This window comes from Pogona vitticeps, chromosome 2 (assembly GCF_051106095.1).
Source record: "Pogona vitticeps strain Pit_001003342236 chromosome 2, PviZW2.1, whole genome shotgun sequence".
NCBI classification, from domain to species: Eukaryota; Metazoa; Chordata; class Lepidosauria; order Squamata; family Agamidae; genus Pogona; species Pogona vitticeps.
In genome coordinates, this window is record NC_135784.1 from 20,766,060 (window position 1) to 20,907,679 (window position 141,620).

General features: G+C 44.4%; 7 protein-coding genes and 2 long non-coding RNA genes across 13 annotated transcripts in view; 4 read left to right on the forward strand and 5 right to left on the reverse strand.

The window, feature by feature from the left end:
* Positions 1 to 4,098: 4,098 nt before the first annotated feature.
* LOC110069838 (uncharacterized) lies at positions 4,099 to 47,990 on the reverse strand. Its single transcript, XM_078388304.1, has 10 exons — positions 47,796 to 47,990; positions 44,316 to 45,614; positions 39,967 to 40,099; positions 38,118 to 38,185; positions 36,406 to 36,532; positions 33,173 to 33,271; positions 32,229 to 32,360; positions 29,421 to 30,394; positions 27,885 to 27,898; positions 4,099 to 5,611 (listed from the first exon to the last, which is right to left on the reverse strand). The coding sequence occupies exons 2-10, from the start codon at positions 45,093 to 45,095 to the stop codon at positions 4,558 to 4,560; spliced, it is 3,381 nt and encodes a 1,126-aa protein (XP_078244430.1). The 5' UTR covers positions 45,096 to 45,614; positions 47,796 to 47,990; the 3' UTR covers positions 4,099 to 4,557.
* LOC110069836 (zinc finger and SCAN domain-containing protein 23) lies at positions 5,763 to 16,150 on the reverse strand. The gene is made up of 7 exons (XM_078388292.1): positions 16,122 to 16,150; positions 13,473 to 14,086; positions 10,488 to 10,608; positions 9,392 to 9,456; positions 7,484 to 7,610; positions 6,253 to 6,326; positions 5,763 to 5,879 (listed from the first exon to the last, which is right to left on the reverse strand). Exons 2-7 carry the CDS (start codon positions 13,878 to 13,880, stop codon positions 5,871 to 5,873), a joined length of 804 nt encoding a protein of 267 aa, XP_078244418.1. The 5' UTR covers positions 13,881 to 14,086; positions 16,122 to 16,150; the 3' UTR covers positions 5,763 to 5,870.
* On the forward strand, positions 20,452 to 29,307 carry LOC144587494 (uncharacterized). Its single transcript, XR_013542649.1, has 2 exons — positions 20,452 to 20,493; positions 22,171 to 29,307. It is a non-coding gene; the product is annotated as an uncharacterized LOC144587494 (long non-coding RNA).
* A 4,015-nt stretch (positions 47,991 to 52,005) lies between the features above and the next one.
* Positions 52,006 to 73,529, reverse strand: LOC110069830 (uncharacterized). Its single transcript, XM_072988379.2, has 10 exons — positions 73,388 to 73,529; positions 70,762 to 70,888; positions 69,325 to 69,438; positions 67,138 to 67,967; positions 62,878 to 62,960; positions 61,503 to 61,575; positions 59,219 to 59,348; positions 58,954 to 59,058; positions 56,726 to 58,038; positions 52,006 to 52,297 (listed from the first exon to the last, which is right to left on the reverse strand). The coding sequence occupies exons 1-10, from the start codon at positions 73,445 to 73,447 to the stop codon at positions 52,262 to 52,264; spliced, it is 2,871 nt and encodes a 956-aa protein (XP_072844480.2). The 5' UTR covers positions 73,448 to 73,529; the 3' UTR covers positions 52,006 to 52,261.
* A 2,747-nt stretch (positions 73,530 to 76,276) lies between these two features.
* LOC110069828 (uncharacterized) lies at positions 76,277 to 80,639 on the forward strand. 3 transcript variants are annotated; one of them, XM_020777395.3, is made up of 2 exons: positions 76,277 to 76,391; positions 78,091 to 80,639. In XM_020777395.3, exons 1-2 carry the CDS (start codon positions 76,337 to 76,339, stop codon positions 79,137 to 79,139), a joined length of 1,104 nt encoding a protein of 367 aa, XP_020633054.3. In that variant the 5' UTR covers positions 76,277 to 76,336; the 3' UTR covers positions 79,140 to 80,639. The 3 variants fall into 3 exon arrangements, with proteins under 3 accessions (XP_020633054.3, XP_078244415.1, XP_072844504.2); XM_078388289.1 differs by having other exon boundaries at positions 76,294 to 76,391; positions 78,094 to 80,639; XM_072988403.2 differs by having other exon boundaries at positions 76,303 to 76,499.
* A 473-nt stretch (positions 80,640 to 81,112) lies between these two features.
* On the forward strand, positions 81,113 to 97,788 carry LOC110069829 (uncharacterized). Its single transcript, XM_020777396.3, has 4 exons — positions 81,113 to 83,471; positions 86,362 to 87,429; positions 90,550 to 90,676; positions 92,068 to 97,788. The coding sequence occupies exons 2-4, from the start codon at positions 86,629 to 86,631 to the stop codon at positions 93,042 to 93,044; spliced, it is 1,905 nt and encodes a 634-aa protein (XP_020633055.3). The 5' UTR covers positions 81,113 to 83,471; positions 86,362 to 86,628; the 3' UTR covers positions 93,045 to 97,788.
* A 5,891-nt stretch (positions 97,789 to 103,679) lies between these two features.
* LOC110069832 (uncharacterized) lies at positions 103,680 to 127,197 on the reverse strand. Its single transcript, XM_078388303.1, has 5 exons — positions 127,018 to 127,197; positions 123,493 to 124,631; positions 120,946 to 121,057; positions 119,504 to 120,172; positions 103,680 to 105,317 (listed from the first exon to the last, which is right to left on the reverse strand). The coding sequence occupies exons 2-5, from the start codon at positions 124,378 to 124,380 to the stop codon at positions 104,287 to 104,289; spliced, it is 2,700 nt and encodes an 899-aa protein (XP_078244429.1). The 5' UTR covers positions 124,381 to 124,631; positions 127,018 to 127,197; the 3' UTR covers positions 103,680 to 104,286.
* On the forward strand, positions 109,039 to 121,074 carry LOC144587493 (uncharacterized). The gene is made up of 3 exons (XR_013542648.1): positions 109,039 to 110,726; positions 111,461 to 111,529; positions 118,223 to 121,074. It is a non-coding gene; the product is annotated as an uncharacterized LOC144587493 (long non-coding RNA).
* Positions 127,198 to 130,023: 2,826 nt separating the features above from the next.
* The window catches only part of LOC144587488 (uncharacterized), an 11,753-nt gene continuing 156 nt past the window's right edge, over positions 130,024 to 141,620 (reverse strand). Inside the window, exons 2-5 of one of the 3 annotated variants that reach the window (XM_078388280.1) lie at positions 141,321 to 141,442; positions 138,301 to 139,331; positions 136,581 to 136,707; positions 130,024 to 132,989 (exon numbers count right to left, since the gene is read on the reverse strand). In XM_078388280.1, the coding sequence (XP_078244406.1) occupies positions 132,007 to 132,989; positions 136,581 to 136,707; positions 138,301 to 139,026 (1,836 nt within the window). In that variant the 5' untranslated portion in view covers positions 139,027 to 139,331; positions 141,321 to 141,442 and the 3' untranslated portion in view covers positions 130,024 to 132,006. Of the gene's footprint in view, positions 132,990 to 136,580; positions 136,708 to 138,300; positions 139,332 to 141,320; positions 141,443 to 141,485; positions 141,510 to 141,620 lie in introns of those variants that run through there. The other 2 variants (XM_078388282.1, XM_078388281.1) reach the window with 2 other exon arrangements.

The window sequence follows — 141,620 nt, forward strand, 5'->3', positions numbered from 1 at the left end:
ACTGAGGACATTGTGTGGAAAAGGTCACACTCCTGCTCAAGCCTTGTAGCAACTGACACTCAAAGGCATATTTTACTTCTTGGCCAGGCGGTTTCAGAAATTTCATTTCCCACCCTCACTCCGTTGCAAACAAATAAATGGTTGTTGCTAAAAGAAATTAAGTCTCCTTATCTGGATATTCCTCCTGTAATTTGAGGAGAAATTAACATGTTAGGCTTTCTGTAAAAAAATTCAGATTCTGTTGTGGCGGGTCAGGATTTGATACCTCGCAAGACGGCCACCCTCGGACACAGTTGGTCAAAATTTATTTATTTATTTATTTATTCATTTATTCATTCATTCATTCATTCATTCATTCATTTATTCATTCATTCATTCATTCATTTATATCCCACCCATCTGGTATATTTATACCACTCTGAGCGGCTAACAACATATACTGTATACATTAATCCATAAACATCAGCATGTTCCATTCCCCCCCCCCAAAAAAAATAAATGTCCAGAAGACCACTCGCTCCTTTGAACCCAATCTTCTGCTTCAAAAGGGGAACCATTTTCCTGAAAGGCAAGCCCTCCTCCAAATTAACACAGAAGAAATACACACACCGCCAAACACACAAGCCTCCCCTGGAGATCCCGATGCTGTTCTCACAATCTCCACCAACACAACTTCAGACACCCCTCACCAGCTTTTCTCCTTCTCTCATTATCTGGGCCAACAGATTGCTATCCTTTTCCGTCCGTTTGGGAAGGATGGGAGGCAGACAAAAGAGCATCAATCTAAAGGAATCTCTCGGCCATGAAGGGTCTGGAGGGTGTTCTGCTCTATGAATGGGACCAGACACCATTTGGGAGAAATGTCACAGTTGTCCTGGACGACACGAGGTCCTGAGCCGCTCCTAGCAAAGCAGGATTGGTGTGAAAGTTGAAACCACCCACCACCCAGCACCAGAAGCCAAGAGGCGGCAGCTGGCACCCCAAGACCAGCTCAGGAAGAGAGGCCATTGAGCTGCCAAGGGATCGAAACGGAGAGCGTTAGATTGCCCACCTCATTCATCCTGGCCTCTGTAATGCATCTCCCAGACAAAAAAGAAGGTCACCAGAAGGACCCTGTGAGACACACAGAGCAGCCTCCTTCCTCTTCATGTTCCCAAGCAACTGAGATTCAGAGGCATCCTGGAGCACCTCTTTTCCTCTGGGTCTGTGATAGAAACCCAAAGGTTCAGTATCTCTCTTTCACAAAAGGCTGAAATCCAGTTGCTCTTCTCAAGTACAGGAAGACCCTATGAAGCAACGGGGTTTACATGTTGATTGCTCTTTCCTTACACCTACTCTAGTGGAGACTAGCCATTGGATTTAGGCCATAATTTGGACTCCCCCCCCTCCCCGCAGAAAATCACTCTTCAGTGATGGAACTGGGTCCTATTTGGGCCTGTTCTTGAACAACAAAGGGAAAATGGCCATAAAAGACCAAGACCAGAGGAAGCGAGTTGGTTCTCATGGCGCTCAGATGAGAAGTCGATAGCTTTGGGTGAGAACTCTCGGAATTATAGCAACCTGCATATTACGTCTTTAAGAGGTTTGGATGGGAGGGGCTTTGAATGAATGTCAACCACATCACAGCAGCCGATTGTACCCTCTCTGAACTGTGGTTTTAGGCATCTAGTTCAACTCCCCACTGTGCCTCTTCAACAGCGGCTGGACTCCGTGATCCATAGGATCCTTCGCAGTTATAAGATTCTAAGATCAGATTCCTTTTCCTGCCTTTTATAACTCAGTCGAAATTCTGTGTCAGTTAGGCTCTGTCAGTGTTCTGTGAGTCTGACAGTAATGGAATCAGCAGTTAAGAGTCTATCAAGTAATTAACTAATTGAACTTGAACTATGTAACAATGCGTTTTGATGGTTCTTCTGATATATAGGAAGGTAAAGGTAAAGGTTCCCCTTGACAATTTTTGTCCAGTCGTGTTCGACTCTAGGGGGCGATGCTCATCCCCGTTTCCAAGCCACAGAGCCAGCGTTTGTCTGAAGACAATCTTCCGTGGTCACATGGCCAGTGTGACTTAGACACTGAACGCTGTTACCTTCCCACCGAAGTGGTCCCTATTTATTTACTCGTATTTACATGCTTTGGACGCTAGGTTGGCGGGAGCTGGGACAAGTGACGGGCGCTCACTCTGTTGCGTGGATTCGATCTTACGACTGCTTGGTCTTTTGACCCTGCAGCACAGGCTTCTGCGGTTTAGCCCGCAGCACCACCACGTCCCTGATATATAGGAAGACTTGTGAGTAAAACTGAGGCACCATTGCCAGTTGGGGTAAAACTGACTAACAATAAGGGGGTGGTATATAGAGATGGGCATGTTCAGGGCTTCCCTTTTGCCAAAGCAGACTGAAGGTTTTTTTCCTTGTCAGTTTGTTTGCTTCGGCATGCTGGGGTAGCCCACCCACCCCATTCCTTCTGCCCCGTCACCTCAGCCTATCTGCTGCCGCTGCCTGGGTGCCCTGAGCCCCAGGTGCCCTCCTCAAAGGCATCAGCCCCCGGCAGGAAAGCTGGGCCTCTAGCCTGTGCCATGCTCAAGAGACAGGGCCCTGACTTCCCTCTGCCAGGAACCAGGTGGCTGCCTCTGTGCATGTGCCCACTGGCCAGCTCATTGCCAGGGAAGCCCCAGCCCCAGGCTTTCCTGGCAACCAGCTAGCTGGCAAACTCATGGGCAGAGGCTGCATCCTCCGGCTTTGCTGCTGCCCTTGCCTCTCCGGACCACCCAGGGAGCCTGAAGTTTGGTGGCAGCAGCGGATACTCCAGGCCACGGGTGTGTGTGTGCGTGCAGAAATGAGTCCAAACCACCACAAACCACAAAAACCATCCATTTTCTGGCCGGTTACTGCAGGAAGCAACACTTTGTCATGAGTTCCTGCACGGGAGGATTGTTTTAGTAATTTTATAAGATTGCAAGGCTCCGTTTAAAAAAAACAACGAACAAAGGCAAGGTGATGGGAATCTTGATTCCTGTCAGCATTTCTTTATCCTGTCATGCAAAGACACCCAACTGTTGGCGTCAAGTGTCCTGGAGTCACCAGTAAAAAACACAGAAAGGATTGGATAGATTTTTCTTGCCTCCCTCACAACATTTGTGTGAAGTCCAGCATGGCAAGAAAAAAAAGGTTGGGTTCTCTGAGGACGGTGGGCCTGAGACTTGTTTGCCCAACCTGCCATGGCCATTGGCAGAATTCTGGACATAAAGGCCAACCAGGGGTTACACGTAGACGGGTTCGGCACACCCAATCCCAGGCCCCTCCATTGCTCACCTTCACTGGGTCGTCCTCTCCAGCCGACCCCCTAATATTCTCTTCTAAAGCATCAATTTTCAACAGGGGTTATATGGCCCTCGTTGGGGGTGGCTGGGACTGCCACATTTGAAGGGGAGGCACAGCCTAGAAACAATTCTTCACCCACCTTATAAGGACCTTTACATTACTTCTACAACCTTGATTCAGCCTATATTTCTTTCATGTTGTGTTTATGGTTGTTGAGAACGGCAGCTCTAAAGGGCTGGACAGTGTCATCATGTCGTGGCCCCCACACCTTTCCCCATAGGTCCTCTTGCCACACATCACACCTATTTCTCCCTGTACCTCATATATCAGCCTTTTAGGCCAAAAACGGGTATGCATGGGGGGGTCCAGAGATAATCTTCTCTATAAAAAAGTGGTATTATTAAGAGACCCACCTTGTGTCCCACTTAGCACTTAGTGGAAAGGAGAAGTGGGTGTTTGGGGTTTTTGGAGAGAGTGGGAAAAGGGAAGGGAAGGGTCTGAAAATATGGGAATTTGGGTGAACGATGACAAAAGAAAGTGGTTGTGACAAGATAAATGACATTGCTTGATGGTTTAAAGAAAATAATCTGAAGGAAATTACAGTAGGCAGCAACAGGACTAACGAGGTAGGGCTGCTCTCTCACTTGAAGGAATGTTTCCTACAAAGAGTTTTTTTTTTAAAAAGATATCCTGCCTATAAACTTAACAAGTGAAGAGCAACATCGTACATTTGAGAAAATGAGCCATATAACCAGATCTAGAAGGCCGGCCCTTCAGAAAGGATAGAAAAATGGGTTTTAATCATGGAAATTGGACATTTCATTAAAAAAAATTCCTTCCCCAAATAGAAGAGAGAAAAAAACATGGAGTAAAGCATAAAATGAAAAGCAAAAAAAGGTATCCTAGCAAAATGTGACACCACTCAGACGCTGAGAAACAACATCCACACAAAGGGGGAAGACTCTTTGGATTTCTCAAGATCTCCTGCTTCCTTTTTCATCCTTTATTTTCCCCCTCCTTGTCTCTTTCAGTGCTAGATTAGTAACAGACTTAGCAGGGGGCAAAAAAACCCCCTCACAAATGCTCCCACTGTTTTCAGAGAAATGCCTCCCATTTCTGTTCCTTTTCTGATCGGAGGAAGACATGGAACATGAAAACGTTACCAAGAGTGGCCATGTTTCACCCCTCATTGTTTTGAGTCTTTCTCTCATTTCAGAGTTCAAGCAAATCATTTCCCTCACATAAGACAACCTTCATTTGTAAACTGTGAACAACTGTGGCTTTTCTGGTGCAGAGCGAGGTTATCCCTTCGACTGAAGTTCCTTCCGCACTCTGAACATTTATACGGTTTCTCCCCTGTGTGGGTCCTTTGGTGATTAGCAAGAGTACTGTTGTGTCTGAAACTTTTTCCACACTCTGAGCATTTATACGCTTTCTCCCCTGTGTGGGTTCTTAAATGGTTAGTAAGGGTACTGTTGTGTCTGAAAGTCTTTCCACACTCTGAGCATTTAAATGGCTTCTCTCCTGTGTGTGTTCTCTGATGGGAAGCAAGGTTACCCCTCTGCCTGAAACTTTTCCCACACTCTGAACATGTATATGGCTTCAGTCCTGTGTGAGTTCGCTGATGGGCAGACAGGCTACCTCTCTGGGTAAAGCTCTTTCCACACTCTGAGCATTTGTAGGGTTTCTCTCCTGAGTGGGTTCTTTGATGGTTCGCAAGGTGGTTGCTCTCCCTGAAGTGCTTTCCACACTCCAAGCAAGTAAACGGTTTCTCTTTTGTATGGGTGCTTTGATGGGCAGCGAGGTTGCCCCTCTGGCTAAAGCTCTTTCCACATTTGAGGCATTTATAGGGTTTCTCTCCCGTGTGGGTTCTTTGATGGACAGCAAGAGTACTGCTGTGCAAAAAGGTCTTCCCGCACTCTGAGCATTTGTATGGTTTGTCTCCTATGTGCCTGCTTTGATGGAGAACAAGGTTTTCCCTCTGACTGAAATTCTTTCCAAATTCTGAGTATTTATGTAGTTTCTCTTCTCTGTGTGTTCTTTGATGGCTACTAAGGTTACTGTTGTGTGTGAACTTCTTTCCACACACGGCGCATTTATAGGGTTTCTCACCTGTGTGGATGCTTTGATGGGTAGCAAGGTTATCCCTTCGCCTGAAGCTTTTTCCACATTTTGAACATTTGTAAGGTTTCTCTCCTGTGTGGGTGCTCCGATGGGTAGCTAGGTTACCCCGCTGGCTGAAGCTCTTGCCACACTCTGAGCATTTATATGGTTTCTCCCCTGTGTGGGTTCTTTGATGCACAATGACATGTACCCTACACCTGAAGTCTTTCCCACACTCTGAGCATTTAAATGTTTTTTTTGCTTCACGTGTTCTTCCAGGTATGCTAACATTTGCTGTCCAAGTTACATTATTTGCCCATTGAGGGAATGTTACTCTTTCCTTCCTGGTGTGTCGTTCGTCCGGCAGTGGAACATCAGGACAGGCTGTTCTTTGGGTACTGATAGATTTCTCCCTCCACTGGTCATGGTCTTCCATGTCCCTCTTTCTCACACAACCTGCAGGAATAAAGATAGAAACATGGTCCAGAACGAAGGGATCCTCAATTCAGAGAACACCCCAGTTTGGATGAAGACACAGAAGAGGCCAGTGAGGCGAATGGCCATTGTCAGCTTGGCCACTTGGATTGTAAGTTTAGAGTGGATCCCCCTCCCCTGCAAAGAAGCTATTATGCACTTCTGTGAGCAGGAAAGGAGTTAAAACAAACAAACGAAACTGCAGCTATCTTTGAATACAGTGGTGCCTCGCAAGACGATGTTAATTCATTCCGCGAAAATCGCTGTTTTACGAAAACATCATCTTGGGAAATGAAAAAGCCCATTGAAATGCATTGAAACTGGTTCAATGCATTCCAATGGGCTGGAAACTCACCGTCCAGCGATCCAGTGTCCAAGATCCTCCATAGGGGTGGCCATTTTCGCTGCCTGTAAAGCAGGGAATCCGTCCTGAAAACACAGCAGGGAGCCATTTTGCACAGCGGGCGGACATTTTAGAACCGCTGATCAGCTGTTTCAGAAATATCGTTTAGCGAAAAATCGGTTCCCGAAGCAGGGAACCTATTATCATGAAGCGAGTTTTCCCCATAGGAACATCATTTTGTGATTGCAAAAACTTTATCGTCAAGCGGTTTCATCGTTTAACGAGACAATCGTTAAGTGAGGCACCACTGTACTACTGTCTACTCTTCTCTATTGTTTTAATGATGGATTATTTCTCATATTGATCTTATGAGTATGGCCCTATCCCTTTTATCCTTCCGAAAAAAAGCTAAAGTGGTCTTTTAGATACATTTCTTAAAACTAGGGCACTCTTGAGGTTCTTGGCACTGATGAGGAAGAAAAAAAAACCTGAAGTAAAAATAAAACTATTTAATAAAATATTTCCCAACATTGAACCCCAAGGGGGTTGACAAACTGTTTTCTGGAGGGTCACTCATCACCTTACACATGTTGTAGTCCTTGTCAAACAATGTATTCCTTGACTTTTCGGAGCCGGATATCAAAGTTCGTGTGTATTTGTGTGAATGAGGAAAGGGCCATTTGGGGAAGAAAGAAGCCTCTACTTTCTGAGAAAGGATGATTTTACCTAGTTAAAAATGCTTTTTATGTAAACGTGGCAGGGGGGGTATCTCAGGTTACTTGGCTATTATCAAAGAGGGGGTCATGATTTGAAAAAAGTTCGGAACCACTGACTAAGGGTGCAATTTTAGAAACAAATGCTCTTTCTAGATTAATATATGCTCTGACGCATCTTAACCTTGGAGTCTCCGTGAAGAGTCATAAGGAGTGGCAGGAGACTATGCTAGGGGCAATCATGGTTGAGGTGAACCAAAGGCCAAGTCACAGATAACAAGACTCTTGGTTGATATATATGTTCAACTAGGCCTTTTCGTCCATAACATTTTCCTCCAATTGTTTAGATATAAATATATCTGCATTATATCCTAAACTTCTAATACCAGGAAATGTTGCTTTCTCACAATGCCACATAGAGGATCCTTTACCCAGCATGGCCCATGTTCAAGACTTCGTTGGTGTAGAAAAATGGCAGCAGCCATTCCTGTTTCGAGGGTCTCCCAAACAAGTCAGGGAGGGAGCCTTACCCAGAGAGGCCAGATCCTTAGAAATCTCCTCCATGACTTCCTGCTGCAGAGCTCTTTGGTCTGGATCCAACAGAGTCCACTCCTCCTCCGTGAAGTGCACAGCCACCTCCTCAAACATCTTGAGATTCTGAAATTAGAAGGTCTTGTTATTACCAGAGGAGATGGTTTCCAGTGATGTTGACAGGTCTTGTGCTCTGAGTCCTGAGTTCGAGTCTTGGGTCTCAAGGCCCAAGTCTGAGTCTCAAATCCTTTTGCCCGCCCCCTGCTATCACTACCCCTTTCCCTCTGCTACCACGCCTTACTCCACCATTGCCCCCACTAACTGATCTCTGCCACTGGGCCTCTCTATCTGCTCCTGTGGCAGCCACCCTCCTCAGAGGCAGCAGGGAAACTGGGCCTGCTGTCTCTGAGGAGTGGATCACGCCCGCCCTGTCCCTCCCACCCCAAGAAACCTAGCATTAAGGCATTTCCCTTTTCTCATTATCTATTCCCATAAAACCACCAAGACTGTAAATCTATCACAAAAATCTTATGACGTAAAATCCACACTTTGAAAGCCGTGTACTACCCTCCCCGTCATCAAAAGCATATGGAAAATGTATGGAAACTGAATCAAGAACAAGGAACTAGGAGTGTGTGTGTGTGTGTGTGTGTGTATGTGTGTGGGGAAATCCTATGAGGAAATGTAATATTGGAACATTTTGCTTTATTTTAGAAGACAACTAAGGAGGAGGGATAAGACAGAGGTGAATACAATTAGGCATGCTGTGAGAAAATTGGATAGGAGGGGGAAAATCCTTTCTCTTAATAATTGTTATAATTGAAGGCCATCAAATAAATTCTGTCTTATGGCGACCATTTTCAGAGTTTTCTAGCTAGAGTACTGTACTCAGAAGTGGTTTCCCCTGCCCTTCCTCTAGAGGGAGCCCTGGGACTGTGCAGCTTGCCCAAGGCCACCCAGGCTGGCTTTTCTCCTGGGAGGTACAGTGGGGGCGGGGGATTGAACTCCCAGCCTCTGGCACCGTAGCCAGAGAGAGTACCTAACACACATCCCATCTCATATGAGAATCCAAAACCATAATAAAAAAAGGGGATCAACATGTTTGAGGCATTAAGAGACAGAGGGAATGGAGTTGAACAGAGTCACATGGCTAAGCCAGCTGCATCAGGATTCCTCGTTCTCCCCTTTGTCTGTTTTCCAGAAACAGCCCTTGCAACCAGCTGCCATGGAAGAAACACGAGGAAGCCAGAGGACGCTGCACAAGCTGCAACACTTCATTTCTGTGCTGCTCCTCTCCCTTTGAAATGTTTCTAGTTTCTCTACAAGCACGACGGGAACTCAAGAACAGGTCAGTTGAGCTTGCTTTTTTCCTCCTCCGTCTCCATCACTTTTCCTTTTGTGCTGTGTCGCTTAGAAGGTAAGCTAGAAGGCCAGGACTCTCCCACTGGAGCTCACAAGAGAGGCCTGTAAATTTCTGAGAGCCTTGGTAGTAAAAAAAATGCATAAACAGAGCACATAATTAAACTATAAAATGAACTGCCACAACTTATGCTTTCCTCCACCAATATCAATGGAATGAAAAGAAGAGAGAAAAATCACAGAATAGAAGGCTACCTGTGACTAATACGCACAGGAAGGTTATCCAGCTATATCTCTAGGCAACAGGAGTTTGGATACCAGTTGCTGAGGAGGAATAAAAGGAGAGGATTCAATGCTCTCCTGTTCTGCTTTTGAGTTCCCTAGAGGCATCCGGCTGGCCACTGTAGAAGACACTACATCAGACAAGATGGGCCGTTGGACAGATCCAGTAAGTCTCGCTTTATTCGTATTTTGGAACTGGGACATCCAGACGACATCTTCCCATTCCCACCATTCCCAGCACTTCTCTCCGATTCGTCTTCTCCTACCTGATCGGGCTTAGCTGAATCCATTTCCATAGTGAAAGCTGAAGACCCACAGCTTGTTCCACCACCTAAGAGGCCGAACAGAGGAGAAAGGGTAGAGACTTTGTTTTCAAAACATAATTAGGCAAATGCATTCCCTGGACCAGGGAGCAACCAGGCAGAAATTTTCTAGGCCCACATTTCCTGCACTGAAGGGTCAATCAGACAACCGTATAGCTCCTTATTTGGTCTGCTTTTGGTGTGGTGTGGTTCTCCCTCTTTTCCAGCAATTACATTTGCTGTTCCTGCTCCATTCTAGCAGAGCACAAGGGCTGCAGTTTATTTGGTGCAGCTGATTATCCTATTCTGAAATCTGTGTGGTTGCTTCATTCTCACCCTTGTTAGAGCTGTGGGTGGCATTACCTTTGGTGACAAACCTGTGACATGTGCAGTTGTTTGTGACAGTAGAAAAGAAGGCAGAAAAACCCCTTACTCTATTTTTCTCTTCTCACAATGTTTAATATTCTCCTGAGTGACACAGTGTTTTTTCAAATATCAGGGAATATCCATGCTAAGCTGATGTATTGCTGTAGCACTATTCCACTTACTATACTGAACTCAAAAAAGAAAGAAGTAGCTGCAGCTTATGGAAAGACAGCTGCAACAAAAGAAGGAGAAAGGGTTAGAGAAAGGGATGTCAATAACTGAAAGGGAGACAAACTATAACAATTTGAAGTGCTGACTGGATCTTTCTTATGGGAGAAGAAACGTCTCCCATGTGAATGTAATAATTACTCAAGTGCGAGACGAAATACATCATACTAAAGGCAAGATATGACCCAGATTGCTTCAAATTCCCCTATCTAGCTGGTGTTTGGAGCAAGTGTCTTAGAAAGCAGCCCCTCCAAACCTATTTCCAAAAATCAGGCAGTGAAGTAATTGGTGAAGATAGAAATGTCTCTATCATGCTTTCCCATACAATTCAATGTGCAGCGGGGCTCAGATTCCTCTGCTCTATGTAACACACCCTTCATCTCCCAACCAGGCCCAAATCAAGTGAGAAAAGAGCCAAGAAGGTCAAGCCTACTCAAGAAACATAGAGATCAGAAAAATCCCTTACCTGGCAAGGCAGCAGCTCCATCATTTTCCTGCACAACCTGCCTCAACTCTATCTGCTCTCTAAGGTCCTTTGTGCCTTTCTCTGCCTGGTGGAACACAGCAGTTCTTTTGCCTAACACGGCCTGCATCGGAAAGAAGACGGAAGAGAGAAGAGAGGGAAAGAGGCAAAAAGGAAGGAATGCATGCAGACTGTTTTGAATTGTTTTAACTGTTTTAGTTTATAATGTTTAATGGAGTAGACTCTGTCTAAAAGGGCAGGATAGAAATCTAATAAATAAATTAAAAATAAATAAATTCAGTGAAAGAATCAGACCAGCAACCTATCTGCTTCTGAGCCCAAATCAAGGCAGAAACCCTCAGCTGGCTGGGATCTGATCATCTGGCAGAGCACCTCTTCCCATAATCTCTCCTCTCCACCCTGACTCTGGAATACCCTCTTTCTGCAAATACACCTAGTACTGACTATAGTATCATAGAATCATAGAAAAGTGAAATTGGAAGGGCCCACAAGGCCATCAAGTCCAGCCCCCTGCTCAGTGCAGGAATACAATCAAAGCAGATCTGCTAGGTGATTATCTAAGTTTTTCTTGAATGCCTCCAGTGTTGGAGCCCTCACTTACTCCTGAGTTCACTGGCTCCACTGTCGTACTGTTCTAACAGTTAGGAAGTTTTTCCTCATATTCAACCGAAATCTGGCTTCCTTTAACTTGAGCTCATTATTGCATGTCCTGCACTCTGGGATGACCAAGAACAGATCTTGTCCTCCCTCTGTATGACAGCCTTTGAAATATTTGAAAAGTGTTATCATATCACCCCATCAGTCTTTTTTCAAGGCCCAATTCTTTCAGCCTTTCTTCATAAGGCTTGGTTTCCAACTCCCTGATCATCCTTGTCGCCCTCCTTTGAACGTGTTTCAATTTGTTAGCATCCTTCTTGACGTGTGGAGTCCAGAACTGGACATAATACTCAAAGTGAGGCCTAACCAGTGCTGAATAGAGGGGGACTAGAACCTCATGGGATTTGGAAACTATACTTCTGTTAATGCTGCCTAAAATAGCATTAGCCTTTTTTGTAGCCACCTCACACTGTTGGCTCATATTTGGCTTGTTCCAAGATCCTTCTTGCTCGTAGTTTTGCTGAGCCAGGTATCCCCCATCTTGTAACTGTGCAATTGGTTTATTTTTCCGACGTGCAGTACTTTACACTTTTCCCTGTTGAATTTCATTCTGTTGCTTTTGGCCCAGTGCTCCATCCTATCAAGGTCATTTTGAATTTTCTTTCTATCTTGGAAGTGGTCCCCAACCGTTTTAACACCTCGGACCAGTTGGGGAAGGTGGGGCACCCCCCACACTCACGTGTAAGTGCAAAGGAACGGGGCCCCTCACGCAGGCACGTGCACACTCACGTGCATGTGCGAAGGGGCTGTGTGGGGGATGGAGTGCATGTGGGGTGGGTGGGAGATCTGTTTCCTTGGCCCAGTCCAACCCAGACAATGGACCAGCACCGGGCCCCCATGGACCTGGGGTTGGGGACCCCTGTTATAGGGTATTAGCTATTCTGCCCAATTTGGTATCATCTGTAAATCTGACAAACATTCCCTGCACTCCCTCATTCAATTCATTAATAAAGATATTGAAGAACACCGTACCCAGGACTGAGCCTTGGGGTACCCCACTTGTAGCCTCCTCCCAATAAGAGAAGGACCCATTAATCATCACCCTCTGAGTATGATTCCGTAGCCAACTGTGTACCCACCCGATACTTGATCTAACCAGCCTACACATAGTTAGCTTGCTAATCAAGATACAGTGGTGCCTCGCTTAATGACGATAATCCATTCCAGGAAAATCGCTGTTAAGCGAAAACATCGTAAAGCGAAATAAAAAAACCCATTGAAACGCATTGAAATCTGTTCAATCCGTTCCAATGGGGTAAAAACTCACCGTCCAGTGAAGATCCTCCATACGGCGGCCATTTTCGCTGCCTGTATAGTGAGGAATCCATTCCTAAGCACAGTGGGGAGCCATTTTAAACACCCGGCGACCATTTTGAAAACCCAACAATCAGCTGTTTATGATAATCGTAAAGCAAAAATGGGTTCCAGAAGCAGGGAACCGATCATTGCTAAGCGAAATTCCCCCATTTAGACCATTTGTAAAGCAGATTCATCATAATGTGGGGCAATCGTTAAGCGAGGCACCACTGTATCATGGGGCACTTTGTCAAAAGCTTTGCTGAAGTCCAGATATACTACGTCTACAGCATTTCCTGTCTGCCAGGGAGGTGACCTGAACAAAAAACAAGATCAAAGTTTGACAGGATTTCTTCTTGACAAATCTGTGTTGGCTTCTAGTAGAGATGGGGGTGTTCGAATACGAATATCCCGCCACATGTGGCATTAACGAGGGTCCGGCCCCATGGAGTCGGACGGTCCATTCACCGATCCGCCGTGGACGCAGATGGCGTGATTCTACCAATGGCTCCGCAGCACACGATCCGCTCACCACTCCTGGCAGGAGGCGGGAGGACAAGCCTCGCTGCAAGGTCGAAGAGTGGCGAGTGGATTGCGCGCTGCGGAGCCATTGGTAGAATCGCGCCGTCCACGTCTGATCAGTGAGTGGACCATCCAGCCCCATTGGTCTAGACCCTCGTTAACACCACCTCTGCAGGGATATTTGTATTCCCCATCTCTAGCTTCTAGTTGTTACTGCATTGTTTTCTAGGTGGTTGCACAATGACCGCATTACGATCTGTTCCAAAAATTTGCCTGGGATTGATGTCAGGCTGACTGGCCTATAGTTCCCAGGTTCTTAAATTTTTTGAAGATAGGGACAACATTGGCCCTCCTCCAGTCCTCTGGCACCTCCCCCGTTTCCCATGATTTTGAGAAAAGGGACGGAGACTCCTGTCCGAGGACAACCAAGCAGCTAGTGATAACATTAGCCATTTTCTGACCTTTTGAATGCTGAAGGGGAAATGCGCTCACCTGCTCCACTTCCTTTCCTTTCTCCTCTGCTTGACTCAGGAGAAAACCTTCGGCCAGGGCCACCGCCTGGGAACTGGTCTCCGCCCCACATTCCTGGACCCAGCTCTGCATCTTTGGGGGCAGGACCGTCAAGAACTGCTCCAGGATCACCAGGTCCAGGATCTGAGTCTTTGTACAGCAGGCTGGCTTCAGCCACTGAGAGCAAAGGTGGTGCAGTCGGCTACAGACGTCCCGGGGCCCTTTGCCATCCTGGTAACAGAACCTCCTAAAGCATCGGCGCCGTACATCCCAGCTGCCAGGGTCTGTGGCTGGATTCTTCTGGACTGGTGCTTCTCCCCTATTTCCAGGCTTAGCGGCCTCTGGACGTCCTCTTTCTGCTTCAGGTCCAGCTGAAGGTTGTCCTTCCATCTTTGTTCTACCTGCCACCTTCTGCTTCTTTGACGGGACTCCAAGTACCCCCTCGCTTTGTTTCAAAAGGCAAGGACAGAGCTATGGTCGGGTGGAGGAACGACATCAGGCAGATGCCCCCCAACCCCTTCTGTCTACATTCATTTTGGATGTTGGGCAAAAAAGACCTCCACGCACAACAGAGAATAGAAAGTTCTGTCTTCTTCCTACAAGAAAGAGAAGGGACTATTAAGGTGGAGGGGGCACCAAGGAGAGGTGGGTGGAAAGCAGTCAAAACACCTAGTTCTACCCGTGTCACTCGTGCGAGTCAGGAGGTGAGGCTTGAAGAGCCTGACGCTGAGGGAGGCCCAGAAAGAAAAAGCAAGAAACTGGGCCTTCTCAGCGGTGGCTTCTTGCCTCTTGAACAATCTGCCTCTGGAGATTCACACGGCTCCCTCGCTGGGTACTTTTAAAAATCAATTACAAACGTGGATGTTTAGGCAGGCCTTCCCCCAAGTTAATTCCTGATTTTCTCACCTCTTCTCTCTATTTGATTTATGTTGTATACTCTCCATCTTGCAGAATTGTTTAATTGTGTAATAGTTTTTTCTTATATTTGTTTTGTATTTTATGTTGTAAGCCGCCTAGAGCGGGGTATTAAATAAATAAATAAATAAATAAATAAATAAATAAATAAATAAATAAATAAATAAATAAATAAATAAATAAATAAATAAATAAATAAATCAAACAAACAAACAAACAAACAAACAAACAAACAAAGCACTGCACAAACCTTAATGACCCCACAATATTCTATTATTTTCTCCTCTCATTCCCATCGTTCCTTCTGCCCTCAAGAGACTCTCTTATCATTTCTGCCTTTGGTGGAGGGGAAGTCGTCTTAATACATTCAGCTACAGATCACAAACTCACCCATTAGCAAGGAACAATTCTGACTTTATAGGCATTTCCAGAAAGCAAGTTCTCAGAAGGATTTTCCCCATGGCTTTCTTCCAGAGTCACCCTGGGGACGGTGCAGCTTGCCCAAGGCGACCCAGCCTGGCTCTACACAGGCAAGGAGGCACAGAAGGGGATCGAACTCCTAACGTCTGGCTCAGTTATGTATCTGGCTAGGGATGGGGGGGGGGGGAACAGGGCAAGCGGCTTTTTCCTCATCCAGCCCCTTCCTTGTTCTTTTATTGCTTTGCAAAGGGAAAGAGGTATGAACCAATTCCTTCAAATTCTGAGGCAAGAGTCTTGAGCAACGTCCCACAAACTGGTGATGCGATCCAATCTGCATTGTATTCCCCCTTTGAATGTAACCTCACCTCTGGAATTATCTCCAAGGTGGTGAATGTATCAACTGCCTGTGCTGTTTTTTTTTAATACTGTATATATACATGGAAAAGAAACCACCCCAAGCTCCCATTTGAAAGAAGCCAGTTTTCATTTGGGGAGTGGGGCTTGTCTTTTCAAAAAATAAATCTTCACGATCATCCTCTTAGAACAGCAGAGCTGAAAAGGGACCCTAAGAATCCTAAAGTCCAGCCCCTGTCAAGGAAATTCAGTGGGGAATTCGAACTCCAAACCTCTGGCTCTGCAGCCAGAGGTCTAAATCAAGGAAGGATCAAACTTCATTGCACACACTCTTCCCACCCCAACCAAGCCTTGGGGTGACTCTAGAGAAGACCTAAGAACAGCAAATTACCCGTGCAGCCCCCACAGCTGGGTCTGCAGACCATTCCTCCCACCCCCCTGACCTCCTGCGGTTAGACCACTGGTTCTTAACCTTAGGTTACTCAGGAGTTTTGGACTGCAACTCCCAGAAGCCTTCACCACCAGCTGTCCTGACTGGGGTTTCTGGGAGTTGCAGTTCAAAAGCATCCAAGTAACAAAGGTTAAGAACCACTGGGTTAGACCACAAGACAGGAACATATAGATCCGGCTGCAGGATCAAGACCCTTACCTCCCCCTGCCTGATTTGGGGGGGGCATCTGAATCCTTTGGAAAGGACTACCATACAATTTGGGGATTCTGGGGTTCCAGTATGGATTTGGGGCATTCTGTCTCACACCACCCCGTGGTGCCTGATTTTTGTTCTGTTTTTTTCCCCCTCTCAGTTTGCCAGAAAGAAAAAAGAAAGTAGACCTTCATGCAGGAGCCTGGACCCCATGCTAGCCATGGGCAGGAAAGAGGTTACATCCTGGATTCTCTTTATTTACAACTAGCCTCCTCCCCTTGCATATCCCTCCCGCTCACCTCCTTTCTTGTCTCCAGGACCCTTTAAGAGTCCCTGACAGGAGGGAGGGGCGGCTGATCTGGGCAACCTAATGCAGACATTGCAGCACCACTCTGAGAAGTTTGTCTCTCTGATTTTAACCCTGAGATGGCTTCTCACTTTCTTGCCTCACTAAAAAGAGTGAAAGAAACCTCTTGTCTCAAAATCTGGGCAGGAGATTCAAGCCACGGGTCTGTCAGGCTGTTCAGGAGCATCACTGTTGTCATTATGTGTCCTTTCTTCCTACTTTTAGTGATGACCTGATGACTTCATGTCCTCCGAATGGTACTGCCTTTAAAAGCCCGGCTCAGGTCTTGCAAAGGTCCTATTGCAAAGAGTCTCGCTCAGCTCTTGTACCATCAACAGCCACTCAGATCCTGCTAGTGGTGTAGTGGAGGATTTTTAAAGTGATTAGGCTTCTCACCCCCTTCATGGATTGCTGCCTTGTTTTGGCGAAGGGGTTGAGTAATTCAGAGAAGCTATAGGCTATGCCGTACAGGGACACCCAAGACAGAAAGGTTATAGTGGAGAGTTCTGACTAAATGTGATCCACCTGGAGCAGGAACTGGCAGGCCACTTCAGTATATTTGCTAACAAAACCCCATTAACAGAAACAAAAGGCTAAAAGATATGATGCTGGAAAATGAGCCCCCCTCAGGTTGGAAGGCATCCACCATGCTACTGAGGAAGAACGGAGGACAAGTACAAGTAGCTCCAGAGCTAATGGAGTGGTTGGGCCAAAGCCGAAAGGATGCTTAGCTGTGGACGTGCCTGGAAGTGAAAGGAAAGTCCGATGCTGCAAAGAAAAATACTGCATAGGAACCTGGAATGTAAGATCTATGAACCTTGGTAAGCTGGAGGTGGTCAAACAGGAGATGGGAAGAATAAACATTGACATCCTGGGTGTCAGTGAACTAGAATAGATGGGAATGGGTGAATTCAATTCAGATGATTATCGTATCTACTATTGTGGGCAAGAGGCCCGTAGAAGAAATAGAGTAACCCTCATAGTCAGCAAAAGAGTGGGAAAAGCTGTACTGGGATACAATCTCAAAAATAATAGAATGATTTCAATACACAATTCAAGGCAATCCAAGTTTATGCACCAACCATGGATGTTGAAGAGGTTGAAATTGACCAATTCTATGAAGATTTACAACACCTTCTTGTTCCATGATTGCTCCTCAGTGGGCTTCCTGCTGTCAATTATATAGTTTTCTGTTGTGTTTTGCCTTAGCCGCCTTCTTCTTCTTCTTTTCCATGACAAAGTCTTACCTCAAAGGAAATGGCTCCCATTTTTCCCCATCTGTACAGAGAATAAGCTGGTCATCACAAACACTCTTTTCCAACAGCACAATACATGGAAATCACCAGATGGGCAATATCGAAATCAGATTGATTATATTCTCTGCAGCCAAAGATGGAGAAGCTCTATACAGTCAGCAAAAACAAGACCTGGAGGTGACTGTGGCTCTGATCATTCAGCAAGGTTAGACTGAAGAAAGTAGGAAAAACCACTGGGCCACTCAGGTATAATCTAAACCAAATCCCTTATGAATACACAGTGGAAGTAAAGAACAGATTTAAGGAACTAGATTTGGTGGACAGAGTGCCTGAAGAACTTTGGATAGAGGCTCGTAACATTGTCCAAGAGGCAGCAACAAAAACCATCCCAAAGAAAAGGAAATGCAAGAAAGCAAAGTGGCTGTCCAATGAGGCCTTAGAAATAGCAGAGAGGAGAAGGGAAGCTAAATGCAAGGGAGATAGGGAAAGTTACAGAAAATTGAATGCAGACTTCCAAAGAATAGCAAGGAGAGACAAGAGGGCCTTCTTAAATGAACAATGCAAAGAAATAGAGGAAAATAACAGAAAAGGAAAAACCAGAGATCTGTTCAGGAAAATTGGAGATATTAGAGGAACATTTTGTGCAAGAGGAGGTGGCAAGAATACACAGAGGAATTATATCAGAAAGATGTGGATATCCCATACAACCCGGACAATGTAGTTGCTGACCTTGAGCCAGACATCCTGGAGAGTGAAGTCAAGTGGGCCTTAGAAAGCCTGGCTAACAACAAGGCCAGTGGAGGTGATGGCATTCCAGTTGAACTATTTAAAATCTTAAAAGATGATGCTGTTAAGATGCTACATTCAATATGCCAGCAAGTTTGGAAAACCCAACAGTGGCCAGAGGATTGGAAAAGATCAGTCTACATCCCAATCCCAAAGAAAGGCAGTGCCAAAGAATGCTCCAACTACCGCACAATTGCACTCATTTCACACGCTAGCAAGGTTATGCTCAAAATCCTGCAAGGTAGGCTTCAGCAGTATGTGGACCGAGAACTTCCAGAAGTACAAGCTGGATTCCGAAGAGGCAGAGGAACTAGAGACCAAATTGCTAACTTGCGCTGGATTATGGAGAAAGCCAGAGAGTTCCAGAAAGATATCTACTTCTGCTTCATTGACTATGCAAAAGCCTTTGACTGTGTGGACCACAGCAAACTATGGCAAGTTCTTAAAGAAATGGGAGAGCCTGACCACCTTATCTACCTCCTGAGAAACCTATATGTGGGACAGGAAGCAACAGTTAGAACTGGTCATGGAACAACTGATTGGTTCAAAATTGGGAAAGGAGTACGGCAAGGCTGTATATTGTCCCCCAGTTTATTTAACTTATATGCAGAATACATCATGCGGAAGGCTGGACTGGATGAATCCCAAGCCGGAATTAAGATTGCCGGAAGAAATATCAACAACCTCAGATATGCAGATGATACCACTCTGATGGGGGAGAGCCGGCGAGCGAGGAGCACTGCTGGCCCTTTTCCCTGATCCGCAGCTTAGCGATGCCTGAGAGTGGAACTCGCTCCCAGCCTGTCCTCGAAGAGTGCCCCCAACAGCGCCGCCAATAGCGCTGCCGCCGCCTCTTCCAGGAAAGCATCTCCGTGGCTCTCTTTCTCTGTCAGCACCCCCAGCGCTAGCCTGGCCAGCGGCTGCCTCAGCACCCAGCAATGCTTCCTCCTCCTCCTCTTCATCCTGCATCAGCCATCTCGGCTCTGGAGGCTGCCTGGGCTCGCCTCGCAAAGTTTGCTCCTCTCTCGTGGTGGGGGTAGCTGCTGCTGCTGAGTGCACCTTTTTTTGAAGGGGGTCCTCAGAGGAAGGATGCCAGACCTCTGTATGTGTTTGTGTGTTTTTGTGCATGCGGGCGCACCTACAAGCACCTGTGGGGGCCCCGCCCCATTCTGTTTAATTTTGCAGGCACCGATGGGGGCTTTTCTCCTTTGGCAAGGCGATTCTGTGAGGGTTTTTTAAAAAAATTATGTCATGCCCTCCTCCCCTCTTGCTTGGCGGTTGCTAGCACTCCCCTTCTCTGTTTCTTCGTCCTGCTGCTGCTGCTGGTGGTGGTAGTGAAGAAGAAGCTGGAGGGGGCCGTGGCTGGCGACGAGGGCTCGTGCGCCCCTCCTCCTCCTCCTCCTCCTCCTCGGCTTCCTCCTCCTCCTCCTCGGAGCCCCAGCCGGGCTAAAGAAACTCCTGGGCACCTTCCTTGGGCTCTTGCTCCGCTTGGGGGAAAATCTGATGCAGCCCAGCCTCGCCCAGACTCTGCCTCTAGCAGCCCCCAGGTGAATTGAATTTGAGACCCCTGAACTAGATCAAGTCAAAGTGTGTTGGGGCAGAATTAACCCAGTCTAATCAATCTGCACTCTGGCTTCATTTCAAGGTGCAGACATAGATGTTGTTTTGTGTGCATCCCACAAACGCTGTTTCAACATGTGTTCCAAGTAGAACACACCAACTGCACAATAATAGGGTCACAATTAACAACAACCAGATCTGCTAGAGGAGGCAGCTAATTCTTTGAAAACAACCATTTTCTCTCCTCTGAATCATAGGAAAGGAAAATGGGTCCAAGCCCGTTTCCCACAGCTTATAATCAAGAGTCATGGCTTCTCGCTGCTTTCTCTGGTTGGTGCTTCTTAAATTAAAAGAAAGAGGAGGGAACAAGGATGTTAATTGCTAGTACTGAATTGAATTCGAGAAGAAATGGGGAGAAAACAGTTGGGCGATATGTGGGCAAGGAAGCCCCAGGGCCCTCCCCTCAAAACCCTGAGGTCCCATCCTCTAAAATCCAAATCTTAATTGGTGCAAAGGATGTTTCCTGAGGGCCTCTTTTAGAGAGACCTAGATGCCCACATCTCACGTCTCGTCCTATCGAAGGGTTAAGAGCACAGAGTCGGGATTCCTAGATCGGAAATGGGAACGAGGCATGTCTTCCGTTCCAAATGCTCCCTCTCTAAAAGAAGTGCCTCCCTGTGCCTCTTTTTAATTCCTCCGGAGGGAAACGGGGCTTCTGTTCTTGTAAGGGTCGCCTGGCCTGCCTTTTATTCCTGGAATCTGGAAAGCCTCTCTCTCTCTCTTCCTCCGAAGTTGTCCCTGGGGGGTGAAGGCGGGTCCCTCCGGGGGGGGGGGGGGTGTCGGGAGGGGAAGGGTGAAGGGATCTGGGGCACTGGAGGAGGAGGGACAGGGCTGGAGAAAGAGACCCCCAAGTTTATTTTCTTGTTCCTCTTCTAATGTGATTTATACTGCTTCTGAGAGTGATCCTGTCACTCTTATGTCATTAACATCCTGATAGTCCCATCCTGTGTTAATGCTGCAGTTGTTCCTTTTTCTGTGGACTGAATCCTCACCTGGTCATAACTGACCACCATGGGGAAGACATTGTAGGAAGGCACCAGTGTCTTAAAAAAACCCTGGATTTTGAGCCATGAACGGTCACCCTGAAAAGCCACGAAAGTTCACCCTGACACAGATTTGTTTGTCTCAAAAGTGCTACAATATTTTGCCCTCCTTGTTAGGGATTTCCCCCCTTTTAACTCTGGATGGGGACACCAACACCATAAAGCATTTGGTTGATAATGTAAAAGTCGTGTTGGCTATCTTGGGCCACTTCTCAGGCAGTGTCCCTGGCCGAAGGCTTCCCCTTGAGCAGTGGTTCTTAACCCTTTTGAAAGAAACGCCCCCTTGAGCCATTAGGAAGTTATCATCGCCCCCCTCCCCACTGTGATATCTTTCTTATTCATTCATTCATTCATTTATGACACTTACATCCAATGACCCCTGAAAACAAAATTCAATTCCAAGAAAATGAAATGCCCCCAAAAAGTAACATTTAATGATTTAGTTGCAAGCGAATTTTAAGATGCAAAAAGAAATATAAAAAGGGCCTAAACAAACCACAATGCAGGCACTAAAAATTTCAAGACGAAAACTCTGAAACTAAATTAAGATTGGAGGAAAATAAATATTCATGCACACTGTAAAAAGGCTGCAGCCATCTTAACAGGTTTGGCTTGCTCCAGCGCCCCCCTACTGCCCCCTTCTGGTCCAGTGCCCCCACGCCGCCCCTTTTCGTTCTACCGACCCCCTGAAAAATGAAATCGCCCCCTGGGGGGCATTATCGCCCACGTTAAGAACCACTGCCCTTGAGTCAGGCAGAGGATCAATAACAGGAATGGCAGCAGGTAAAAGCTATTCATCTCAGGGGCCTAGCGTCTGCTGCCTATTTCGCTGCCCTCTCTTCCCTGCTGTTCTGTTGAAATTTGCTGCCCTCATCCCTGTTACTTTTGAAAGCAAGGTGTGTGTGGGGGGCAGTGTGCACCTTGCTTTATGGCAGAATCATAGTTCCAGATCTGAGTCTCCTTTAAAATGAGGTGTATACCCCCCCACAGTGTGCCTAGTCTTCTAATGACGTCTTTGATCTATTATTGTCCCTGTTACAGCTGTAGTGACCCCTCTCTGTGGGCTCAGGGGAGCAATCCCCTTCCCCTTGACTTTGCCTGCTGGCTAACATGAGATAAGAAATCCTACCACTTCCTGCCCGTTGCGCGCATTTTTCTTGTGCAAAACTGAGTATTATGTCTCATACCAACCGGAACCCAAACCTCAAGATGATTGCTTTTGTCATTTGTTTTCTGTTCCTTTTCATAACATGTGTTGGATCTTTATTCGTTTTTCAAATCCAAAATTTATCTGCAGAGATTCAGTCTGGCTTTTCCAGTAGCAGGGAAGGTTCCATCCCTAATCAGACAGAGCCTCCTGCAATGGGAGATGATGAAGAGGCCACTTTGATTGGTAAGGATTAATGGTGGGAGTGTGTGTGTGTGTGTGTGTGTGTGTGTGTGTTACCCTATGTCAAGCGAAAGGAGGGGTGGGTTGAAATCCAGTACTTTGTTGCAATTAGAGTAGGCTCATTGACTCAGTGGAGCTTGCGTAGATGTTGGCTCACCAAATTCCTACTGATTCAGTAGACCATCTCTAGTGACTTCTTGCTAGATTCCAGCCTCTTATCTCTTTTGTTTCACAGACTCTTTTGAGAACAGACATTGCAGCCTTTCCCTCACCTCAAAACTGTATTTTTATTTTCACTTGTCCAAGACCTTGTGCCTAGAAACCAGCCCTTTGATATCTGACCAGGAGGCCAAATGTCAAAAAGAAGCCTTTTCCTACAAACAACATAAAAAAACCTCTGAAATACCGATTCAGGAGATGAGAGATCCAGAGGCTCATCAGTATTTCACTTGGTCTCTTTTAATTCTGTTTGCTTGTTTCTTTATACTCTCAACAACAATCTTGTGAGGTAGGTCAGCCTAAAAGGAAGTGGATGAGTTCATGACTCAGGGTACCAGAATAGACTTCCCCAGCTCCCTACCTCTTGAATTAACCCAGACGTTCTGACTTTTTTTCCTTCTTTTTGGCATGCATTTTTGAGAAACTCTCACACCTCTCCACCTCTCCTGCACTACCATTCAACCCACTTTTTAAAAAATTTAATTAGATAAAGTAAAATAAATTAGAAAAAATATAATTTCAAATAGATGAGAAAGACAAGAACATACTGAAATATGAAATTAAAAATAAGGTGAAATATTTTCCTTGTCACCAAATATAATAAAAATGTAGTTCATCATAAGGAATAATAATAACAATTGCATGTCCACAAGTTGCTTCTGACTTACAGAGACTTTTCCCACATATATATGTATGTATATATGAAAAGAAAATAATGCTGGGGAGGTTATAGGAACAGAGGAAGACCTAATGTAAGATGGACTGACATGATAGAGGAAGCCACAGCCTTGATTTTGCAAGACCTGAGCAGAGCCATTAAAGATTAGGATCTTTTGAAGGTCATTAGTTGATAAGATTACCATAAATCAGAAATGACGATGGCACATAATAGCCAATGCAAGCATGGGTCAAATAATAATAATCATAATGTACCATTGAGTCAATTCTGATGTGTGTTTACACTTTTCAAGGTTTTCTAGGTAGAAAATACACAGAAGTGGTTTCCCATTCTCAGGTGTCCCAGGATTGTGCAGCTTGCCCAAGGCCACACAGGCCGGCTCTACTTGCAAGAGATTCAGGGAGATATTGAACTCGCCTAAAGAACAGTAGGAACAAAATGAAAAGGATCGTCCTACTCAAATCCATCAAGGCTATATATTGTCCCCCTGCTTATTTAACTTATATGCAGAATACATCATGCGGAAGGCTGGACTGGAGGAATCCCAAAACGGAATTAAGATTGCCGGAAGAAATATCAACAACCTCAGATATGCAGATGATACCACTCTGATGGCAGAAAGTGAGGAGGAATTAAGGAACCTTGTAATGAAGGTGAAAGAGGAGAGCTCAAAAAATGGTCTGAAGCTCAACATCAAAAAAACTAAGATCATGGCCACTGGTCCCATCACCTCCTGGCAAATAGAAGGGGAAGATATGGAGGCAGTGACAGATTTTACTTTCTTGGGCTCCATGATCACTGCAGATGGAGACAGCAGCCACGAAATTAAAAGACGCCTTCTTCTTGGGAGGAAAGCGATGACAAACCTCGACAGCATCTTAAAAAGCAGAGACATCACCTTGCCAACAAAAGTCCGAATAGTCAAAGCTATGGTTTTTCCTGTAGTGATGTACGGAAGTGAGAGCTAGACCATAAAGAAGGCTGACTGCCAAAGAATTGATGCTTTTGAATTGTGGTGCTGGAGGAGACTTGAGAGTCCCCTGGACTGCAACGGGAAGAAACCTATCCATTCTAAAGGAAATCAACCTTGAGTGCTCACTGGAAGGACAGATCCTGAAGCTGAGGCTCCAATACTTTGGCCATCTCATGAGAAGAAAAGACTCCTTGGAAAAAACCCTGATGTTAGGAAAGTGTGAGGGCAAGAGGAGAAGGGGACGCTAGAGGACAGAGATGGTTGGACAGTGTCATTGAAGCGACCAACATGAATTTGGCCAAACTCCGGGAGGCAGTGGAAGACAGGAGGGCCTGGTGTGCTCTGGTCCATGGGGTCACGAAGAGTCGGACACGACTAAACGACAAGAACAACCCAAATCCATTGAGACAGAACCCAGGTTATGAGCAGAGACTGAACTGCAGTACAACCACCATGTCACTGGGCTCATCAGATCTACTTCCAGTCATCCAGACCAGTGGTTCTCAGACTTGGGGCTCCAGCTGTTCTTGAACTGCTAGCTATGCTGGCCAGGATTTCTAGCCATTGCTGCTCAAGAACATCTAGGAACCCAAGCTTGGGGATCACTGACAACATCAGGACTAGAAAACATATTTCTCTTTTAATTTAAAAAAAACTTAATCGTATATCCGGTGAAGAGGAGGGGAATGCACCTGTCACAATATTCAGTGCTAGACAATATCATAGAGTTTAGATCATTTATTGGAGGAAATGGCAAAAGCCTGAAGTGATGGATCAAGTAACATTTGTCACACACACACACAAACACCAGGCAAGGCAGAGCACAGTTTTACTTCATGACCGTGTTACTCATCACAGCTTCCCACAGTTGGGTACGAGGGCGCAGGGGGTTGGTGACAGCTAGTCCCTTGGAAATTTTGGGTTTTTTTAAACTTTTTTTTTCCTACAAAGGGGGCATCTCATCCCCAGCAACCTCTGTTGAGACGACAAGTCAAAACCGCTAATCACATCTACTGAGAAACATCTAAGGTGAAATCAAGAGAGACAGTTTTCCCTTTAAATTAGACAGATAGCTCACTGCACACATAACAAGGCAAAGGGTGGAAAGAGAGCAGCTCCCTCTGACGGCAGAGACATACAGGACTCCACTGTAAAAAGAGACAACATCTGGGGCAGAATTGGTCAGTTCACAAGAGCAGGACCGGTGACTCCCTGGTAGGAGGCTTTCCCAAGGGAACGACCTGCTCCCATCAAGACCAGCCCTGTCCTTCGGCAAGGTGAGGCAGCTATCTCAACAGCTATTTGTTCTTGTTGATATTTTGATTGTCAGAAAGGGAGAACAAGTACTTTTATTTCTTTTTTTAAAAAATACTCAGGTGAGAGAAAAACAGCTTGTCTATAGCCTTGAACGGTGACTGATGAATGAGGAAAGGAGGGGTTTATGGCCACCATTTGGGGTTCTGCCCCAGGTGGCAAAATATCTCCAGCCACCTGTGTGGCACAAGGATACTACGTACAGTGGTGCCTCGCATTATGACTGCCCCGCATTACGACAAAACCGCATTACGATGACATTTTTGTGATTGCTTTTGCGATCACAAAATGCTGATCTAAATGGGCTTGTTTCACTTTGCGATGATCGGTTCCCTGCTTCAGGAACCAATTCTTTGCAAAACGACAATTTTTCTACAGCTGATCGGCGGTTTCAAAATGGCCGCCGGGTAAATAAAATGGCTCCCCACTGTTTTCTGGGACGGATTCCTTGCAAGACAGGCACCGAAAATGGCCGCCCTATGGAGGATCTTCGCTGGACAGTGAGTTTCCAGCCCATTGGAATGCATTGAAAGGGTTTCAATGCGTTTCAATGGGCTTTTTATTTTTGCATTACAGCGGTGCCTCGCTTAACGAGCGCACGTATAACGACGAAATTGCATAGCGATGCGGTTTCCGCGATCGCTAATGTGATCGCTTACCGATGGCCCCAATGGGCGAAACTCGCAGAGCAAAGGTCGGTAAGCGTTTCGCTTACCGACCTTCGCTTTGCGACCCGCGGATCAGCTGTTCGGCGGGTCCAAAATGGCTACTGGAACAGCCAAAATGGGGGAGGGCACGAAAATGGCTGCCGGCTATAGGAAGACTTCGCTAAACGGTGAGTTTCCAATGGCTTTTTACTTTCTGTTTAACAAAGTTTTCACATAGCGAAGGTTAATCCGGAACGGATTAACCTCGCTATGCGAGGCACCACTGTACAATGTTTTCGTTCTACAGCGATTTCGCTGGAATGAATTAACGTCGTAATGCGAGGCACCACTGTATGTGGCTGTTCTATTTCCTTGGGACACCCTGGTAATCATTTACTTGTTCTTTCCTCTTCATTTGTTGTTTTTAAAAAGCAAAGTTTACCTAACCTGAATGTATCCCAAAGCGTATCGCCTGGCAACTTAATGACAGCACCCTCTTGGCTGATCATTCCACTCAGAAGCATCACAGGCCTGCTTCTGACATGAATCAAACACGGCAGCATCAGCAGTGAGATTCTGCAGTGAACTAAAGGCTCCCATTTAGGCCAGCCCTATCATTAGTGTAAAATGAGGGCAACACATGGTGGAAACACACACTGAAAGTCGACATAGTTGCTATCAAACTCCCCAGGGCCTGTGATCAGCACACACCCTTGTCGGACTTTCTGCTTCCCCACCATCATCCGAGAGAAAAGGAGCGATGTTGGTGCCTCCTCTTTTGTTCCGGAGATGTTTTCTAATTAGGAGAACCCTTTTTGAGCTTTGTACCTAATCTGGAAAGATCGGACTGACTGCACGTGGCCTACTTGGGTTCAACAAATGCCTCACCAAAAAAAGAGGAAAAAAAAGCAGAAGGAAGGAAGAGGAGGCTTTGGCTGCATAGGATCCAGTAGCTGAATCGAGAAATTCAGGGGACAAAGGAAAGGAAAGAGAAGAAGAGAAGGGAAGTTGTCTTCTTATCCCCATTGGTGGCCATTCTCAAAAATATAACTGCAAGTGCAGTAAAAAGCAGTTATAGATACATCTATACAGTGGTGCCTCGCTTTACGATTGCCCTATTTTATGACGAAACCGCATTATGATGATCTTTATGCAATCGCAATTGTGATCCCAAAACGATGGTCTAAATGGTTTTTTTTCGCTTTGCGATGATCGGTTCCCTGCTTCGGGAACCGATTCTTCACAAAACAACGATTTTAAAACAGCTGATCAGTGGTTTCAAAATGGCCACTGGGTAAACAAAATGGCTCCACGCTGTTTTCTGGGATGGATTCCTTGCAAGACAGGCAGCGAAAATGGCTGCCCTGTGGAGGATCTTCGCTGGACGGTGAGTTTTGACCCCATTGGAACGCATTGAAGGGATTTCAATGCGTTTAAATGTTTTTTTTGCTTTATGATGTTTTTGCTTAATGGCGATTTTCCTGGAACAGATTATCGTCGTTAAGCGAGGCACCACTGTGTTTTTAAAAGATACTACTTTAGCAGGCATTGGATTCTGAGGCAACCTTGTAAACAAATTCATAAAAAATTACTTGCCTGTAAAATTTACTCATTCACAAGGTGCTAGAAGAGGCGAGATGGACGGTTTAATGCCTTTTCCAGGAGTTTGCTGAATTTCTGTCCTGGGTTCAGGGGACAGGATTCCCCTTTCTCTAGCAGCCCCCTGGATGACAATACACTGCCCTTCCCTCATCCACTAGCTTGCTTGCTTACTGCATGGCTTTGTCACCTCTGGTGACCAGGCTCCTGTTCAAGGGAGGGTGGAAGATGTCGTTAAAACAGGCCTGAGAAGATAAGTAAAAAATGGCCACTCACTCCAAGCACTTTGCATTTTAAGGTCTAAAGTGAGAGCAAGCAAGGTGTGCCACTCTGAATTTTGCTAGACTGCAACTCCCATCGTTCCTCAGCCGTACCTATGCTGCCAAGGATTGATGGAGCCTAGTTGGCATGTGGAATGGCACCCACAAGAAAAGGATAGCTTTTGTGAGGATTACAGAGCCCAAAAGTAAGGGCTGGTTCCCTAGACAGGGGTCTTCCCCCCACCCCACCCCCAGGATATCTAATACTGCATCGAAACCTGCTTGTGTTTTTCAGGTGGCTTTTATCACCTATCTATTAGTATTCTCTGCTTGCTCACAAAACAACTTCTGGCTTTTTGAGACATGATGGCAGCACTACCTGGCAGTCACTATGGAACATACTATTGCTGTGTATTGCAATGTCACCATGAAAATGGGTGCAAAACCAGCAGGTAAAAGCAGCAGGAAAAGTACGGGAGGGAGCAGAAGTGAGGAATGGCTTCAGCTGCTGGAGCAGAAGATCAAATTGGACTGGAGGGGTGAGGGAAAGGAAACAGAAGTTCAATCTAAAGTGACATTGAGCTTCCAAATCTCAGTAGACCAGTAAGTCGCATTCTTGCAAACAATTTTCACTTGATACCTTGTCTCTTGAACAGATAAATGCTTTGATACACAACCCCTAGTAACAGTTTCCAAGATTTGTAATCTTTCCAAAACATCGACACAAACAGAGCATCCCAAATGGCTTAAGATACGCCAGAGGCACTGAGAAGATATTCAGAAGTCACAGACACTGGTAGTTATTTGCGAAATATGTATGCAACCCAGCACTACAAACAAAGAACAATTTATGGAATATTTTACATATATTTTCAAGGTGGGAAAGTAGTGGTACTATTACTGCAAGATTTGGGGGCAGACATCCTGGGTCCTGCTTAGGGGAATTACCCTGAAAGGCCCTCCAAAAACAGAAGAGTTGGGGTGATGATGTGAGATGATTCAGTCAAGCTGGTGAAATTACTTATGTGCCCCACTGAGGAATAGGCTCTGTCTCCCCTTGCCCTCTACCAGCTCAAACAACATAAGTTAAATGATTTCCTGTCGTGTGGGAATTATTTAACAGGCTCTAATAGCTGCAAAACTGGATCTAATTAGATTTCAACGGACAGGCCACAAAATAGTCTCATAATCAATCAAAGTTTCAAAAGACAAAGGTGATCTTTTATGCTCTACTTCCAAAGTATCTGGCTGGCCCCTGTCGGTGTGATCCAGTCCGACTCTTCCCCTGTTGCTAACATCAATATCCTTACATTTGGTAACATCCGTCCCACAATAAACATTCACACTGGATCAAGCCTTGTGTGGGTTTTCTGATGGCGTATAAGCTTATCCTTCCTTGGAAAGGTTTTCCTACACTCAGGGCATTCATATGGTTTCGATTCGACGTGGGTTCCCTGATGCCTGACCAGCGTTTCCTTCTGGAAGAAGCTTTTCCCACAATGGGAACATGAAAAACGCTTCTCCCCGGTGTGGATTCTCTGGTGGCGGATCAACTGGGCGCTCTGGCAGAAACTTTTCCTACACTCGGGGCACTCGTAGGGCTTCTCTCCCGTGTGCATTCTCACATGGATGTCGAGATACGATTTCCTGCTGAAGTTCTTCCCACACTGAAGGCATTCGTAAGGTTTCTCCCCAGTGTGCATTCTCTGGTGTCGGATGAGTTGTCCCCTTTGACAGAAACATTTCCCACACTGGGGGCATGCGTAGGGTTTCTCTCCGGTGTGGATTCTCTGGTGGCGGATCAGCTGCCCGCTTTGACAAAAGCTTTTCCCACACTGCAGACATTCGTACGGCTTTTCCCCTGTGTGAATTCTCTGGTGTGTGACGAGCGAAGACTTGTTGCTGAAGCTTTTGGCACAGTGAAGGCATTCGTACGGCTTCTCGCCAGTGTGGATTCTCTGGTGCGTAATAAGATGGGACCGGGTGCTGAAGTGTTTCCCACACTGAAGGCACTCGTAAGGTCTCTCCCCTAAGTGGATTCTCTGGTGCGCAAGCAGGTTCTCCCTCTGGCAGAAGCTTTTCCCACACTCCAGACACTCGTAGGGTCTCTCTGCCGTGTGAATCATCTGATGCACGATAAGTCCTGACTGATGCTCAAACGTCTGTCCACACTTGCGGCACATGTGTCGTTCCTCTCCCATGCGAACAATGCCGATGTTATTGGCCACCACGCTTTCTACTTTCTGAATGGAGATGCCCCACATGTTCACCGTGTGCTGCCACGGTGGCCCGTCACTCTCGTACTTCTGATCAAAAGGTTCAGACTTTGTAGAAACAATTCCATCGGAATCTCCCTGTAAGGTAGCATCAGCTTCTGCTGGCACAGAGGAAGCTTCCTGATAAATCGGACCTACCTCCTTCTCGCTGGCTGCGTTATCACCTGAAGGGGGAAGATATGAGGAATCACACGGAGGAATCACTCCAGATGTCAGAGGGAAAGGGAAATCCTGTAGGTCACAAGATCCACCATGAAGGCAAAATGAGGAGGCGGCATTTTCACTGGACAATATGGGTTTCATCACTTCAGACTAGACACAGTGGTTCCCGACCTTGGATCCCAACATGGTCTTGGACTAAAGCTCCCAGAAGCCTTCACCACCAGCTGTGCTGGCCAGGATTTCTGGGAATTGTAGTCCAAGAACATCTGGGCACCCAAGGATAACCACGGGACTACTGTAGATGATTTGTTTATTCATTTCAGTTACATCCCGTCCCAAAGGAGAGAACTTCAGTTAGGGAATTCTCTGTTTCCAGTCCTCACGCCAAATGCACCATTGTTTACCTAGGCAAAACAATGTCACGGTTACAGAAAAGGGAGGCATTGTTAGGCTTGGGAGAACCCTGACATTTTCTGAAGGATAAAATAGGAAAGTATCCCATGACATGGAGTGTCTACAGCCCAACGTAGACGGAGTACTACGGCCGATCGTATCGGGAGAATGGAAAAGCTGAGGAGGGATGTATGCAAAGGGAATGGAATTGAAAAAAATTCCAGACAAGGACCAAATTGTTGCGAACAGGAAGCAAACAGGAAATCAAGGCCAAGCTTTGATTTGTGTCCAAGTCAGCAATGAATACACCCGTGTAGTCAACTTCACCAATTTCTAGGACCCATGGACTTTCCCTGGATCTGCTGGGGATCCATCCTTCCCCTTCCGCTGGTGCCAAGAAGTGCAGAAAACTGAAACCTAAAGCAGTCCAAAGTCACTTAATTTTTTTTTTAAAAAAGAAAACCACTAAGTGGCCTGTTCTGGTCAAAACAAGATGTGGGCGAGAGGGGCGTGCACCTTGTTTCATAGGGGCTCCTTATTTCCTGGAGTGCAGGTCTCTTGGTTTCACCCTTTTTTTTCCTTTGCCCTGCCTGGGAATGGCGCAGGCCTCTGGGGGCCAAAAGAAAGGCGTGGGGATGCACATGGAGCCTTCTAGGTATGCACTGCTTCCCTAGTCCACACCAGCTGTGTGCAAATTTCAGAGACTGGGAATCACAATCGCGTACCCCTAGATCTTAAGAAAGCCAGATCTGCCATGCTCTCACCCTGCTTAAATAGTTTTCTTTTTAAAAACTGGGGTTTTAAACAAAACAAAAAAAAATGGGGGCATCCCTTGTGCTCTCTAGCTTCAGTGTTTTGTCAAAAACAATCTGGGGTACCGTGGGGGCCCCAAGATGTAGCAAAATGCCCCCCAACTCTAAGGGGACATGAAGAGACACCATGATTTTAAAAAAAAAGTGATAGGATGCTGGTGCCCACATCTGTCTCCCAGGGTGCTGTAAAAGCAAAATGTGTGGCTTATATACCAACCCATAGCACTTAAAGCACTCTCTGGGCCATTCAGAATTTTAATTATGTAGGCTACATATTTCTCCCACCTCCAGCAAACGCCACTCAATTTACCAACCTCAGAAGGACGGAGTCAACCTCAAGCCAGCTACCTGAGCCCAGGATTAAATTCAGGTTGTGAACAGAGTCTTCACTGCAGTTCTGCAGTTCAACCACTCTGTCATGAGGCTCTTCCTAACCTGGGACTGAGGAAATGCCAAATCAACAAATTACATACACAGCCTGCAAGCTGCATTTTGTCCATCATGGTAGATAGCTGGTTTATGGATCTTGCTAAACCTGTTTGAAGATGCTGGGCATTGAACCTGGAATTTTCTTGTGTACAAAGGGAACATTTAACCCATCAAGCTCCAGCTGCCCTTTGTAATAACTCACTCTGTTGATCCTGAGCTTTCAAGACGATCCCTTCCTGAGATCTCTCTAGAGGAATCTCTGGTTTTCCACCCAGTCCAATGACTTCCTTCTGTGGGAGGTTTTCTTCTTTGATTTCATTCATAGCTGCAACATCTGTTGGGATACAGAGAAATTAGGAAACCAGGAAGATGGGTCTCTGTTCCAGCAAAGGGTGGGAAGAATCTCAGAAAACAGAAAGAGGCTAGTGAAAATGAAAGAATGTGTGAAAAGCAATGCATCTCCACAGTTACCTTCATGGAGCCTTGTAGTGCAGTGGTTAAACTGCAATACTGCAGCCAAAACTCTGCTCATTATCGAAGTTCAGTCCCAGGTAGTTGGCTCAAAGTTCACTCAGCTTTCCTTCCAAGGTTGCGAAACTGACTACCCAGTTTGTTGGGGTGGTGGGCAATGTGTAGCTTGAATAATTAATTTGCAAACTGCCCACAAAGTGTTATAAATGTTATGGGGTGGTATTAACAACACAGTTAGTTTTCCTGTGAACACCCCAGTGCCTCTGTCTGCAATCATTATACTATGGCTGAGTATCAATGGAGACCTTGTGGCCCACAAGATTTGGCCAAATTCTGTGGACTTCTTTGCTTCATACCGCTTCTAATTTATTGTACTACTTATTCTGATGAAGAGTTATGTAGTACTCAAAGGCTTACACGCTTTTGTCAAATTATAGCTGGTTCTAATAAATGCATTGCTCACCTTTGGATGTGGGCTAGATCAGTATTTCTAGGCTGCCTTTTGCAAAACCCTTTCTAAGTGGATGTACAATTAAAGACATGAAAATGGAAGCTCATTAGTCTTCACTTTGGCCATGGACATGGAGAAATGAAGTTTGGATAAACCAACAGCCCTTCCAGGAGATTCTAAATTGCTCGGACCCTGACAGTGTCAAAACACAGATTAGCGGCTACCTGTGTTTTTCTCCTTTTCTATTCCTTCAGGGTCCAGGAAGAATGACTCTTCTCCTCCTTCCACCCAGGAGATAAGATTTGGTTTGGACACGAAAAGTCCTGTAGAAAAGAGAAAGAGAGACAGAGGTGAGGAGCGATTTGTGCTACTGTGGTGTTTGCCCTTGTGGCCCCTGCTTGTCTTTCCCTCACAAAGGCTCACATTGCATTTTCTTCTTGCTGCCACCAATGGATTACTTCAATCCACAATATAAATGACGTTTGTGAACAGAAACAGAGCTTATTTATTGGAGTGAAGCAGATTGAATAATAACAGAAGTTTTTCAGATACACATTACACATAAGCAAATCATCACCAGTCCTCTCATACATGTCGGGATCTGCAAGATGAGAGGAAGTAGGGATCTTGCAGATGAAGCCTCAAGGCAGGGATCTTTCTCCTCGACCAGCAAGGAGAAAGGAAAGAGAGACAGGACACTCAAGTGTGGTTTGCAGGACGGGATCCGGATGAACAGAACAGTCTGCCGTGGCAGTTGTTCAGAGGAAATCTTTTCTCCTCCTTTTCCGCGCCCCCTTTATTATTGTACTCTACTACCTTTGCACTAGTTAATCAATACAGAGGTAACTAATTTCTTGAATATACAACAGAATAACCAGAGTGCTGGTAAACAGAGACAAGTAATTTCCTTGAATACAAAGGCATCAGTAAACAGAGTGGTTGGTAAACAGACAGACTGGTAAACAGACAGTTAATAGTAAACAGACAGAGATAACTCCAAATACACAGACAATGTAAACATTCCTGAGGTAGACACTTTAACTACATTACCCAGAGACAATAGACAGCAGGTTAATGATCATCCTTATTGGAAACTGACCTGTGCCCAAAACAATTTCTGCTATACACATTGTAAAAGCATACAATTTCCCCACAGATACATACATTTTTTCTCTTGCTATATCATTACCACCTTCACTACCTACACTATTTTCCTAACCAGCTGTCTCTCTCAGTATCTGTTCCACCCCTCTCTGATTAATCAGCCCTGTCTGACTCCTCCTTCTCCTGCCAAGCCTCATGTAGCTGCTGACTCCACCTCTCCAGCCCGCTCATAGGTTCATGCAAATCAGCTCATGAATACGAATAGCATGAGTGACGTGGGTCGTGGGCGATCATCACAGCTACCTTTGAAGTTCAAAGAAAGGACAAGCAGCTAGATGCTAATCCTGTTTGTTTTACTGGCTTCTATTAACAGCAGTGTGGGAACGTGGTGGCGCTGCGGGCTAAACCGCAGAAGCCTGTTCTGCAGGGTCAGAAGACCAAGCAGTCGTAAGATCGAATCCACGCGATGGAGTGAGCGCCCGTTGCTTGTCCCAGCTCCCGCCAACCTAGCGGTTTGAAAGCATGCAAATGCAAGTAGATAAATAGGGACCACTTCGGTGGGAAGGTAACAGCGTTCCGTGTCTAAGTCGCACTGACCATGTGACCATGGAAGATTGTTTTTGGACAAACGCTGGCTCTATAGCTTGGAAACGGGGATGACCCCCTAGAGTCGAACACGACTGGACAAATATTGTCAAGGGGAACCTTCACCTTTACCTTTATTAACAGCAGTCATGCAAGCAATGGGCTCTTTTACTATCTGCCTATGGTGTGCTGGAGACACCTCTGGTGGTACAGTCATGTGATGGGTTGTGTGAATGGCCACACAATCAAGAACCCGGAAAATGTGAGGAGCACTTCCATGAATGCCCTTACAGCCATGGAAAACCTCCATCAGATTTTGGCCCAAGGCTAGCAAATTTATCTGATTGCTTCAGTATGCTGAGGGGTTTGTTTTGGCTTTTATTCTCATCATCATTTTAGAACTGCAGAGCTGGAAAAGGACCCTATGGATCATCAAGTCCAGCCCCGGTCAAGGAGGCCCAGCGGGGAATTGAACTCCCAACCTCTGGTTCTGCAGGCAGAGCCCTAAACCACTAAGATATCCAGTGGTTCCCTCGATCTAGCAGGTTTTTGTGGAGGAGGATGGGATGAAGTACTGTACAGTATCCTGGAAGGGCCTGGCTGGCTGGCTGGCTGGCTAACTGGTGCCAGGAACTAAAGCATGGTGAATTACACAATTCCATAACACATCTGTGAAAGAGAAATAGGAAAGAGAGAAAAAGATGAGAGTGAGCCATCCCCTCAAATAGAAGCGTCGAAGAAAGAGGGAGAGAGAAAGGAAAAAGGGAGGATTGGTTGTAAAAGAGAATGAAGGGGAACAATTAAGGGAGAAAGAAGTAAAGGTAGAAGTCTGTTTAGTGGAGGAAGGAAAAGGGAAAGAAGAAGAGGAGGAATTAACTCTACCAGTGTGGGAGGAAGATATAAAAGATCAAGGGGGGAAGGAGAGAGTTCAGTGTATGGCAGACAGAGAAAGAAAGATGAAAGAACGGAAAGAGAGAGAAAGGGGGAAGAACTTAGATATGGAAGAATGTGCGGGCTATTAGAAGACTTTCCCAATTTAAAGGTGGGAGGACTAAGTATTACAGGACCCAGATCAAAAGGAAAAGAAGGTGACTGCGACAGAAATTCAAGAATGGACGCTGGCGGTCTTCCCTCAGGGGCAAAGTCATTGGAGGGTCATCAGATCCAATTCGACCTTCAATCAGCCGCCTTGGGAGGGAGACTGGGCCAGGCATCCTTGTTGCGGCATGGTATATGCGGTGAGGAGCGCTCCTCTGAGGAAGCCCACGGCCAAAGAACGGTTTGGACCAGCCCCTCAATAAACTCTCCTAAGTTGCAGTTTGAGTTTTTACCTTCTCCCTATGAACAATTGCCGGACCTTAGCTGCTTTGATCCTGTTGAAGTTATTGCTGAATCACCGAATGTTAGTATGAATAAATCTGTTAACCATTCAAACGGATCTCCGTGGTTATTTCCCGCCAAAAAAGAGGACCTGCCTCAGTCTCCTAACGAACTCAATCACAACATCCCACTTGTAGGGAAAAAAACGGGGAATAAAATGTAGATGCTGTCCTTAACAGGAAATAAGGCCTGCCTCTCTCATTTCAGGATGGTTAAAATACATGAGCTGAGAAGTATTACCTTTGCAGACTACATCTCCCACCATGCAGCCAGCCACCATGGGGAGTTGGAATCCCCCCCCCACAAAAAAAGTTAACCTTTCCCAGCTCTAACCACTCCCCTCTTGCCTTTATGACTTCCAGGCAATTGCAGGCAACAGGATCCTTACCCAGAGTAGCCATGTGCCCAAAATTCTCCAGCATGACCTCCTTGTACAAAGCTCTTTGGTCAGGACCCAGCAGGGCCCACTCGCCCGCTCGGAAATACACAGCCACCTCCTCAAAGGCCACTGGCTCCTGGAAGAAGGAAGAACGGTCATAATCATTCTTCAGTGTCTTTGCTGTCCAAAAAAAAAAAAAAAGAAAGAGAATCTTCCAGGTTCTTGCTCGCCAGGCAAAACTAGAAGGATCTTCCACTTCCAACAGGGGTCAAGGGATTTCTGCGGGGGGGGGGTGAGAACAATTTTCGGCTACCCTGGACTGCCAGAAAAAGGGGGTCCTAGATCATATCAACCCTGAATTCTCTCCAGAGGCAAAAAAAGGACAAAACCGAGGCTGTTCTACTTTCAGCACCTCCTGAGAAGGCAGGATTCTCAAGGAAAAGACCATCATGCTGGGAAAACTGGGAAACAGCAGGAAAGGAGGAAGGCCAAACACGAGATGGATGGACTCCCTAAAGGAAGCCATCAACCTGAGTTTTCAAGAGCTGAGCAGGACTGTTGAAGACAGGACATTTTTTGGAAATCACTCATTTGTGGGGTGGCTATAAGTCAGAGGCAACTGGACAGCACATAACAATGAGAACAAAAGCAAGCTGTGTGGGATAGAGAGGATGTCCCTCTGTAATTAATCCAACTTGCTGGACTTTGGCCATGAATGGGGAGTATGTGAGCCTCCAGATGTGGGTGGACAATAGGATTTGTAGTCCCAAACGATCTGTCTAAACCCAGTATCGAACTGGCTCTCAAACTGGTCAGGATTTTGTTCTTTTGGTGAACAGGGAGTTAAATTTTAATACTGTAATGGAAGTGCAGAGTCAAGAATGTAAAGTAAAAGCCAACCTAATGACTAACAGCATACAGGTGTAACAAGCTGATGTAATGCCTGATTGTTAAGCAAGACCAGCTGTAAATGGTGAAACGTGATTGGTTGTTCTGGGTATAAATGTAACAGAGACAGAACAGGCCTTTGCCACTCAGCAGTAAGTCTGGTGGTCATTTGCTTCTATGTCATTATTGCTCTGAATGTTGTTATGCCAAATATATCTTGCCTTGTACATATATGTTTAGCCATATCTAATATACTATATTATAACCACTAAGAACTCTCTCATGATGTTTTCTCCCCACATCTAAATCTCTTACTTTGCTGTATAACTGGGAAGAATGGAAGCCATCTGATAAGAGGCTCTGTAGAATTACAATGGATCCTTGACTTACAGATGGCTCGACTTACAGACTTTTCAAGTTACAGACTTCTCTGGCCGCAAAATTTAGATTCAACTTGCAGCCAGAAAATCAACCTACAGACCATAATAAAACCCAAAATGGAACAAAAACGGAACAAAAAGGCTGGTTACGGATTAATCGATTTTCAATGCATTGTAGGTTAATGGAGACTCGACCTACAGACTTTTCGACCTGCAGCCACCGTTCCAATACAGATTAATTCCGTAAGTAGAGGGTCCACTGTAGTGTCCTTAGCTTTCAAGTCTTGTCTTTTAAACAGAGTGCTCTTGCCAAGCTTCACATTCAACCGGACTCTAAGAAGTTTTTTTGAGGCCAGAGCCTCATTAAGCCTCTGGAGTTTTGGCCCCACGCCAACAAAACTATCCCATCCCTTATTCCTCTGAGAAGCCCCTGCTCTGGTTCTCCGCCCTTACCTGTGTCGGTTCCAGAGCGCCAAGAAGAGGAGATGACCCGTAAGGCATAGAAAGAGTCATCCCAGCACCTACAAAGCAGGATGAAACAAAAGGGAAAATGTGAGAAGTCAGTTATATACAGTGGTGCCCCACTTGACGACAATAATCCGACCCGTTAAAATCGCTGTTGAGCGATATTGTCGTTAAGCAAAAGAAGAAACCCATTGAAATGCATTGAAAACTGGCTCCAGCGTTCCAATGGGCGAAATACCTCATTGTCCAGTGAAGATCTTCCATAGGGGAAGCCATTTTCGGTCGCTGTCTTCTGGAAATAGGTCCAGAAAACAGCGGCCGGCCGTTTTGAAAACCTGATGATCAGCTGTTTTTGATCATCGTAATGCAAAGAATCGGTTCCCAAAGCAGGGAACTGATCATCGTAAAGTGGATTTTCCCCATTCAATCATTGTTTTGCGATCGCAATAGCAATCACAAAAACCTCATTGTGAAGTGATTTCATCGTGAAGAGGGGTAATCGTCAAGCGAGGCACCACTGTACGGTTGTATATACAGTTGTATTGAAAATATTTTTGTCCAGATTCCAAGGAGCGGGCGGGAGTGGGTTTGGCCATCAGATGTCATTTTTTTCACAGCAACTCTGTGAGGTCGGGGGACAGTGGCTCGGCTGAGAACTTCCTCTCTGAACAGGAAGCTAAGACGCAGCTAGGCACTGGCGAAGCTTCAAGACTTTCCCAGCTAAGGCCTTTTTCCCAGGCGAGCCATATTTAGGTGCCTATCGATGTGGACCCGTCAGGAGGAACTCCCAGAATGGAGAATTATGGAGAGTCCAAGAAATTCAGAAAACTCCATACCTCGTGATCAAGACAGCCTCTCCTCTTCTACTATGTAAGACAGTAGTTCCCAACCTTGGATCCCCAGAGGTTCTTGGACTACAAATCCCAGAAATCCTGACCAGCAGTGCTAGTGGTGAAGGCACCTGAGAGTTTTAGTCCAAGAACATCTGGGGACCCAGGACTGGGAACCACTGGTGTAAGGCATCATGCATATAAATGGTCCTTAATAATTCTAAATGTGTGTCTGTTGTGTGTGTGTATACGCACACATATTTAGAATGTATATATATGCATAATATATGCATGACATTCACGTATCGTGATGAATGACTGCATAATAAATGAAACAGAATAGGCACAGAGACATAGCACCAGAGCTGGGGGGGGGATCACTTTTTTAGACTATTAACTCCCCAAATTCCCTGGTCACTGGGAATTCTAGTCCCGATTCTATCCCTTTCCAAAACATGAACGTTTTCTAAGGTCTGGATATTAGAAATATAGTCTAAGTAAGGGGATGACAGTATATCCTCTTTGCTTTTTTTAATGTGAAGGAAGAATATGAATTAAAACCAAGAAGGAAAAGAAATAAGGGAAGACGGAAGAAAGAAGAGATGTGATAGGAACAACACAGGCTACCTTAATGATAAGCGTAAGAGCTGCAGAATTGGAAGGGACCCTCTGGATCATTGAGTCCAGCCCCTTCCAAGGAGGCCCAGTGGGGAATTCGAACTCCCAACCCCACCCCACCCCCGGCCATGCAGCCAGAGACATAAGCCACTGAGCAATCCAGCAGTTCTTGAAGGAGGACATACACAGAATGGAAATTGCCCTCAGACAAGAAGTGGACAAATAATACTGTACTGCCTTCTGAGTGGCCAACATATCCCATCAGCTTTGGTCAGCACTGCCTTTGAAGGATTATGGGAACTGTGGTCCAAAACCATCCCAGAGAATCAGAGTTGCTCCACCTCCCCCATTCTCCCAAACTTCTATCCCGAGGCAACTCAAGCTCTTACCGATCAAGCTGGGATCCTCATGGTCTATTTCCTCTTCCTTCACCCCTCGGCCCGGCTGTCCTTGTTCGAGGGCCAGGAAAGGGGACCCGAATCCCCCCTGCTTTTCCTCCTCAGATGGGAACACCGGCAGGACCTGGAGCAACAGAGACAGACACACACCACCCCACACACCCCCTTGGTCAGGAGGGCTAGAGTGGCCACTTTGAAAGATGCTGTTCTACTGCAACTCCCATCAATCTTTCCTGTTCGTGATGGTGGTGAAGGCTGATGGGAGGTGCAATCCCACACTGTCTGGAGGCCCACTGAATTAGTGGGGGTTTAGTGAGCCAACTCCTCCAAGTGTTCCATTGATTCGAACGGGCCTACTCTAGCTACAATGTATTGTGCTAAAGTATGTGCCAAGTAGAGGAGGCCCATTTGAATCAATGGAACATAAGGAAGAAGTTGACTCATCACATCACCATTGATGAAGTGGACCTCCTCTAGGGTAGGGTTGCCAGATACATGTGTATGAAAAGGAGAAAAAGCCAGATATTTTGAAGTTTTTTAGTCTTGCCTGCCGGACAGAGGACATGATTCTGAAAAGTAGGACATGTTCTCCTTTTGCCGGACGTCTGGCAACCCTACTATAGGGTGACTCGCTATGCTAAGCACCAGGATTTGGGCTACTGTTGTTGTTGTGTGTTGTTATGTTGCCTTCAACTCATGGTGATCCTAATAAAGTTTTCAAGGCATGTGAGATGTCCGTATTGTGGTTTATCATTGTCATGGCCTGTTGAACTGCAATGACCAAGCAGAGATCTGAGCCCAGATTTTCTGAGTCTCAGTTCAATGGTGGATCCACTAAACCAGTGGTTCTTAACTTTTTTGAAAGAAACGTCCCCCTTGAGCCATTGAGGAAGTTATCATCGCACCATGGGGAGGGGGCCAATGATAACTTCCTCAATGGCTCCAGGGGGTGTTTCTTTCCACCTTCACCCTCTCCCCACCCGGGGGCTTCAGCCCCACCTCAGGATGAGGAGCCCACTGTGACTAAGCAAAGGCTAGGCATGGGCCGAGAAGGGAAGGAGGGAGGCCGCTAGACCGGCCAACTCCCATCCTCGCCCCCCTTGGGCGTTTGGATCCTGGGGGTCAGTGTCTCAGGGAGGGAGGTGGGTGTCCCGCTGTGAGGGATGCTTCTCCATCCCCCCCCAGCCTCTGGATCACTTCACACCGATGCACCCATGAGGAGGACAAGGCTGTGCCCTTCGTCCGGCGGCCCCTTGACACACAGGAAAGAGACGCCGTCGTTGCCGCCCAAGGGTCGCAGCGTGAAGGTGCCCTCACCGCCCTGGAGGCTCAGTGCCACGCGGCCGGCCTTTCCCTCCGTCCCCTCCTCATCCGGGTCCAAGACAGAATTGTGGGCCACGTAGTCCCCTGGTGGCAGCGGCGCTCCATCACCCCCCCTATCGCTCCCTTCTGTTCCTTCACCCCCACATCGCCCCTTTTGGTTCCATCGCCCCCAGAGAAATGAAATCGCCCCCTGGGGAGCAATATCACCCAGGTTAAGAACCACTGTACTAAACCACACAAGCTGTCACCAGAATTAATTGCTGCATTGAATCATCTGCTTGAGCCCATTGTTGCGTGTTGTGCACTCTGGGATGATGGAGAACAGATCTTGCCCCTCCTCTGTATGACGGCCTTTCAAGTTTTATCCTGTCACCCCTTAGCCTTCTTTTCTCAAGGCTAAACATGCCCAGTTCATTCAGTCTTTCCTCAGAGGGCTTGGTTTCCAACTGCCTGATCATCCTTGTCACCCTCCTCTGAACTTGTTCCAATTTGTCAGCATCCTTCTTGAAGTGTGGTGTCCCAGAACTGGAGACAGTACTCAAGGTGAGGCCTAACCAGTACTGAATAGAGGGGGACTAGCACCTTGCGGGATTTGGAAACTTTACTTCTGTTAATGCAGCCTTTTTTGTAGCCACATCACACTGTTGGCTCATATTGAGCTTGTGATCTACGACACTTCCAAGATCCTTCTCGCTTGCAGTATTGGTTCCGACAATAACTTTTGATTACTAAAGAATCTGACGAGCATCTTCTGAGGAAGACTCAAAAATAATTTATTTCAACTCATAGGAAACGGCTACTAGAACATCCCTGATAAACTCTCTAATGACACATATATTATGATGGAATCTATTCCACAATCAAATCGCTGATAGCATGTTCTTTTCATGTTTAATCTAGATCCTTTTCTTGTAATTTGAATCCACTGGTTCAAGTCCTACGATCTGGAGCAACAAGAAACAAATTTGTTCACTATTTACGCTCAAATATATAGAAACAGTTATTGTATCACCTCTCATCTGTCTGTTCTCCAGAATAAACTGGCAATGTTCACCTTCACTGCATTTAAATGTCTAGCAAAACCACTGAAACAATCTGTCAGGTTCTTTCATTTTTATTTTCGTTTTCTCATTTTTAAAAATATATATAGTAGTACCTCGGTTTACAAATGCCTTGGTTCACATAATTTTGGGTTTACGAACGGAAATCCATTGAAAATAATGCCTCAGTTTACGTTTTCCTCCCCGCAGTACAAAGGAGGTTTTCCCAGGCTATAACCTCCATTGTGCCTGGAGGTTTATAGCGCCACCCCCATTCCTATGGCAAACATAGGAAAATTCATAATGGATTTTTCGCATTATGTAACGTCCTGGAAAATGCATTAAATTCATAAACTGAGGCACGCCTGTATGTAACATAATACGGCACAATATTGGCCACTTTGTATGCTTCATGTCTGAAACGAGATAGATGTTGTTGGAAATCCAAAAGTTAGTCACAACTGGAACAGCCCCAGTGAATTAAAGACATTTCTGTAGGCACCAAATCCCTGTTGATTCAATGGGCCTACTTTAGCTGCAGCTTAGGGTGTAATCAAATAGGGAGAAGACTCCCTGTGAAGCAACTTTTCCCAGAATAATCATGCACATACTTTTTCAGCCATCTGATCACACCCTTATTACAGTACAGTACAGTACTGGATTTCAGCCACTGTGTTGTTTGTTAGTGGAATTTAAACGGCTGTTGTGTATACAGTGGTGCCTCGCTTAACAGCTGTCAAACCTATTCAATGCATTCCAATGGGGGGGGAATTCACCAAAAATTAACGAAGAGTCAGGACAAAGCCAAATTAATTCTGCAAAGGTTTTACAAGGTGCACTAACGATTCCAACCACTTAAAACAGGTTGCAAACATTTTAAGACACTTTAAAAATAGCGAAAACAGACCTGTCAAAACCATTGAAATGCATTGAAACCTATTCAATGCATTTCAATGGGAGGGAAATGGACCAAAAATTAACGAAGAGTCAGAACAAAGCCAAATTAAGTTTGCAAAGGTTTTACAAGGTGCACTAACGATTCCAAGCATTTAAAACAGTTTTTGAACATTTTAAGACACTTTTAAATTAGCGAAAATGGACATCGTTAAGCGAAACAGGGGACCCAAAATGCAATCGCTATGTGAAGCATGGTCCCGAAATCGCTAAGCAAAAATCGCCCATAGAGAACATCATTAAACGATGCGGAAAATTCCTCAAAAAACCCATCGCTAAGCGAATACATCGTTAAACGAAGCAATCGCTAAGCGAGGCACCACTGTACTTATTAGAACATTATTGATAATTACCTGTTCCGCTTGTAACCACCTAAAGCCTGACATTTTATCTATTTTGCATATTTCTTGAACAAACTCTTTCCAATCTAATGCACACATAGATGGAACAGATCCTACCTCTCCTCTGTATGATACCACTGTTCAAATATTTTGAAAGAGGAGGGGCAGCATCTGTTCTTGATCATCTCAGGGTGCAGGGCACATAAGAACAGCTTAAGCGACAGCAAACCAGATTTAGGTTTTATATCAGGAAAAACGTCTTAACTGTTAGAGCAGTACAACAATGGAACCAGTCACCTCGAGAGGTGGTGAGCGCTCCAATGCTAGCGGCATTCAAGAGAAAAAGTGGACAGACATCTGTCAAATCTGCTTTCATTTGGATTGAGCAGGGGGGGTGGGATCCAATGGTCAGTGCAGGCCCCTTCCAACTCATTTATTGCAATTTTAAAAAAAATATGCAGTAGTACCTCGGTTTACGAACGCCTCAATTCATGTAATTTTCGCTTTACGAACGGAAATCCATTGAAAATAATAAATTCTGTGAGCTCTGCCTTGGAGTACTGTATGTGCGTCATCTCATCTACAGACAGGCTTATCCAAATGTAAGGCAGGAGTAGTTAAAATATGTAAATACATGTTGGTGGTCCCTTGAGACCATCCTTTAACTGTCTGTTCAGCTCACCTGCTGTTTCCACTCCTTGGGCTCCTCTTGGCTCAGCAGGAAGTCCTCAGCCAGGGCCACGGCTTGAGCACAGGTTTTGGGACCCCCTTCCTCGACCCAGCTCTGCATGTCCGGGGGCAGGACAGTCAAAAACTGCTCCAGAATCAGCATCTCAAGGATCTGTTCCTTGGTGCATTTTTCTGGCTTTAGCCACCGCCGGCAGAGCTCCCCAAGCCGGAGGCACACGTTTCGGGGGCCCTCCATCTCCCGGTAACGAAAATCTCGGAAGCGCTTACGCTGGATCTCAGCACTAATGCCGTCTTCACCGAGAACATATTCCTTTGTCGTCTGGTGACTGCCTCCATTTTCATCCTTTGGACTCTTATAAGCCTTGAGGGCTTCTCCCGAGGAAATCAAAATGGCTCCTTCAGCTCTCGGGCACCGGCTGGTTTCGGTGCCCTCTGGGAAGGAGACCTGAGAGAATTCACTGATGTTTTCATCAACTTGCTGCCATTTTGGATCTTTCCATGCCAAAGGACAAGTCAAAAATTCCTGCCTCTGGACCTTCCGATGTTGGCTGAAACCATCCTTGTGTTCCTGCTTAATCTGTAAAGCTGGTGTCCAGTTTGAAGACTCAACAAAATGGCAGCTCTTTCTTTCTCCTCCATCTTCTGTTCTCCACTCTGCATCCACAAGGCTGGATGGTTCTTCTTCCGTCTTCATCCTCACAGAGAAATCATAAGTAAAGAAAGGTTGGAAATCGAGGTCTAAGACTTTGAGGGCACTTCCTTCCCCAGACATGGTTTCACCTCCACATTTACTTTTAGTCTCTCAACCAGAAATGCCGCAAGGGGAACGGTGTCGAGCTTCTTAGCCTTCTTGAATTATGTCTCCATTCAATGAATTTTAATGCGTTTAGAAATTGTTCATAAATAATATGACATTTTAACATTGATAATGTCTTGAATTTTTAATCGTACTGAGGTTTTCACTGTACCGTAAGAGCCGCCTTGTGTCCCAGTTTCTCAGAGAAAGGCGAAAGAGAAAAATAAATAAATCCAAATAGAAAATAATAATCGGAGAATTGCAGAGCTGGAAGGGACCCTACGGCTCATCAAGTCCAGCCTCTGCCTGAGAGGCACAGTGGGGAATCGAACTCCCAACCTCTGGATCCACAGTCAGAGAACCTAAGCCACTCAGCTATAATAAGCTGATGTCATTGAGAAAGGTGGTGAGACGACTGTTCGGAGGGAGCACAGATCGTGGCAACGGGGAGCATCAATGTTTGCTGACTTCGTAACCCATAAGAAAGGCTTCTCCCTAAGAAAAGAAGGTAGAAACAGAGGAAGTTAAAACCGGCGAGGCATCTTCTCAGCCCCCCAAAGCAATATCTGATTATGCAAGGGTTGACAATGTGCTGTTTTCGGAAGCCCAGCTCTGAACCCACCCACCCTGTAGCATTTCTCCCCATGCCAGAAAGAAAAGTCCAGCATTGCCTTGGGGGCGGGAGTGTTGGAGGTAAAAAAAATATATCTGTAGGCCTGTCAATGTTTGTTATCCTTCACAAATACAACTTAAGAACAGGTGGTCTCTTAATTCCCCTTTCAAAGTACTAAATTTTTCCCTGTCCCTTGCTGTAAAAGGCAGGAAAGATCAATCTATGTGGAAAACCAAAAGGGAGGTGTCTGCTGATCCCAAAAAGAATACCCACATCATTTCTCAGGGTATTTCTGAGGTTTTTACCCACCCACCCTCCAAATAATAATAATAATCTGAGATCTGCAGAGCCGGGTGGGACCCTATAGTATAGATCATCAAGTCCAGACCCTGTCAAGGAGGCACTGCTGGGAATAGAACTCTCAGCCTCCGGCCCTGCAGCCAGAGATCTAACCCCCTGAACTATCCCATTGTTGCTCCTTATGTAGTCCCATAGGGCACACCTGTCCCCCAAATACATAGAAATCTCACTTAATACATCAGTTCAATCTGCCCAGTTGTTGACACCAAGATGCAAAATTATGCGAGTTGTAAATAGGATGCCAATTAAAAAAAAATCAGAATCCTGGTCCAGTACCTTTAACAGTAGTTGAAGTTGCAGATATTTGATGACAGCATTTGCTATAAACAAAGTGGCAAGACTGATCTGGCACCTTCTCTTTCTCTTCAAGACTTTGTATAACAAATCATAAAATAAAAGGTGCATCTACCTCCGCATTCTGGCAAGCCAAATTTCTCTTATTTATTTATTTATTACATTTTCCTCATGCTTTTTTCCTCCATGGAGCGCAGTTCTCCAACAAGCCTATGAGCAGGATCGGGAAAGTAATATTTCTCCTTATTTTTGTTTCCCAAGAGACTGCACTCAGAGGCAGACTGCATCTGAATATGGAGGCTCCTTTATGAAATCGTCATTATTGATCTCTACTGAAGACTTTCCTTTTGTGCAGAAGACACCCCCCCCATCTCATACGTAATTGTGCTGCTTATATGCTGCCCCATTGCACTTAAAGCACTCTCTCGGCAGTTTACAAATTAATTGTGCAGGTTAACCTCTGCCCCTCCTGCAAACTGGGTACTCAATTTACCAACCTCAGGATGATGGAAGGCTGAGTTAACTTTGAGTTAGCTATGTGAGCCCATCCGGATCAAATTCAGATCATGAGCAGAGCCTTGACTGCACTACTGCAGTTTAATCACTTCTCTCGAAGGCTCCAGCACATACTGTATCACCATATCTCAGCACCAGTTCTGACAGTATGAATATGTAGATACTTCTGATTATACTCTGCTTTAGGGTATAATCAGTATCAGTTTAACCTTGAACTGGGCAGATACTTCCGGACACCACTGCCTGACTTTGGTCCAATCACATTCAGCCTGGCCTACCTCATTGGGTTGTTGTGAGATAAAGTGGGGAGAAAGAGAGGCATGTACACTGCAAGAATAAAAATATAATTTAAAATTTAAACTAAGCAATCCATAGTATTACCTCCTCTGCGCAACACTATAAGGACAGGAACCAATCCACCGCCTCCCACTGTATTTGGCAACCCCATCGTCTGTCACTCGGACACTGATAAGAAACAACACTAGGTTGCCAACGATCTCCTCCCTCTCTGCTCCTGTGCTTCCAGCTGGAGTCTTGACACTCAGAAACAGATATTTTTAAAGGATATATATCTTGAACTTCTTTTCGGTATCAACTTCTGTATCAGGCAGGTGTTTTTCCAAAGCCAGCCCAACCAAACCAGATCAATAACTCTTAATTAAGTTTTCTACTGCTTATGGGCGAAACTTTCCAAAGATCCATCATCCTTCCAGAGATCTCAGGCTTCTTGCAAAGGCAAAGCTCCCCTCTTTCTTGAATGGGGAGAAACCTCCCCTTTGTCCAAACCCCGCCGCCTCCCACCACAATCATCATCATCATCATCATCATCATCATCATCATCATCATCATCATCATCATCATCATCATCATCGCCCCCTTCATTTGCAACTCACCCCCATGTCTTGTAAAGGACAGATCCTTCTCCTGAACGTCGGGTGAAAACAAAACAAGCAGCCCCCCCTCACCTGTCCGTAAAGGGGGCGGAGGGAATAATAATAATAATAAAAATAATGATAATACAGGAAGGTCCTCTCTCTTTTTCCATCCCTCCCGCTTCCAAGCTTCAGGGGCCTTTCTAGGAATCTCGACGCCATCGATATTAACCCTTTCCAAAGAGAGGAAAACATTCAATATGTGCGTGAGCCGACGTATAGCGACCCTAGCAGGGCTTTCGAGGTAAATGAGAAATTTAAGAAGTAGTTAGACCAATTCCATTCCCCCAGGGAATTTCCATGGCCCAGGGAGGATTCGAACCCAGATCTCCTGAATCCTAGTCAGTCACTCTATTTAGTTACACCACACTGGGAATCTGACTAGACTCTAGAAAACCTTTTTTTAAGGAGAGTAGAAATTTGCTGGACAGTGTTTAGAAAAGGAAGATTATGATTATAATTGTATTTATTTATTTTTACCACAGGACTGCACAATTTATCAAAAGGTTAAGCTCTTTAGACTGCTTTTGACCAGAAACGGGTTACCCCAATAGCATTATCTCAGCCATTTGCTGGATCTTCTCCACACGTGGTGGGGCATAAATTGCATGCACATAAATTCTGCATGGCTGGATTGCTGAGTGGTCTAAGTCTCTGGCTGTGGAGTCAATTCCCCAGTGTGACTTTTGGAAGAAAAGCCAGCCTGGGTGGTCTTGGGCAAGCTGCACAGTCCCAGAAATACCCCCAGAAGAAGGGAATAGGCAAACCACTTCCGAGTATTCTTGACCTGGAAAACTTCGAAATGGGTTGTCGTAAATCTGGACACTTGGTGGCAAATAATTGTCCTGGCTGCATCGCTCAGTGGTTTAGTTAAATGGCTGAAGAGCCAGAGGTTGGGAGTTCGATTCCCCATTGTGCCTCTTATGCCAGCCTGGGTGGCCTTGGGCCAGCTGCCCGGTCGCAGAAATACCCCCAGAAGAAATGAATGGTCAACCACATCTGAATACTTTCTACCTGAAAAATCCTGAAAAGGGTCACCGTAAATCGGAATTGACTTGCCAGCATATGATGATGATTATTAACTGCTGCGTTGATTTAATTTCTCCAGTCACAGAAAATTTGTCCTGTATCCAAGTAGTCCCATTTTACTTAATTATTCTTTGTTATTTCTACCTCCTGATTATGGTTACAGGTAGCCATAAAATGGGTTCAAGTAGCTGGCTCAAGGCTGTCTGAGCCCTGCATCCTTCTAAGGACAGTAAACTGAGTAAGTACTCAGCTTGATTTGGGGGGGGGGGGGCAATGTGCAGCCTGCACATTAGATTGGAAGCCAGCCAGAGAGAGATTAAGCACTATGGCAGCACACTTTGCTTTGCTTATGAGTTTGATTCATGGCAAAGATTTGAACAACACCATGAAGGCGAACAGATTTCTGGTGTGTACCGTGTTTTATGATTTATATTTATAATTGTAAACATATATACAATATAGTGGTGCCTTGCAAGATGATTACCTCGCAAAACGGTTAATCCGCAAGACGATGGGTTTTTGCGATTGATATAGCGCTTCGCAAAATGGTTTTCCCTATGGGTGATTTTTGATAGACAATGCTTCTGTCCGTGCGTCGCAAGACGGGATGGGGTTTTTTTGGGACCGTTTTTCACAAGACGACAATTTTGACAGCTGGGTCGGCAACTTGCAAAACAATTTATTTAGGGACCATTTTTCACAAGACAGCGATTTTGACAGCTGGTCCGCACTTCGCAAAACAGTTTTCCCTATGGGCGATCTTCGCAAGATGACAATTTTCCCCCCATTGGAATGCATTAAATAGATTTCAATGCATTCCAATGGGGAACCGCATGTCGCAAGATGTTTTGGCAAAACAGCGATTTTCGCTGAACGAACTAACATCGTCTTGCGAGGCACCACTGTACATTTATAATTATAATTTGTTTATAATTATAAATATAGTTTATAACTATAATTATATACAATTTAATTATATACAAGTAATTATAATTATAAATATGAATTATATAATTATATAAATATAAATTATATAATTATATATTATTCTAAATATAAATTATATTAAAATATAATTTTTATTTTATTTTATTCATTTTCTATTTGTTCCCACTTTTCTTCCTTTCTTCAAAGGTGCTGCGGTTCCCCCAGCTTCCAGGAAACTGAGAAGATTTTTTTTCTTTCTGTTACAATTTGTTAGACTTTATTTATTTATTTATTTGTTTATTTGTTTGTTTGTTTGATTGATTGATTGATTGATTGATTGATTGATTTATACCCCGCCTATCTGGACTACCAGACCGCTCTTTGTTGTTGTTTAGTCGTTTAGTCGTGTCTGACTCTTTGTGACCACATGGACCAGAGCATGCCAGGCCCTCCTGTCTTCCACTGCCTCCCGGAGTTTGGTCAAAGTCATGTTGGCTGCTTCAGTGACACTGTCCAGCCATCTCATCCTCTGTCGTCCCTTTCTCCTCTTGCCCTCACACTTTCCTAACATCAGGGTCTTTTCCAGGGAGTCTTCATATCCCTTTATTACCCATCCAATGTGGCTCAGGATTTCAGGGTGTTGTAATCTGGAAAAGTGTCTACAGTATATATATATATACACACACACACTTGTCCAGATTACACCCTGAAATCCTGAGCCACATTATATTTTATATATATATTCCCCAAGTAGAAGTAGTGTTTGTTAATTGTATAATAACCATGGGAGGAAGGGCAGGGCAGGCTGGAAGAGAGGGCTGGTCCAGGATTGCCTAGCGAGTTGCATTTCCGAGGGAGGAACTGAACCCAGACTTTGTCAATCTCCTCTCTGATGCTCAAACCACAATGTCAGGACCTGGGATGTTCCAGTACCAGCAAATTGCCTGTGCTGATAAATAATGTTTCAATAAAGCTTTTTTGAGTCATTGAAGGTATTTCACATCTATTATCTTGCTGTGATATTGTGTTCTGTAACTTTGAACCCCCAGGTATTGCTGAACTACAATTTCCAGCATCCCCAACAGTCGGCTGTGCTGCTGGGGCAGGAGAGATGGGAAAGTATGCTATTATACTTGCGCTGGACTGTAAGACTCAGGAACCCTGGATCTGAAATCCTGTGAGGATACAAATAAGTAGAAGGATAGCTGCATTTGCCTGTTGGCACTTATGGGCAGAAAGCAGATACAGTATTAAATAGATATTTTTTAAAAACCCACAAATAGAGAAGCTAAGTAAGTAGGTGATAGATAGATAGATAGATAGATAGATAGATAGATAGATAGATAGATAGATAGATAGATAGATAGATAGATAGATAGATAGATAGATAGATAGATAGATAGATAGATAGATAGATAGATAGATAGATAGATAGAAATTATTTCTCCATAAAGCAGAGGAGGGGAAGAGAGGTGTTCCCGTTTCATATGGGAATTCAAAGCCGTTATGCCTTTGAATGTGTTTTCGGTGTTTCTTGTGTTTACCATTTTTCTTAGAGTGGTATTTGATCCTTTTAAATATTTGTATATTTACGACTTTTAGCTTTAAAGATGGTCTTTCAATGAGGTAAGCTACCTTGAGTTCTCTTGGTGAGGTGAAGCAAACATATTTTAAATAAATAAAGACATATATATGCTTGGGTAGAGTTAAAAGCCCAGAAGTGGTGTCTAAGGCTAACCCAGAAAATTTTGTGGCAGCCGGAGGTTCATTTGTACAGGCCAGCTGGCTCCATCCTGGCATACTGCAGGTCTCTTAAGACTACAGGTTCCATCCTCCCCATTTGCTCACATGAGACGGGGGATGATGACAGTTGTCATCCAACACATTTGGAAGGTGTCAAGTTGTAGGAAGCCGATAAAGATTTTTGATCTGTTTTGGCAGCCTTGTAAGTCATGGTACAGGTACCAGCTCTGTTATACCTGAGACATATAACCTGAGAGAAAGAGGCCAGGTGAGGAGATAATGAGCCAGGCCTCCATCTGATCAGAAAGGCCAGGGATTGATTCAGGAGACGTAGCTCTTGTGCCCCCCCCATCTCCGATTGGAGGCAAATAGCTCACGACCCTAAAGACAGTTGTGTGGCTGTAATAAAAGTTGTCAGTGAACAAATTCCTCAGACAACAGCAGGCAAAGGAGGAACAGTAGCAGCAAAATCTTCATTATATGTATTTTATTTGGTTCAGTGACAAGAGGCTACAGGAATTAAATGCCAGATGCATCCCAGAAAAGCATCTCCAACAGAAGCCTGAATGTTAAGAATGCCAAGATTTCATTTCTTTTCTTCTTTTTTCCGCACCGAAAACATTATTTTCGGCTCCGGTGATGCATGCCAACAGCAACGATGTTGTGCAGACGTAAAGACGGCAGCTTCTATTTCTCCATCCCTGAAGCTCGACAAGCGGCCTGTTTCCTTATTTTTTTCCTTTAGTTTTCGATAGCACTTTTGACTGTAAACATTAAAAAAAAAGACCAGTTAAGGACGGCCTCAACACTGCTGTTGAAAATAAGAAGTGACCTGCAGTCTAGCGCTCCTATGACAGAGCTTGGAAAAAGGTACATGGAATCACAGTTCCCATAATCCCCTGAGCCAGCAATGGCATTCTGGGAGTTGGAATTTGGAAAGGGAATTTCTCCAAGCTCTGTATCCTCCCTTAAAAGTTCATAAAATGTAGCTGATTATACTATGAAGTCAATCTAGGCCAGAAACCTGTTGGGGAAAGGGAGCCACAGATGGAAGGAGAATTTTGAAAGTGGTCCCCCCTCCGGGGGGTAAAGGGCAGAGCTTCATTTTAGTTTTAAATCGTACTTTTGCGTATTACTTTGATTTCACAAACAGAACATGTTCCTTCCAGCTTTTTAAAATGCTAATAAACGTTTTTGAAGGGTGGGTTTTTTTTACAGCAGGTCCTCACTGGTACCTGAATTCAACCAAATGGTCTATTTCAGTTCTAAGCAAAGATTCCCTCCTCTTTATGTGTTCCAGGCCAGAATCTGTTCAGGTCAGATTTGTGCGGCTTGCACAACTATATTGATGTACTATTTGTTCTATATTTTAAATGGTTTATTTTATATGTTGTTAGCCGCCCAGAGTAGTCAGTTGACTAAATGGGCGGGGTACAAATTCAATTATTATTATTATTATTATTATTATTATTATTATTATTATTATTATTATTATTATTATTATTATTATTATTATTATTATTATTATTATTATTATTATTATTATTATTATTATTATTATTATTAATAATAATAATAATAATAATAATAATAATAATAATAATATGATGATGATGATGATGATGATGATGATGATGATGATGATGATGATGATGATGTGCCAGAATGTGTCTTATTCATATGCTTCGTCATGCAGCTGACTATGCTGTTGTGACACCTCATTTGTTAGCTACAATTAGTCATGTGAAGTTAAACGCTAATAGGATTCTGGCTATTTATTTATTTATTGGCTAAAATCCTGTTGGGAGGGGCCCACCCCGCCCGCACGATAGGAATCATATTATTTATTTATTAGATTTATACTCCACAAATCTAGTGCCTAAATGGCAGCAGATTTTCACTGATGAAAGGCTTCCTTTTTGCAATTTCAGCATGCACACAACTGCATCACATTGTGTCTGTGCCATGTGCACCCTGAAATTGCAAAAGGAAGGTTTTACTCAGCAGCAATATTATTTATTTACAGCGGTACCTCGACTTACGAATGTCTCCACTTACGAACATTTCGAGTTATGAACAGCTCCGTTCGCACAATGTTGCTTCAACTTGTGAACGGAGTCTTGATTTACAAACGGGGAAAAAATGTTCTCCTTTAAAAGGTGTTACCTCCCCCCTCCCTCCTTTCCTGCCCTTTTTTTGACCTAAGTTCATTTTAGGCCAAAGAAGAAAAAAGAAAAAAATTCTCCCCCTAGTGGTAGAGGACAGATTAACCAGCTTTGCATTAGTTCCTATGGAAACTAATGCCTCTACCTGCGAACAGCGCCTCGACATAAGAACACAAAACAGCCAGAACGGATTAAATGGTTTTCAATGCATTCCTATAGGAAATGGTGCTTCAACTTACGAACGTTTCGACTTACGAACGCCGTTCCAATACTCAAAGCAGCCAGGCCTATAACAACTGAATGGACCACAGTGATAATTAATGAGTCTTTCCGGGAGGGCAGGGTTCTTCCTGCCTTCAAGGAGATGCTCATTAGGCCCATTAGAAAGAAACCTGATCTGGCAGCAGACGAAATTGGCAATTACAGGCCCGTCGCCAAGGTTTCTTTCATTAGCAAAGTGGTAGAGAAGGTGGTGGCCGATCAGCTTCAGGCGCACTTGGATGAAACAAATGCCCTGGACCCATTCCAGTCAGGCTTCAGGCTGCGCCATGGTACAGAAACGGCATTGGTCAGCCTGTATGATGACCTACTGAGGGAGGCTGACAGGGGAAAAACTTCTCTGTTGGTCCTCCTTGATATCTCAGCTGCCTTTGATACCGTCAACCACGGTATCCTCCTGAGGCGGCTCTCCGAGTTGGGAATTGGTAGCTCGGCGTTGGCCTGGCTCCGATCCTTCCTGGGGGATCGTCCTCAGAGTTCAGCTTGGGGAGAGTGAGTCGGCCCCGTAGAGCCTCAACTGTGGGGTTCTGCAGGGCTCGGCTATCTCCCCAGTGCTCTTTAACATCTATATGAGGCTGCTGGGCGAGGTCATCAGGGAGTGTGGAGCAGCATGCCGTCAATATGCTGATGACACCCAGCTCTACATCTCCTTTTCACCAACTGCAGAGGATGCCGTTCTGTCCCTTCAGTGCTGCTTGGAGGCTGTACTGCAGTGGATGTGGGAAATTGGGCTGAGGTTGAACCTGGACAAGACGGAGGTCCTGAAGGTGGGCGGACAGTTTGGGAAACTCCCTCGCTTTGGGGGGGGGGTGACTCTCACCGCGAAGAGTGAGGTTCGCAGCTTGGGGATCCATCTGGACCAGGAACTTACCATGGAATCCCAGGTGGCGTCCGTGGTCTGATCCACCTATTTCCATCTGTGGCGGATTGCCCAGCTGCGTCCCTATCTAGATGGGGAAGGACCAAAGCTCACCACTCTGGTCCATGCGCTCGTAATCTCCAGGTTAGATCACTGTAATGCTCTCTACGTGGGGCTACCTTTGAGATCAATGCGGAAATGCCAAATGGTGCAGAATGTAGTGGCCAGACTTCTTAGTGCGGTCAGGACATATCTCCCCCACCCTGGCCACCTTACATTGGCTGCCCGTTCGGTTCCGCGTTGAATTCAAAGTTCTAATGCTTATGTATAAAGCCCTAAAAGGTTTAGGTCTTCGATATCTGATGGAACGCCTCCTCCCACCCAAATCTACTCATATCACTCGATCTAGCCAGGAGGTGAGGCTGAGGAGCCTGATGCCGAGGGAGGCCCAGACGAAAAAACAAGAAACCGGGCCTTCTCGGCAGTGGCTCCTCCTGAGATTCATATGGCCCCTTCGCTGGGCATTTTCAAAGGCCAACTGAAAGCATGGCTATTTAGGCAAGCCTTCTCTCCAGCACCTCTTGATTGTTTTCTCATCGAGTCCTTGTCTATTGTTGTATTGCTTGTTCTGTATTTTAAATGGTTTATTTTATATGCTGTTAGCCGCCCAGAGTAGTCAGTTGACTAAATGGGCAGAGTACAAATTAAATAATTAAATAATCAAATAATAATTAATTAAATAATAAATAAATAAATAAATAAATAAATAAATAAATAAATAAATAAATAAATAAATAAATAAATAAATAAATAAATAAATAAATAAATACCACTGTATTTATTTATTTAACTTATATGCTGGTCACATACCGTATTTTTCCGTGTATAAGACTATACTTTTGTCTAAAATATTTAGACTAAAAATTGAGGATTGTCTTATACACGGAAGCTGAGGAGAGAACAAAAACAAGTGGAGGGGAAAGCAGGGATCAAAGCAATCCTGCAGCACTTTGATCCCTTCCCCCTATACTTGCTAAGCCCCACTTAGATTTCTTAATTTTGGATTAGAAAGGTGGGGGCATCTTATACACAGAAAAATATGGTAATTCCCATTGTGTAGGTGGAGCTGCACAACAGGATTTCAGCTATTAAAGTAGTTATTTCTACTGTAAGATTTATTATTTACTTCTATTATTTATCCACACCCTCTCTTTTCTCAACGTACTCATGAGCCAGTGGGTAGTCCCAACTAAGAATAGACGTCAGTTCCTAAATGGTACATAGGTCTACTCTGTCTGAGACTCGCCACAGGATACTGGTCAATAAGGATAGGATTTTCAGTTTTGGATTACAGATCCCAGAATTCTCCATTCTGGGAGTTCTATCTGAGAGACAGGCACTTTACAAACCTGTTAAAAGGGGTGGAAATGTGGCTCGCCTGGAAGAAAGCTCTAAACTGAAAAGCTTGGAGGACTAACTAGGTCTTAGCTCCTCCAACTTCCTGTTCAGAAAGAAAGCTCTATGCTAGCACTGGGGCAGAAACAGGAAACTTGGGCAGAACCAGGCCTCAAAGGCATTTTGGTGTCTGTCTGTCTGAACTCTGAGAATGGAGAATTATGGGGTTCGCAGTTGAGAACACCCCCCCCCCAAAAAAAACCCATTCATACTGGCCAAGGCAGCTAGGGGTGATAAAACACAAGACAGTGAAGAACCCAAGAATAACAAATGTCACTAGCCAACTGGTTAGACCTTCAGCCGTCAACAAGCCCAAGGCTTCCTGAAAGTGCATTTGCCCACTGGCAAAAGGTGCCCACAGTTCCCTCTGCAAGGGTTTCCAAAGCCTGGGAGCAGCCACCAAAGAGGCCCTTACAGGGGAACCTGCCACTAACCTTGAGATAGAAGGAGCAAGTCGCGTAATGAATCGGATTTTGTACCCTAGCACTTTGGTGGTTTCTTGACAGGAGTAGCTTTGGCGCGAAACATGCCCCACACTCTAAACATTTAAAGCGGTCTTCCCCTGTATGTGTTCCTCGATGGTAAATATACGATGAGCTGTTAGAGTACGACTTCCCACAGTCTACACATTTGTACGGTTTTTCTCCCGTGTGAGATCTCTGGTGGCAAACGAGGGATCCCCTGAAGGAGAAAGACTGGCCACACTCCTGGCAGCTGTAAGGCTTCTCTCCTGTGTGGACCCTCTCGTGACAAACGAGGGACGATTTGTCTGCAAAGCTGATCAGACACTCCACACACTGGTAAGGTTTTTCTCCGGTGTGAGTCCTCCGGTGGCTCAGCAAGGACGATTTCGCGGCAAAACATTTCCCGCACTCCGAGCAGTGGAAAGGTTTCTCTCCCTTGTGGCCTCTTTCGTGGTAGAGGAGGGCGGATCGGTCAGAAAAATCTTTCCCACATTCTGAGCATTTAAAAGGCTTCTCTCCTGTGTGAACCCGGCGATGGTACTTGAAGGATGACCGGCTGGCAAAGCGCTTCCCGCACATGGAGCATTGGTAAGGTTTCTCTCCTGTATGGACTCTACGATGTTCCTCAAGATTGCCCTTCCGTGAAAAGCCTTTTCCACAGTCTAAGCACTGGAATGGTACTTTTCTAGTGTGGATTTGCTGATGGTCATCCAGGAGCCATTTCTGAGCAAAACACTTCCCACATTCCGAACATTTAAAGACAACGTCTCCCGTGTGGGCTCTTTGGTGTCTCACCAGTTGTGAAGGTTGAGAGTAGCGTATCCCACACACCAGGCATTTATGAAGTTTGTCTCTGGTGTGGACTTTCTGGTGTTCAACAAGGTTTCCTTTTTGAGCAAAAGATTTCCCGCACACCGCGCACTTGTACGGTTTTTCTCCCGTGTGGATGCGCAAGTGCGTCGTGAGGACTGACTTGGAAGGAAAATATCTCCCGCACTGCAAGCATTGGAAAAGTTTCTTCCCCCCGTGGGTTGGTCCGTGGCCAAGCAGGAGGGACCTGTCCGTAAAATATTCGCCACACTCCAAGCATTCATGCGGCTGCTCTTTCACGTGGCTCTCTTGATGTGTCATGAGCTCGGAAAATTCAGGAAAACACTTCTGACAATTCAAACATTTATAAAGGTCACCTCTTGCCTGGTGTGTTGGAGGTCTGAGATAACCTGGCATCTCAGAAGGGAAAATTCCATATTTTAAGCATATATTTATCGTCCTAGGGTCAGCTGCTGGGAGAAAAGACACAAAGGAAATTCATTTTTAACCTGGGCAGGAAGTGGTTTATTTTAACTACTTGTTGTATTTCAGGACGGGGGGGGGGGGGAATTTTCAGCCTGCAGGCCTGTGAAACGTGAGAATCTGGTCTAGGGCTTCTCAGTGGCGAAAAGAGTCTTGGGCTAATTTAGAATTTCCTGTTATATTAAAAACATGATGAAATACTAAAACGGGGGTTACAAAAATTGTGGTATATTTTTGATTGTTTACATTTAACAAATTAACACTTTCAACACAGAACAGAAAAATGCAACATGGCCTTCTTTCAAGCCTGCCAGTACTGTACTGTATGCAGAATCTCACCTAGAAATAATCTAAAGTCGATGCCCCATGAGAATGTGAGGCCTGGGTCAGGCTCCACACCATCTGACCTATAAAGGCTCTTGTGGCACCCCTCTGTCTAAGCTCTTTCCCCTGCAGGCTATGGGTGTCAGAACGAAGAGTCCCTCTAATGAAATAATTAAGATTGCTTCAATCACTGATCGGTAACCGCAGTACAATTTCTTCTGCATGCTACTCCCCCTGCAAATCGGGTTCTGAAAACATTCAGCATAGCTTTGTCAAAACGGGGTGTCTTCCAGGCCTGTTAGACTACACCAGCTATTTTCCCCAGCCACCATGCCTATGTGATGATGGGGTTTGTAGTTGTCCCGTATCTGGAAGGCAAAGCTGGGTTCCCCAAATGGTGTGTCAGTCTGTCCCTGTATTTTGGGTGCTGCTTTACTGGCCAACATGAATTTAACCCAACTCCGGGAGGCAGTGGAAGACAGGAGGGCCTGGCGTGCTCTGGTCCATGGGGTCACGAAGAGTCGGACACACTTAACGACTAAAGAACAACATAATTGCTGGCTCACCCCCAGCCGGCTCACCTGAACTGGAGAAATAGTAATCTTCATCCAGATCCAGCGGATTGGGTGGCTGTGATTCTTTGCCTCGTGCCACAAGATGGATGCCAGGCTTGGGGGCTACCCATCCTTCCCAGGAAAGCAGAGAGCGAGAGAGAGAGAGAGAGAGAGAGAGAGATTGAGATTCAGGTAATGTCAGGGATCTATTCCTGATGGAGCAGGGGGAAATGACATTTTGGATTACGAGACCCAGAATCCCCACATTCAGCATATGAGGCAAACTCCTTACCCAATGAAGCCACATTCTTGTAATTCTCCAGCATGACCTCTGCATATAAGGCTCTTTGGTCCTGAGTCAGGAGGGCCCATTCCCCCTCCGTAAAATACATGGCGAGGTCTTCAAAACTCACCAAAGGCCCCTGTAAGAACAAAGGGAGCTCAATCAGTGGGCGGTATCCTGACATCAGAGCCGACAGAAGGTGGTTAAAAAAAAACACACGACTTCAACAAGAAACAAAAGAGAGGGGGGAAAGGCCATTGTGCTGCTTTAAAGTCTTACTGCTATGTTTTGATATCAGCTTTTGTGGAACATGGTTCACTTCCATCAGACGTAAGCGTGAGAACACAGAGACGACCTGGCAAAAAATTCACTGCAAGAAAGTGGTGTTTGGTTGCATTTCATACCTAATAACAATTTATGACCTCTGCTTGATATTTACCCTGTTTCCCCGAAAATAAGATCTAACCTGAAAATAAGCCCTAGTATGATTTCTCAGAATGCTCCTAATATAAAGCCCTACCCAAAAAACTAAGCCCCAGTTCAGTGAAACCTCACCCTCCACCCTTGTGCAGCAAACAGAAGAAGATGACATGACTGTATTTAAATAAATGTAGATTGTGGTACATAAAAATGAAATAAAACATCCCCTGAAAATAAAGCCTCATGCGTTTTTTGGAGCAAAAATTAATATAAAACCCTGTCTTATTTTCAATAAAACATGGTAGTTCTTTTGGAGGCTGTTTCTGTGAATGACAACACGATTAAAGGAAACAACAGAGGAACAACAACACGTGTGTGTGTGTGTGTGTGTGTCTGCGCGCGTGCGTGCACGTGTGTGTGCTCCACTTTTTATCTTTGTGAGAGCTACACAGGGTTGTCAGGCCAGGAAAGAGACTAAACTGGTGACCTGGTGAGTTCATGGCCAGCGGATGCTTTGAGGCAATCCTAGTCCACCTCTTTATGCCACTCAGCATACCACTTCTGAACATTTGATGTTCACTGAGAATATGTCCCTTTCATCTTTTTTCCCTTTTTATTTTTTTAAAAAACTTATTTCTTCTTTGATTTGAGACTCTCCAACTTTCTCAACTTCTGAATGGAGATTTCTTTCAGAAATGATTTACGTCTATGGCAGTCATTTGAAATATGTAATACAGTGGTGCCCCACTTGACAATTACCTTGTTAGATGAGGAAATCGCTTAACGATTAAGTTTTTGCAATTGTTTTTGCGATCGTAAAACGATGTTTTAATAGGGAAAATCGCTTCACGATGATCAGTTCCCTACTTCGGGAACCGATTTTTCGCTTAGCGACGATCAAAACAGCTGATCATCAGGCTTTCAAAATGGCCGCCCGCTGTGTAAAATGGCTCCCCGCTGTGCTTTAGGACCGATTCCTCACTTTACAGGCACCGGAAAATGGCCGCCCTATGGAGGATCTTCACTGGACACTGAGGTATTTCAGCCATTGGAATGCATTCAACCGGTTTCCAATGCATTTCAATGGGATTTTTATTTTTGCTTGACGACGATTTCATTCTACAGCGATTTTGCTGGAACGGATTATCCTTGTCAAGCGAGGCAGCACGGTATTAAATATGTCAAACCAGAACGCAGAAATATGCCATTGAAAATAAACCCATTGCCTGTAATTTGTTAAAATGTTCTCAATTTGTTGTTGTTGTTTAGTTGTTAAGTCATGTCCGACTCTTCATGACACCATGGACCAGAGCACACCAGGCCCTCTTGTCTTCCATTGCCTCCCGGAGTTGGGTCAAATTCATGTTGGCAGCTTCGATGACACTGTCCAACCATCTCGTCCTGTCGTCCCCTTCTCCTCTTGCCTTCACACTTTCCCAACATCAGGGTCTTTTCCAAGGAGTCTTCTCTTCTCATCAGATGGCCAAAGTATTGGAGCCTCAGCTTCGGGATCTGTCCTTCCAGTGAGCACTCAGGGTTGATTTCTTTCAAAACTGATAGGTTTGTTATCATTTGGATTTTAACAATTTAATATCGACAGCTTAAATTTCTTAAAAAGATTGACTGACTTCCATGTTTTCCCAAGCTGAAATGGTTGCTTAGTTGGTACAGCTGGCCACTGTACTTCACTCTGCCCAATGGTCGGGCCGGCCTCTGCTGCAATTTCCTTTCCCTTTGCAACACAAAGGCAATAGCGGATTCCAAATACAGGGAAAGAGAAAATCGTGTTTGGACCACGACTCCTATGCTGGCTGGGGCATTCTGGAAGCTGTAGTTCAGAAAATGTACTTTTCCTGTCTTGAATATTTCATACCTTAGCTGAATCCATGGCATCTATTTGCTTTCTTGAGGAAGGAGAGGAGAATCCGGTGTGAATCCAGGCTGTTCTGGAGGTACACAAAAGGACAATGCATCGTATAAGGATGGTTTCCTGTCAGTTTTAAATTCTGTCTCCTTTTTTTTTACAAAAATGCTGATCAAAGGCTTAAGGGCTCACACGGGCCCCTCAGCCTAGACTTTCTAGTCCGAGGTCTTTACAGAAATGTAGTTAATTATAAGGCAAAAAAGAGTAAGATTACAAAAACTGTCTCTACTTTCTCATTGCCTTTCTCTGCGTGGCAGCACAAAAGGCCACTGCCACAAATTTGAAAAGATTATAATTTAAATCTTACCCATGTAGAGAAGTGAATTTGCTCTGATTTCCCCTTATGGAAAAAAAATTAGCTCATCAGATCAAATGGATTAAATAATCCTGACTTTTATAACTGTCTTTGGCATGACATTCTTATGAAATTAGCCATTGCATGGGGGTGTCTGCGGTTTTGCTTTTAAAAATTTGCTGCAATGCTTATCCAGAAATGGCATCACTAAGTTTCATTAGCTTAATGAAAAATCTCTCCTACCATTTTTCTTTTCTTTGTATTCTCAAAAAATCCTTTAAAAGTTTGATGCAGGGGTTTTTCATCCCATTTCCCACCTGCCAGGCCAATAACAGCCCAGCTCAAAAGAGAACATACATCTTGGTGTCCATCCAAGACATTTTGCTACCAGATTCAGAATAAATAAATGCAGCATAAGTTCCTTATCAGCCAATTCAAAGGGGGTTGAAACATAAAGCTGTTTTGGTGCCTGTGATTAAAATGTCAAAAGCACTTCCCTTCCTCTTTCTGGTGGTAAAAGTACAATAATAAGAACTTAAATACACCTAATTTTGCTGTTGTTTCATGGCATGCCCCAAATCTGCATCTAGTACATCCATAACTAGACCCAGTCCTGGTGCATTGCCAAAAGCGTAGCCATACAATTTGTGTTTACCACACCACAGCCTTTGCAAAACCTGAGCAAGGCTGTTAATTGACACAATTATTAAGAATCATGGATTCCTAGGCTCGTATTACTCCTGTTGCTGCGGTTATTGCACCGGTAGTAATTTATTTTTATTTTTACTCTGTTTTGGGGAAATTTTCTTTTAGCGACCATACAACAAGCAAAAGAGAACAGCACAAATCCTCCCTCATCACCGTTGTTCCAGTCATCATCACCATCACTACTACTTTTGTTGTACAATCATCTCCCCACTCCTCCGTGATGCCTCCTCCCCATTCTCACCAGCATTCGCAAGCGGACGGATTCGGATGTGACTCCGGACTTTTTCCCCCCTCCAAGAAATGTCTCTATCGGATATATACCGCTCCACCCTTGCCCGGCTCCCCTCTCCATCCAAGACCTTTGCTAACGGGGACTGCGTCACATAGGATTTGTAGTCCTCCCCCTACTCGGGACACAGGATTGTGGGAATTGTGGTTTCCCTTTTCCTTGGAAAATGAAGTATGCTCTGACCCAGTTTTCTAAATACACGCGTATGGGGATGAGAAAGCAGGCAATACTGATTAATATTCCATTTATTGATCTGATCCTCTAGGCTCCAGTTCACCAAAGCTTGTTCCCAATATTTCCTTACGGATTCTACTTCTTCCAAAAGACATGATAAATATTAACAGATAGGATTTCCAGACACGGAGGAGGACGTGACTTTTTTGGACTACAACTCCCAGAATCCCACAGCAAGTATTCTGGCTATGGGATTCTGGGAGATGGAGTCCAAAGAAATTCCGTCCTCCAATTTTGACCTATTTCTCATATAGCGAGGGCAGCCGCCTTCGCCGCCTCTCAAATAGGGACTGAGAAATCCCAGCATGCATTGCGCCCCCGTGGTCCTCTCGATCCGGGCGTGTGATTGGATAAGACGGTAGTGACGTAGCGCAGGTAGTTAAGAACGAAGGAAGCTCAGGAACGTTCCTTTTGGGGTTGGTGGCAATTCTTAGAAGCTCAGTGCCAACCATGGAGCATAATGTACACGAACAATTCTGCCCATTTGTGTTTGAGTTTTGACTATTGTTTATCTGTATCTTATTATTCTTTTTCTTTTCTAGTAAATTGTATTTTAGTTATGCTGTTTATGTATATTGTAAACTGGCCTTCATATATTTAGCCAACAAATAAGCAATAATTGATCACCCCACTCACTCTCTCTCCAAAAAAGTTATTATTAGGTCTTTCCAGGCAGAAATTGCTTCATTAAAACAGTTTAGTGTAGCTCTCATTAGTATCTAGCTCGTATCTCAGCAAGGCGAGCAAAGAGAGGTGTTCAATCTGTATTCATATCCTTCATTGCTTATACCTATACTGTGAATGGGGCTGAGACTGAATTATTCTTGTTCTGGTCACTGAAAACCAAGATCATCCACACTCTTTGTCTTTCCAGTATGGGTGCGAAAGCTGGACAGTGAAGAAGGCGGACAGGCCAAAAAAAATGTTTTGTTTGAAATGTGCTGGAGGAAAGCTTTGTGGATATCCCTGGACTGCCAGAAAGACAAGCAAGTGGGTCATAGATCAAATCAAGCCTGAACTATCTCTGGAGGCAAAAAAAATGTTGAAACTGAAGATGTCCTATTTTGGGCATATTGTGAGAAGAAAGGATTCTCTGGAAAAGACAATAATGCTGGGAAAGGTGGAACACAGTAGGAAAAGAGGGAGATCAAATACGGGATGGATTGATTCCCTAAAGGAAAAAACAGGCTTGAGTTTGCAAGAGCTGAGCAGGGCCATTGAAGACATGCAATTTTGGAGATCCCTCATTCATGGGATCCTTATAAGTCGGAGGTGACTTGACAGCACCTAACAAAAGCACCACTGCATGGCATCTTTTGTGCAGAGGCTCCTATACCATGGCTTAGCATGGCTTAGTGCCTCCTCTTGCACTACGGGCAGCTTTCTCTCTTGTGGCACCCACCACAGGGATCAACCAGTAGGCAGGGTCCATCCCCCCCACACACACCTTGAATGCTTCCATTGCCAAGTGAAGATCTACATGATTCTTTGAAATATTTACCTTTTCACGGCATTTTAATAACAGAATGATTCTCTTTTCGTATTTCCAATTTTATTGTAGCTTAACCTTGGGTCCCAGTTCTGGGGGAAAGGCAGCAAATAAATAAATAACAAATTAGCACTATCAGTTTACCCTGTTTGTGATTAAAGGAATGATACTAATCTTAAATAATCTGAGAAATGCAGAACTATAAGGGATCATCCATCGAGTCCAGCCCTGTCAAGGAGGCCCAGTGGGGAACTGAACTCCCAACCTCTGGTTCCGCAGCCAGAGACCTAAACTACTGAGCTATCCAGCAGTTTTTGCTTACTATTTTAGTGCCCTTTACTTTTCTGGACACTTGCTATTTGGAAACAGCTTTGGCATTTCTAAACTAAAAGAAGTTGAGAACTGTCCTTTTTGCAAACAAACTGGTCATTTTAGTCAGGGTGCACGTGCTCACCTGCTATTCTTCTCCATTTTTGTGCTTCTGTTTTTCCTTTTCCCAAAATTTGAGACAGAGACCTTTCTCAGACACTACTTTTCTTGGAAGGGAGAGGAAGGAGTGGGAGAGCTCACACTACATTGAATTGCCAGATGTTGGACTGATACTCAAGCCAGGGGTCTCCAAACTTTTCAGTGTGAGGGCCACATCATATATTTTGCACATTTTCGAGGGCCGAAGGAGGGAAGGGGGACCCAAGCTATCCCCGACACTGGGGGATCGCTTGGGTCCCCTTTCCCTCCTCTTCCCATGCCTGGGCCGGATAAAAAGGCAAGGCAGGCTGCATGTGGCCCGCAGGCCGTAGTTTGGAGACCCCTGCACTAAGCAAAGTAAGTGGGAAACAAAAAAGTGGAGATGATATCCAACTCCTAGATTAGAAATGCTGAAAGACCAAAAAAAAAAAAGAAATACACTATCTGACCAGAATATAGAAGAGACAAAAGGATGACAGACTCTTCTGAAGAGGAATCTGATGGTGTAGAGCCCATATAGAAAATGAAGTGAAAGTTGCTCTGAAAGCACTAGGAAGAAATAAATTGGCATCAATAAATGAAGTTGTCTTAAATTGCATCTTCCGTGGTTAAAATGCTCACTGGATGATCTTAAGCCAGTCCCTCTTGGGCTGACCTACCTCACAGGATTGTTGCTGTGAGGCCAAAACAAGGTGAGGGTGATGTAAGTCACTCAGAGAGAAAGAAGAAACTTAAATGTGTAAGCAAGGAGCATGGTATAGAGCAACTACTGCCTGTTCTTCATTTATACATCTAGATCTATCTATCCATTGCCTTTTTATGCTTTCAAAATAAATATGTATTTTAACTTAAGTTGCCAAATACTAGTGGTACCAGAGGGATTTCACACTGATATACAATGTACTTAATGCAAACACAAGGTGCATTTTGAAGCAGCCCAAAATCAAATGGAAGGAGAAAAGGGAATGAAAAGTTGAAGAAAAATGTGAAATTATTTTGTATTCGCGAAGGCTTTCACTGCCGGGATCAAATGGTTGTTGTGGGTTTTTCGGGTTCTTTGGCCGTGTTCTGAAGGTTGTTTTTCCTAACGTTTTGCCAATCTCTGTGGCCGGCATCTTCAGGTTGCTCTCCTCTGAAGATGCCGGGCACAGAGACTGGCGAAACGTTAAGAAAAACAACCTTCAGAACACGGCCAAAGAGCCCGAAAAACCCACAACAACCGTGAAATTATTTTATCAATCTAGGTGCAGAAAAATAGAGACAGGGCTGGTAAGAGGGAGACAGGAAGAAAATTCGAACCCCATAGCCATGGGATCGGTATCTGCAGTTTCACTCATCTGCAGCCCGAAAATATTTAAAACTAGAAATACAAAATTTCCCAATGTATTTACCAAGACCGGCTACTAGAGGGCACAAGAGACTATGCAATGTATTCTTGTTGAAGAATACAGTAGATTGCATGGTCTCTGGCTCCCACTAGTGGCCAGTTTTGGTAACACATAGTGAAAATACTTTTACCATGCTATGTATAGCATTTACTATTATCTGTAGTTTTCTGCATCCGCAGAGATGTTTGGATCCAATCCCTTGCAGATATGGAAGTCGTACTGTAATTTTGTTGTTGTTGTTTAGTTGTTAAGTCGTGTCTGACTCTTCGTGACCCCATGGACCAGAGCACGCCAGGCCCTCCTATCTTCCACTGCCTTCCCGGAGTTGTGTCAAACTCACGTTGGTAGCTTTGATGACACTGTCCAACTATCTTTTACTATACTGTAATTTAGTTTGGGCTTATTTCTCATAACACAGTATACGACTCTATCGTATTACCCATAAGGGCATTTTCCCCTCCCATGTAAAAAGTTCAACAACCCACTCTAAAACGGAAGGGTGTGTGTGTGAAAGAGATCATTTCATTTCCCCACCCAACTAGGTCTTTAATTCCTCTAAAACTCATTTTAAAAACTCAGTGCAAATGCCTAAAATAGATAAGTCCCGCCAACAATCAACTCAGATTTCTTCACACCCTTCCTCTTCCTGTCTTGAAAGGGATCCCAGGATAATGTGGACATAAACTCTGAACAAGGGACAACTGACATGTTCATTGTGTCATCACAAACAAAACATTATTTGGCGGGAGAATTAGGAAGGTGCCCAAGGGCAGAGGGGCAGGAACAGGGTTCCCCGTTGGGAGCAGTGTGATGTTTTCGGGTTGACTAACACAGTCCGTGCATTTAGAGGGCTTCTCCCCTCCCAGGGGATTCTCCTGAGCCCCAGAGTTACGGCTGTCCACAAAACGTTTCCCACAACCCGCACATTTATATGATGCTTTTGCTCTTGTGTGGACCCTCTGATGCGCCACAAGCGTCGACTGCTTAGAAAAACGTCTCCTGCACTCCGCACATTCATACGGTTTCTCTCCCGTGTGGATTCTCTGATGATTGAGGAGGTGTTGTTTTCTGAGAAAAGCAGTCCCACACTCTTGGCAGCTGTAAGGTTTTTTCCCGCCATGGATTCTCTGGTGATTCAGCAGCTGGGTTTTTTGACCAAAGCGTTTCCCGCAGTCTGAGCACATGTACGGTTTCTCCCCTGTGTGCAGTCGGTGGTGGTTCAGAAGATGGGCTTTCTGAGCAAAACATTTCCCGCATTCGGGGCATTTAAAGGGTTTCTCCCCTGTGTGGATCCTGCGGTGGCTCAAAAGGGCGTCGCGACGGCCAAAGGCTTTCCCGCATTCCAGGCATCGGTACGGCTTCTCTCCCGTGTGGATCCTCTGGTGGGTCAAAAGGGCGGAACGATGCACAAAACATTTCCCGCACTCCTGGCATTTGTGCGGTTTCTCCCCCGTGTGGATCTTCTGATGTTGGACCAGGTATGGTTTCTGAGTGAAGCACTTCCCACACACCTGGCAAAGGTGGTGCTTTGCAGAGTCACCAGCTTGGGAGGCAGAAGGAAGAAAAGGGTCAAAGGCAAGATATATTTCTGAAATCTGAACATCAGGTGTGAGGAAAATGGGATGAAAGTCTGAGCTTCCACAACAGGACGAGCAAATTTGGAAGGCCTAGGGAACAAAACTTTACTCTCTGCATCAAGGCCCAAAATGACCCGATATCCCCAAAGAATGCCCACTTTGGTCTAGTGCAGGGGTCTCCAAACTTTTCAGATGGAGGGCCACATCATATATTTTCGAGGGCCAAAGGAACATGCGCATTTGTACACGTGCACACTCCCACCCACCTGCACACCCGCACACCTACACACACACACTCCAGGGCTCGACTCCCCATTTGGCCATGGAAACTTGCTGAGACGGGTGTGAAACTAGCAAAACCCCTCCTTAAAAATATCTAATTTACTTTGAAAGTCCTATTAGGGTCACTGTAAGTCAGTTCTGACTGGACGGCTCATAACAACCACCAGCACCTCCAAAGAAAGTGGGGAGGAGAATGTGAACTGGAAGTACTTAGGTTGTTGGGTTTGATTCTTGTTTTGGGGGCGGGGGGGGGCTTATAACATAGGATAAAATAGGAAAATCAAATAACTTCTAGAAGCTTCTGAAAGCACAATGGTCCATTTTGCAGCCAGACTTTTCTTTTTATGGTGGGGTACTCTAGGGGAGAGGCCGAGGATGAAAAATTCCCATCCCTGCTGCAGTAGGGCAAGTGGAATATTCAGGTGAGCAAATTAGTGTATTATTTTACGGCTGCAATTCTGTTTTATAAACTTCACCAGTGGAAGGCTGATGACATCATGGGGAGGGAGAGATTTTTGGTAATTAAAAACATCCTACTTCTCTCCCAAAGCTTTTCCAACACCCAGGTCACCCCTTTCACTGAGTGAAGTCTTTACTAAAAATCACTGCCACTGGGCAGCGTTACCACCAGGAGATGTCTGTTTAATTAAAGACTTCCTCCTTCTGCCCTGTGGTGTCATGCAATGAAAAAGGGTTACTTGGGAATCAACTCCTGCCTGTGACATCGTCACCCTTATAAGTTATAGAACAGGATATAGAAGTGAGATCTACGACGACATCTTAAATTTATTTAATTCTGTTTGTTTGCTTATGCCAGGACCATATTATTTCATTTTTTGTTTTTGCTTAATTGATGGGGCAATGTAATAAACAAAACAAATAAATTGCAAGTGGAAGGAAGGAAGGAAGGAAGGAAGGAAGGAAGGAAGGAAGGAAGGAAGGAAGGAAGGAAGGAAGGAAGGAAGGAAGGAAGGAAGGAAGGAAGGAAGGAAGGAAGAGAAAAAGACAGACAATTTAGTTTGCTTCTCTCAACCCCTTTACCTGAGCTGTTGGCACAAATCTCTGTTTCATCCCAATCTGGAGAGAAGCCTGACTTCCAAACACCTTTTCCTTGTTCCAGCCAGGAAATGAGGCCAGGTTTTACAACTGTAGAGCCTTTTTAGAAGTCAAAAGGAGAAAGACATCAAGAAAGATTTCTCACGGTGGGGCCATTCCATTAGGGCTGTCCCACATCAAATTGTGACAGTGATCTTCCTCAAGCTGGTGTCTTCTAGACATTGTCCGCTAGGACACCTATCATCCCCAGCCAATCTAAGTTTCTGGGAGTTGCGCAACGTAATGGCTGGCGCTGACAGGAATCTTAGTCCGATATATTCAGAAGGGCACCAGGTTGTAGATCTGGAGAAGAGAGAGGAAATCAAGAAGGCTTTATCATGGTTTGGATCGCAGGAGGGAAGTTTGCATTATGGAGATCTCCTTTATATTAAAAGGTCTCTCCTTTCGCCTAGCAACCAGATGTAGAAAAATCAAATTCATAGACGATAAAGCTACCAGGGACTGCCAGTCATAAAGGCTCTACACGCTATCTCTGAGACGTAAAAGCAGTGTGCGTCTGAATAGGCGTCCGTGGAGAAGACCTACTTTGTGGTTGCTCCCAAGCTGTGGAACTCTCATGCCCAGGAAGTTAAGCTTTGCCCCCTGTTCTTCTGGTGGCAAGCAAAGGCCTTTAAATTTACGCGGGCTTTGGGTAAGCGACTAGCTAAGGAAAAAACGGATTTGAACATACTGGTGGCCAGAATCCCACTAGTATTTACACCTTTTGTGTAAGCTACTGTGATGAATTGCGAGCAACTGGCAAGGTCCTGTGTGTGAACAGATGCCCAGATGATGAACTGAGATGAACCTCAACATGTTGTCAATTAGCCAAGTTACGTACACTTTACCATGAATACCGATAGGATTCCGTCCATAACACGTACAATAAGATCATGGTATCTGCTGGGGATCAGTTCCAAGCCCCACCCCTCCATTCCAGAAAGTCCTACTACAGTGGTGCCCTGCATAGCGACGATAATCCATGCAGCAAAAATCGTCGCTATACGGATTTGTCGCTATGTGAAAATAAAAAGCCCATAGGAATGCATTGAAACCCCTTCAACGCATTCCTATGGGCTTAAAACTTACCTTTTAAGCGAAAATCCTCCATACGGCGGCCATTTTAGCTGCTCGGTAAGTGAGGAATCCGTCCTTTTTTTTACCCGGTGGCCATTTTGGAACCGCCGATCAGCTGGGGAAAAAACCGCTATGCGAAAATTGGTAAGCAAAACAGCTTACCGATCATCGCAAAGCGATTTCCCCCATAGGAAACATCGTTATGCGATCGCAAAAACATCATCGCTATGTGGATTCGTCGTTAAACGGGGCGCCCATTATGCGAGGCACCACTGCATATCGTATTTTAATATTGCATTTCCTTACCCAATGAGGCCACATTCCCATAATTTTCCAGCATGACTTCCTTGTACAAGGTTTTTTGGTCCCGATCCAGGAGGGTCCATTCCCCCTCTGTGAAATACACAGCCACATCTTCAAAGTTCACCAGACTCTGAAAAGACACAATAGCCCTTGTTCATGTATCTACGTGGTGGTGGAAACCTTCTTTATTTAAGACCTTCTGAGGACAGACTGAAAGAACTGGGCATGTTTAGCCTTGAGAAAAGAAGACTGAGAGGAGATAGGATAGCACTTTTCAGATACGGTTTAGGACCTCGATACTTGATGGAACGCCTTCTCCCACCAAGATCTACCCGTGTCACTCGTGCAAGCCAGGAGGTGAGGCTGAGGAGCCTAACGCCGAGAGAGGCCCGGAAGGAAAAGACCAGAAATAGGGCCTTCTCGGCGGTGCCTCCTCGCCTCTGGAACAACTTACCTCCTGAGATTCGCGCGGCTCCCTCGCTGGGCATGTTCAAGAAACAACTAAAAACGCTGTTGTATAAGCGGGCCTTTCCAACAGAAAACTCCTGACGATTTTCTCTCTATATCTTTTTAATTTCTATCTCTCTTAAATTGTAATGTTTTAAAATTATGTTGTTGTTGCTTGTTGTAAGCCGCCTAGAGTGGTCTAGTACGACCAGATAGGCGGGATAGAAATAAAATAAATAAATAAATAATAAATACTTGGAAGGCTGTCATTCAGAGGAGAGGCAGGATCTCTCCTCAGTCATCCCAGAGTGCAGGACACACAACAAGGAGCTCAAGTTACACAAGGCCAGAATTCAGTTGAATATCAGGAAAAAAATGACTGCCTGAAATACTGACTGAATAGCCTAGTGAGTTAGCCACTTGGTTGGGAGTTCAATTCCTCCCTGTGCCTCCTGGGAGAAAAGCCATCCTGTGTGGCCTTGGGGAAGATGCACAGCCCCAGGGCTCTTCAAGAAGAAGGGGATGATAAACCACTTCTGATTATTTTTCACCTGGGAAACCCTGAAAAGGGTCACCATAAGTTAGGATTGACTTGACAGCACATGATGATGATGATGATGATGAGGAGGAGGAGGAGGAATAGCAGTAGTTAGAAAAACAAATGCAGAAAGGAGAAAAAAAAACTGAGTATCTTTTCAGCCTAGAGGTGACTTGAGGTGAGATATGATAAGACTCTTGAGGACCAGTGTGGTGTGGTGATCAGTGCATTGGGCTAGGGCTCAGAAGATCCAAGTTCAAATCCTGGTTCAGCCATGCAGCTCACCAGGTGACCTTGTTCCAGTCACACTCGGTCAACCTGATCTACTGTACCTCAACAGGCTTGTTGTGAAGAAAGGAGAGCCATGTATACCATCTCGGCTTCTTAAGGAAAGACTGAGTATTTACATAATCCAAAAATAAAACACATCCAGGTATGTGAACACATTCTTAAACCTGGTGCCTCACAAAGGTGCTTAGTATTACAAGTTGCTTTAACAGATTGAGAAATGGAACCTGTTTCTTTCAGAAATACAGACCGTTTCCCTTACTGTGATTAGATCTGTGCCATGACTTGAAAATACTTTAACTCTGGAATTTTACAATTTAAGTACAATTTAAGGGCTAGAGCCATTCCATCCATTAGACAGAGCAGTGGTCCCCAATCTTGGGACTCCAGAGATTCTTGGACTTCAACTCCCAGAAATCCTGGCCAGCAGAGGTGGTGGTGAAGGCTTCTGGGAGTTGTTGTCCAAGAACATCTGCAGGCCCAAGGTTGGGGACCACTGCATTAGAGGATGCTCTCTCGGACAGCAGATATTTGTTTCTTTGCTTGTTTATTCACATTGCCTCTCTCCCTATATAGGTATAAGCCACCCAAGGCAGTTTGCAACATTTAAAATGCAAGCGTATAACACACAATAAACCATTCAAACAGTTAAACAAACAACAATTAAAACATATCCACCTTGATAACTGTTTACCTTGACACATGGAGCTTGCTTACTATTTCCAACTAGGCATCTGAATAAGTGGGCTAAACTCCGCAAAAGCTTATACCTGACAAAACTTACTATAATCTTAACTATCCCACAAGATTTTTTGTGATTTGCTAACAAAGCCACTCTTCCGGAAGAAAACAAATGTTATGGTTTCCATCACATTTATCTCTTTCTTTTCCTTTCATTGAGCTCCTGGCAAGGTGACACAGCTTCATGCTACCAACAACCCTGTGAAGTAGACCAGGGACCCCATGAGTTTCATGGCTCAGTGGGGACCTGAAACTGGCCCTCCCAGATCCCAAGCCAACGCTCTAACCATTACTCCGCACTGACTCGGCTATGGGCAAGTCTGTCTGCTGGGGTATGAACTCGCCTCGGGCGGCAAAATTCCTTGGGCGGCTGTTCGGCTTTTTTGGTCTACACGCCCCCCCCTTTTTCCCAATTCCATAATTTCAACACACACACAGTGCCTGCTTTTTCTCTTTCTCCACCACCACCCGATTGTATAATGTAAGATGCAAAAAGGTATTCCCGGTTTCGCACAAGACAAAAAGGAAAACAAGGGTCACCCCCCCCATCCATCCTCTTCTCACGATCTACCCAGAGGAAACGTCTCCTTCCCCGCTCTTCTTGCACGTTCTCACCCGCATTTGCACACCCCCAAGCTTGTCCACGCCGCGTCTTCCTTGCCACGGGAATTGCATCCAAATCCGAGTCTTAAATTCAAGCTTGCACGAGAAGCGGGCTCGATGGCACCTTCCACAAGACCGGTCTACTTCCCGACCAATCACCGCCCCCCGATCTTCCACCTCGGCCAATCAGGCTCCCCAGATCCTTCCCACCCGAAGCGTTTCTGGGAGTTGTGGTCCCTCTTCTCATCCTTCCAGGAGCAGGGGATTCTGTGCATTGTAGTTCTTGATCCGTTGAGCAAAGGTGGAGGTTGACTTTTACTGCCTCCATCACTATATAAATATACTGTAATATATATAATTTTAATATGTATAATATAAAAATGTATAATTAATTATAATATATATAATTATAGATAGATAGATCTAAATATATCTATATCTATATCTATCGATTGATTGATCGATCAATCGATAGATATAGATATATTTGATTTTTACCCTGCCCCTCTAGACTATGTCTACTCGGGGTGGCTTACATCGATAAAAACACATCAATATAACACGTATAAAATCAAAAAGAATACAATTATAACAATTAAATTCCAAACGACATATATATGAGAGAGAGAGAGAGAGAGAGAACTTAATTGACTGGAGGGAAGGCCTGCTTGAACAGCCAAGTTTTTAATATAATTATTTTAATATAATATATATTAAATATAATGTTTTGTAATAAAAATTGTCTTCAAAATAGGGACATTTCTGATTGTGGGGGGATTTATTTTTTGTTTGTGTTTCGTTTTGCACTGAAATCAACCTGAAAATCTTACATAAGAATAATCTTCCCTCAAAGAATAATCTTCCACTCTCCTATTAGGCAGAGTGAAATGGTTGCTTCAGGAGCAGATTTGAAGTGCACCAAAAATGCATCATCATCATCATCATCATCATCATCATCATCATCATCATCATCATCATCATCATCATCATCATCATCATCATCATCATCAATCTTAGAAAGTAGACTGGAAGGGACTTCATGAATCATCAATTGTTGTAAGCCGCCCAGAGACCTTTGGGTAGAGTGGGCGGCATATAAATTAAATAAATAAATAAGTCCAGCCCTTGTCAAAGAGGCCCAGTGGGAAATTGAACGCCCAACCTCTGGCTCCGCAGCCAAATTCGTAAACCACTAAGCTGGTTTACGTCTTGCTTGTTGACTGGGAAGCAAGGTAGTCTGGAACATAATTTATGCAAGTATATATAAGGATTAACGCAATCTATTGCAATATTAGAATACAATTAAAAGAGGTCATCCTTTTTAAGGAAGTTGACTAATTGTAAAAATACATCATGGAAAAGAAAACACAGCAAAAGCCGCACAAAAATACCATTCTTCAGCAAACTTGTTTAAATAAAGGCATCTCTGCCTGTTGAAAGAAGGACAAGAAGAATTAAGCCAGCCTAGGTTTCCTTAGAAGAAAGTTCCCGAAAATGCTGTCTGTTTCAGCTGGTTCAGCCTTGACTCCAAATAGGCCATCCTGTGTATTTCTTCCAATCGCTTTCATGAGCCACATGGGATGAAAAGACGTGGCCGAACAATCTATTCCCAAACTAGTGCTGAATGAAAGATCTGTTGGACTTTTTGCAGACTTGCAGGCTGCCTTTAGTAGCTTCGGCTGGGAGGGAACGTTCTGGACCGGAGTGACTATCAGGATATTTAGCACTAATCAATTGTTCCCTTCTGCTCCCTGCCTCTCCACATGAGAGGATTTTTCCCTATCTAGAGTCTGTTGAAATCTGTTGCTGAAAAGCACTCACATTAGTCAACTTGCTTAAGTAATGAAAAAGAAAATATTTCTACTACTAATATCTGAGTGAGTTATTGAGACAGTAAGTGCCAGTTAATAAGAAAAGGTTTGGACTAATTTGGGGAACTTGAAGCTGTTCTGTTCTGTGAATCCTCCTCTTCTGCTATGCAGCTAGAGGAATTTTACTAAAAATTCAAAACGGCAACAGGATCACCATCCAAGTACAGTGGATTATGTAGAGAAACAAAAAGGCAGATTCCTCTCTGCACAGGCTCTTTGGGGCTCACAGAAAAACATTTTTACCATTTCACTTAGTTATTTCTCTGGTCAGCCACCATGGAAAATATGACTCTTAATTGCAGCACCTCTTTCCCTGGCTCTTTTGAGAGTGGTTTTAAAAGGACTGTTTTGACTTACTATATTTCTAACTCACATTTCATCTGATGGCATTCAATGGAACAACCACAGTTCCTTCCCCCTTCATTTTATCTCCACAGCAACCCTTTGGGGTAAATGAGGCTGGGGGGGGGTGTTGGAATTTGACCATTGCTTTTCATGACTGATGGGAGTATCTGGTCTTCTGATCCCAAAGCCAACATTCTCTATAACCACTACACCACACTATCCTGCAAAGTGTCCGCCTATAGCGGAGGTTCAGGTAGCTCATCCAGGTTAGTTTACCAATAAAGATTGGTAGCACCGAAGCATGTAGCCTAACTAAGGCACCTGACTTTGGGGTAAAGAATCCTTGGCCCTCCAAAGTCGTTGACTACAACTCCCATCTTCCCTCACTACTGGCTTTGTTCCAAGCCCCGCAGCATATAGAGAGCTACAGATTTCCCAAACCCTGTCTTTCGCAGATATGAAAAGCTACATTTATTGGCGTTTCTCATCCATGGCCATTGTTCTGGGAAGATTTAATCTTAAATAAATAAAGTATCGGTTCTCTGGTTATGTTTTTTTTCCCCTTTTTTGGCCTTCTCTCCTGGAAGAGAGAAAAAGCACAAAAGAATTTCTTCCCCATTTAAAGTGAGGGGTTCTTAAAAGGGTTAAGTTGACAGAGTCTCCATCTCCTAGAGAGACCAAAAGGGAAGTGGGAGGGAGTCGTAGAACGCCGTCCCGGGCTTCGGCCCCGCCCCCTCCCGTGGGAATGTGCACCTTGGATTGCTCGCAGGTGCGAAGGATGAGCGACCGCCGTGGGGTCGGTGAGTTCTTGCAAGCAGGGGCTCCCGCGGAGAGCTTGGCAACACTCTGTTCCTTTTGGACCACAACTCCCATCATCCCCCAACCTGGCAGCGACACACTTCTGCAAGGCAGGTGCTCCATTAGCAGGGTCTCCAACGCCACATACTTTCCAGGAAAGTCCCGGAATGAGTGGAGCGGTGGGGAAGACGGTTGGGTACCTTGGGTCTCCAGATGTTCTTGGACTTCAACTCCCAGAAATCCTGGCCAGTAGAGGTGGTGGTGAAGGTTTCTGGGAGTTGTAGTCCAAAAAACATCTGGAGGCCCAAGGTTGGGGACCACTGGGTCAGAACTTAAAGAGATCGGAGTTCGAAACTGGACTGAGAAGCTCACTTGGGTGCCCTTCTCTCTCAGCCCTGACCTACCTTGCAAGATCATTATGAAGCTGAACGGGAAGAGGAGGAGAGTGGTCTTAACCAACCAGATAGGCGGGATATAAACAAACAAACAAACATGTAACTAATCCATAATTTTCTAAGGTTATACAGGATTTGGAGGCCATGGAGTGTGCCGACTGCTAGAGGTGTACAATTTTTGGACTGCAACTCCCAGAAAAACTCCTCAGAAATCTCTGAAATACAGGGGTATCTCGGTTTACCAAATTAATGTGTCTTACCTACGGGATGTTACATACAGCGAAAAATTTGCCATAATAATTGCCATAGGAACGGGGATGGTGCTATAACCTCTGGGCACAATGCATCCTGGGGAAACTTCCTTGTACTGTGGGGGAAAAAACAAAAACACGGAAACCCAGGCAGTATTTTCAACGGATTTTCCTTTGCAAACCGAAAATTACATTAACCAAGATCTTCGTAAACTGAGGTACTACTGTAACAATAATTGTGGCTTGATGCCGTGTAATAGCCCATACAAGCATAGGTCAAATAAACTACAATAATAATGTGCCGTCAAGTTAATTCTGATTTATGATGCTTTCCAGGGTCTTATAGATAAAGAGAATACTCAGAAGTGGTTTCCCTTTTTCTTCTCGGGACATCCTGGGACTGTGCAGCTTGCCCAAGGCCACCCAGGCTGGCTGTACTCATAAGAGGCACAATGGGGAATCAAACTCCCAACCTCTGGCTCCAGAGCCAGATACCTAAACTGAATGCCCGGGGAATTCTGGAAGGTGTAATCCAAAAACAGACACCTGGATACCTCTACTAAAAATGTATCAAGCTTTACTGCAGTTGAACCACTACTCCATGGGGCTCCTTAAAAGGACACATAGTGGAAACTGAGTCCGTTTGATTTGTTTCAACCCTCTAGGGACAGTGGTCCCCAACCTTGGGCCTCCAGATGTTCTTGGACTTCAACTCCCAGAAATCCTGGCCAGCAGAGGTGGTGGTGAAGGCTTCTGGGAGTTGTAGTCCAAGAACATCTGGAAGCCCAAGGTTGGGGACCACTGCTCTAGGAGAACAGCAGGAAATGAGTTTTTCCCCCTATAGTGACAATACTGCAGGAAAAATACCCTCACATTTCAAGGTATTCTCTTCCCGAGGCTAAACATTTGAAAAATACCCTCACATTTCAAGGTGTTCTCTTCCCGAGGCTAAACATTCCCAGATCCTTCAATGCTTCCTAGATTGGTTCGTTCTGTTTTTTAGAAGCTGTTCTTTCCTCCCTTCCTGTCTGAAATCATTATTCTCTCTATTCCAGCAGAGAAAAACAAGGATGAGGGAAAAATACCCCAGATTCAACCGGACATCATTCTGGCTAAGAAAGTGCAGGTTAAGTTTGGGAGTGCCGAAGGACTGCAAAAGCAGATTGGGAACTTCAACAACAACTGCAGGAAAGAAACTATTCGTTTTGAAGGCAGAGACTTCCCGCAAGTCCAGTCAACGGGAAGGGCTGGAGAGAACCGGAACGCGTGCGATGTGTGTGGGAAGCACTTCAAAGATGAGTCCAACCTTAAAAGACATCACAGAAGCCACACAGGAGAAAAACCTTACCTGTGTGTGTACTGCGGGAAAACCTTCAGCCGGAATGCAAATCTCGCTTCGCATCACAGGACCCACACAGGGGAGAAACCGTACGCCTGCACCCGTTGCAGCAAGACTTTCTGTGATAAATCGAGCCTGAATCGACACCAGAGGACCCACACCGGGGAAAGGCCGTACGAGTGTGAGGCCTGCGGCAGATGCTTTGACCTGAGCCAGTCCCTGATTAGTCACCAGAGGATACATACAGGGGAGAGACCATATCAGTGCTCAGAATGTGGCAAAACTTTCAACCGAAGCCAAAACCTGCGTAGTCACCAAATAATTCACACGGGAGAAAAACTGCATAAGTGCTCGGAGTGCGGGAAGAGCTTTAGTCGCAGCCAGAATCTGACCAGGCACTTGAGTAGCCACACGGACAGCAAACTGTACACGTGCTATGAGTGTGGGAAAAGTTTTCGCCTGAGCCAGTATCTTATTAGCCATCAAAGGGTCCACACGGGAGAGAAACCGTATACATGTTCCCAGTGTGGGAAAAGTTTCAACCTCAGCCAAAATCTGATCAGCCACCAACGAATACACACGGGGGAGAAACGATACCAGTGTTCCGAATGTGGGAAAAGCTTCAGCTGGAGTCAGGATCTGCTCCGCCACCAGAGGATCCACACAGGGGAGCAACCGTATCATTGCTCGGAATGCGGGGACCGCTTCAATCGTCGGGAGAACCTTATTAGACATATGAGAATGCATGCAGGAGAAAGCCCTTAGGTTGGCCTCCATATAAAGACGACTTTGGTGGGAACCCACCCCTGATCAGCCCTCGAAAACATCCCACACACACACGAGAAATTCAATTTTGTGAAATCTGGCTAGGAATGGTTAATTCAAAACTATGCAATGCCTTTACAGACCACTAAAAAATTATCATTGGAAAATACACAAGCTTTCATGGATCAAAAACCACTTCATCAGGTTTGTACCAGTGTGAAGAACTTCAAAGTTGTGTATTGTCTGATGAATGTGTTTTAGTTGCCTGTAAAAGTGTTGCCTAGTTTTGCATTTTGTATCAACTACATAGCTACCCTTTTTTGCCCCTGGGAATTATTTTTTCCTTTCCTGCTCCCACCCACTTTAAAAACTGGAAATACTTTAACAATATCAGCCTTCCATCCTTCCGAGGTCGGTAAAATGAGTACCCAGCTTGCTGGGGGGGCAATGTGTAGCCTGTATAATTAAAATTGTAAACCGCCCGGAGAGTGCTTGTAGCGCTATGGGGCGGTATATAAGTCCAATAAATAAATAAATAAATATTTTTTTTAAAAAAATATGTGTGTGTCACATGGACACATGGAATCCCAAGCCAGAATTAAAATTGCTGGAAGAAATATCAACAACCTCCTATATGCAGATGATAGCACTCTGATGGCAGAAAGTGAGGAGAAATTAAAGAACCTTTTAATGAGGGTGAAAGAGGAGAGCGCAAAAAACGGTCTGAAACTCAACGTCAAAAAAAATAAAAACCAAAGCTCATGGCCAATGGTCCCATCACCTCCTGGCAAGTGGAAGGGGAAGATATGGAGGCAGTGACAGATTTTACTTTCTTGGGCTCCATGATCACTGCAGATGGACACAGCAGCCACGAAATTAAAAGACACCTGCTTCTTGGGAGGAAAGCGATGACAAATCTTGACAGCATCTTAAAAATCAGGGACATCACCTTGCCAACAAAAGTCAAAATAGTCAAAGCTATGGTTTTTCCTGTAGTGATGTATGAAAGTGAGAGCTGGACCATAAAGAAAGCTGACCACCGAAGAATTGATGCCTTTGAATTGTGGTGCTGGAGGGGGCTCTTGAGAGTCCCCTGGACTGCAAGGAGAACAAACCTATCAGTTCTAAAGGAAATCAACCCTGAATGCTCACTTGAAGGACAGATCCTGAAGCTGAGGCTCCAGTACTTTGGCCATCTCATGAAAAGACTCCTTGGAAAAGACCCCGATGTTGGGAAAGTGTGACGGCAGGAGGAGAAGGGGACGACAGAGGATGAGATGGTTGGACAGTGTCATCGAATCAACCAACATGAATTTCACCAAACTACGGGAGGCAGTGGAAGATAGGAGGGCCTGGCGTGCTCTGGTCCATGGGGTCACGAAGAGTTGGACACGACTAAACAACAACAACGTCACATGGACTATGATGAGAAGGGTTTTATTTTAAGCACTTGCTATGGCTCTGTAAAATGGTAATAAAATAAAATTTAAATTAAAACAATATATTCAGTGACTGCGTTATATCACTCTAAGGCAGCAATTATGGAACCACAACTCCCAGCGTTCCTCACAACTGGCTTTTACTGTACAGAATCATAGAACAATGGGGTTGGAAAGAACCTCTAAAGCCATCGAGTCCAACCCCCTGCTCAATGCAGGAATACAAATCAAAGCAGTGTTGGATTGCTCACCATCTCCTGAGGTAATTTGCTCCCTTGGCATCCTGCTTTAACAATTAGGAAGTTTTCCCTGTTGTTCAACCAAGCTTTGGTGGTGAAGGCTGATGGTAGATGCTGTCCAGCAACATCTGAAGAGGCACACTTTGCTTCCCCTCTGCTCTAAGCCATGGTTTATGTTAGCCATGGTTTGTTGTTTTGAGCGCCCATTGTTTCAACAAAGCACAGAGATGATTGTTGTGGTTTTTTTGGGCTCTTTGGCCGTGTTCTGAAATTTGTTTTTCCTAACGTTTCGCCAGTCTCTGTGGCCGGCATCTTCAAAGGACAGGAGTCAGAATTCTGTCTGTACTCTGGTACAGTTTGCTTGGATAGTTGAGTATTTATAGCTGTGGGATTAATACTCAACTATCCAAGCAAACTGCACCAGAGAACAGACAAGAGTTCTGACTCCTGTCCTCTGAAGATTCGGCCACAGAGACTGGCGAAACGTTAAGAAGAACAACCTTCAGAACATGGCTGAAGAGCCCGAAAAACCCACAACAACCATCAGATCCCGGCCGTGGAAGCCTTCAAGAATACAAAGCACAGAGAGTTTGCTCCACTTCAGGTTTGTTACTCTCCCATTACTTTTCTAAGCTCCTGTTTCAGAATTTCAGCTGAGGAAAGCCATCAGGAATAAGCCATAACAATAAGCCAGAATTTTAAAGTCAAAAAGTATTCATTGCCTTTAACTGCAGTTTGTTGCTGGTTCATAAACTATGTTTTGTTCGTCAAAATAGGTTTAGGTATGATTGGAACATTGGATGTCTCAGGAAACCAAGATTTGGCAAACGGATGTATCTCTTGTTTGTTTTTGGACAAACACATTCTTCATTGTGAGAGTTCTGCCTGCCATACCCTATACCTAAAGAAACCTATATTTTGCTCACCTGGAGGAAAGGCCTGACTGGAAACCTTCAGAACCGAGGACAGACCTAACTTCCTATTAGCAAAGGAAGCTGCTTCTCATGGTTACTGGACCATACACCCTCACCAATGTACCTTTTGTCACCTGTTGTTTCAGGATTGAGGAACTGGGATGAAAAGGTTAAAAATACAATTGCATGTTCAGACCTTGTAAAAAACTTAATAGGTGAAAAAAGAATAAAAGTAAAAATGTAATTTAAAAAATTAACATGGCTTCCTCTTCTACATCTACAAAAAAAAGGAAGTTTGGGTTCAGGTTGTGGCTTGCAGCTGGTTAACAAACCATGGCTTCTGAGGAGAAGATGGGTTTACGTGCCAAATGTCAACAAACTGCATCATTGTTTATTGTGAAATGTGAACATAGTTAACAACAATTCAGAAACCAGCAAACCCAAAACCTGTTTTACCGTTATTTACAAACCTTCTCCAAGCCAAGGTAACTTTCGGCTTGTATTTCGAGAAGTCTTGCCTTACGTAAACAGTGTGTGGTATTGTCAAAATGCGTGTCTGGGTGTTTCCAGTTCTCAGATGAATGATTTCTTATCATCCCCTATTTTGATGGTGGTTGTGGGTTTTTCGGGCTCTTTGGCCGTGTTCTGAAGGTTGTTCAGACAAAGAACCCGAAAAACCCACAACAACCATCAGATCCCGACCGTGAAACCCTTTGAGAATACATCCCCTATTTTGTTACGAACTCTTTGGTTCCTAGGAAAAATCAATTCCAGCCCTTATCTTGCTGCAGAGACTGTTTACATTGAGCTTGTCGTTCCTGTTAGGGTCTGTGTATGCTACACATAATCCTTTTGTTTTATTCTGACAACAATTGTATGAACTGTTATTTATTTAGGAATAAAATATTTCTGTATAGTTTTGTTTTTTGTTTTTTCTCCTTAAAACAGGGTATTGGTGGAATGCCCTACCCATCTCCCCCACCTTGCAAGAACAGTGTTGAAAGTTGCAGTGCAACAAAGGTTTCTGTGGGGGAAACAGACATCACTCAGTCTTGCTTTATTTATTTATTATTTATTTATTATTTATTTTTAAACTTATATTGAAAGCACCTCCCTAATCGGCGAGGAAGGCTGGCTGGGTGGTGGAGCTGTCCAAAAAAAAAAAAAGAAGTAAGGCTTCAAATCTCTGGGCTCCCGTATGCAAGCATACACGAGACCTTGTGGCAAATGTCCACTTTTGGACTACAACGCCCAGCATCCGTAGCCAACAAAGTCTACGGAACCATACCGGGATTCAACCACTTTTTAAGTAGTTAAAATACCCTGGAGTGTTTTTTTTTAACTACAACTTTGTTTTTGAAACTGTTCTGCTGCTTCCCCTTCTAAAAAAAGGAACGATCTCAAGTTGCGCCCCCGCGTATCCATCGGAACTTCCCCGGATGCCATCCTAGTAACGGCTTTGGATCTGCCCTCCAAGGGTTAAAACGATAGAGTTGCACTTTTCTTGAGAGAGATGGCACACAGGGTTTTTTTTTTCTCCAAACGAAGAGCTGGTAGTAAATAGTGGAGAGGGGCCCTTCCTGCTCTTTTCCCCGCCAGCCTGGGAGGACTTGATGCCTTTCCCATTGCAAACTGAAGATTTGATTTTTAATCTTAATTTTGTTTTATTTTTTTTGCATGCACGCCCCTGGGTCCTTCTCCAGCTCCCCCGACCTTGGCTTTCTCGCTTCTTCTAAGAGGGTGAGTCGACCTGGGCGATGTTCATATTGGACGGATTGCTTTGGGGCAAGCAAGACAGCCCTCCTTCCCTTTGCTTTTCTCCCCTGGGAAAGGGAGGGGTCCAAGGGCGCAAGGCAGACAGTACAGGATCGGGCGCAGGAATGGCAGGGACGGACACTTGACAGTCCGATCGTCACTTTCTGCAGATCGAGACCCTCTCCGAATATATCTTTTAGAGCAGGGCAGAGAAATAAATGTTGCAAAAAAAAAATCAGTGCTCCTTCTTTAATACTGGATATTGGGGGGTGGAGGTGGGCATGACCCGTCTGTTTCTAGTGCCCAGACACGACCTGCCACTGGCAAATATAAGGTTCCCACACCCCATGCCTGGAGTTCTTTGAGATCTCCCCTTCCTTCCTTCTTTCCTTCCTGCTGTTCCTTTGTTAGCCGCCTTTCCTTTTCCCCTCCATTTTCTTCTCTCCAAAGACAGACCTTTGGAGAGGAAGCTCCATTCTGTATAATAGGAAAGAACAAAAAAAAGCATGTCCTTTAAGCAAAAGTTTTCCTTTCCTTCTACCAACAAGTATCCAGACTGATAATTTCCCTTTTTTTCAAGGGATGGAAGGAAGGGATGAAATGGAGCTGATATTTCCAGGTTGTTTCCCCCCCCCCCATCAAAAGAGAATGGCCAAATTCCAACAAGAAAAAAAGGGGGTCTGTACCCCTCTCTCTTCTTTGCACAAAAGCTCCTTGGTAATTATTATTTATAAAGCACCATCAGGCTTGACGAGCCAGGCAGGGCCCTGCCTCCGGGTGCTTACAGTCTAATATTAGACACACCAACAAGCAAGAACAAAACATGAAAGGGAGGTAGGTGAGAAACAGTGGAAAGATACTGTTTTAGATGGGTATGTCTAGACTGCATTGCCAAGAAAGGGGGGAAAAGAATTTTAAAAAGATAAATTTTGACATGTTACGGATGAAGAGATTTCTGTTTGAGCTTTTGTGGACCAAAATCTTCTTCCTCAAACACTTGGAATTTTTAAAATTATTATTTTATTTAAAATATTTTTCACCCCACCTTTCTTATGAAAAATAACCCAAGGTTGCTTACATCATAAAAATACAGCATTTGAAGTTGAAAACAATGTGGTTGACATCACTGAAAGCTAATTTTTAAAGCTACCAACATTGAAAGCCAATATTTCAGGCGGAAAACAATGAATCGACAACGGTGGTTTACTTCATGAAAAGCCAATATTTAAAGCTACAAACAATGAGTAGAAAGAGACAGCTTACATTATTAAAGTATAACATTAAAGCTAAAAAGAGTTAAGTATACAAATATTGAAAAGGAAGAAACACATCCCAGGGGACTCGTTTCTGTGCCGTTTCCCTTCTTGCTTTTAGTTGCCGGGCCTCAGGTTTCTAATAGAGAAGGGAAAGGTGAAGCTGAAATCCACCTGCCGTTCTCGAACAGTCATGATGCAAGAGGAAAAGGAATCTGGAGGGAAGAGGAAAAAGGCAGTTCTAAGGATTTGTTCTTAAGTTCTTTCTCATCAGGAGAAGCAAGCTCCCTAAGCTGTTCCTACCCCTGTGCCTCCGTGGACACCGTGTCTATTCCATACCAGAATTTGCTCTGTATTTCTAAGGAATAAAGGGTCGGACTACACTCCATCTAGTTCTTTTCAGCCAATTCTACCATTAGACAAAATAAGCCAACTGCTTCAAGCAACAGATGTTGGGGGTCAGCAGAATTAACCACCTTGTCCTTTCTGTGTCTCGGCTGGCAGAGAATGCTGTGTGTACCACCTGGCGTGCCCTGCACCTCATAAAATTAGCCATTATCAGATTTGGTGCAGAACTCTGCCTGGTTGCCAGGGTTCACATAAAATGAAATTTGGTAATCTCAGAGATTGACTACTGCAGTGCTTTCTACGTGGGGCTGCCCTTGGAGAGGATATGAAAGCTGCAACGGGTGCAATATGCAACAGCCAGGCTGGTGTCGGGCAACTTGAGATTCAGTCATATCTCCACAGTCTTAGCTTGCTTGCACTAGTAGCCTGTTTCCTTCCATGCCAAATGCACAGTACTAAAGTTGACAACGATTTGAGACTTTGTTGTTCCTAGGGTGCCCCTCGCTGAGATCTTCTGCTCATGTCACCTGCTTCTCCCAAGCTCCGATGTTGCAGGTGGCAACCCCAAGGGAGGCCCAGAATACGATGACTAGGAACCGGGCCTTCTCAGTGGTGGCCACAACCCTGTGGAACGCCCTGACATCGGAGATGCACTGGGCTCCTTCCCATCATTCTGAAAGCTAATGAAATCACAGCTTTTCAGAGAAACATTGTGAGATATTCTTTCCTCATGTTATTTTCTTTAGAACACGGCCAAAGAGCCCTTCAGAACACGGCCAAAGAGCCTGAAAAACCCAGAACAACCATTATTTTCTTTTGTTACGTGTTTATCTTGTTTTTGTGGCTGCCACCGTGTCTTTTTTGGGGGGGGGGGAAGAATTGATTTTCGGATTGTTGGGTGGGTGAGGTTGGGTGTTTTTATGCTTTATGTTGTAAACCACCCAGAGTTATAGCATGTCATCAGGTGGGCACTATAAACACCCAGTACATAAACAAATAAATAACTTGTTAGTGTTATAGAATCCTCTCTTCTGATGTGGAGAGAGAAAGATGAGAACATACTCGTAGGTAACGACTCATGAGCTCATACTGTGTGTCAGATTTCACTTCTTTATTTTATCATTCATTTCCTTTATTTGAAACATGTTTTTATCCCCTTCTTCTCCCAAAACAAAGCTTCCAGAGAATGTTCCTGATGAGTTAACACTGCAGCTGTAGCTTGTACAGGACTCTTGCATATTTCTTTTATGCCTGTCTGTGTTTACTTTCCTCAGGGAGAGAGAAAAAAAGCCATTGGTTCATCAAGGAGAGACATCTTTTTTCCAGATGATCTGACTTTCTCCAGGGAGGAACGTGGGAGATCAACAACAACAACAAAAAAAAATAATACGTATCATCACGGAGGTGGCCCCAAACGTCCTACGGAACAACCCATTTCAAAGTGATGTAATTATAGATCTGAAACTTAGTTTGTGAAGCACTTCTATTTCAATAGCCGCCAAAGACAGAAGAGGGGCGAAGCACCCACTTTGGGAAGCAGAATGGCTGCCGAGCAGAGAGATCGGTCGCCCTTGGATCTCCACTACCAGGCTGGACTGGACCAAGGAGTCAATCCGGCTATGAAAATGGAGGATGTGGAACCAGCCAGCCTGAAATCTGAGGCAGAATGGGAGAGACCAAGAGAAAGCCCGAACGTCGCCCAGAACAGGGCAGATGGACACAACCTGGAATGGAGGGGACCTCAACATATTAAACAAGAACCGGAGGATGGCTTGTTGTCGCATCGCTGGGAAGCCCAATGGCAGCAGTTCTTAGGGGGTGTCCAGTCTCCCCGTCCAGGATGGGGGACGAGACAGCTGCCAGGAGCTACGCCGTGGGGGGACATGAGGGTGCCCGTAACCCATTTTGAAGGGGTGGCCACTACGGCCGGCCAGCAGCCCCTGGAAAGGCAGTTCTTGCCACCGCAGCCGTCAGGCTTTGACCAAACAACACAGACGGCCGTCCCGAAGCCACGGAAAGTGAAGGAGGAAATGGGTGGCGAAGAGGTCCTTAGCCCGGAGCCCCCCTGCCGGCGTTTCCGACAGTTCCTCTACCAGGAGGCTGAGGGGCCCCGCGAGGTCTGCAGCCACCTCTGGGATCTTGGCCACCAGTGGCTGAAGCCGGAGAGGCACACCAAGGAGGAGATCCTCGAGCTGGTCATCCTGGAGCAGTTCCTGGCCGTCCTGCCTCTGGGAATGGGGACCTGGGTGCGGGAATGCCAGCCCCACACCTGCGCTCAGGCGGTGGCTCTGGCGGAAGATTTCCTGCTGAGGCACCAAGAGGATGGGAGGCAGGAACAGAAGGTGAGAGCAGGTGAAGTCCAGATGGGACTGTCGGGAGCACACAGCAGGTTCAAGACATTTTGCCGCCTGAGGCAAAGGGTTTAAATGAGTCCTCTTCTGTTCCAAGACCAGAAGCCGACCAGGCTGGCAGTTGGATGGATGAATGAATGGGTAGTTTACAGTTTAATTATGCAGGCTATCTCATTGCCAGCATGGAGGAAGATTCATTTGCCAGTCATTTCGCCTTGTGTACATGGACTAGGCGTGTGGCGCCATCTTGCCCTTCCCCTCAGGGACCAAAATGTCTTGGGCCCATCCTGGTGCTCCGTTTGAAACAGCTTAGCCCAAGAACCTCCATGTTAATGTCCTTCAATGCCCTGTAGTGGGATTATACTGGACACATGAAGGGGCATTGTGGGAAATTAAAATGGCGGCTCTGAACCCTCCTTGGAATGCTGGAGTGACTCCCAGGTTCAAGCTGTAAAAATAAGCAGTTTAATATAAGTAATCATGTGCTGTCAAGTCCGTCCTGACTTAGGGTGACCCTTTTCGGAGTTTTCCAGGTAGAGAATACATAGAAGTGGTTTACCCTTGCCTTCCTCTAGGGGGAGCCCTGGGACTGTGCAGCTTGCCCAAGGCCACCCAGGCTGGCTGTGCTTTGCAGGAGGCATAATGGGGAATCGAACTCCCAACTTCTGGCAGTTTAAAACACATGAATAAATTCTTCTTAAAAAGAGAGAGTGAGATTGAAGCTGTGGCCCACTCCTCCCCCCCACTCCAAACTGCTGGACAAAACTACCCAAGTTGTTCTTTTACTGATCTGACCTGCTGGATAGCTCAGGAGTTTAGAGCCAGAGGTTGGGAGTTCGATTCCCCACTGGGCCTCCTTGACAGGAGCTGGACTTCATGACTGAGAAGATCCCTTCCAGCTCTGCAGTTCTAAGATTTAAGATTGTATTTTCTTTTTCTTGTTACTGCATCCAAAATTACCTCCAGCCTTTTCAGTATGGGCATTGTCTGTTTGCTCCCTAACCAAAATTCTCTTAGTTGTGGTATAAACACCACTGATGTAACTTTCAGCAGTAAATTGCCATAGGATAGGAAGATATAGCATTGCCATTTTCTAATACATGCTGAGTTGTGCATCTGATAGGAAATTCCCTCTGCTGGCTTTGTCACTTGCAGCAATTAGTGGCTGAAAGTTACATTGCTGGTATGACCAAGACACATAATAATGGGCTCAAGCTAAAGGAAGCCAGATTTATGCTGAATATCAGAAAAAAAATTCTTAACTGTTAGAGTAGTATGACAAAAGAACCAATTACCTTGGGAGGTAATAAGCCCTCCAGTGCTGGAGATATTTAGTAGGAAATTGGATAACTGTCTATTGGATCTGCTTTGATTTGTATTTCTGCACTGACTAGGGGGTTGGATTCGATGGCCTTATAGGCCCCTTCCAACTCCATTATTTTAACAAATAGGGTTTTTCCAGTTCATTCCCTAAAGAAGGCTGTGATCATCACACCAGATGGTGAATTTGTTTCCCAGTGATGAAGACCTGAATTTTGCTGATTTCTTTGTTTCAAGCAAGCATAGTGATAATTCCAGGTTCATGCCAGATACTATAATGGTGTGTCACCTGATAGCGACACATCTAAATATCTAGTGATTTTTCCCATCTCAAGACATGATAGAAACATAAGGATTTTAAAATCAATTCTCTTTTAAGTAGTTTTTAAAAAAATTTTAATTGTTTCCCCTCTAATTCTCTTTTTCTCCTCACTTTTTGTGAGGAAAAAAGACCTAACAATTTTAAAAAACTTGCTTACAGTCGTGTCCCACTTAATGATTACCCCGTATAATGACGAATCCGCTTCACGACGATGTTTTTGCAATCGCGATCGCAAAACAATGTTTTAATAGGGTTTTTTCACTTTGCGACGATCGGTTCCCTGCTTCGGGAACTGATTCTTCGCATTACGACGGTCCAAACAGCTGGTCGTTGGGTTTTTAAAATGGCCGCCAGCTGCTCAAAACGGCTCCCCACTGTTTTTAGGAGGCATTTTTCGCACTACAGGCAGCGAAAATGGCCGCCCCTATGGAGGATCTTCGCTGGATGAGCAAGTATTCAGCCCATTGGAACACATTGAACTGTTTTCAATGCATTTCAGTGGGCTTTTTTATTTCGCTTGACGACGTTTTATCTCTACAGCGATTTCGCTGGAATGAATTAACGTCGTCAAGCGAGGCACCACTGTATATTTTTAATTCTTTGGGATTGAACTTTGAAAAAGGTTGAAATGCCCAGTGTTGGGCTGGGTTCAAATCTTGGCTTAGCTGTGAAAAATCGCTTGTTGAAATCCCGTTGGCACAGTCAGTTGCAGCTAGAGTTAGGCCTACTGAGTCAGTGGCAATTTGATGAGTTCATTCCTCCTGAGGTTCCATTGAAATGGGATTAGGTGTGACTTAATACACGAGGCAACAGGATTTTAGTGAGGGGTATGTGGGGCCATCTCACATGCCTTGGATCGTCAGATTAATATAGTATAATCTCTGTACTTTACATTTTTAATGTATCTTCCACTAATTTTCAGTCTTTGATTTGAGTCTAGAAAGAGATACAATGCACTCTTGCCTGACACATTTGCCTGTGGGACACTATTCTGTTCCTCTGTACTCTGCCCTGGCAGTAGCTTCTTGTCTGGAATTTAAATTGTGCACCAAGACAATCAAATGTGAAGGCACACCCATGCCTTTTAGAATTTATCCACAGGGAAGAGCTACCATGCTTGTAACTGGAATGTGACAGAGCAGTGTGTGTGTGTGTGTGTGTGTGTGTGTGTGTGTGTGTGTGTGTGTGTTTGTGTGTGTTTGTGTGTGTTTGTGTGTGTTTGTGTGTGTTTGTTTGTGTGTGTGTGTGAGAGAGAGAGAGAGAGAGGAGGGAATGCTTGTGAACAGAATTGCCAGTTATAAAAATTCCTGTTAGTGTTGTGTTCTCCTTATTTTCCAACAAAGTAGCTTGTTATAGGTAGTGATGGTACTGACAACTCACTGATTTTGACCTCTTCTGTTGATGTGGGCTTCCGAAGCTTCTGTAGGGATTTTCATTCTTTTTTTTTTTAAATCACTCTTTGTTTTCAGGGTCCAGGGATGTTCCACGTGGTGACTGTGAATTTTCCTGACGGCGAGCGGGCGTCGAGAAACACTGCCCAGGGCCCACTTGGCAGGTTGGTCAAGGAAGAGGCCAGGGAGGATGATCACTCAGAAGGTAAGTGTGTCTTCTTTGGGACTGATCGCTTCCAGAATCCTCAGTAGCTTTGGTAATTTGATGGAGCCGTTAAAAAAAAAAAGGAAACTTTTAAAAAATCTGCTTATCATGGCTTACATGTCTGAGCTGGTATACCTGCGCAGGGCTAGCCTGAGGTATACTCCTTCCAAAGAAAACGGCAAAATCCATTCCACATATAGAAGTGGGTTGGACTGGTAGGTGGTGTTTGCTTCATCTCCGCATGGAGATAGTGTCAGGCACCACAGAGCAGCAGATGGTACACATCAGTGGTTCCCAACCTTGGGTCTTCTTGGACTACAGTTCCCAGAATCCTCAACCAGTCCTGCTGATGGTGAAGGCTTCTGGGAATTGTAGTCCAAGAACACCTGGGTGACCCAAAGCTGGGAACCACTGTTACAAGTTATCGGTTGTTTTAGGACAGAACTAAGCGTCACCAACAGTTTTGTCCTCCGGAAATGAGGACTGGCTATGAAGGAGGAATAGCTGACAAGATTGACAGTGCTGTTTCCACACACACACACACCCAAAAAATCTGCCACCTGAGGCAGCAGGCACGGTCATTGATGATGATGTATTGATGTATTGATTGATGATGTATTGGAATGTAAACACAGAGACGTAAATAGGAGTCTGGAGGGGAGAGAGGAAAGCATGGCTCCTTTTAAGTAGAAAGGCAGGGTAAAAATATTTGAAAAAAATAAATAAATAAGGCATGGGCAGTTATGAAGGAAAGGACAAGGGGTCTGTGCCAGTTCTAGGAGAAGATGGGAAACAAGAATGGAGATTTGAGGGTTTGTTTCATGTAATCAGAGCAAGGAAGGGGTTAGGGTTACTTTAGCATTGCAGTGCTAGATAGAAATAAAGAGACTGAGGTAGAGGAATCTGGGCCGGCCCTGCCATTAGGCAGAGGCATTTACCTCAGGCGGTGAATTTAGGTATCGTTAAAAGGTGGCAAATTATTCGGTAGTAACATAGTGTGGCTGCTTCCTTGTCAGGAAGATGGAGAGAAGGCTTGTGGGAATTTCTGTCTCAAGCGGCCTTGAAGACTCTATTGATAACATTGGGGGGGCCTCTTTTCTGCACTGCCTCAGGCAGCGCAATATCTTGGGTCAGACCTGCAGAAGAGTGGCACAGAGAGAAGTAATTTTCAGTAGTCAAGAAAAGAAATCCCCAGGAGGTCACACTTTTGTTTGAAAAGAGTGATGAGCCGTCTGTTATGACAGGGAACGACAAGGCATGATTAAGAGAAAAGATAACTTTTCTAGCAAGTCACCATTATAATTCAGAAATAGACTCCAGAATCTCCCCACAGCTTGGGCACAAAGACTGACGTGTCTGGATTCTCTCTCTCTTCCCCCCTCTCCCAATAGTTGATCGGCTGGTGAGTGAAAAAGAGGGTAACGACTGGAAAGATCCTCAGGAAATGGATCCACATGGGTTGACGTCCCTCCGAGCCCCAGAAGCCGTCGGCAGTTTCGGCAACGCAGGGGACACCAATGAGAGCCACGACAGGCCAAGGGCTTCACAGGAAAATAACCCAGAAGGGACAGAAGGAAACTCTGCCGGAGGAAAGCAGTCGCTGTGTTCAAACTGTGGGGGAGCTTTCATTCCCGGCTCGGTTCTCCTCGGGCCACAGGGGTTTCCTCTGGGGATGAATCCCTACAAATGCTCAGTGTGTGACAAGAGCTTTGGGCAGATTACCAAACTCATCGCCCACGAGAGGCTGCACACGGGGGACTGGCCGTACAAGTGCTCCTTTTGCGGGAAGAGCTTCAACCGGAACTCGGACGTCTCCCGGCATGAGAGGATCCACACCGGCGAGAAGCCGTTCAAATGTACCACGTGCGAGAAATGCTTCAGCCAGCGGTCCAAGCTGATCGTCCACGAGAGGTTCCACACGGGAGACAAGCCCCACACGTGCTCTTATTGCGGAAGGAGCTTCCACCAGAGGTCGGACCTCGTGAAACACGAGCGGATCCACACAGGAGAGAAGCCGTACAAGTGCTCGGATTGCGGAGGGAGCTTCCACCGGAGCTCCGATCTTGTGAAGCACAAGTGGATCCACACGGGAGAGAGGCCCTACAAGTGTTCCACGTGCGAGAAGTGCTTTCGCCAACGCTCGGCACTCCTTTACCATGAGCGGACCCACACAGGGGAGAAACCGTATACCTGTACTGCCTGCGGGAAGGGCTTCAGCTGCAAGGCCCATCTTGTCCTTCATAAGAGAACCCACACTGGGGAGAAACCCTACAAATGCAACTTCTGTGGGAAAAGCTTCACCACCAGCTCTTACTTCGTGAAGCACCAGAGAATGCATCTGGGTCAAGAACCCTTGCCGATGCTGTGAAAGAAGGGAAATTTGCTGCCTTCAGACTTCTCCAAGCAGAAATAGGCCATCGGCAGGACCACGTGACTGATCTCTGATGGGACTGTACCACTTCAGTCTGTAGGTGGGAAGCTAACTATGGGAAGGCTGTTTCCCTCCCCTCCTGATTTATTTATTTTTAAGTCACATGCACGCACAAGGAACGAGGATGTCAGGAAGAAGGGGTTCCTGGCAGTCTAGTTTTCCGTGTGCAAGGACATTTTGATTTAGAGGACCACACAATCAAATGTCCAGTCCTCAGGCTGCAGCTGGAAAGAGTTGAAAGCCAGCTAATGATTGTGAGAAAAGGAAATTACATTTTTGATTGGTCAGAAAACGGTGAAGAGCACCCAGCACTCATCCTATTTATGCATGGAAAAACTGTTCGGAGGAGTAAAGTTCTGTAATTAATTGTCCGATTAAAGAAAGAAAAGAGAGGAGAAAAAGCACACACCGAACCAGGCTGCCCGGCTTCCTAACAATAAAGAAGAGAAAGACTAGAGAGAAAAACCTTCTCCATTTCTTTATGACACAAGAATCAAAGGAGCTTTGGCAACCAGGCTGGAGAGCCATGGCCAGTTGGAGTAAACTAACCCTTCCCCACCTGCTGCCTCCCAAATATGTGATACTACAACACCCATCATCCGGAGGATGCACAATCACCCTGTGGAAGTAGACAATCCTGGGCCAGATGGAAAAATAGTTTAAGCTGGTAATAAGCAGCTACCTGTGTTTCTGACAACAGAAACTTGAACTACAGTAATTTACAGGGCTGAAATTATGGCCGAAATCCTGTTTTGCATTTACACAAATGCTATAACTTTTAGACGCAAATTGACATACTGTATTTTTCCATGTATAAGACACTACTTTTTCCTAAAATCATTACACTAAACATCGAGGGGCATCTTTTACATGGAAGTAAGCTGAGCTAGCTGAGGAGAGAACGCACATACCTTGCCTCTGTAAACAGGCTTCCTGCAGTCAGAAGTCAGGCAGCGAAAATGGCGGCCGGATGGAGGATTTTCCCCATAGGAACGCATTAAACGTGTTTTAATGCGTTCCTATGGGGTTTTTAGTCCCGCATAGCGACGAATCCGGATAGCGACGATTTTTTCAGAACGGATTATCATTGCTATGTGGGGCACCACTGTACCTTTGAAAGGCATTTTAGAACAGGAAGTTGTCAGGTGTGCTGCCCATTTTTAATCCATTTTAGAGGGATTTTTTAGGTGATAAAAATTAAACTAAAGAGCAACAGGCAATAAAATGAGGAGTGATTATTATTTAAATGCAGTGAGTAACCATGTTGAATAAAATGACTTTTTAAAGGCCATGGACAGAAACCTGTTCACAGACAGCACACTCTGCAATTGCTCAAGCAATTTCCAGCTCAGAGTGATGCGAGGCAAAGATCATCCCATAGAAAACCTTGGGGCACATGGGTGTGCAAGGGGGGTCCTGAAACCTCCCCTTCTTGTGCAATTATAGGAAAAAGATAACTGCATACACAGGGAGCTGTTGAACATGCTGAAAACAGACAAGAATTTGGCCCACAATGGGAGCAAATTACATTTTAAAGGGAACCTTTGAGACTTTGATAATTTATTTGGAAAGGGCTCTTAAACTAATTACCCCAAGCTATGCACTGCATAGAATGCAAAAGATTAGAGGTTCTGCCTCAAATAATTTTAAATGATTATAAACTTGGGAGCGAGAGGAAAAGAGAATGCTAACATTAAAGCCATACAGTAGGATCAGTATCCGCTGATTCACTTATCCACGGTCTGAAAATATGAAAAGAAAAAAAATCCTAGAAATATATATTTCCAAAGATGACGTTACTAAAACTGACCACTAGAGGGAGCCAGAGATCATGCTACACTACAGTATACAGTGGTGCCTCACTTAGCGATGTTAATCCGTTCCAGAAAAAACATCGCTAAGTGATTTAATCGCTAAGCGATTTTAAAAAGCCCATAGGAACGTATTAAAACACGTTTAATATGTTCCTATGGGCTAAAAACTTACTTTAAAGCGAAATTCCTCCATAGCAGCAGCCATTTTGGGTGCCTCTACAGTGAGGCAAAACAGCAGCTGCCATTTTGTTTTTGCAGCGGCCATTTTGGAACCGCCGATCAGCTGTTTAAAAAAGTTCGCTTTGCCATGATCGCTTCCCTGCGATTATCGCAAAGCGAATTTTAGCCATAGAGGACATCACTAAGCGATTGCTCCAGCAATGGCCAAAAGTCCATCGCAAAGCAATTTCATCGCTCAACGGAGCGATTGCTAAGCGAGGCACCACTGTATATAGTGTTTGCTATTAAAATAGCACTTGCTATAATCAGTGTTTTTCAGTATCCAGAGGAGGCGGGAGTTTGGAGATACTGGGATTCTATTGTATTTTCTTGGCAATAAAATTGGCCTCAAAAGCCTTTCTGGCTTCACACACGGAGCTAAGGATTTGTGAAGAATGTGGGGATGATGACAGCCAGTGCAGATTTTTTTAAAGGGGGGGGGAAATAGGGCAAATTGATTGTCTTTCACTTTTGTTACCTACAATGGTTCTACTGAACCGCCATTGAGCGCCATCTGAGGGGAAAAGCCACCTGGCATGTTTTATTCAGCTTCCTATGACAGGAATCTTTTTGCCCTCACATGTATGTATGCATAGTAATTTTCTGGCTTCGGAGATGCTGGGTGTTTTAGTCCCCCCCTCCCCCAATATTTTTTCCTAGCTCCCTTATTTTGATATGCAGTTGTGTAGCAGCTGAGAAACCCAACTAGCTGGTATTTGCAAGTATGTCTCTGGTTATACAGAAGGATTCACTTATCCACAGGATCAGTATCCACTGATTCACTCATCCACGGTCTAGAAACATTAAAAGAAAAATCCTAGAAATATAGATTTCTAAAGTTGAAATGACCAGAACTGGCCACAAGAGGGAGCCAGAGACTGTGCTATGTATAGTGTTCACTATTAAAATAGTGTTCACTATAATCTACCTTTTACAGCATTTAATATGAAAATACTGGGACTGTAGACTTTGCATTGCCATGGTAGTGGGGGGGGGAGGACTATCCATTTGTGTATATGTCTCTCTCTGCATATGTAAGATGAGGCCAGATGAAGGCCAGATCCAGCCCCAGTTGTCAGCGTGTAGTTTTGAATGCCTTTCCTTTGCTTGAATGTCTCCATGAGGAAGATACGAGGAAGGCACTGTGTTCTCTTAGTGGAACTTTCATGTGTCGAGGCGTTAAGGGCAAAGAAAATGCATGGGTCAATTTGTATTTGCCGTCCTTCTGACTGGCATACTTTTTAAAAAATGTTCTGTATATAAGCTGAGTGCTTCTCTTTGCCTTGACGGAATGATGCCATTCAGGGACCCATGTTTCTTACTCTGCAGCTATGCAACCCTAGAAGCTTTCCTTGTGACAGCGACTCTTCTTTCACACACACCCCTCTGTCCAAGCCTGGTTTTGCCAAAGAACTCTTTGCCTTACGCCTCTCTTCATAATGTGCTCGCAAAAGTTACTAGTCCTCAAGTGGAAGAAAAAAAAGTTTTGACACGTTTCTGCCTCAAACGGTAATGATGGCGAACGCTGCCGTATCCGACTCGTGGTGACTACGGAAGATGGCGCTAACTCGTGGTCTTCTTGTCCATAAGGGCCTCCACAGGAGAAGTGCATCTTTCGAATTTTAAAGAAGATTTTCTGTCTGATACGACTCTAGAATTCTGAAACCTGCCTTACTTCACTAACTCTTTAACTTTGGTCACATACGTGGAATTTGAACGCTACCAAATAAGAGGATTGCGGGCACACCAACCTAGAACAATCTTCTGGCATGCGTAGAGATCTCCACAGATTTTCCGTCCTCTATCTGCTGGCTTTTTTGTGTTTGTATTTATTTTTCCTCCACTATTGGTTTCCGTATCAAGTACCTTGTTGCGTCGTTGTGAGGAATGTCCGTGTATGAAAAAGACACGACGGCCAACGCCGTGCGTCTTTTTCGGGAGAGGAAACGTCAAGAAATCAAACCTCTTTTCTTAGAACGGGAGAGCTCTGGATCCTTGAGTCTAGCCTTAGTTGGCCTTCTCCACGTGTTTTGCTTCTAGCGAGAGACTGAGCTTCTGGCGACCGACTTCCTCTTACGGAGGAGTTTGCCCGTATTATGACTTTGGTTCTCCAAGCCTTAAAGGAGGACCTGTCCGATTCTGGAAGGTCAACCCAACAATGACAGGGAAGGTGGGGCACTGCCGTTTTTTTCATCTATTCTCACTTTATCTTTATTATTATTCTTTTTTCTCCTTTTCAAAAGGATGCTGTACAGGATTTAAATCTGCATGTCTAATTAAGCCATGGAACCGACGGGGTTGGGGAAATGCCGGGGATTGACGAAAGGAGGCATGGGGTGTTTCTTTGACCTTGACAAGGCGGTGTTTGGGGTGTTCTTTGACTTGGCTCTTATGACGGCACTTTTGTCTGTGAAACGCATGCACAAGAGGCAGTTTCGCCTCTGCTTTCTGCCTCGGAACGGCGACGATGCTGAACCCTGCCATATCCCAACTGGTGGTGACTACTGAAGGCAGCACTAATTAGTGGTTTTCCTGTCCATTATTATTGTCTCGTATGCCAGTTGTTGGTGTGCGTGTGTGTGTGTGTGTGAGTGCGTGTGTGTGCCTGCTATGCCGTATTCCTGAAATAAAACATTCTTTTGACTTAAGTCTGCTTGCGTTGTTCTTTCATGAGTTTCTGTCTCACTTTTCTGCTACAATTTGACCAACAGGATTAGAACCATCGTTACGCCGTGGCAAGACCAACCTGAAGAGATGGTCATCGGTGGGTGAAAGACACACACAGAGGGGGAAATGGGCCGAGATGAAACAATGTTGTGGTGGGCAGCGTGCCCCTCAATACCTCGGGGGGTGGGGGGGGTTATACCCCAGCACTTCAATTCCACAATATTTTAATGTCCGAGAAATTTCCTTCAGGTCTTGTAGAGGTTTGTTGAGTTTTGCTGCCCAAACGTTTCTGAATTTTTAAAGAAAAACTTGGCCATTAGAAAGTGTATTGTGTTTGGAGTGGCTGACCCAAGTTTAAAAACACTTAACTAAAAATCAAAGTATTTGGGGGTGTTGCTCTGTGTCGGGTGGGGTTTTGGCCCACAGACCTCCGGAGTTTGCTCATGGAGCTGAAGAAAGAAGAGATGGTGTGGTTCAGTGGTCAGAGCCAGGGTAAGCAATGCCTGTGGATCAAGAGGCCAGCCTTCACTCCTCTCCACCACCTGCTCAGAAGCCACGAAAGGTTCCAACCCCTTATACTGCCACTTCCCCCACGAAGTCATCCCTGTTGGTCAGAATCAAGCCAAGGATAGCAAATCCTCTAGTTTCTTTCTCCACTTTTTGTAGGAGAAAATGATGAGCCACACAAGCCAGGAATTTCTTGGAAGGGCCGTACTTGGCAGAATTTGCCTCCCAACTTATATCTGGGTAACTGAAATCTTCCATCGCTACTAGGTTGTGTCTCTTTGAAAAACCTGCAAAAGTTTCATCTGCATCCTCTCTTTGATTGGGGCGGTCGGTAGTAGATTCCAGCTACCAAGTTCCTTTTGTTTTTTTTGCCCCAAATAGATTGATCCAGATGCTCTCAATGGGACAGCCACTCTCCTCCTCCTGTATTTCTGTGCAGGAATCTGTATTTTTTTTACATATAGCTCCACTCTACCTCCCCTTTTTTATTCTCTCTGTTCTTTTTGATCAGTTTATATCCCTCAGTTGCTGTATTCCAGTCATGGGAGTCATGCCACCAAGTTTCAGTTATTCCTATCAAGCCACCTAGAGTGGTCGTAAGACCAGATAGGCAGGATATAAATTAAATAAATAAATAAAGTCGTATTTACCCTCCTGAATTGACATTTCCAGTTCTTGTTTCTTCCCCATATTCCTGGCACTAATGTAGAGACACTGGAAATTGTGTGATTTGTTTGTAAATTTTGATGAATATTATGATTATTATTTTATTTACAGTTATGTTTATTATTCTGATTATTATTGTTGCCCTTTTGATCCTCCCCCAAGTCTTGCAGCTTGGGTGTACTCCTGGACCCATCCCTGAGCCTGGATTTCCAGGTGTCAACGGTGCCCAAGAGTACCAGGTGTGCCAGGTGTGCCCATTCCTCAGAATGTCCAACTTGGCTGCCATGACACGAATTAATCTCTTATGCTTATTATACATTCTTCCCTCTCCCCCCCCCCAAATCTGAAATCTTCTTGGGAAGAGCTTATCTTGGTGCAACTGGCATGGCAGGTATGTTTGGTAAGAACCAAAGAGAGGGCATTTTTGTTGTTGCTCCCAGCCTATGGAACTCCTTGCCTCATGAGGTTTAGGTTGTCATTCTCCAGGCAGTGCTTCCACCAGCAGATGAAACCTTCCTTTTAAAACTGATTTTTTTTTACTACTGCAAACACAAATTCTTGCAGGAACTCACCTGATGGAGATTGTGTGCCTCTCTCTTCTGGACTGGCTGCCTCCATCTCGTCTCTCAGTAGCTTCAGTTATGATGTCAACCATCTCTTTTGACCTTCTGACACTTTTCTAAGTTGGAGCTTTGGGAAAACAATTACTTTTTTTGGACTACAAACTCCAGACGTTGTTGGACTGCCACTCCCCTGAGGGCTTGCTCTCGGCTCTCTGAGCAAGAGGCATTGTGGGTCCAGCAGCATGCTCTTGGCCACCAGTCCCCAGCTCTGGTTGCAAAGCCTGGTCTCAACATAATACTACAAGGCCCATCAGCCCTCCCCACAGCCTGGCGCGTGAGAAATTGAGCTCAGCAACATGTTAAAAAAGCATAATTTCATCCGCCCTGCTTGAAGTTCACGAATGATATTTCTACAGCTTCCCAGGATAGGAAGGCCGGGCTTGTTAGAGAACCTGAGCCAAATTCGAGTTGAGGCCCCGTTGGCAGAGGAATTATGGGAGTTGTTGTCCAAAGCAGCCATGTTTCCAAAACCTAGTTGTTGAAAGCTGGTGTGTTTGGGTGATTTGGAGAAGAGACGGGAAGTCCTTCTCCTGCCAGTTTCCAGCTGTGCAAGATAAATGTAGAGCCAAGATAACCAGTTCCTTGTGCGTAGACATGTTCTTACGGGAGGGTTTTTGTCACGGCCGGTCCTGTCCTTTGGAGGAATGGGGTCACCCTCTCAGGCAGCAGTGTTTGGAGTGTTAGGAAAGCAGGCAGCAAGGGGGCAAAGGTGAAGGACGACCGCTAGTCTCTCCTTTTGCTTGCTGAGATTGGCATGTCTAGGAATTGAAGCTCTGTCACTTTGGCTGTCAAAAGATTTATGTCTGGGTATTTAATACAGTACAATGAAAAGCTTCATGGTGCAGTGGTTAAACCCGGTCGACTCAGCCCCCTATACCTCTGAGGTTGGTAAAATGAGTACTCACCTTGCTACCACCCAGAGAGTGCTTTAAGTGCTATGGGCGGTATATATGCAGCATGTTTTGATTTGCTAGGTCCTCTCATTAAAAGCAGAAGGGGTATCTTGGGGCCACCACCTCCAGCGTTCCCCAGAAGATGCTGAGAAAGGCAACAGTAGTGACATTGTTTGGGGGAAAAGGGAGAGTTGGAGTCTAACCTTACAAAACCACACCCCTCTTGCTATATAGTCTATCGGACACGGAATATGCCTTTCCTTCTGGCAAAATTCCAAGGTGTTTCAACATGGCATGTCAACCAATAAAACCACTAAACCATTTGGTTCCCAAACATGCGTTCCCAGATGTTCTTGGACTGCAGCTCATGGCCAGCACAGCTGGTGGTGAAGGCTTCTGGGAGTTTAACTTTTCGTCCAAGAACATCTGGGGGTACCCAAGGCTGGGAAATCATAGGCATCCTTCAGTCTCAAGAGACTATGGTAACATGCTCTGAATTGAGGAATGTCCTCTCAGCACAGGTCTAAACCACCCCACCCACCCCTCAATCGCTGGAATATTTATCATAGGGGAAAAACAACTCCTCTGAAAATCCTTCTCCATCATTGCGACTTTGACAGCTTGTGGCCCTGAACATGTTGTGAGGGCACCTCACTCCAACTTTTCTGGAAGGAGAGGCACCTCCCTGGCTAGGGTTGCCAGATACACGGGTACTAAAAGGAGGACATAGAAAGACAAAAAGGAGGACAAAGGAGGACATATTGAATGTTTCATTTGAATCATTCCAGATTAAACCCACAATCAATACAATTTTATTACAATAGCTGCCAATAAATGTCTCTTTGTGAACCGACCAAGAAACAGTCATGTTAAAAATTAAAAATAAATTCAATGGAGGTTTTTTTTCAAAATACCGGGGATGGGCGGGCAGGTGGGGGCGGGGAAAGCCAGGGGGAAGGGGGTCCTTCCACCTCTCCCCTTCCCATCCAGAATTATAACACGAAATATAAAAAAGCCTGACATTTTAAAGGTTTTTATCTTTGCCTGCCTGACGGAGGACATTAGGCTAAAAAGGAGGACATGACCTCCTTTTGCCTGACATCTGGCAACCCTATCCCTGGCTGCTCTCCTCTCAAACTGCCTATTACAGCAACATGACCTATTAAGCTTTGAATCACATCAAAGTAAGGGAAGTTCTTTCCAAGAACAGAAATACAGTAAATTGGGGGAACTTTACCTCATTAATGTCTATCTTCTGGTAAAGACAGAGGAGCCCTGCCCCGCCCCTCCCCTCCCATATTAGCCACCTAGAGTTGTCCTCACCGACCAGATAGGTGGGTATTTATTAAATAAATAAATAAATAAATAAATAAATAAATAAATAAATAAATAAATAAATAATATTCATGCTGACCCTCCTATTTCACCTATTGATGAGGAGCACACATAATATTTCTTGAGCCATCCCTGACATGTCTTTTTAAATCTGGTCTGAAAAGACAAGGAAAACTTCCTGGCCAGAAGATTTCTGTTTGAGAGAGACGCGGAGTCTAGTCAGGAATCAGACGGGCAGAAATTCAACATTTATTCCTTACCATTTATATCCCACCATTTCTAGAAGGAACAGGAGACAATGTACACGAGTCTCTCCCTGCATCAAACACTTTCTCCCCACAACCCTGTGAGGTAGGTCAGGTCTGAAGGACCACGTGAAGCTCAGAGACATCCAGTGATGCTCTCTGAAGTCCCCATAAAACACTCTTAATGATTATGCCACTCTGGGCTTCAGCTTTTTAAGCGAATCACCTGTTTGTTTTTTAAGAAACCGAACAATTCTTCATGATATGTTGGTGTGGGAGATCAACACACCTTACACTCTTAGTGGTGTGGTAGTTAAACTGCAGTACTGCAGTTGACATTCTGCTCATCTCCCAAGTTCGATTTCAAAGGACTCAGGTAGCCGAATCAGGGTTGACTCAGCCTTTCATCCTTCTGAAAATCCTCAACTTACTCTGGGGGAACGCAATATTTAGCCTGCACAATACAATTGTAAATCACCCAGAAAATGCTTTAAGTGCTATGGGGCGGCATATAAGCAGCACACTTTGCTTTGGCTTTTCTTTAGTTTACTTGTGAAATTGAATCCTGATATTTAAGCCTTTGGTTGAAACCCTTCTCCGTGATCAACAACTTTCCTTCAGACTCTTGTCTCCCACCATACAGTATTTTTTGAAGGAAAAATAGGCAATAATACTGGTTGCTTAGCTGGAATGCTACTGGAGCATCTGCGTATAAACCCAGCCTATGTCTGGTGTAATTTCTTGATAGATTTTCTCATTATCTGATTCTGTTCCTGTTAATCTCCCCTCAATACACTTTGCTATTCAAAGGAAGCGCATCCACATGCTCCTCTAACCATCAAAGGCCCAGCAGGTGGGTATGCGGGATTGGGCCTTCTGGGTGGTAGATTGGAAGCTATCAAACACCTAATAGATCTGGATGGCTCCACCTCTTGGTTCCTTTAGGTATAAGATGAAAACACCACCATTCCAATATGCTTTAAGGTGGGATTCTGGTTCCAGTCATATGACCAGGTGGATCTCCATTACCTCTTTTGTTTTCGAAAGGGTGAGAAATCTCCACATTCTGAATTGGCTACATAAATATATCTCCTAGTGAAATTAAAGTGCTCTATGATTTGTTACTACCTTGACAGAGATCGTTTTGGTAAGCAGCTTATTTTTAAGAAAAATTGCACCAAAGCAACTGAAAAAAGGTTGCTGGAGTCTGTATCCCTTTATTCGGATCAGAGCATTTGCACAGTTGAAAATTATGGACGTATGTGAAGTATAGGTATAATGAAAACTAATTAAAATGGTAAGATTATTAGAATATTTTTGACCAGAAGGGGGCTCCTTCAAATAGCATTATCTTATCGGCTACGGAAGTAGCCTGCTTCTGGTCAGAAATAGTGTAATGATCTTTAGTAGCTGGGGTAGGGGTGGGCTGGGGACAAAATGAAATCTTTCTTCCCACAAAAAAAAAAAAATCATGTTCAAAAAGAGTGTCCAGGTTCATTGTTGAGAAATTTGTTTGCTTTCGGTTATTTGCTGAAAGCTCAGGTTGATCATAGGAGCCACGAGGTCTCTTCATGGCTGACCATCTGATAAAAGTACACCTGTGTGAAGGACACAAATAGTCATTTATTTATTACCAAAAAAGTACACACAGGATTGCATGAAAAACCATTTCTCTCAGCATCCATAGCTGCAATTTCAATTCAATATCCCAAATTCCGTGCCATGTGTTACTTTCGGCCTCTCATCTCCTTCACTATGACCAGATCTTTACAAACGGTTGTCGTGGATTTTTCGGGCTGTTTGGCTGTGTTCTGGAGGTTTTTCTTCCTAACATTTTGCCAGTCTCTGTGGCCGGCATCTTCAGCCCGAAAAACCTACAACCACCATCGGATCCCGGTTGTGAAAGCCTTCGAGAATATAGATCTTTAGCAACTTTGTTAGGCCCGTCATGGATTTTCTCGGCCAGCGACAGAGGCATCCTTGGATCATTCTCATTGCAGTTTCTCTCCTCATTGGGTTTTAAATTTCATGCATGATAAACAAGAGATCAGTTACAAACCTTTTCCGTTATTTTACTCCCTCTTAGACAGGGTCCGAATTATGTTCTTAGAAAGATCGGGTTTAGTTGCTGCATCAAACACACTTTACGAGGGTTTATTTTCTTTTTCTGCATGGGATGTTCCCTCTCCCAACCCCACCAACCCGATTTTTTACGTTTTTAAGGCCTCCCCCTCTTTATGGGTTCTTTTATGGACCACCAGGTGAGCACTGCACGTAAAGCACCTCCCACAGGCGAGGCACACGTACGGCTTTTCTCCTGTGTGGATTCTCTGGTGTTGCATGAGGTGGGCGCTCTGGCTGAAGCTTTTCCCGCAGGTGCCACACTTGTACGGCTTCTCGCCGGTGTGGGTTCTTTCATGCTTCACCACGTCCGAACTGGTGGTGAAGCTTTTACCACAGAGTGAACACTTATAGGGCTTCTCCCCTGTGTGGATCCTTTTGTGTTTGACAAGGTCTGAACTAGAGCGGAAGCTTTTGCCACAGGCCGGGCATTTGCACGGCTTTTCTCCCGTGTGGGTCCTTTCGTGTTGGGTCAGGATCATGCTCTGACTGAAGCTTTTGCCACAGTAGGAGCATTCGTAAGGTCTCTCCCCTGTGTGGCTCCGCTGATGTTTGACAAGGCCAGAGTTCGAAGCGAAGCTTTCCCCACAAGTCAGACACATATAGGGCTTCTCGCCCGTGTGAGTCCTCTCATGCTGAATCAGGTTCGAGCTCCGCTTAAAACTTTTCTCACAGAGGGAACAATTATATGGTTTTTCTTCCGTGTGAGTTTTCTTATGGTTGACAAAGTTTGAACTGGTTGTGAACCTTTTACCACAGTCTGGACACTGGTACGGCCTCTCTCCGGTGTGGGTCCTTTGGTGGGTCATGAGATGGGCATTGGAACAGAAGCTTTTCCCACACAGGAAACATTTGTAAGGCTTCTCGGCCGTGTGGAATCTTTCATGTACGATAAGGTATGACCGCTGATTGAACCGCTTCTCACACACAGAGCACTGATATGGTTTCTCCCCTGTGTGAATTCTCTCGTGCTTAACCAGATCTGAGCTCTGGTGAAAGCTCCTCCCACAATCAGAGCATTTATAGGGCTTCTCTCCCGAGTGGTTCCTTTTCTGGTGGCTAATGAGGCTAGAGATGCTGGAGAGACTCTTCCCACAGTCGGAACAGATATATGAGGTCCCTTCTAATGAACTGCCTTCTTCTAAGCCCGGGATGAGCGTCGGTGGATCGTCTGGTGTCTCCTGAATCTCACAGATCCCTTCCACTTCCTGGAATCCGGAAATGTCTTCATCTGTTTCCAGTAAAGATCCACATGGTTCCACATCACCGGGGCTTTTCAGCTGGGTGACCTCCTCAATTTCACTCATTTGACCTGAATTTGTTTTGAAAAACACAAAAACAGAGAAAGGTGGGAGGGGTATGAAACAAAATATGAACCAATGTCTATTCTGCTATGAGGAGCCTGGGGTCTTCCAGATGTGTTATTATTATTATAAGTCCCATAAACCCTAGCCAAAAATGGCCGCTGGTTATAATGCAGAGATGGGCAGCTGTGATGAGGCCAACAGCCAATTTTCTAACCCCAAATCCTTCAGGGGCTGCATGAACCACCCAAAATGTGAGGGCCAGAACTTCACTTTTGTTAAAAAAAAAACCTTTTAAAAAGTTCACTCTTAAATAGGTATTTTTGGTGTTAAGTACGGTGTGCTGCTCCAGATTTTGGAAGGCCTGGAATCACAGCCCAGAAACCCAAACCAGCACAACTATACCCCTCCTGAGAAGGGCTTTCAAGAGATTTTCCTCCACCCTTGGCTGCTCCAGTTGATTTGTCATTTTGAAAAAAGGAAGGAAAGGGAAAGGAAGGCTTGAAAAGTTTGCATAATGTCTTGCAGCTCCTTGATGAGGTGCTGGGATAATAGGTCTTCGTTGTGAGCATGGTCAACTGCCCGACAACCCCACCAGCAGCTCACAATCTGGAGGCCCCGAATGCTGTTTACCTAGTTTGTGCATAAACATGGCAGGAGGTCTGGCATTTGGGACTCAGACCCATATGTGTTGCTTCACCTGTGGGCTTTCGACCCAGCCTCCCCCTTATCCTCAGTTTCCTCAGCAAGTGACTGCCGTTTTGTGACTAGGCAGGCCCTTGATGGGAGTCAATTTGTGGGGACACCCAATACAGATTTCCCAGTTTTTAAAAATGTGGCCTTAAAAAAAAACGGACAGAGAAACTCCTTGTCTACTCAGACGAATGACAGCTCCTGGGGATCTTAAAGCGAAACATTTGAACAGTTTATTACCTGATCCTCTTAAAGGAAGATGCCAAAGACGGAAGCCAGGGATTTCTGTGTAGGAAGCATGTACTGCGGGATCGCTGACCTATTGCCGCTCCTGTTGATGGAGAAATGAATAACTAGCACCACAAATATTTTCAAACCATCCATTGGTCACATTCCCACAGCAATTTCCAAAAAGACAAATGAATAAAGAATAATAATCAGTATCATCATAAATAAAAAGAGCCGCACTGGTTCATGCAAAAGCCCTTTCTGTACCTTCACTGCTTATTCACCATCAAATTGCACAGAGCAATATAAAATAAGTCAGTAGGATTAAAAAGTCTAAGCTAAGAATGCTAGTGGGAAAGGAATATCTTGGAAGAGAGCACACTTGACTTCATGGAAGGTTTCTAAGCAGAGACTGGGTGGCTATCTGCCGAAGATGCTTTGGCTGGGGATTTCCTGTTTTGTCTAACAATATGGCTTGGATCCAGGCTATCCGACGGATTACAATTCCCCCTACAACCCTCCTCAGGTCTCAAGATCTCCCTGGAAGGCCCCTTCTCTTGTTCCTATCACTTACACTGACTGGGGGACCTGAGAGGGGGCCTTCTTGGTGGCTGCCCCCACCTTACAAAACATCCCATGAGGCTACGCCGATCCTTCTCTGCCAATGACAACCAAAAATCTTTATTTTCAGACACATTTGCAGTATCTAATGCTGACACAGATGCCCTACAGTGGCTACTTGTATATCCTTTATCCTAACAACAATCTTAGAACTGCAAATAACAACTCTGCCCCCAGCAAGCGATCACCGTGTTTCATAGCTTTTCAATGATTTCAGTATTTTTTTAAATTCCCTGTTTGTTTTAACGTTCCGTAAGTGGCCTTGAATCCCTTTGGAAAAGGCAGCGTAATTTTTTCTCTTACTTTCTTTTCGTCTTAGAACCACAGAGCTGGAAGGGATCCTATGGACCATCAGAAGTCCAGCCCCTTCTCAAGGAGACCCAGTAGGGGGAATCGAACTCCCAGCCTCTGGCTCCACGGCCAGGGACCTCAACCGCTGAGCTAATCCAGCAGTTCTTATATAAAAAGCTAATAATAAAATAATATAATATATAGCACGCTCTATTATAGAAAACAAATACATCAATAAATATATATGGAAAAGCTCAAGAAATTTTATTAGAAGTCCTTCATCCAGTGCTGAACAGATAATAAAGTCGGTGCTTTGGGGAATGTCCTGGGAAGAATTTTCCAAGTCACTACCGAGAGAGGCATTTCCCCCAGTCAGCTTGTGTCATTAGGGCATCAAACAATTTAAAAAAGCAACTGATTTCAACCACAGCTTCCAAAATATCTCAGTACGTTTGCTGCTGTTATTTGCCACTGTGTTGTTTTTGACTCACTGCAACTCTTAAGTCCCATCCTTAGCAGCCCACCAGGGACAAGGAATTTTGGAACCGTCATCCATCGAAGTAAAGTTTCAAAATTCAGAGTATTATGATTAGAACAGTTTTTTTAAAAGGGGGTAATTAGCCAAATGCCACCTGGGGAATACAAATCTAACGTCGGATCTCCACAGTCCAGATCCCAAACTGAAGGCTGATTTGCAAAGACTGGACATTCATTGAGACCCGAAAAGAAAAGGTTGACCGTATCTCACATCCTCGTCCTCTCCATCAACAATGTTTATTATACCAATGGTTGCCACATATTTTACTAATATGCTTTTCCGCATATAATTAAGTTAGGATCCAACTTCTTTAGTTCCAAAAGAAGGAAACTGAGAAGACTCCTGAAGAAAACGTTCATGTGGGCCAAACCCAACTTTCAAAGTCTTTTTGTTTGTTTGTTTCTGGTTTTTTTTTCTGCCTCTGTCCTCAGTAGGCCTCATCCCTATGCCTTGTGTAGGTCCATTTGGAGACACCAACAGGAGGGGAGTCTAGGGGTGTGGATGCTGGGACAAGGGGCCCAGCTGGAGGGTACCCAAGGACTGCTGGTCCTTGCTCCTCCAAGACCCCCCGGACAGGAGAGTGGGTCAGCTTTGCTCCCGGGGGGGGGGCTTAGCAGAGAAGCAACCATTTTCCCTCCCACCCGGACCTTTTAGGGCAGAGCCACCTGCCAGCACAGTCAACATTCTGCACAGCAGGAAAACAGACTGGCTCTATGACACCGGCTGTGCCCCCCCCATGACAAAATGGCCTCAAGACCCCTGTAGGCAAGGGTGGATTCAGAATTTCTTTTCTTTCCAAAAAAACTGCCTTGGCTAATGAGGTCAGGCGCCTGATGCTGCACAGCTGTGTGAACAGGGCATCAGCCATCGTTATCCTCCAGTGGGGTCATTACAATTTTCACTTGTTAATAGAATTGTTTTTGTTTCTTTAGGTTTGGTCCAAACAATTATTCAAAATCTATTTGCGAAGGCTTTCACAGCCGGGATCTAATGGTTGTTCTGGGTTTTTCGGGTTCTTTGGCCGTGTTCGGAAGGTTGTTCTTCCTGACGTTTCGCCAATCTCTGTGGCCGGCATCTTCAGAGGACAGCAACCTGTAGTTGGCTTGGGAGGAAACAGTCAGGCAGACCCGGAGACTGGAAACACTCCGAAGCAAAAGAGCGCACTCCCAAGCCAACTACACCAGAGTACAGGTTGCTGTCCTCTGAAGATGCCGGCCACAGTGACTGGCGAAACGTCAGGAAGAACAACCTTCAGAACACGGCCAAAGAGCCCGAAAAACCCAGAACAACCAATTATTCAAAATCCTTGAAAGTAACCACAAATGATTGGAGCAATTAAGTATCCTTTGCAGGAAAAAAGAGGCTTTTTTTTTCCTATGGGGTGCCTCTGTTCTTTTGATAGTATGACCAGTGGGGCATTAAAAGACAAAAAGCTGAGAATCTGTGTTCTGTGGTACCCTTTAAAAGAAACGGATAAAGGTAACCAGAATAGGGTTTGCAACAATTTGGAGGAAGGAAAAAGAAAAGCAGGAATATTTAGCAAGCATTATTCCAAGATTCCTTTCAATGACTCAAGAGTTCAACAAGCAATCCAGAAGAGGAAAAAATGCTCCCAAACTACATTTATTGGATGGCAGTGCAAAGCACCCACTTGATTTCCCTTGAATTAAAACAGTTGGCAGGAAAATACCTCTTCTTTTAAAAAGAAGAATGGGAAAGGGACAGGGCAATTCCTAACTTTTCATCTAGCTTCTGCAGCTGTGCCTTTAGCATGCAGATAATTTCATCATAACTGTAAGTTTCATCTGCTTGTCCCTCCTTGTCACACCACTGCATGTTTTTTACTGGTGCGTTCTTAAGCTGCTACTGAAGGCCAAGCTAGACTTTATTTCGTCCAATCATTTGACAACCCCCGAGGGACAACAATTTGCAGAAAGGGAACGGTCTCCCCTTTTCTTCCTGAATCCTTGTTGAATGAGAAATACCTGGACTAATAAAATAAAATAAAAGGCTGCCAACTTTTCAAACAGCTTATCTTCCTATGCTTTTAGAAAGCTGCCTGCTTTGCAGACGTCAAGAAAGAGATGGCACTTCTTACCTTCCTGTCTTAAAGGCTTTACATCTGCTGATTCTGCATAATCAAGCTACTGTTTAAAGCACAGGAAGAATTTGCCCCTTTTATTTCTGGTCAGTTGGCAACCCTAAAAAGAAACAGACACCCAAATCACTGCAAAATTCCAACAAACAGGAAAGAAAAATCATGTGTTCGCCCCCACTTTCTTCCCTGATCTAAAGGGATCTCAATTATTTAAAATTTAGATCCTTCCTCCACGGATCCTTTTCGCCACCCCTTCCCTCTCCCCCTTCCGTTCCTTTTGTTTCTCCACGAAAACGAGCGAGCAAAGCCAGCAAACAAAAAAACAAAACAAAAAAAAGGAAAAGCAAAATTAAGAAATAAATGCATTCACCTATAGCTCCCTCTCTCATGCAACTCACCTCCAACTGAAAGATCCAGCCAAAAAAAAATTAAACAAACCACGCTTCTTATCTGGAAAGGCACACGATTTGCAAATTTTCTCCCAAACCACAGGTTCGCTCCTGCAATTGAAAAGACAAGGACTCCCCGGGAAGTGTGGGGGGGGGAGGAGAGGAAGTGGGGAACAAAACCGGAAGTGGGCGCTGCTTTTTATAGTTCCCCCCCCTTCAAGTTTCCTGATACAATGTTTGCATCCATGTTTTTGTGAACGGGAGCGCTTGTTTAAGTGTGTTTTGTGTTAGGCTGATTCTTGGAAAATGATTAAAAAAAAAATAACCACAACAGCGTGCAACTCAATCAATTAATCAACAGCAGGAGGTGATAACAGATTGACATGCATTAGAAAAAAATCTTTTCAAAATATCTTAATATGTCCTTTAATTTATTGAATTTTAATTGGATTTTAACTGTTGTAAGACGCCCAGAGACCTTTGGGTAGAGTGGGCGGCATATAAGATTAAATAAATAAATAAAATAATAAAATAACACTAATTTTTAAGGACCAGGAAAACAGCATTCTTTTACATTGATAAAGGAACATTATTCTTGTTTCTTGTGTCACTTTTGAACTACATGGTCGAAATGTGGTTTCATAGCAGAGCAAGTTGCCCTATATAGTTTCTGTTTTCTAGTGCCATAATTTTGGCATTTAGCAGCGGTTTTCTGCTATGTGAGACCTCAGCATTCACTAAGGGCTAAGCTATACGTCCTAATAATCCTGTTTTTGTGTTGGGTTTACCTACCATGCTTGAAATCAGTTTTAATTTTAATATATCTAGTTACACGACCTACAGGTAAGCAAGCATTTTTTGGGTTGGATCCTGGCATGTTTTTTTTAAGCACCCACAAGGGGGTTGTTTATTTTAAATCAACTCTGATCACAATTTTTTCACATCATTTTGGCATGTCTTATTACCTGTGTTGGAGTAAATTGTCTCTGTACAGTATTGTATTCCAGGATCTGTCATGAATAACAATGGTAGATTAACATAAATGTTAACTATACTGAGAAGACTGGCCTTTTACAGTTGCTAATGACATTTTCTTTATAGGTTTTGTAGGCAGCTACAATGATGTGTCAATTTCCCCAGACAATAGATGACTACAACAGCAACATGGCAGTGAGTTCAGACTCTCTGGTTTACACATTTTTTTAGGTGGCTCTGTTAAGGAGGAATAGATATCTAGGAGATTCAATAAAGTACAATTACTGTAGTGTTCATTTTTGGTAGAGCCCCAAAAAGCCTCAGGTTATACTAAGTCCATTGAGATGGGTGTCTAGCATGTGTATATATTTTATCTCAGCCATCTCTCTCTCTGGATTCTTGTTCATTTTATCATAGCCTTCTCTCTCTAAATTCTTGTCCTGTAGTTTCTTCCCCCAGAATGGTCACTTTTAGATCATGTGTAGAATGTCCTTATAAATTAAAATGATGTGAAACAGGTTTCTGTATGTTGCCATTCCTGATCTCTGATTTATGGTAGATCACTCTTAGACTTCTTGTTGACAAACTCCTCACCCCCCCCATTAAAGAAGTGTGGCCATCTAGTGGTGTTGCCAAGAGCTGCCCCTTCCCTTCTTAGCTGTCATCTCAGGACCGCCATGATCTCCTCCACTGTCAGCCATGTCACACCCAGTGTTGTACAACTTTGTGCTACTGGGTCCACTGATCCTTAACCCAACTGATGCTTTCTCCCAAGCATAAGGATTGCTGGGAGGCTTACATACCACCTTTACAGTATTATTATTATTATTATTATTATTATTATTATTATTATTATTATTATTATTATTATTATTATTATTATTATTATTATTATTATTATTATTATTATTATTATTATTATTATTATTATTATTATTATTATTATTATTATTATTTACAATATTTTTTAGCCGCACCATTGCCAGCATAATCCCTGGCAGTACACCTATGCATGTGAAGAAGGGGGCTTTCCCCCCACCCCCAGTCTGAAACATCACACTATTTAGCTGGCATCAGCACCCACATCTCTTAGCAGAAGCCATGCAGCAGCCAGTAGGTTTCATGCCAGGAGTGGTGTGCCAGTCCCTTCTTTTGGAGGCACCCTGGGACTGTGCAGCTTACCCAAGGCCACACAAGGTCTCAGCCATTGGTGCTGTGCTTGGCAGTCTTTCCCCACGCAGAAATATTTCCTACCAGTGTCATGCCACCTACATTTGAAATTGTGCTGTATCACTAGGACTGGGTAAAAACAGAAGAAACCACACCGCTAGCATCCAAGCCAATAACAACTTACTTACCAATGCTGGTTGGAGATCCCGAATCATTGAGGCTTTCAGTGTCTGATGACGACAAACCAGACCAAGAAAATAGACATTGGCAACAGTCTGAAATCGGTGTGCTGCAACCTATGGAACACAAAACAAAAAACACCACCCTCCCCCTTTAGATAAGGGATGATGCTCCAGGGCAGCCACCAGTGGAAAGGGATACATACTGTATTTTTTCATGTATAAGGCCTTTTATAATCCAAAATTAAGAAATCCAAGTGGGACTTAGCAAGTGCAGGGGGAAAGGGATTAAAGCGCTGCAGGATCGCTTTGATGCCTGCTTTCCCCTCCACTTGTTTTTGTTCTCTCCTCAGCTTATTTCCGTGTATAAGATGACCCTCAATTTTTAGTCTAAAGATTTTAGACAAAAGTATAGTCTTATACATGGAAAAATACAGTAGTTATAACATCCCCTGCTCCTAAAGCTCTTCCTCCACCACAGCAAGGTCCTGTACAGTTTCCTCTGGGTTGTCCTGGATGCCTACAAAGAGAAAACATGCAAGCCTGGTTTCTCCACAAATTGGAAAACACTACTATGTAACACTCCTATGTGCCTGACCTGCCAGCATCAAGCAACTGGGAGATGCAAGGATGGGCACAGGAGTTCACCCATGCACCGATTAAGCAGCAAGGCCAGCTTCCGAGTGAGCGTGCCTACCCGGTCTGCTGACCAAGTGTGGGGCTTCCCGGCTCTCGGAGAGACATAGTGCCTTGACACCGGGGTCACCCCAAAATATTCTGTTCAGCATGCCAAAGAAAGGACATTACATTCCACCCCGTTCTTTGTCTTGCCATTGTGCTGCACAGCCTGCTTGTGCTTTCCCCCACCTCGAGTTCTTTAATAATAATCTTCGAATTGCAGAGCTGGAAGGGATGTGATAGATCATGGAGTCTTGCCCCAGTCAAGGAGAATCAGTGGGGGAATCAAACTCCCAATCTCTGGCTCCGAAGCCAGAGACCTAAACCACTGAGCTATCTGGCACTCTGCAATGCTCCTCTTGAACATTCACTTTCTCATCCTCTCAGTTATCAGCTCAAAGTCCTCCAGATTACAATGGATCACTCTTCAGCTTCTCTTGGACATACTCCTCACCTGCTAATTAAAGAAGGGTGGCCATCTGGTACTGTCAAGAGCTCCCCCTTTCCTACTTTGCCATCATCTTGAGACCATCATGATCTCCTCCACTATCAGTCATCTCACAGAAGCGTTGCTGGGAAGTATCATAACACTTTTTCTTCCTTTCAGAAACACCACACAATTAATTTAGCTGACCTCAGCACTCACATCTCTTAGTATAAACCATGCAGCAAACAGCTGGTTTTCCTGTCACGGTTTTCTAGGAAGAAAGGAGTCATTTACCATTACTTTCCTCTGGGGCCACTCTGGGACAGTGCAGCTTGCCCAAGGCTACACAGGCTGGCTCTTCTGTGATGCACAGCCAGGAACTGAATTCTCAACTTCTTGCTTAGAATGAGGTACCTAACCTTCAGCTATCCTGCCAGCAGAATAAAAATTAGGCATTCCAGCAATATAAGCACTGTGTCGGTACAAGAAACAAGCCACTTGGCCACATCCACTTGCGTTCCAAGTTTTGCCCTAGGAAAGCTATGAGTCTCTGCCACCCCAGTTGTATGTTTGCCACAGGCTCATAATGAAGGGAAGAGGGGAAAACAAGAGTAAAGGGTACTTCCAAAAAAAAAAAAAAATCAGATTCTGAAGGAGAAACCGCAGTTTCAGCAGACCAGGTAGGCACGCTCGCTTGGAAGTCAGCCTTGCTGCTTAATCGGTGCAGTTTCAGGCTGTAAGAAAAATCTAAAACCCTACATGTCTTTTGTTTGAATGCCCATTTATAGACATTCCTTTAACAAAAAATGGTGTTTCTCTAGATTTAAATGCAAGAGTATGTGATCACTTTATCCATTAGTTAAACTGGCTTTGTGCTCAGCCTTGCTTCTAGGTCTAGATCTTCAACACTGGCCTCCTTTCTAGAAAAACTAGAAATTGTTGGCTAGCTAGGTTAGGGTAATGCTCACAGAGGGATCCATGTTTTTGTGAACACTCCATTGCTTGATCTTTTCCACATAGCAAATGGGGAGGCCTGCCTTTGAAGACTGTCACAGATGATTAATGGGGTGGGGTGGCACCTATCCACAGATACTTTGTGTGAATTCTGTATTAAATGTAGCCCTCATTAGCCATGATCAGGACATTAAAAAAACAGAAAGAAAAATTAAGGAAAATACATAACTGGCAGCAATAGAGAAGAGTAGGTTCCTAGATTAAATCAAACCTGAATTATCTCTGGAGGCGAAATGTTGAAACTGAGGCTGTCCTACTTTGAGCACATCATGAGAAGGCAGGATTCTCTGGGAAAGACAATAATGCAGGGAAAGGTGGAAGGCAGCAGGAGAAGAGGAAGACCAAATAAGAGACGGACATACTCCCTAAAGGAAACCAGAGGCTTGAGTTCACAAGAGCTGAGCAAGGCAGTTGAAGACAGGACATAGGACTCCCATGAATTGGAGGAGACTTGATGGTATATAAACAATAGCAGGCTCTTTACCTTGAAAATTAGTTGGCTTTCTCACTACAAAATCTCTACTGTGGGGCCTCAACACCACTCATTTCAGACCCAAGAAAGTACTCAAAGAACTTAGAAAGCACATCTCATTATAAATATAAATTTATTAATATTTATACATGTATATTATCATTAAAAACCAAACATTTATCAACCATCGTCCCTGCTCACAATTTGGAACAACAAGAAAGAAGGACAAAGTATTTCCTTTACAGAACCTGGAAATCATACTCAAAACTTTAAAAAATCAATAAAAGAGTTACCCAAATTTCCCTCAAGTTCCCAGACTCTCTTATTATTATTATTACCAGGATTCAAATAGTGTGATGCTGCTAGACTCAACATCCCATCAACCCAGCTGAGCTGAACAAACAGTGACAATGGGAGTTGTAATCCAATGGCATTTAGAGGCCCATATATCCCCCCCTCCCGGGTCTGTGTTTAAGCCCTAAACTATCTGAATAAGTTTGGCCTTTCGTGGTATTTGCTGTGCTTTCAGTTCCATTTTTATTGGCTTCTTTTTTTTAATTTTTTTAAGTTCATTTTTTAGTGTCAACTAGAAGATCCCTTCTCATTGTAACTTTGAGATATAATAACATATGTTAGAATTAGCAAATATACAAATGTTTTCTTATGTATAGCAAACTGTGGTGTCTCCCAGTGAACGATGGGGGGGGGAATCATCCTCCAGCAATCTGAACCATAAAACCCCAGTATCATAAAACAGTAGAAGTTTATTTCGTGATCTCCTGAAGGAAATAATCTATCGCTTAGAGAAGAAAACCAGAGGCCCAAAGAAATGTTTTCCTTTTGGATATTTTATTTATTTATTTATTTTATACCCCGCCCATCTGGCTTATAAAACCACTCTAGGCGGATATATCCTGGGAAAGACACTGCCATAGAAATACCAATTTAATGTAGCTTTTATGGCCCTTTGCATATATTTTCTATAGATTTACGGTACTCCTGCGTCCTTGCAGTTTTGGAAGAGGTAGCCGTGTTAGTCTGTGCAAGCATAGCAGGCAAAATCCAAAGAAACAAAACGAAGACATTTTTTTTTTAAAGACCAAAAAATGTGGCACCTTAAAGACTAACTATTATATTTTAATGTGAGCTTTCGTGGACACGTCCATTTCATCGGACATAGCCTTGTTTTCCTTCCTTCTTTGCTCTCCTTCCACGGATTGCTGCGTTGATAGTCTCTGTTAGCTAGCATCATAAACACTTTCCTGACATAAAACTTCACTTCATGCCTCTTGGCTGATTGTAAAAAGAAAAGTCTCCACAATAACAGCACAAGAGAAGCAGGACAGGCACACAAGACTGGGAGAACAGACAGTAATACTGTACATGAAATGCAAGAGGCAGTATCCTCAAATCAGTTCTAGCAGCTCCTTCCTCAGCAGGAACAGGTCTTTTGTAAAGTCAACGACTCCTAACTTCCCATTCAAGGTCATGAACTCCCTCTCACAAGATACTTTGCATTTAAACAAGGGTAGCCCACAGTAATATACTAATGATGGGAGGGATAGGAACCCACTCCCCATACCTTAAGGGTTCTCTGGATTACACTTACACTCAGACAGGACAGGAAGTCCAAAGAGGGGTGGCAAATATCATAATCACCTCAGCGAATCAAAATATTGCAGTGCTTTAACGCTGTGAGATATGCCCTCATTATAAACTGGGAGTGGTGCCCAGTTGCTTCCCCTCTTTTGGGGGGTCCAATTAACACAAGAGGAGGGTTACGCCATGTTGGGGGCCAAATGCAATTCTCCAGCATCTCCAGGATTCCCTAGCCCTATGAAACTCTTGCCAAAATAACTGATGTTTCATACGACTATATATTTATATATATGGGCTCAAAAAGAATCTTTGTGCTGTCTATAATTTATTTATTTATTTATTAAAATAGTTTTAAGCCACCTTTCTCCTACAAAGGGCCCAAGCCAGCTTACATCATTAAAAAAAATTCAAAGCTAAAACCAGTAAGTGTACAAATAGTAAAAAAGAATTAATCAAGGACCATATTAAATGCCTTTTTCTCAGAATTCTTGTTTTTTTTCCAGTGAATCCTGTCTTCTTATGAGGTGCCCAACATAGGACAACCTCTATTTCAAAAAAATTTCCCCTCCAGAGAGAGAGTTCAGACTTGATTTGATCTAGGACCCAGTTGTTTGTTTATTATTTATGTAAAATATTTTACCCTGCCTTTCTCCTTACAAGGACCCAAGGTGGCTTACATCATTTAAAAAGACAGTATTTAAAAGCTAAAAACAGTATAGAAATATTTAAAAAGAATGAAATCAGTATAATGTTACAAATGGTAAATAAAATCCCTACTAAAAACACATTTAACAGCAACAGAGCAAAAGTCCAATTTGAAAAAAAAACCCTTCTCAAATGGCCAGATGTTATTCTGCAATGTTCTGAGCTCTCTTCAGCTCCCCTAGAAGACATAAGGGGGCATTTTCAATCTAAAAAAAAATCATAATGAAAAGTAGCCAGGGGGAGTTGTAGAAGCAGTGTGGACCTCCGAGCACCGCAATGGGTGTGTGGGGGTTTTCTGGACCTCTGGTGATTGCCATCCTGCACATTAAGCAAAAAACAAAATGGTGCTCCTAATTGCAGTAGCCCTTAGTGAGTTCCAGTAAGGGAAGAAAGGATGAGCAGCTGGCCCTGGAGGTTACCAGGATTACCGGCGCCTCAGGAAGTGCCCACCAATGTCAACCACTGGTCCCCCACCCTGGATTATGTGTGGAGAAATTTCATGCAGCCAAAAAATTGGAGGCCCATCTTTACTACGGAAGCCCAATGTGTGCAAATATTCTTCCCACTTCTTCCTCCGGCATAACAGTTGGGCAAGAAACACAGCTCAAAAATATAACTTTTTCTTCTCTTCTCCTTTCCTACAGATCCCAGAATCCTCAAGTTAGCTTAGCAATGGATCAGTGCGTTGTGGGAGCAGTTGTCCAAAAAATGTAATGGCTTCAGGTTCTGCGCCACACCTTGCTCTCCTGGAGAACCATAGTCTGAACTGAGGCCAGAAGTAAGTTTTCTTTAAAAAGTTATCTTTTTTTCTCGACGAGAACATCCCAAACTGTCCAGTTAAGTAGTGCAGGGATTCTAGGTACAGTCTTCCAGAAAAAAAATATTTTATTTCCAAAGACTTGGAGACACAACCTGACAGCCAATGTGCTGGAAAGTCTCTCTCCTCCACTGCCTCGTAATGGCTGAAATCCTGTTGCTTAAGCTAGTGAGTTGCAGTAGAGCAGGCCCATCAAATCACCAGGATTTGCTGAATCAACTCTTCCTCAACTTTCATGGGTTCGCATAGGCTTACTCTAGTTGTGACTTACTTTAGCATAATTAAGTTGCAATGAGGGTAGCAGATCCATTTGAATCAATGAAGGAGTTGACTCACCAAATCCCCATTGATTCAATGGGCCTACTCTAGTGCAACTTGGTACACTACGCAACAGGATTCCAGCTGTTCTTCTCTCAACTCAACTCTTGCTTTGTGCTATAGAAGTCTCTAGAGAACTCCTTAGAGGTCAGTGGGGAAGATATACTACTTGTATGACAAAAGGAGATTGGTCTCTTTAGCACTGGAGTTTCCATCAAATCTTTATACACAAGACTTATAACTATGTACATAGCTGGTTAATTACGTGAAATTCAGCCTCCACAAAGCAGCTGGTGGGCTTCCCTTTCCTTTAGGCTTCCTGGCCCAACCCTCGCCCCCTCCAAATCCTCCATTTTCTATACCCATAGGTATTCTGACCCTCTGTAATGCAACCCTCGGCTCCCCTATGAGCCAGCATAGTCTTTCTCTTCACTGTGACTCAGCTGTGCTCTTCTGCACTGAAGCGCAGCCTGTCTTCCTCGTGCAATCAGAATGCATTCCATGACATCACATCAGCTCCAGCCAATAGCAAGGAAGCATGGGCTCATTTTGCAAAAGGATAAAAACCCTTATGAGTTGGTGTTTGCCCCACTTGGCAAGCCCTAGATTTGAAAGGCTGGCAACGATGATGGCGGGAGACTTCGGTGAACAAAGTAGAAGCTGATTGTACAGAGATAAAGAAAGCCAAGACTGACACTTTCCCCTAAGATCTCCATTTGCTACAAATTCTCTCTCATGTGGATTTTTTTGTGTTTTGTGAGAGCAGGTCTCTCCCTGAAGCTTCTTTCACAGACCAAACATTTGTACGGTTTCTCTCCCGTGTGGATTCTCAGGTGTGCCATAAGCAGCGCTGTCCGAGTGAAGCTTTTCCCGCAGACCGAGCACGTGTACGGTTTCTCTCCTGTGTGGACCCTCCGATGCACAATGAGGTTGGAATGCTGGCTGAACCCTTTCCCACAATCGGAGCAAGTGTACGGTTTTTCTCCCGTGTGGGACCTCACGTGGTCAGTGAGCGCTGAGCTCCGGTGGAAGCTCTTCCCACACTCTAAACACTTGTAAGGTTTCTCTCCCAGGTGGATTTTTTCATGTTGGTGCAGGCCGGAACTCCAGATGAAACTTTTGCTGCAGTAAGAACACGAATAGGCTTTCTCGCCCGTGTGGATCCTTTGGTGACCGAGCAGGCAGGACCCTTGCGTGAAACTTTTCCCGCAATCCAAGCACTTGTACGGTTTCTCTCCCGTGTGGATTCTCAAGTGTCTGTTAAGGTGGGAAATCTGGTGGAACCTTTTCCCACACTCGGAGCACTTGTGAGGTTTCAAGCCAGAAGGGGGCGTCTTGTCACTTTCTGCCATGTCTGGCCGGGTACCCAAGTTTGCCATGCCGTTCTCCGGGGATTCCTCCTTCTTTGAACTTTCTGGATGCATAGCTGCTCCCTTCTCCTGCATCGGCACAGGATCTGCTAAGATACAATGAAAACACCTATTTGAACAGGATAACAGCAGAATTTCTCCTGAATCCTGGTAGAATTAGAGCTTGGCAAGAGGGACGGGATTTTCATAAGTCACTTAGAACCTCCCAGTTAGGCTTGAGGAACTGGAAAAGAAAAAAGAATGCAGCAAAAGAGGTCCTTCTGCCATTATTATCTGCCTCACTTCCTTAAGCTGGCTGGATACCTCTGTGGTTTAAGGATCTGGATGCAGAGCAAGAGGATGGGAGTAGAGATGGGGATATTTGTATTCGTAAATGAAGACAGTATGAATATACCCACCCCAGTTGCAACTAATGTGGGTCCCACCCTCGGAACCAGCCTGTCCACTCATGTGCCACCGCGCCACCAGCGTCCCGCTCTTCCCACCAATCGTGGAAGTAGCTCCGCCGTCTCTCTGCTCGGCTGGCCACTTTTTTTTAAAATGAAGAAGAACTTGTTACCAAGATTTAATGTGATTTTTCCTTAAAGAAATGTAACTCTACTATTACATTCTGTCCATTGTATCTTTGATATTGCATTTCCAGCCTTGCCCTTTCATTTGTTTGAACCGTCAGTCCTCATTTTATATTGTATATATTTTAACTGTATTCTTTAATTTAAAGTTAATAACACAGGAGGCGGAAGGTAGGCTATGAATCCACTAAATAAACAAATAGACGAGACCACCTCTCCCCTCCTGGCCTTCTTTGGAAATGCAGACAAACTCCTGCTATGCCAGTAATAAAGGCCTTGTGGCAACATACCCACGGAAGAAGCATCACTCTGCCCCTTCTGCTTGTCCTGTTGGCAGCTACCCGGCGCCGTTCCTTTTGCTTTGGAGGAATACAGGCCCACCTCAGCCAAGAGCCCAGACACCTGAAACAACAACAAAAGCATCATCAGAACCCGATGAGAGCACAGTTCAGGCTTTGCGTGGGGGAAGTGCTCAGCTTTGGCTGTCTTCTCCAGGCATCCCTTCCCCCTTTTAATTTGAACCTCAGGTGTACCATCCAAAATAGATCAATGTGTATCGTCAAGACATTTCTAACTTATAATGACCCCTTTCAGGGATTTCCGGGTGGAGAAGAGTCAGTAGTGGTTTCTTCTTACCCTCTTCTCAGGGGGAGCCTTGGGACTGTGCCGCTTTAGGCACAGCAGAGAATCGAACTCCCGGATATACAGTTGTGCCTCGCTTAACGATTACCTCATTAAATAATGAATGCGCTTGATGAGGTTTTTGCGATCACTTTTGTGATCGCAAAACGATGTTTTAATGGGCAAAATTTGCTTCCCGATGATTGGTTCCATGCTTCAGGAAAAGATTATTCGCATTACAATGATCAAAACAGCTAATCATTGGGTTTCAAAATGGCCGGCCACTGTGTAAAATGGCTCCCCGCTGTGCTTTAGGACGGATTTTTTGCTGCACAGGTATCGGAAAATGGCCGCCCTATGGAGGATCTTCGCTGGACGCTGAGGTATTTAGCCCATTGGAACACATTGAGCAGTTTTCAATGCGTTTCAATGGGCTTTTTTATTTCGCTTGACGAGGATTTCGCTCTACAGCAATTTCGCTGGAATGGATTATCCTCATCTAGCGAGGCACCACTGTATATCTGAACCACTAAGGTATCCAGCCATCAGCAGCCTGGAAAGTTCATGCTTTGCGTCGGGAAAGAGCTGGGTGGGGGTCAGGATTTCGGCTCCTCGAACAGTGGTTCCTAACCTTGGGTTCTCAGATGTTTTTAAGACTACAATTCCCTGAAAATCCAAGGCCAGCACAGCTTGTGATGAAGCTTCTGGGAGTTTTTAAGTCCAAGTTTTAATCCAAGAACATGTAGAGATTCAAGGTTGGGAGTTGCTGTCCTTGAATCCCACCTTTGAAGGAAGCTGAACTTGTAAATTTCCCAGAACCCCTCAGCCAATATGACCACTGGGGGAATCTGGGGCATGATAGGCCCCAAATGTAATCTGTCCTACCATTCCTCAGCTCCCTTCCTTCCGGCACCCTCTTATCCACTTCACCCTGCATCAGGGCTATTGCTCTGTCTGTTCCTTCTTTTCCCCCAACCCCTAGGCAGGCTGGCCCACCAATACATGCTATAGAAGATGTTGCCCTGAGAGGATGAGTGTTTCAGGGTCAAGTTACACATTATTACACCTGGAAAGGGTCATTGTTTTTCCTTCTCTCTAAAAAGCTTGTCCCTAATTAGGTTGGTGCTGACTGGATAGCTCAATGGTTTAGGTCTCTGGCTGTGGAGCCGATGGTTGGGAGTTCGATTCCCCCCTGTGCCTCCAGGGAGAAGAGCCAGCCTGGGTGGCCTTGGGCAAGCTGCACAGTCCCAGGGCTCCCCCTAGAGGAAGGGAAGGGCAAACCACTTCTATGTATTCTCTACCTGGAAACCCTTGAAAAGGGTCAGAATTGTCTTGATTGCATACATTTTAATTCAGCTGGTACATCTCTAAGGCTCGAAATGAAAGAGGGGAAGGGATGCTTGGGGAATACGGCCAGGGGCGAATGATTCTCTCTCTCCCATCTCACTTCCACTTCACGGATCTTGCTCAAACTTGCTACCTTGAGTACAGCTTAAGTCTTGGTGGCAAACGTTAGCTCTCATTGCATTTAGAGCCTCGTTCATCAGCACTGATTTGGTGCCAAATCTTATACGAATTCCTTTGGATTCCCATAGGATTCTGTCTTTGAATGAGAACAAAATTGCAGCTCACTAGAGGAAAGGTAGGATATCAGTGGAAGTAGCAAGGCAAAATAAAATAGGTACCCAGGGCAACTTCATTTCAAGGGAGAAAGCTTAATTTCTCCTCCTCCTCCTCCCAAAAATATCTTGTGTCAGTGAGTTCCACAAGATAACTGAATTCTGTGGAAAAGTGTTCTCAGGGATGGGAAACATTTATTGGTTGTTCTGGGTTTTTCGGGCTCTTTGGCCGAGTTCTGAAGGTTGTTCTTCTTAACGTTTCGCCAGTCTCTGTGGCTGGCATCTTCAGAGGACAGCAACCTGTGCTCTGTCGCCAGTCTCTGTGCCGGCCACAGAGACTGGTGAAACGTCAGGAAGAACAACCTTCAGAACACGGCCAAAGAGCCCGAAAAACCCAGAACAACCATTAGATCCCGGCCGTGAAAGCCTTCGCGAATATATAGGAAACATTTATTCTTTGGACAACAGCTCCAAAAAAACCCCTCAAATATTTCCCATACCTGAATTTCCTTCAGGGAAGGAGGGCAAAAAGTGAGCTAGAATTGGGCTGAATAGAGGAACTTTTGGGGGTGGGTGGGGGGAATCCCCAACCCTCACCACTTTCTCCATATGCTGTAAAGGCAACAAAGAGCCAACGCTCTCCTCTTGCGCTCCAGGAATCTCTGTGGCCTCACAGTCCACCCTCGGGGGCTCTTCCTGTCTCGTTAGGAAGTCCTCCGCCAGGGCGACCGCTTGGGTGCAAGTCTCCGGGCTGTGTTCCTTCACCCAGTTCTGGATCTCCGAGGGCAGGACGGCCATGAACTGCTCCAGGATAAGCAGCTCCAAGATCTGCTCCTTGGAGTGCCTTTCCGGCTTCAGCCACTGGTAGCAGAAGAACCAGAGCCGGCTACAAACTTCCCGGGGTCCCTCGGCCTCCAGGTAGCGAAAACCCCGGAAGTTCTGCCGGTGGGTCTCCGTGCCAACCGTCTCCTCCTCCTCCTCCTCGTACAGAATCATCTTCTGATCAAGCTTCTTACATTCGTCTTCGTCTCTGGTTAACAGCTTGTTGTCCACCCCTTGATTCTCTTTACAGAGACCCAGCAGGAGCTGGTTGGCTCGCTCTCTTCTTGGCCGGTGGCTGGCTTTAGCTGCTCCCTGAAAATGGGGTGGCAAAGTCTCACTGTGACCCCAGGGGGTTGTTTCTGTGACATGTGGGTCCCCCCATCGTGCACAGAAGGTCTGCTGTTCCTTGGGGAAATTTGGCCACTGGGATTCCCACGGCTGGGCTGGTCCTTCCTCTTCCTCTTTGATGTGTGTGGATGCCAGTTCGTTTTGAAATTCCTCAGTATCCCCATTTAGATTGGCAGGAAAACAATCTCTTTGGCTCTCTGATGCATCCTCTGCTTTGGGACTTCGCAGACCTCTCTCCGCTATTTGCCCTCCCGGCTCCAACGCAGCTTGCGCTTGGGGGGCCCGATCTCCCACCATCCCTTGCTTGGCGGCCATTTTCTGTAGGAATGGCCTCACACTTCCAGGTGTTACTCTCACTTTCCAGTTCTCTCACTTGCTTGCTCGCTCTCTCCTTGTTTTTCTCTTTTCTCACCAGAATAAATTTTCCACCAACTGCTTAATTTCTGGTTTCATTTGCTTTCTGGAGCAAGGTCCACCGGCAGCATCTTCATGTCCTTCTCAGAAAGAGCCACAGATGAAAATATTGTTATGCTGGGATTGGTCGGGTTCATGGGGGAACCGTTTTCCTGAAGGAAGGAAGAGATACAAATAGGAATGACAGTGCAAACATTGAATCTAAAAAAAAAACTTTATGTTAACTTGCTTTCTGAGCTTGAAAGTAACTAGTTGCAGGAAATGTAGTTACTTGCAATTAGTTACTTTTCTGATTCTGAAGGCAAGATGATCATCTCAGGCGTGCCCATTTAAAACTGAAATTAAGGGAGATTTAATTTCTTAAACTATAGTTGCTCCTTCAGAATCCAGTTTGCTGGACGTAGTATCAGTTCCTTTTGTTCAACTTTTACATAACAAGAAATATAACGAAGAAACATACATAATGTAACAAGAAATATAACAAAGTTACTTGTTAAAAACAAAAGTTTTTAAGTTGCTTGTTAAGTACATACTTTGTTTTATTACAGTACTTGTTAGATACACCTAACTAACTGAGCTGTTATTTGTTTAATGTAAGTAACACCTCAGTTAATTAGATGTAATGATTAACAACAGCTTAGTTTCAAGGGCATTATTTTGACAGGATTTAAGCACAGGAAGTATTATTTACCTTGCATTTACTAAGCTGTTTGATATGGAAAAGCAATAAACTGATCACACAAAATGCAATTCTCAAATAAGAGAAATCTATTCTAATCTGTTTCATGAAGTGGATTTATTCATAAAAGCTGACATTGGAATATAAAAGTGATTATTTCAGATGCTGCTTCGTTTTGTGTTTTGTTTTTAATTTTGCTTAGTTTTTTTTCTGGATAGGCATAATGCAATTAAACATTTCTGGGTGGGAAAAGTAATAACAAAAATGGCAACCTGATTCTCTAGATGTAATTAGAAATGCAACCTTTTCCTTTCAAAAAGTAATGGTCTAAGCTTTGATAATGTTGATTCTAGCCACTCCAGGTTTTGCAGTTCTGTCCTATTCAAACACATCTCTAGGTTCACTAAGGTCTAGAAACATGGAGAACTAGGTTCTTCTCAGAAATGAAAGCCAACAGTTGAGAATCTACCAGCAGCAAATCAATCTATACAATTCAGATTAAGATGGAAAATCAATATCTCAAGCATTTTAATTTCCCTCCAAACTTCTATTTTTTTTTTAGTACAAAAAGACTTTCCTTAATGCTTACTAAATTCCAGGATGTTTTCAATTTTTACCTTCAGAAGTCTCAGAGTGAGTTATTGAGACTGTTAAGTGCCAATTAATGAGAAAGGGGTGGACTGTCTTGGAAATTTGTAGTTATTCTCCTTTGTGAGTCTCTGTGCTTCTGCTGCGTAGCAATGGAATTTCACCAGAAATTCAAAGCTGCGCAACAGAGCCAGCCTGTATAGCCTTGGGCAAACTGCACAAATCCCAGAAGTGCCCCAAGAAGAAGGGAGGGGTAAACCACTTTTGAGTACTCTCTATCTAGAAAACTCTGGGAAGGGTTACTATACATCAGAATTGACTTGACAGCACAAAATTTATTGCATATAAATGCAATAAATAAATGCAATAAATAAATAAATGCAATAAATAAATGCAATAAATGCAATAAATGCAATAAATAAATAAATAAATAAATAAATAAATAAATAAATAAATGCAATAAATAAATAAATAAATAAATAAATAAATAAATAAATAAATAAATAAATAAATAAATAAATAAATAAAATAAAATAAAATAAAATAAAATAAAATAAAATAATTTATTATGCTACCCACAACATCCCAAAGCACAGTCAATCCTCTGTAAGGTGTTTTTGGTGTTTTTTCCCCCCTTTTGAGAACTCCACCACCCCACACACCTGCATACCTGGAGGTTAAGTCTCCCGATAATTACTTGCAATTAATCCTGCTTTACATACTTAAGCAACCATATATCCCAGCCTACACTTTGCAAATGCCTGATATATCTCCTGCAAGGCTGTATTTTCATCTTTGAGACTGACATGTTAGTTAATTCAAGTGATACATGAAATCAATGCAAATGAACCCAACTACAACCTTTCTCATCATGCACCAAGTACCATAACCAGCTTAGGAAGCCAGCTAGCTGGAGAGACTCCCATTTTACACCAAGGCGGTGAAGAAAGAGGTAACAAGCAACTAAAGCGATATAGGATTTTACAATCTTATTATTTCTCCCTTCTTTTTCTTTCTAGGAATAGTTGCGGTACAGATCGGTTTAGAAACAACATCTATTGCAACAAAAAGCCACGACCTCTTAAAAACTTTGTGTTACTGAGATGACTGTTCAGAATTTATTTCTTTTAAAACCCTGCCAATAGTGTAGTCTTGAATTTTCAATGCGGAATGCAAACAACAGGGAGGAAAAAAAAAATCTTACTCCAGCATTAGATCTGACACCTCTTTCCCAGAAAAATCTAACCCTTTAACAGCCCATATGAACTCACCCCCACATCAGATCTGTAGCAAAGACATGAAATTAAAGACGCCACAATGTAACTGCATAAGCTTAGCTAAGAGCTGGAGCAGGAAGGGACTTTGCAGTATTTACAGTCCCCCCCCTTTTCAAATTGCTGGGCTGCTCAGAGATTCAAAACTCTATGGTGTTAACTCTTCAGATCCATCCCTTTATTCAATGTTCTATGTATGACTCTGGATATGCCAGGAAGGAGGAGCAGATTCATTGTGACCGACATTGTCATTTATTTTACTGGAAATCTATGGATTTCTCTTCCCACTAGCTAAATCACCTTGGGCTCATGGCTAGTTTTTAACCTGATCTGCCTCAAAAGGTTGTTAGAGGATAACCATGAGAAAATGTGGGATAGGAACTCACTCACTCACTCACTCACTCACTCACTCACTCACTCAATCAATCAATCAATCAGCAAGCTAGATAACTAGCTAAACAGACAATCAGAATACACACATGGGCCAGAATGTTTTCAATGATGTAAGCCGCCTTTAACCTTTTTTGAAGAAAAATGGTAGGGTGCAAATATTTTAAATAATTAAACAATGGTTGCTAATTGACAAGGTGCCAGGATGTGCCTCAGTCATGAGCCTGGTCATACAACCTGAGTGCACAACTGAGATGTGCTCCATTTTATGTTCACACTAATGGAACTCCCTCAAGCCTTCACCGCTAGCTGTGCAGGCTCAGATTTCTTGGAGCTGCCGTCGAAGGACATCCGGAGACCCACGTTCGGGAAGCGGCTGCTCTAATGCTTTCCATGGCTCAGCATGACCAGAACCTGGAACATTCTCAAGTCCCAGCCCTACGCACTTGTGCACCACAACATCACCAACAATGACATTCCATTGCATGTTTTATTTTTAAGTCAAGCCTGAAATTAAGCATGGAGCAAAAAAAAGTGTCCCTGAATTTATGACAAGACACTTTGAAGTGTTGCCAGACTCTTAAAGGTGTGTTACACTGCCTCAGATTCCATGGCTGTTGTATGTCTGCCTCTCTTGTGGAGGGAATGATAGGTTTCTCACAACATCCCTGTCAATAAGAATGGAGGGGGAAAGGTCACAGAATGACCCAAATCCTATTGGTGTAAATTTATACTACAGAAGCTGATGATGTCACCTTCCAGCGGTCTGTATCCCAGTGGCAGAGATTCTGTGCCAATTTTTTTTACCACTAAAGGCTCTCCTTCCACCCTAAGCCCGACATGAGGCTCCCAAAGGCTTTCGAGGGGCAAAAGGGAACCATATGTACGTCTGTATGAAGGCCACTCTGGGTGGTTTACAAGACGAAAATAGAGCAGTAATCATAACAGCACAAAATATGAGAAGTTGCCTAGAGTGGTCTGGTAGTCCAGATAGGTGGGGTACAAATCGAATAAATAAATATAAATGAATAAGAATTCAACAGTAAACAAAATAAAGCATTTTAAAATACTTTATAAGAATACCTAAAACATTCAAGATTGGGGTAGCAGATAACATAACAGGCTAAACAGTTTCACCTGTTGAAAGGCCTGTTGAAACCACCAAGTTTTCAATGGTTCCTTAACCCTAGGAAGCTGTGGAACGTGAAAGAGGCCAGGAGGAATAAGAAACTTAGTTTCTAACTAACTACTCTACTAGTTTAAATTAAATTTTTACCTGTGCTGGCTGATGACATAATGAGTTTCCACCAGTATAAATTTAAGCAAGAGGATTTTGCCCACTGCCTTTGATATACACTCCAGATGAATTTCTCCTGCTTTCACCAGAGAGAGCGAACCAATTTGTGTGAGAAAATGGGACTCAGTTATGGGGTTGTTAATCTCCTCTGGAATCTAAATGGTGGGCAGCTGAAGTTGCCCCTTTGGACTGGCATGACTCCATTAGCACATACCTCTTTGAAAGCGCCTGCATGTGTGTGTCACAAAAGGGTGACTACTAGATCTTCTGTATCCCACGAATACAGCGATGACAAACCTTTACAGCATCTTAAAAAGCAGAGACATCACCTTGCTGACAAAGGCCCGCATAGTCAAAGCTATGTTTTTTCCAGTAGCGATGTACGGAAGTGAGAGCTAGGCCATAAAGAAAGAAGGGTGACCACTGAAGAATTGATGCTTTTGAATTGTGGTGCTGGAGGAGGCTCTTGAGAGTCCCCTGGACTGCAAGAAGAACAAACCTTTCCATTCTGAAGGAAATCAACCCTGAGTGCTCACTGGAAGGACAGATCCTGAAGCTGAGGCCCCAATACTTTGGCCATCTCATGAGGAGACTCCCTGGAAAAGACCCTGATTTTGGGAAAGTGTGAAGGCAAAAGGAGAAGGGGACAACAGAGGATGAGATGGTTGGACAGTGTCATCCAAGCGACCAACATGAATTTGACACAACTCCGGGAGGCAGTGGAAGACAGGAGGGCCTGCCGTGCTCTGGTCCATGGGGTCACGAAGCGTTGGACACGACTTAACAACTAAACAACAAGAAGTTTCTGTAATTTCAAGGCTCATCAATACTTTAACAGTTTCTTTTCTGTTTTCTCTCACCCATGAGGAAATATCCATGCAGACTCCTCTTACTTCACCTGGCAGTATATTTCAATTCCTTTGCTTCGTTCTGGAGCTCCTTCATCTTCTGCAGCTTCCTTCCTTCTTCCTCTCTCCTGCCGATCTCCTTCTTCTGCTCCTCATGTTTTCTCTCTCACGCACACACACTTTGTTCTTGCTGCTGCCTTTATACTGATCTTACTCATTGGCATTCAGCGTTTCTCAAGGTTAATCAACTGATCAATCTCACCTGCCTGTCCTTCCCTCTTGTAACTTTACTGAGTAGAAATGTTCAATTGTAAAATATAACTGTACAGGCAAAACTACCAATAACATTGCATAGGGCAAACGGATCCTTCTGATCTTTATTTCTCCACTATTTCTCAAGACCCCTCACCCTTTTCCAAGAGCGACCTGCTTTTATTGTCCCCTCTTCCCAAAAACCACACAAACACAAAACTTTTAAAAGCTTTTACTAATGATTCTCTAATGCATTTTATTCTTAGTACTAAACAATGCTCAATAGTCAATATTTTCAATGGGCATAAAATAGGAGCGAGTAAGCAAGGAGAACAGATCATAAAAGAGAAGAGATGGGAAGAATTTTAAATTTGGGAGAAAAGCACATTATTTGTGAATTGATTTTATTCTGAAGTGCTAGTTTTTCACAGACTCAAATAAAAAAACACCACATCATACCTGAGTCCCTTTTATGTACAAGAGAGTGGAAATTAACACTACTCTCCCTGTTGAGTATTCAGATGTTGAACAATGTCACCTAGATAGACTATGCTTAGTTCGGCATCCTTTATGTACAGGAGACATCTTGGTGGCTGGACAACATAGAATCACCCTATAGACTATAGCAGTGGTCCCCAACCTTAGGCCTCCAGATGTTCTTTAACTCCCAGGAATCCTGGGCATCAGAGGTGATGGTGAAGGCTTCTGGGAGTTGTAGTCCAAGAACATCTGGAGTCCCAAGGTTGGGGACCACTGGACTATAGGATCTATAGACACCGCTTTCAGGCTGGAGACTGAAGAGCAGATCACCGTAAATAAAACTGCTTCTTATAGATGAAAAAGATCAAGCTCTTCAAAAGTGTTGAGCTTGGAAAATCTCTGAGAAAGCAGGAAGTCAGAATACATAGTCAGGGAGAGATCGGGGGGGGGGGGGAGTCAGACAAAGAAAAAGGAAAGTAGGGAGCACAGAAAATTAGCCTGCAACAGGGTCAAAGACAAAAGAGGAAATATAAATTCAGAGAATCTCACAATATTCAACTTTTTCTCACCCCCTTTCCTTTGCTGTATATATATATATATTTTTTTTTTCCTTGTTCCTTGGGATACCCGGCTCGCTGTGCCATTCTGTCACAAAAAGGTGACTACTAGATCTTTTGTATCCCAAGAAGAACAATACCGTAGTATATATTAAACAGCAGAGGACCTCACAAGACAGATGAATAAAGGCAAAATGAATATACTTTATTACCTACTGGTTACAATTCTAATAAAAGGGGTTTCATGCATTCAGTACATTCACACCACAGAGAGAAGAATACTTTATTTGTATCGTCCAAGTTCCAAAGAAACTAGTTGGTCCCAAAAGCCTTTTGGTCTCAGCAGACAAATTATGGTTGCCCAGACCCCTCTTTTTATATTATTTTTGGGCAGGTTGCTAGCTGAGCATGCGCATTAGATGTTTCTTTGTTTTCCCCTAGATATATATCAGCATATTTCCCCCACCCCGGCTGCCTTGCACTGGTTGCCCATCCGTTTGCTCATCGACTTCAAAGTGATTATGATCATATACAAAGCCCTGAATGGTTTGGGACCTCGATATTTGGCAGATCATCTTCTTCCACCTAGATCTACCCAAATCACCCGACATAGCCAGCAGGGATGGCTGAGGGGCCTGACGCCAAGAGAGTCCCAGAAGGAAAAAACAAGAAACCGGGCCTTCTAGGCGGTGGGCCCTCGGCTATGGAAGACCCTCCCAACTGAAATTCGGCTGGCACCCTCGCTAGCTGTTTTCCAAAGCCATTTAAAAACCTGGCTCTTCAAGCAGGCCTTCCCTCCAGTCAATTAATTGATCTTTATTTCTCTTCCTTGAGTCATGTCATCTTGGTAATATGTTGGTTGGAAATAATTGCTATAACTGTATTATTGATGATTTTTATATATGTCATATTGTTGTGTTTTTATCCATGTAAGCCGCCCCGAGTAGACATTGTCGGGGGTGTGTGTGTAAAAATCTAATAAATAAAATAATAAAATAAATAGTCCAAAAATTAGTATTTCCATCTCTCTCCCCTCCCCAAATAGATCATACTCTGCAAACCAGCTGGTGGGGAATAGGTTGGATTTGATTTGAATCAAAAAAACTGGTGATTTTTTTTTGACCATTTAAAGAAAATTTTAAATCATTATTTAAGTCCATTTTTATGCTGTTTCTTGGGTGTGGATTCTCCTGTGGCTAACCAGGCGGGAGTTCTGGGTGAAGCCCTTCCCGCAGTGGGAGCACTCGTAGGGCCTTTCGCCCGTGTGGGTCCTCTCATGAACGATGAGGTTCGAGCTCCGGCTAAAGCTCTTCCCACAGTGGGCACATCGGTAGGGTTTCTCCCCAGTGTGGGTCCGGACGTGATCCAGAAGGTTTGAGCTCTGACCGAAGCCGATCCCACACACGACGCACTTGTACGGCTTCTCACCCGTGTGGGTTCTCTCGTGTGTCACAAGCTTGGAGCTCTCAATGAACCGTTTCCCGCACTCGGCACACTGGTACGGTTTTTCCCCCCTGTGGATCTTCTGATGTCGGGTCAGGAGCGAGCGCAGGCTGAAGGATTTCTGGCACTCGGGACACCTGTATGGTTTCTCCCCCGTATGCATGCGCTGGTGGCTGGTGACTTGCGAGCTTTGGGAGAAACTCTCCCCGCAGTCTAAGCACTGGTACGGCCTCTCCCCCGTGTGGGTCCTCTGATGGCTCATAAGGTTTGAGCTGCGGGTGAAACCCTTCCCACAGTTCAAGCATTTGTAGGGCTTCTCAGCCATGTGGGTTCTATGGTGACTGAGGATGAGGTCAGAACTGGCTGTGCAGTTGTACGTTTTCAAGCTGCAGCTTCTTCCCTCACAGCCAGGCCAGTCTGGGCCCACAGCTGATATCCCTTCCCTCTTGCTCTTGTAAAGCCTCTGCTGAATTTTAGCAGCACTGGGGTCACTGTTGCTATCACTTTCTTCTCTTCCAATGGCCAGCCTATTCCGCTTGATCCCACTGACAGGTCCCTGCTTCCCTTCCACATGATCCAGGTTCTTGGAAAGTTCCTCCTCAGTCCGATGTTCGGACATGTTCTCCTTGGCCTGCCCTGGCGCTGCCACTGGCTCGCTTCTTCTGCATATGGAATTCTCTTCCTTTTCACTTTTCTGTGCATCTGGAATAAAACAGCAATCACATGAATCACACCCAAGGACCAGGGGTTGGGAACCTCTGGTCCCAAGGCTGAATGTGACCCTCTGGAGCAACTGGTATAATGTACAGTGGTGTCCCGCATTACGATGATAATCTGTTCCAGGAAAATCACTGTACAGCTAAATTGTCGTCATGCGAAAAGCCTTTCCCAATTGGAATGCATTGAAACCCGGTTTAATGCGTTCCGCTGGGGAAATTACCTCGTCGTCCAGCAAAGATCCTCCATAGGGCAGCCATTTTGAGAGTGCCGATCACCTGTTAAAATGGCTGTCCTGTGAAGCATGGGTCTGGAAAACGCAGGGCAGCCATTTTAGGAACCCGACGATCAGCTGGAAAGATCGTCGTCTTGTGAACAGTTCGCAAAGCACAGACCTAATCAATGTCCAGCGAGAAAACCCCATAGGAATAATTGTTTTGCTGTCGCTATAGCGATCACAAAAAAGTCACCATCCTGCGGATTCGTCGTACAGCAGGGTCGTCATCATGCGGGGCACCACTGTACATTGATTTCATGATTTGAGTTCTGAATTTATGAATCAAGTCTTGGCTTAGCTAGAAGTAGATTCTGGCGTGAAGACAAGAATTCAAAAACCATACATATCAAAGAATTAAAACGGGTACCAGCCTGGCTGGAAGTATTGTTAAAATGGAGCTCTAATATGTAAATACCCAAATGGTCCTTACACAGCGCCCCCCCCCCCCCCCCCCCGGAAATAAGATTCATACCTCAATGGGAAGGGAGCTATTCAGATTTGAATGGAGGCATCAAAGGATTGATTGGTTGATTGATTTGGCTTTTATACTGCCCATCTGCCTGCAAGGCCACTCTGGGCAGTTTACAATATTATGACATAATAAACAGCAATTTAAAATCAGTAAACATAATAGCTATAAAAACAAAACAAAACAACATAATATTAACTAGAAATAATGTAAGGTAGTTTAAAGGCAAGGTGGTGGAAATGATAATATAAACACTGAAACAGCCACTGTGACTATGGTGTTATAAAGTCTGGGCAGGCCTCTCTAAAAAGCCATGTTTTCAGTGATTGTTTAAGGATTCCAAGTGAAGGGGACAGGTGAATTTTGGGTCAGATCAAAAGCGGTACCGTGCCAGACATCAGGTCTAAAGGATTAACATCCCAAACCCTCAAAGACAACTTTGTCCAAAGGCAGAAAAGGGTCCAGTTCTCCAGTGAGAGCTGGACCATAAAGAAGGCTGACCGCCAAAGAACTGATGCTTTTGAATTGTGGTGCTGGAGGAGACTCTTGAGAGTCCCCTGCACTGCAAGGAGATCAAACCTATCCATTCTGAAGGAAATCAATCCTGAGTGCTCACTGGAAGGACAGATCCTGAAGCTGAGGCTCCAATACTTTGGCCATCTCATGAGAAGAGAAGACTCCCTGGAAAAGACTCTGATATTAGGAAAGTGTGAAGGCAAGAGGAGAAGGGGACGAGATGGCTGGACAGTGTCACCGAAGCGACCAACATGAATTTGACCCAACTCCGAGAGGCAGTGGAAGACAGGAGGGCCTGGTGTGCTCTGGTCCATAGGGTCACAAAGAGTCAGACACAACTAAATGACTAAACAACAACAAAGAAAATGGGAGGGATATTAGAAGAGAGAGAGAGAAAGAGACAGACAGACAGAGAAGTTAGAAGAAATGAGAGAGAAGACAGCAGAGAAAGCAAAATAGAAACTACAGAGTTAAGGTACTGTAAACAACATACTTTGGGGGTGTGAGACCAGGGCTTCAGGTCAAGAGGCGTTGGTGGGAGTGCCGTCTCGCCCCAAAGAAACTGTAGGAACTCAGACCCCTCTGTGTCCATTCCTTCCCAAGCTGATACATCAAGCCGTTGATACCTCTGACTTGGAAAAGGGAATGAAAAGGTTATCTATATCTACCCGGACCACACAAGATTTGGCGGGAAAAGAAGAAGGGAGGTGGGCCGTAGCGGAGGCGGGAATGGGGGAGATAAAAGGGGGCCGGGACAGTATCCCGGGTGGCTGGGAAATGGTGTGGATGCAGGACCCATGGACTGGGAAGTGGGAGCAAGTGAGAGTGCCTAAACAGGAGGCTGAGAGTCGCCGAAAGAAAGGACTACCCCAGCGCCTGTCTTACTGGGGTGAGTCGGAGACTCGTGAGTGGCAGCACACGTAAAGGGAGGAAAAGGAGGCTGCTGAGAGAGAGAGCGAAGCCAAGAGAGCATGGCACATGGAGGGGTGCTTCCTAGGCCATGGGACACCCACTTGGGAGAAGGATCCCCGTTCTGGGGATGGAGCGGGGATGAGGAGACCACCCCTTTATTAGTCCCAGACCCAGAAGACGTCGTGCCCCAAGAACCCGAAAGAGTTCTGGCTGGTCCCTGGGCACCGAAGTCGACCAACCCGTTTGAAACCGAAGCATGGTTACCCCTGTCGGAGCCGTTGCTCCTTCCGGAGAAGTTCAATCCCAGTTTGGCGAATGTTTCTGTGCCGTTGCCAAGTTTAATAAATCAAGACGAGTCTTTTGGTTTAAAAACGTCTCCTGGTTTATTTGGCGCGAGAGAGGATGTAACAGGCGGACCCTCACAGGGGGCGAGTAGAAAGTCAGTGCAGGAGGAAAGGAAAGGGCAAATGTAACCCCAGGCCAAATTAGTTCTTTTCTCTTTTAAAACAAGTATTTCTTTACTAATGTCCAAAAGCTTGTTTCTTATTGACTGTTTCTTGATTTTCTGACTTTTTTATTTCCTAGCATTCAGCCATATTTATCCTTCATCTTGTTTTTATCCATTTTCTTTTCTTTTCTAATAAACTTTCAAAAAGACTTTTGGTCTGGAGATTAGATTCAGGAAGCCTGGATTCTCAATCTCGTCCCTGGCAGTTTGACCAAGAGGTTCCAAGGGCATGATAAGAGTGTTCTCTGTGCTCACAAAATTTAACCAGTAGAAGGGGAATGGTGGCAGCTAGGAGAAAAGAGTTTTACCACAGCTATCCTTCTCTGAAATCTAGTGGAGTAAATCCTGGCCTCTAACAGCTTCCTCTACCTCGAGGAAAAGCACTGAGATCCGAGGGATCCACTGGAAAAAGGCTCAGGAAGATGGTTTCATGATAAGAGGCTCCAAAATTTTTCAATGACACCCTAGTTTAGTAGCTTCTCAAGTTTCGTACAGATTTCTTCACACTGTGAAAAACTGACCAGCCTGTTAAAAGAATGTGAGTGAAAAGAATGTTAAAAACATCTTTAATTAAAACAATTTAAAACCTGAAAAAAATAAACTAATACAAATATGTTGTATTCCCCTACTAGAGTGGTCGTAGGACCAGAAGGGCGGGGTACGAATAAAATAAAATAAATAAAAAACAGAGTCCTGCAGGAGCATTTAGACTTTAGAAACCAACTTTTTTTTAAAAAAGGAGGAGACTTTCAAAGGATTCTGAGAATGACCAGAAATCACAGATGCAGGCTTATTTTCAGGACCCTAGGGGGAAAAAAATGAAACCTGAAATTTTCAAAATCCTTCACATCTTTATATTGAGAGCCAAATACTGTATCACGTTTGTATCCTCACCCAGCAAGCTTTCCGGTCCGTCTCCCTTCAGCTTTCCCTCCCTGCTGAGATGCCTCTGCCGCGGGTTCGAAAGCATGTCCTCCACGGTGGGGAAATTCACAGCCCTCATTCGAAATGGCCCCGGGACCTGTAACAGCAAGAGCAGGGAGGGTCTCCTTTAAAGTAGTAGGGCAGTGCTTCTCGACCTTAGTTCCCCAGATGGGCTTGGACTCCAGTTCCAAGAAATCCTGGGTAGCACAGCTAGTGAAGCGACGTCTGGGAGTTTGCATCCATGAACATCTGGGGAACTAAGGTTGGGAACCACTGCAGTATAGAATGCGGGGGGGGGGGAGGGTTGAAAAGGCAAAAGCTGCAGACGAGGGCTAGATTCTGACGCCTCCGGTGGAGACATGTGTCTATTATGCTGCTGAGGTATTTATTTATTTATTCTATTTATATCCCGCCCATGTAGACAGTGTCTACTCTGGGTGGCTTGCAACAAGTAGTATAAAAACAATTCACACACACTTTACACCACAATTTAAACATAATAATAATGTAGCTCAAGATGGAAAAACAGTCAAAATGGAAAAGTAAAGATAAAAAATTAAAATAGAAAAGTAAAGCTCAGGTAGTGACAGAGGGAGGGGAGAGGCCTGCCTAAAGAGCCAGGTCTTAAGTTGGCTCTTGAAAACACCCAGCGAGGGAGCAAGTCAAATCACAGACGGAAGATTATTCCATAGTTGAGGGGCCAATGCCGAGAAGGCCTGGTTTGTGAATCAGCTCTGTTTTTTAGCCAGACCTTTACGGGAATGCTCTTTGAATGTTTGTCAGTTTGCTATTGGAGCTTTTCAGTTGTAAGTAAATGAAATGTTTTTATTCTTTTATTTTACAAATGTTGCTGAGTGAGGTATTGAGACTGTAAGTGCCAGTTAATGAGAAAAGAGTTGCGCTACTCTGTGAAACTTAAAAGCTATTCTGCTCTGCAAATCCCTGTACTTCCGCTGTGCAGCTAAAGAAATTTAACTAAAACCTCAAAACTCTGCAACAGTTACAACGGCCAGATATCCTCCCAGGTAATACGTAACATTTTGATGATACATTTTACAAACACCTCTTTAATTTTCCCACTAACTGAAATAAACTAAAACGGCTACTTCTTAGTTCGTTTTTTAAAATCAAAGTCACAAAGGCATATGGTGAAGACAAAGTAGTAAAGCTAGAAACCCTCTGTAATCCTAAAAGTAACTAAAAGAGTTACATTTAACATTGCAAAATAATTAACAATCCTCTTTGCTTCTGTTACAATTGTAATGTTGCTTAGCTGGTCTGAGCTGCTAGGAATTAGTTAGAAGTAGCTCTTTATTTGTAACTAGTTGCTTCCCAGCTCTGCGTCCAAAGCCAAACAAGTTATTTTTGACACCTGAGGCAGAAAGTCTCCCGAAACCCCTCTCCCCATCTTTTAGGTGTGTAAAACCATTTATTTATTTATTTATTTATTTATTTATTTATTTATTTATTTATTTATTTATTTATTTATTTATTTATTTATTTATTTATTTAACCTATATGTCGCCCACTATGCCCAAAGGTCTCTGGGCGGCTTACCAAGCACGACAACAAAGCAAATAAATGACCTATGGACGCCATTTCCAAACACTGAAAACCCACACAAGCCGGGGCAGCCCATTCATTCACTCTACCTAATGGCAGGGCCGACCCTAACCCTCGACACCCTCACCTCCAGCTCCTCCTTCTCTTTCTCCTCTTGCCGTCTTAAGAGGAAAGCCTCTGCCAAGGAGACCGCCTGGGGGCAAGCGTCCAGCTGCTGCTCTCTGACCCAGCTCCGCACGTCCGGTGGCAGGACAGATAGGAACTGCTCCAGGATCACCGGCTCCAGCATGTGTTCCTCGGCGGGCGTCGTGGGCTCCAGCCATTGTCGGCAAAGCTCCCGGAGCCTGCCACAAATCTCTCCCAGCGCCTCAGCGTCTTGGGAGCACCGCCGTGGGTCCTGCATCTCGCCACCCACAGAGTCACCTCCTGACCTCCTGGAGGAACCCACCACGCTGGCGCTCAGGAAACACGAAGCCTGTGGGGCCCCATTGCCAAGGGTCGCCCCCCTAGACGGTGCCCGTTTCCCTTGAGGAGCCGAGCACGGCTCAGAGGATCTCTTGAACAAAGCCTCTGCGCGGCTCCGTAATGGGCACTCTGACACGGATGGGTGTTCAAATCTGGACCAAAGGGACGGGGTGGCCTTCAGAAATGCTTGCCACTCAGCTTCCAAATGTTCTGACAGGCTATCATCGGGTTCCTGTTTCACCTGAGGCCATGTCGGCCATCTTGCCAAGTCCTCAGTGACTCCATGCTGAGTGACTGGAGGCTTTCCCTCTTCTTCCTCCTTCGATCCATCTTGTGGGCCTGGGCGGTGTGGACTCAAGGCCTTTACTCTCATTCTTAGCTTTGGCATCTTCTCGAAGGCAGCTTGGATCCAGGCTTAATTTTTTCTGCTGTAATCAGTTTAGAAGCCTTCTTGCTATAAGGGACACATTTTCAGCTATTCCTGACGTGCCTTATTCGCAATTTCCAAAAATCTTCAGGTCTGTTTCTGAAACTGCAAATCACCTTCCAAGCCCTGCTGTCCTTCAGTTTTACAACTGTACAGTATTTATATTCCAAAAGGCCAGTCTTGTGTCATTGTGATGTCTCTCTTGCCTGAGTTTTAGCTGACACAACACATCTTATGATAAATTCCACTTGGAAGAACAATCCTCCCTGTCAGCAAGAAACAAAAAAAATGGTTGGCCTTATGTTTATTTTTTAAAAAAATAAATTTAAAATACTTCCCCTTCCCAGGTATTCTGGATATGTTAAATGTTGGAATATTAGAACTGCAGAACTGGAAGGGACCCTGTAAATCATCCTAACCTCTGGCTCCACAGCCAGATACCTAAACCAGAGAGCTATCCTGCAATTGACAGGCTACAATTCTCATTGTTCCCTGCCACCAAAGTCATCATAATTATCTTAGAACTGCAGAGCTGGAAGGGACCCTATAAATCATCAAGTCTAGCTCCTGTCAAGGAGGCCCAGTGGGGAATCGAACTCCCAACCTCCAACTTCACAGCCAGACACTTAAACTACTGAGCTATCTAGCAGTTCTCAAGAAGTATCAATAAAAACATTCAGACCTCGATAAAAACATTAATATTTTAAATCAATGTTTTTATCAATACTTCTTTTAATATTAGTACTTCTAATTGTTTAAAACTTAATTTGAGGTTTTTTTAAAAAAATACCTAATTTAATATCAATGCTTAATTTAAAAAAAATCAACCTACAAATCAACCTGTCAAATGTCAAGAATATTCTCATAGTGGTAGAAATGAAAGAGGACAAGTGAAAAGCCAAAGTTCATTTACAAAACCGTGTATGCGACACATTTGCATCCACAAGAGAGCTAAAGATTGACCGCACAGTCCTTTTCTCCTCCCTCAGGGTCCCACTTTATGTGCATAATTTTGTAACCCGAGCAAGACCAGGTGCGCAAAACAAAACGGATAAATGAACAGGATCCTCCTGGACACCATTTTTAAGAAGGAAAAACTAAAAGGCATTATTTCCTCTTCTGTTGCTATTCTACTTACATGAGACAGTAAATCAGACCTCCAGTGGAGTTTAATTTTGAGTTAGGTTTAAGATCTTCAGGAGCTGGTGAGGGCTCCAACACTGGAGACAATCAATTAAAAAATAATCCCCTGGCAGATCTGCTTGGTTTGTATACCTGCCCTGAGCAGGGGGTTGGACTGGATGGCCTTGTAGGCCCCTTCCAACTTCACTTTTCTATTATTTCTATGATCCCACTGATTTTTAAAAAGCAACCCTAGCCCACCCCCAGGCCAAGAACTGTTTTAATAAGATCAAAATGTACATCTAAGTGTTTAAGCCACCACTTCTGCTTACGTTTAGTTATTCATTGTTATATATTATGTGCCATTAAGTTGGAACCAACTTATGGCAACCCTAGTAGGATTTTGGTGGGAAGAAATTTTGAAGGCCTGCTGCTGGGCAAAATAGGGTTGTTGATGTATGTGGGATGTTCAAGAAGTTCCACCCATCACTAAGCTTCCATGGCCAAACAGGAATTTAAATACAAATTTCCTGAGTCCTAATCTTAACACTCTTATCCAGTACTGTATACCATACGGGCTTGTTTGAAGGCAGCAAGAAAAGAGGACATACGACATGGATCAACTCCCTAAAGGATGCCACAGGCTTGAGTTTGCAAGAGCTGAGCAGGGAGGACAGGACATTTTGGAAATCACTCATTCACAAGGTCGCCATGAGTCGAAAGTGATTTGATGGCAGAGAACTGTCCTGCAGTCTATGGGGGACCTGAATTCAAATCTTCAACTCAGATTTGAAGTTCACTGGGCAAGTCCCTGCCTTCTTCCTCTCTCTCTCTCTCTTTCTCTCTCTCTCTCTCTTTCTCTCTCTCTCTCTCTTTCTGCCCAACTGACCTACCTCATAGGGTTGTTGTGCAGATAAAAAAGGGGGGGTGAAGAAGCATGTGCCACATTGAGCTCAAAGGAGGAAAAGGGGGATAGAGTAGAAACCAAAAGCTCAATAAATAGTCCGACCCCCTCTAAGGCAATGCCTCGCCCAACAGAAGGAAAAAGATGGAAAACAGAATCGTCCTAACTGTTGAAGATCTGAAATCTGAAATACAGTACTGGAAGAAGTGGGTTAGAAGTTCATGAATACCTGGGCCTTCTTTGTCTTTAAAACGTGTCACAGCTCTGCTGGTTTTGCTACAGGAGACCACAGGTAGACGGGATTACCCCTCTTTTGCCCCCTAAAGTCGATCCGATTTGCGCTCACTCTTCCTGAATCAGAAAGAATAAAATAAAATTTAATACAGTACTTTACACTGGCAATCAGGCTAGGGGAATGGGCCACCGATGCAGTTCTTCATGGGCTTCATGGGAACGTGGGAATGTCCAACCCCGTTTTCCCAGGGCTGAAAATTCTGTTACTATTGTCCGAGCTGCAATAATAATAATA

Bases quoted from the DNA above. Each gene is read 5' to 3' on its own strand.
- LOC110069828 (XM_072988403.2), top strand. From the start codon at position 76,337: ATGTGCACCTTGGATTGCTCGCAGGTGCGAAGGATGAGCGACCGCCGT. The intron at 76,500-78,090 runs GCAGGTGCTCCA...TCTCTATTCCAG, and splicing joins CAGCGACACACTTCTGCAAG to CAGAGAAAAACAAGGATGAG.
- LOC110069832 (XM_078388303.1), bottom strand. From the start codon at position 124,380: ATGGCCGCCAAGCAAGGGATGGTGGGAGATCGGGCCCCCCAAGCGCAA. The intron at 121,058-123,492 runs GTGAGGGTTGGG...TTGTTGTTTCAG, and splicing joins TACAGCATATGGAGAAAGTG to GTGTCTGGGCTCTTGGCTGA. The intron at 120,173-120,945 runs GTATGTTGCCAC...ATTGTATCTTAG, and splicing joins GAGTGATGCTTCTTCCGTGG to CAGATCCTGTGCCGATGCAG.
- LOC110069838 (XM_078388304.1), bottom strand. From the start codon at position 45,095: ATGTCTGGGGAAGGAAGTGCCCTCAAAGTCTTAGACCTCGATTTCCAA. The intron at 36,533-38,117 runs GTAAGGGCGGAG...TCCTTCTTCCAG, and splicing joins GCGCTCTGGAACCGACACAG to GAGCCAGTGGCCTTTGAGGA. The intron at 30,395-32,228 runs GTGAGTTATTAC...TTCCCCCTTCAG, and splicing joins GAAAGCTCAGGATCAACAGA to GTGATAACGCAGCCAGCGAG.
- LOC110069830 (XM_072988379.2), bottom strand. From the start codon at position 73,447: ATGCAATTCCCGTGGCAAGGAAGACGCGGCGTGGACAAGCTTGGGGGT. The intron at 70,889-73,387 runs GTGAGAACGTGC...GTGTCTTTTCAG, and splicing joins TTGGGGGTGTGCAAATGCGG to AGTCTGGTGAACTTTGAAGA. The intron at 62,961-67,137 runs TGAACATGTCAG...TGTCCCGAGTAG, and splicing joins TTTTGTTTGTGATGACACAA to GGGGAGGACTACAAATCCTA.
- LOC110069829 (XM_020777396.3), top strand. From the start codon at position 86,629: ATGGCTGCCGAGCAGAGAGATCGGTCGCCCTTGGATCTCCACTACCAG. The intron at 87,430-90,549 runs GTGAGAGCAGGT...CTTTGTTTTCAG, and splicing joins ATGGGAGGCAGGAACAGAAG to GGTCCAGGGATGTTCCACGT. The intron at 90,677-92,067 runs GTAAGTGTGTCT...CTCTCCCAATAG, and splicing joins GGAGGATGATCACTCAGAAG to TTGATCGGCTGGTGAGTGAA.
- LOC110069836 (XM_078388292.1), bottom strand. From the start codon at position 13,880: ATGGAAGGACAACCTTCAGCTGGACCTGAAGCAGAAAGAGGACGTCCA. The intron at 10,609-13,472 runs GTGAGCGCATTT...TTTCCGATGCAG, and splicing joins AAGGAAAGGAAGTGGAGCAG to GCCGTGTTAGGCAAAAGAAC. The intron at 6,327-7,483 runs GTAAGGCTCCCT...CTGTGTTTTCAG, and splicing joins TAAGGATCTGGCCTCTCTGG to GACGGATTCCCTGCTTTACA.